Source organism: Pantherophis guttatus, chromosome 2 (assembly GCF_059756535.1).
Source record: "Pantherophis guttatus breed Tessera chromosome 2, ASM5975653v1, whole genome shotgun sequence".
NCBI classification, from domain to species: Eukaryota; Metazoa; Chordata; class Lepidosauria; order Squamata; family Colubridae; genus Pantherophis; species Pantherophis guttatus.
Genome location: NC_142064.1, coordinates 131,386,100 through 131,530,278, shown reverse-complemented (window position 1 = coordinate 131,530,278; position 144,179 = coordinate 131,386,100). Strand labels below are relative to the sequence as shown.

The 144,179-nt window shown below is 40.6% G+C and overlaps 3 protein-coding genes and 2 long non-coding RNA genes across 17 annotated transcripts; 3 read left to right on the top strand and 2 right to left on the bottom strand.

Moving 5' to 3' along the window:
* Positions 1–47,782: 47,782 nt before the first annotated feature.
* CBX5 (chromobox 5) lies at positions 47,783–96,316 on the bottom strand. Of its 7 annotated transcripts, none has more exons than XM_060688956.2 (5): positions 96,221–96,316; positions 78,236–78,413; positions 63,258–63,441; positions 55,020–55,117; positions 47,783–51,484 (listed from the first exon to the last, which is right to left on the bottom strand). In XM_060688956.2, the coding sequence occupies exons 2-5, from the start codon at positions 78,370–78,372 to the stop codon at positions 51,334–51,336; spliced, it is 570 nt and encodes a 189-aa protein (XP_060544939.1). In that variant the 5' UTR covers positions 78,373–78,413; positions 96,221–96,316; the 3' UTR covers positions 47,783–51,333. The 7 variants fall into 7 exon arrangements, with proteins under 7 accessions (XP_060544939.1, XP_087742872.1, XP_087742873.1 ...); XM_087886746.1 differs by lacking the exon at positions 96,221–96,316 and adding an exon at positions 96,067–96,153; XM_087886747.1 differs by lacking the exon at positions 96,221–96,316 and adding an exon at positions 95,982–96,116.
* On the top strand, positions 86,995–87,830 carry LOC132711029 (uncharacterized). Its single transcript, XR_015732400.1, has 2 exons — positions 86,995–87,078; positions 87,685–87,830. It is a non-coding gene; the product is annotated as an uncharacterized LOC132711029 (long non-coding RNA).
* On the top strand, positions 96,228–105,599 carry HNRNPA1 (heterogeneous nuclear ribonucleoprotein A1). 7 transcript variants are annotated; one of them, XM_060688953.2, is made up of 12 exons: positions 96,228–96,618; positions 96,709–96,747; positions 98,536–98,652; positions 98,905–99,051; positions 99,599–99,809; positions 99,915–100,007; positions 100,090–100,182; positions 100,442–100,537; positions 100,715–100,828; positions 101,499–101,627; positions 101,826–101,888; positions 102,118–102,440. In XM_060688953.2, the coding sequence occupies exons 1-11, from the start codon at positions 96,604–96,606 to the stop codon at positions 101,879–101,881; spliced, it is 1,110 nt and encodes a 369-aa protein (XP_060544936.1). In that variant the 5' UTR covers positions 96,228–96,603; the 3' UTR covers positions 101,882–101,888; positions 102,118–102,440. The 7 variants fall into 7 exon arrangements, with proteins under 7 accessions (XP_060544936.1, XP_060544933.1, XP_060544937.1 ...); XM_060688950.2 differs by lacking the exons at positions 101,826–101,888; positions 102,118–102,440 and adding exons at positions 104,784–104,864; positions 105,481–105,599 and having other exon boundaries at positions 96,263–96,618; XM_060688954.2 differs by lacking the exon at positions 101,826–101,888 and having other exon boundaries at positions 96,263–96,618.
* Positions 105,600–106,842: 1,243 nt separating this feature from the next.
* Positions 106,843–109,239, top strand: LOC132709331 (uncharacterized). Its single transcript, XR_009620332.2, has 2 exons — positions 106,843–106,959; positions 108,808–109,239. It is a non-coding gene; the product is annotated as an uncharacterized LOC132709331 (long non-coding RNA).
* A 1,140-nt stretch (positions 109,240–110,379) lies between these two features.
* NFE2 (nuclear factor, erythroid 2) lies at positions 110,380–134,571 on the bottom strand. Its single transcript, XM_060688949.2, has 4 exons — positions 134,062–134,571; positions 122,131–122,212; positions 116,211–116,423; positions 110,380–111,936 (listed from the first exon to the last, which is right to left on the bottom strand). Exons 2-4 carry the CDS (start codon positions 122,179–122,181, stop codon positions 110,929–110,931), a joined length of 1,272 nt encoding a protein of 423 aa, XP_060544932.2. The 5' UTR covers positions 122,182–122,212; positions 134,062–134,571; the 3' UTR covers positions 110,380–110,928.
* Between the last annotated feature and the right edge of the window lie 9,608 nt (positions 134,572–144,179).

The window sequence follows — 144,179 nt, the reverse complement described above, 5'->3', positions numbered from 1 at the left end:
CTTATTGCCCCCACAAACTGGGTCCTCATTTCACCTACCTTAGAAAGGATGGAAGGCTGAGTCAACCTTGAGCCTTGGAGAGATTCGAACCAGCAGTAATTGCAGGCAGCTGTGTTAATAACAGGGTGCTTAGACCACTGTACTATCAAGGCTCTTTTAAAAAGCCTCTCTGACGATCCCAGCTGAGTTGCCTGATCAACAGAGGCTTTTCAAAGCATTAGAAAAAATGCTTTGAAAAGTTTTTTTTTTAAAGTTGGCCACGCCCACCCAGTCACATTACACCCCCCCCCACCAAGCCACGCCCACAGAACCGGTAGTAACAAATTTTACATTTCACCCCTGTTATATGGCCTGGGAGTCAAAGAGATGCAAATGTCTGGAATTCTGTTTTTTTTCCAGAGAGGCCGGTTGGACATGAAAGGAACTGCTTTTTAATACATCTAAAAGGCATTAGTGTGGGAAAAAGCCAGAACACACACATAATAGCCATAGCACTTAGACTTATATACTGCTCTACAGTGCTTTACAGCCAGTGGTGGGATGCTGCCGGTTTAACAACCAGTTCGGTGAGCGTGCGCTTTGCCCACGCCTAAGGCAGGAGTGGGTTCTACTTACCTTTACTACCGGTTCACAACGGGATCGCACATGCTCGCTTCGCTTGCGCGCACACCTTGCTTATGCGCATGCACAAATTGCCGATGATGACATCCGGGGTGGTAGGCGGGGCCTCCCACTGGTTTTACTACCAGTTCTTGTGAACCGGTCCAAACTGGGGGCAACCCACCACTGGCCTAAGGCGCTTGCGTGCAGTGCTGAAAATGGGAGCATTTAGAAGTTCAGCTGTTTACCTTCCAAGTCAGCAATGGTAAGTAGAACAGCGAGGGGGGGGGATGGGAATCAGCTGTGCCACGCGATTGAGATGAGCTACAAAGCAAGAAATAAAGGACAGGATAGAGAGGGGTGGGTGGGCGGGGCCAACTGATCATTGGAGCTACCGGTTCACCTGAACCACTCCGAACCGGCTGAATACCACCTCTGTTTACAGCCCTCTCTAAGCGGCTTACAGAGTCAGCCTATTGCCCCCAATAATTTGGGTCCTCATTTTACCTACCTCAAAAGGATGGAAGGCTGAGTCAACCTTGAGTCTGGTGATAATGATGATGATAAGAACAGCAACACAAATTGTTTAACAAATACAGGTAGTCCTCGACTTAGGACCACAACTGAGCCCCCAAGTTTTGTTGTGAAGTGAGATAGATGTTGTGATTTTGCCCCATTTTATGACCTTTCTTGCCACAGCTGTTAAGCGAATCACTGCAGTCGTTAAGTTAGTAACACGGGTTCAGTGGTGGGTTTCAAAAATTTTTACAACCGGTTCTGTGGCGTGGCTTGGTGGGCATGGGGTGGCTTGGTGGGTGTTCCCACATGATTCACTTAGCAACTATGGCAAAAAGATCATAAAATGGGCCAAAACTCACTGAACAACTGCCTTGCTTAGCAGCAGAAATGTTTGGCTCATTTTGGTCACAAGCCAAGGACTACCTGTACATTGATGTGCAAGTGGAAACTGATCAAGGAGAGGTTCAACCTAGAAATAAGGAGGAATTTTCTGACAGTGAGAACAATCAACCAATGGAACAGCTTGCCTTCGGAAGTTGTGGGAGCTTTATCACTGGAGGCTTTCAAGAAGAGATGGGACTGCCATTTGTCAGAAATGGTGGAGGGCCGTGATGGCAAACCTATGGCACACGTGCCAGAGGTGGCACACAGCGCCCTCTGTGTGGGCATGCAAGCCATCACCCCAGTTCAGCTCTGCCGCGCATGTGCGTGCGCCTCCCGCTGGCCAGCTAATTTTTGGATCTCTACTGCACATGCACAGGGTGTGTGTGTGTAGGGAGCTGTGCATGCATGCGTGGGGGGCAGTGCATGTGCAGGAAAAAATCCACACATGCATGGGGGGTTGCAGGGGGCACACGCATGTGTGGGGAGGCAGGACCGCGCTCGCATGTGTGGGGGGCGTGCAGGGGCCATGTGCATGCGTGGGGTGCTGTGTGCATTGCATTTTGGGGGTTCAGGCGCGTGCTTTGGGCACTCGGTCTGGAAAAAGTTAGACATCACTGATGTAGGGTCTCCTGCTTGGCCAGGGGTGGGGGTTGGACTAGATGTCCTACAAGGTCCCTTCCAACTCTGTTAATCTAATCTAAAGTGCAAGAATTTTGCAGTAGCAAAACCAGGGATTTCAGATTGGAGACACTCAAGTCATAACTCATTCCACTCTATTGGAAATCCTTTTTACAAGTTGAACCTGCAACCAACCACCTGTGTGCATAGCTGGTGTTTTGCCACTGGGTGATCGTCCCTGGCTGTTACCTGCCTAGCACTCCTAGACAGAGGACTGAAGAAAGATCAAATGGAAAGAGTAAATCACAGCACTCAAGAGGCCTCATTTCATGAAGGGCATGACAATGCCTTTTGTATCTTTCTCTCCATTTGTCCCTTTAGGCATGGATGCCCTTTGTGTGTGTTCGATTATGCCACAAATGTATGACATGGCATGGCTAGGGTTTTCTGACTCTCCTATGCTGCCATCAGTGATCTGAATTTTTGCAGCCCCAATGTGGGAGTCCTGAGGGACTACAGCTCAAGAATAAAATACAAGGTTTGCATGTCAAACAGTCCAAAGACTAACAAGTCCAAAACCTATCTTTGTCAGCATGTGCTTTTTTTTTTTAAAGAGAAAGAGACCTTGAAAAGCTGTTCTCACTCTGGAAAAGATCCCAGGGGGAATTGAGGAAGGGAGACAGACCAAACTAACTAGGCTAAGGCTACCAGATTTCAGCTGCAAAAATCTGGACAACCACAAGCAGACACACCACACAATCTCTTTTCTGCCATCTAGTGGTCATCTGAATTGTTTGCACCCAAATTTGACAGCTTTCTCCTGAGAAAGTGCTGACTGTACAGATTGTTTATATCCTGCCTTTATTTTTACATAAAACTCAAGGCAGCAAACATATCCAACACATCTTCCTCCTCCTATTTTCCCCACAACAACAATCCTGCGGAGTGGGTTGGGCTGAGAGAGAGTGACTGGCCCGTTATTCAGCTGGCTTTCATGACTAAGGTGGGACTTGAACTCATGGACTCCCACGTTCTAGTTTGGTGACTTAATCACTAGACTAAATCGACTCTTACAACTATAATTGGGACTGGAACTTCCATCACTATGTGATGCAATCCTTAATTGAGTCGTCACGTGACCATGCTCGGTTTTACGATATTTTTGCTGCAGGAGCCTTGGTAGTACAGGGGCTTAAGGCACCCTGTTATTAAGCTGATTAAGACCAGCTGCCTGCAATTCTGCAGGGTTCGAATCTCGCCAAAGGCTCAAGGTTGACTCAGCCTTCCATCCTTTCTAAGGTAGGTGAAATGAGGACCCAGTTGTGGGGGCAATAAGCTGACTTTGTATAAATATACAAAAGGATGAAGGCTATTGCTGAGCACATTGTAAGCCGCCCTGAGTCTTCGGAGAAGGGCGGCATATAAATCAAATTAAAAAAAAAAAAAAAAAATGAATCATGAAGTGGTCCAGTGGTGAGATTCAATTTTTTTTACTACTGGTTCTGTCGGTGTGGCTTGGTGGGTGTGGCATGGCTTGGTGGGCGTGGCTTGGTGGGCATGGCAGGGGAAGGGTACTATAAAATCTCCATTCCCACCCCACTCCAGGAGAAGGATACTGCAAAATCCCCATTTCCTCCTCACTCCATGCGAAGGATACTGCAAAATCCCCATTCCCTCCCAATCAGCTGGGACTCGGGAGGCAGAAAATAGATGGAGCGGGGCCAGTCAGAGGTGGTATTTACCAGTTCTCTGAACTACTCAAAATTTCTGCTACCGGTTCTCCAGAACTGGTCAGAATCTGCTGAATACCACCTCTGATGTGGTCCTTAAATGAATCCATGTTCCTCAATTGAGTTTGCTTGCCAGAAGCTGGCTGGGAAGATCACAAATGTTGATCACGCAACCATCGTAAATACCTGCCAGGCACCCAAATCACAATCATGTGACCGTGAAGACACTGTGATAGTTTTAATTGCAAGGAGTAGTCATAATAAGTCGCTTTTTTCAAGGCTGTCACAGCTTCACTTGATCTATAAACAAATGGCCGTAACTTGAGGACTGCCTGTATACTGAACTCTTGAAACACAGATTAAAGACTGAGCAACTGCTGCCCCCAGGTGTAAAACTGATGCTTTGCAGTAAGGGAAGATTAGAAGGGGTCCAAGACCACTGGAGAGTTGGCTTCTTATCCCTGTGTGACAAATTACACACAGGAATATCCACCAGGCTATTTCTTTTTGTAGTAAGCAGCATGACTCAGAGTGAAAAAGAAAAAAAAAATGAGCCAAGGAAATTAAGAACATGAGTTAAAAGAAAAAGGAAACGTAGCTAAGACAAATATATACTAACATCATTCCCTACGTTCTACCAGATGGATCCATGGTCGGGGCAAACATTGAAAGTAGTATTGCGTTGCACTGCAAGCTTTGTCCTTGTGTATGTGGATCGCATAACATTGCATCCATGCACAAGGGGGTTGGAACTTGCATCACAACTACTTTTGTAGTTTCGATGATTGCATCAAATCCTAAAGGTGCCTCTGTATTTCTCCATTCCTGTCTACCCTTGCTTTATACATTGCTTTTCACCCTTCTAGGTTATCAGATACTATTCATTTATTTATCGCCCATTTCCCATAAAGTGACACTGCCTGGTATGCAATAAAAACCCGAAATTAAAACATTCAATAAAATCAGTTAAACAATAAACTTGGATAAAAACAAATTAATGCAAGATCACAGGAGAAATATTATTTTATTGATTATATTTTTTATCTCACCTTTATTACTTTATCAATAACTCAAGGCAGTGAACATGCCTAATACCTCTTATCCTCTATTTTCCTCACAACTACTCCTCCAAGGGCTGAGAGAGAGGGACTGGCCCAAAGTCACCCAGCTAGCTTTCACAGCTACCATAGTGGCCAAAATTGTAAAAACCTTTTGGGAAAATGGCTTAGGACCCGGGTATTTACAAGACCAACTTCTGCCACCAATAGCCTCCCACCGACCAGTACGCTCCCACAGAGAGGGGCTCCTCAGGGTGCCATCGGTCAAACAATGCCAACTGGTGGCCCCAAGGGGGAGAGCCTTCTCTGTGGGGGCACCTACCCTCTGGAATGAGCTGCCCCCGGAGATACGGCGTATCCCGGATCTATGCACCTTTCGCTGCGCCCTAAAGACGTATTTATTCCAACAAGCCAGGCTGGCCTAACTCTTTTAAATTATTTTAATTTTTAAACTGTTTAATTATGGGTTTTAATACAGGGGCGTTTTTTAATTGGGGGCCAAATTAATTTAATCGGATTTTAATATTGTTTTAAATTTTGTATTTCTGTGTTTTATCTGTTGGCTGTTCACCGCCCCGAGTCCTTCAGGAGAAGGGCAGTATATAAATATAAACAATAAATAAATAAATAAATAAATAAATAAATAAATAAATAAATAAATGTGCATTTTTGAGGTTTGATGGCTAATATTACTCTTTTTTTTTGAGTTTCAAGATAATTATATTCCACTGCTGGAATGACCTGGGAATAGTCCAAACCTTAACCCAATTGAAAATCTATGGAGCCGACTAAAGAAACTTGTAAAGTCAGAAGTGATCTAGCAATAAAACCCAGTTAACAGAAGCAATCATTCAATCTTGGATTCACATTATAACAGCTGCAGAACTAAAAGACTTGGTTCACTCCATGGGAAGACATTGTAAGGCTGTAATTCATGCTAAAGGTTATCCAACTAAGTATTAACTGACATGGTGATAATTTTTTATATCTCATTTTTTTCTACATGTTTCACTTTTCTTCTTTAACTTCAGTTAACTTCTGTAACTGCTATTCTAATAGCAAATCCTTCATGAAAGTTATTGCATTACCTTCTTGATTAAATTGTCTTTCCATTGATATATAATTTTATGGTACCACTCAAAAAAAGGTGGTGTTATTAGCTAGTTTTAGAAAATACACTCTTCCCAAAAGGTTTCCACAATTTTGGCCACTACTGTAAGGTGGGATTAGAATTCAGTCTCCTGGTTTCTGGGCCAGCATTACATTAAACTGGCTCTCAAACCAAACTGGCATTACATATAATATAGCCAGCATACAAGGTCCCTCTCATTAGGTGATATACCCAGGCTTCTTGGATGGGAAATGTATATTTAAGATATGGAATGATGGACTGAAAATGTGTACACCAACTCTCAATCAGATATCTCAGTTTTTTGGGCAGAGACCTTGCTGCATATGAGTCACTTAAGACTACTGTTCTCAACACTGTGAAAACACCTCTACTTCAACCCAGAGAGGAACAAATCCAGTGAAGGTAACTCTAGTTGACAAAATGTAATGTGCAATCATCATCTTATTTATTTATTATTTATTTATTAATCAAATTTCTATACCGCCCTATTCCCGAAGGACTCAGGGCGGTGAACAACCAAGATAAAATACAGATAATACAAATATTAAAAATCCCTTAAAATTATTAAATATTTTGGCCGAAACACAGATTAAAACACCCAATTTATAAAATCATGAATTAAAAATTTAAAAGAGGAGAGTTGCCAGCCTGCTGAAATAAAAAAGTTTTGAGAGCACGACGAAACTGCACAGGTCCGGGATCCTCCGTATCTCTGGGGGGAGCTCGTTCCAGATGGTAGGTGCTCCCACAGAGAAGGCTCTCCCCCTGGGGGCTGCCAGTCGACACTGTTTGGCCGACGGCACCCTGAGGAGCCCCTCTCTATGGGAGCGTACTTAGCTTTTGTCTCTCACACACACTCATGCAAACATCACAACCAATGAAGCAGAATTCAGTAATAAAAAGAATGCTAACCACATTCCTTTTTGTAAAGGTTCCATCTTTCCATGAGCCGCAGTGGCACAGTGGTTAGAATGCAGTACTTCAGGCTACTTCTGCTGGCTGCCGGCTACCTGCAATTTGGCAGTTCAAATCTCACCAGACCCCAGATTGACTCAGCCTTCCCTCCTTCTGAGGTCGGTAAAATGTGGACTCAGATTGTTGGGGCAATATGCTGAATCAGTCATCTGGGAACGTATTGACGAAACCATTAAAGCCAATCTCTTTAACATGTTCTTCGGCTCAGTCTTTGTAAACAGCAACAACACATACCCAATATTTCCCAGTCATACTACAGACAATTACAATGATTACGGTGATCTTATACCTATCGATTTTACAGAAGACAACGTTGAAAAGGCACTAAGCAATCTAAAACCATCTCTATCTATTGGACCTGATGGATTATGTGCATACTTCTTAAAAAAACTTTCCACTGCAATTGCAGAACCTTTAAGCATAATTTTTGAAAAATCTTTCAGTACCAGCTCCTTGCCCTACCAATGGTCACAAGCCATGGTCATCCCTATCTTCAAAAAAGGGAGACCGTAGCCTAGTTGAAAATTACAGATCAATCTCTTTATGTTGTGTCACCTCCAAAGTCATGGAATCAATCATTAACCAATCTATTACCCTCCACCTAGAGACAAACAACCAACTCTCCAACAAACAATTTGGTTTCAGAAAAAAATTATCCTGTAATCTACAACTGCTACATTGCAAAAACATATGGACTACACATCTCAATCAGGGCAAAGTAATAGACACAATTTACATAGACTTCTGTAAAGCTTTTGATTCAGTGGTACACAACAAATTACTTCTAAAACTAAAATCTTATGGCATTTCTGGACTCCTACATAAATGGATAGCTGCCTTCCTGTCAAACAGATAACAAGTGGTCAAAATAGGAAGCGCTCTATCAAATCCTGTACCTGTTAATAATGGTATTCCCCAAGGCAGTGCTTTAGGTCCAACACTCTTCATATTTTACATAAATGACCTTTGTGATCATATTAAAAGCAACTGTGTTTTCTTTGCTGATGATGTTAAACTATTCAACACCACCAACAATGCAACTACCCTTCAAAAAGACCTTGACTATGTGTCAGATTGATCTAACAAGTGGCAACTTCAAATCTCAACCAACAAATGCTCTGTCTTGCACATTGCCAAAAAAAATCAAAACATAAAATACAAATTAGATGGACATGACCTTGTAGATGACCCTCACTCTGATAAGGACCTTGGAGTACTCATTTCTAAAGATCTAAATACCTTTGACACAAATAAAGCCGTGTGTATGCACACACAGGCATGGGAAGGCGGAGATCGCTGGTCCACATTAAATACATTATGGCAAAAGCAGTTCAAGAGAGAGACCCTTCACTGTACTCTCAAACGCTCCTGACCCCCACCCCCGCTACTTTCTCTCCATCCTTCTGCCGCCACAGCAGGCGACCGCCGCCTCGTCCCTTTTTCTCTCTGCAAAAGCGGCTCATTACCAGTGAAAGATATTGACAAACTGGAAGTGTGGGGGGGGGGAGGGGGGCGGGAGGAAGGAGCTACAAAAATGATGGAAGAGGCTGGTGGGAATGAGTTACGAAAGCAGATCATGAGAGTTAAATATAAGTAGAGGTTGATTGCGTGATGATTGAAGGCGGGAGCACGGCTGCGAAGAGGCAGCGGGCCCAGCTGGCAGAAACCAGATGAGGAGAACAAAGAGAAGCCCTGCCTTCGAGAAACAGGAATGGGGAGAGCGGTGGGGGGGGAGAATAGATGGACCCCGTTTCTAAAATAACAGGTGCCACGGTCAGGCCTGGCTGGGATCTTACGTGTTAGTTAACGGACCTGCACCCCAAGGGGCAAACATTGCTAGATATTGATATCTGAACATAGAAGTTTTTGACTTTTATATTTTATTGGGTTTCACTAACCTAGTTGAAATGTTGATTTATATTGCTAGTCCATGTGTGATACGCCATATATTAAATAAATAAATAAAAACCCAAGCTACAGCACCTGGAGTCTTCTATAAATTGCTGAACTACAATTCCCAGCAGCCCCAACTAGCATGGTTATAGTAGTAATGAGAGATGCTGGAGAGAGATGTCCAGAGCAAGTTTCTCCACCCCTGTTAATAAAACCCACTGAATTCAGTGGAACTTGTTGAGAAGGATTTTTTGCACCATCTCAGTTTTTATAACCTACGTATTTTAATTTTAAAAAAACAACAAACAAGTACAGGTGAACTGTGTTTCCTTCATGAAGGGTTAATTTAACCATGATTTCTTGAGGTAACCACAACTTTTTAGTTTGCACAACCCTTGACCTGGGTTTATCCAATATTCCAGGTTAAAATAGGATTGGCTCAGTTGTTGTTCAAGGGCCAGTCTGATGCAGTGGTTATAGGTAATTGGCTAGGAATGGAGAGATTGAGTTCAAATCCTGCCTTGGGGACAGAAGCCATCTGGCCTCTTTCAACCCTAGGAAGAAGGCAAGGGAAACTTCTGAAAATGTTGGCAAGAAAACTGCAGGAACTTGTGCAGTTGCCAGGAATCAAGACTAGTTTGAAAAATAATAATTTTAAAAAACTGTAGTTCAGGACATCATGTACACATATAGACTAAAGGTTGCATCATCAGGAAATTTCCCAATGTGACAAGCTGGGACATGACAATTTCAGGATCTGAATTCTGCTTGATCCAAAACAGTTAAAGCCAGTTATCTGTTGCCAATCCTACCTGTGACATATAGCTTGACCCAGGGGTGAAATCCAGCAGGTTCTGACAGGTTCTGGAGAACCGGTAGCGGAAATTTTGAGTAGTTCAGAGAACCGGCAAATACCACCTCTGGCTGGTCCCAGAGTGGGGTGGGAATGGAGATTTTGCAATATCCTTCCCCCAGGAGTAGGGAGGGAATGGGGATTTTGCAGTATCCTTCCCCTGCCACGGCCACCAAACCACATCACATCCACCAAGCCACGCCCACAGAACCCATAGTAAAAAAATACTGGCTTGACCCATACATACCAGGTGCTAGGCCAAAATGTAGCTGCTTTCTAGCTTAACATGCTGTGTGTGATTAGCCCCTGTGATTTGTAAACCAATTGTGTATGGCTTTGCATACTGGGTGAAGCCAAGGGTAGTTCATTCAGCACAAAATGGCTAAACAACCTACAGCTTCCAATGAAACAACCAATCATGCCTTCTTGGACTGGCTTGTCCAAGTATCAAATGCATCCAGGAACAGTTTGTCTCAACAGCCTGACCTAAGTATTGGCAAGGAGATAGCATTCTCTTCCCTAAACACACAAAACAGACATTGTTTCTCCTAAAATGCTCCTACAGAGGTTGTCATATTTTTTTTTAACCACTCCAGCACTAGTAATAGTAGATCTTTGCATAGCATCCTTCTTCTGAAAGATGTTGGTTCAGACAGACAGGAATCTTGATTGTCCAATATGAGAGACGGCAGAATGAGGTAATAGTTTGATTAGCAAAGTTGGCCGTCAGAGTTGGTGATGGACGTCAGAAAGCATCCTGAATGACGTCAGGCCTTAAGAGATCTGTAGCCTATTAGCAAAACCATCATCCTGCCTGCATAGATCTCTGCTGGACTCTGGGAAAGAAACGGTGACTTGAAGACAAACAGAAAAGTACATTTCATATTTGGTTGGGAACGGACGTTGTCTTACCTGAACATCCCTTTTCTGGGCGCTGCGACCACTATCCATTCCCTCCCTTGTTTGTTTCTGGCCTCCTGCCCTGGTTTTTTTGCGCCTTTGAGTGGGTGTGTTGGAGTTTGTTTTCCTTTTTGGGGTTATTGTTGACTCCTTGTTGTACTGACTTACTGCACCTTCGTGACAGACTGGGGGATCATGGGATTGTGGGCATGGCTAAGCAACAGGAATTGGAACTTGGCTCTCATTCAGTAGATTCGCTTTGGCAAGGCTTGATGCTGTTTTAAAGACTGGCGTTACGTGTCTTAATCATGACAATCTGCTCTTGTTCAGCTTCTGATTTGTCACCAACTATTATTACAAGAGTGCCAGAATGCTCCTGTCTCTTCAGATGGAAACTGATTCTGAAAGTACTCTTCCAACTTGATCTCTTTCTCTCTCTCTCTCTCCCTGAATTATAAGGACCCCTAACAATTTCCACAAACCCTGGAGATTTTCTCAGGTTACCAGACTCTGTTCCATCTGCAGACTTCCCAGCATAGCAGAGTTTGCCAGCATGGCGGGTGCTGGCAGGGCAGCTTGGCCATCAATCCCTGGCGGAGTGTAATTAACATAAAACAGAAGCAATTAATGGATTGCATTCCTAGTCCATTAAACCTGCAATGGATTTGGAGTTCCCCGATCTGACATTTAGTACCTTTTAGCCAGTTAAATACCAATTGCTTATTAAAAACTGCTCACTGATGTTTAGTGCTTTCTGCAATGAATAGCTGGCAAGGAGAGGCAAGTGGGCACCATCTACTCAGACAGACTGGGAACGTGCCAGCCTGAAGGATTTTGTTCCGTGCTCAGCGTAATGTACTTTGTTTTTAGAGCGGAGACTTAAGAAAGAAGGTGCATTTTTCTCCTGGTTGAGGGGAAATGTTTGGGAATAAAGAATCTTTTGGGCTATATTGATCTTGTGTTTAGTTTCTGAGGTCAGCTAGGTGGCAGCACCTACTTGGCCTTAGCTGATCCCCCAAAACTCAGCAGAGTCAGATTTATCCTCAGGTGGGAAACTCACCTGAAAGTCCCAGGATTGTGGATTAAGTTAGGGTTGGTCTTGTGAAATATATACAGATCTCTGGAGAGGATTGAACAGAGCAAAAAGGAAAGGGGATTTGAGGGATAATTTAGCAATCCTTCCTCTGAATGCTCCCCTAGCTAGGACAGTGCTCTCCAAACTTGGCAACTTAAAAACTTATGGACTTCAACTCCCAGAATTGCCCAGCCAACGTGACTGCCTGAGGAATTCTGGGAGTTGAAGTCCATAAGTGGCCAAATTGGCTAAGTTTGGGGACCCTGATCTAGAATATTGGATATCTGCCCTCACAACATCATTGCATACCAAAATCCTTTCCTTACCAAATAAGTATAGGTTTAAGGAAGGAAAAGAACCATTCCTTCTCTGGTATGTCCAATGGCCCTATTTTCAGCTATCCTTGATAAACTATTACAGCTAGCCATACCCTTACTCGGATTCAAACTATGTTATGTATGTATGTATGTATGTATGTATGTATGTATGTATGTATGTATGTATATATGTATCTCCTACATAGTTGTAAAGGTACTCTTCCTTCCATTTTCTATCACTTCTCATCTCTGAGGGTGCTGAATGAGTCCCAAGAAATCATATGCATAGGGAGCTTACATAAAATTATATAACACATTACACATTTCTGAGTTGGAAAATAGCCATAATAGTCCTGTTGTTGTTAGGAAAACTGCACAACTGCAGAAGCTCAGTGAAGGGAAATACTGTGGAGGAAGAGACATTTGTGACTTTCCAGATGTAGCTGGATTATTTATCTTTACTCATACCTTACCTTATTTTTACGACCAACTCAAAAACATATTTAATATTCTTTCCTTCTCCTACTTTCCCTACAACAACAACCCTGTGAGGTGGGTTGGGTGGAGAGGGAGGGAGGGAGGGACTGGCTCAAAGTCACCCAGCTGGCTTTATGCCTAAGTCGGCACTAGAACTCCCAAGTCTCTTGCTTACTAGCCTGATGTCTTAATCACTGTACCAAACTGTCTCCATCACCTTTGGCAGCTGACTAATCTGGTTTGCACTGATGAAAGGAAAATCCACATGGCCACTGACTCTTCTCTCTATTTTGAGCACAGGAGTTTGTGCTCCTGAGATTTGAGAGCTGGGGTGGGTAGTCTTAAAAATGCCATCATTTTAAAGAGATGTTAGATTGGGATGTTCCAGATTGACATTTACATACTGTAGACACGTGTTTCATAGTTTCCCCGTTTTTACTGCTGCATCACCGTGCTTAATGGTGGAGGTAATGAGGATGGGTGCTCCATAATTCCTCTAAGCTAGCTTTCTACCATTGTTAAGAAGGTGCTTACAAGCCTCAGGAGTGACATAAGCAAGAACAGTCTCTTCAGAAGTTATTTCTAATTCATCAAGCCCACTAGGTGCAGACTTTGAGTTAATGAGCCAGCAGGAGGATTTGTGGGCAAAACTCCAAAGTCCTATTTTCAAAGTATTAGCATAACAACCATGCTTGCTATCCTGAAAGCACAGGGCTTAGTGTAAAGTGAGAGAGAGAGAGAGAGAGAGAAGGGGGGGAGAGAGAGAGAGAAAGGGGGGGATATGATCCCAAGATCTTGCTCACTTAAAATAAATAGATAAACCAAAAACCACAGCTTTCAGCCTTGTTTTTGCCCAACTTAATTGTTGGCAACTGTCTGGCAGAACCCCAAACCATCTAATTTAGTATGAAATTTTTTACTGCCAGTTCTGTGGGTGTGGCTTATTTTGTGGGTGTGGCTTGGGGGGGTAATGTGACTGGGTGGGCATGGCCAACTTTTTTTTTTTAACTTTTAAAAGCATTTTTTTCTACAACCTTAAGAGGTTGCAGAAAAAAATGCTTTTAGAAGCCTCTGATGATCCCAGCTGAGCTGCGCGATCATCAGAGGCTTTTTTTTTTTACTTATAAAAGCATTTTTTTGGCCGAAGAGGTTGTAGAAAAAATGCTGTTAAAAGTTAAAACAAAAAAGCCTCTGATGAGGTGGGCGGGGTAAGCGAGCGGTGACCAGGCCGGGGACCGGTTCGGGGGCGTGGCCAGCCAATGTTATTACTGGTTCTCCGAACTACTACAAATTTTTACTACTTGCGAACCAGTGCGAACCGGGAGCAACCCACCACTGTACTGCAGGCTAACTCTGTTCACATTGCCAGGAGTTCGATCCCCTCAATCCTGACCAGCTCGAGGTTAACTCAGCCTTCCATCCTTCTGAGGTGGGCAAAATGAGGACCCAGATTGTTGGGGGCAATATGCTGACTCTGTAAACTGCTTAGAGAGGGCTGCAAAGCACCGTGAAGTGGTATATAAGTCTAAATGCTATTGCTATCTTGCTGCAGCTGTTTTTTTTAACAGAACAAAATCACAGAATAACATTGGAAGGGACCTTGGAGGTCTTCTAGTCCAACCTCCTGCTCAGGCAGGAAACCCTATACCATTCCAGACAAATGGCTATCAAATCACTTCTTAAAAATCTCCAGAGTTGGAGCACTCACAACTTCTGGAGGCAAGCCATTCCACCGATTAATCAAGTTTAAGAAGTAACAGCAAAACAGTAAATGTAAGATCCTTATTTACTCATTCTAACGTTTTGTAGTGTATTTTATTCAATGTCTGTAAGCCGCCTAGAATGCCCTCTGGCCGTTTAGGTAACATAAGTTTGATAATTAAAGAAACAATTAGAAAAATACATTGCTTAATTAATAATACCATCAGGAAGTAAATAAGGAAGGCTTGAAAAAGCCAAAGGATTAATGCTACAAGATCTCAAGACACATTCACGCTGCCCATATTTGACTTTTGACTTTGTCATCACCTAGCAAAAAAATGCAAACATGCTCAGAGCAGACCTATTGGCTCAAACAGCAAGCATGTTTTTTTTGTTCCATGCTTGGAACAAACTGTCCAACTCCAAATGACTTGTGTGTTCCTCCACAGAGAATAATGGGAACACTAGAGAGCTCTCCCACATCTTGCACACCCCAAATTCAGCTCAAAGACTGGTTTTTACAAAATGCTATTAAACAGACCTTCTAAAGAAAGATGTTTCAGAGTTTGCACCATTTCCAAAAAGAGTTCTCTTTTGAGTCTTGCCTAAATACATTTCAGATGTTGATGGGGCTAAAGGGAGTTTTCTCTCCCAAAAACTTTCAAAATCCTGGCAGGAAGTAGACAAGTTCTCCCATTCTGGCAACTGGCCTAAAAGGATAAAATGGTTGTACCCAGCCATAAAAAAACTGCCGGGGGGGAGGGGGACAATTAGATAAGCAATAGCCAGGAAAGATGGACTGATCTCTTGCCATGCACCAAGTAAAACAAACGTGTAATATGCATTCAGCTGTGAGCAGAAATGCCTATTAAATACACTATCTGACGCTCATATAGCCTTCTCCTGCTTTCATCCATAAAATATATGCATATTATTTGAGGAAGCTGGAGTTTCTCTGGGCGCCCGCTGAGAAACAGCATCTTCCTCTTTCTCTCTCTTATTGAGTTGGCAACGTAAGAGGAGGGAAAACTGCTTTAAGCAGCTCATGACACTTCCTCATGACTCAGGAAATTGATTAACTACACATGGGGAGCTCACCCATCTACGTTGCGCATATCAGCTTTGCCCTCGAGCATCTCTGCAGCAGAGTATGCTGCTCCAGTATGGGGCACATGATCAGGGGTGAAATGCTCCCGGTTCGGACCGGATCGCCTGATCCGGTAGCGATGGCGGCGGGTGGTTCGGAGAACTGGTAGCAAAAATCCCTGAGCCCCCTCCCCCCATGCCCAGCTGAGCTGCACGATCATCAGAGGCTTTTTTTTTTTTACTTTTCAAAGCATTTTTTTCTACAACCTCTTCCGATGAAAAAATGCTTTTAAAAGAAAAAAAAAAGCCTCTGATGATCGCACGGCTCAGCTGGGATCATCAGAGGCTTTTCAAAGCATTTTTTTCTGCAACCTCTTGGCCGAAGAGGTGGTTTTAAAAATGCTTTGAAAAGTCTCTGCCAATCCCAGCTGAGTTGCCTGATCGGCAGAGAGGTATTTTTTTATTTGATAGCCATTTGTCTGGAATGGTATAGGGCAGTGATGGCTAACCTTTTTGCCATCACGTGCCAAAAGCAGGAGGAGCATGAGGGGGGGGGTTGCACGCACGTATGTTCACCCCCATAATTTAATGCGCCCCAACCCCCTAGGCTCCCCCGCTTTTGGCACATGATGGCACAGTGACCCCGGTACACCTGTTTTTTGCCCTCCCTAGGCTCCAGAGGCTTTCTTGGAGCCTGGGGAGGGAGAAAACGGCCTTCCCCACCCCTCCAGAGGCCTTCCGGTAGCCAGAAATGGCCCGTTTGTCGACTTCCGGTGGGCCTGGAAGGCCTGAAAATCAGCTGGCGGACCTGAGCTCGCATGCCCACTGATACGGCTCCACGTGCCCCTGTGGTACGCGTGCCATAGGTTTGCCATCACGGGTATAGGGTTTCCTGCCTGAGCAGGAGGTTGGACTAGAAGACCTCCAAGGTCCCTTCCAACTCTGTTATTCTGTGATTTTGTTCTGTTAAAAGAACCAGCTGCAGCAAGATAGCAATAGCATTTAGACTTATATACCACTTCACAGTGCTTTGCAGCCCTCTCTAAGCAGTTTACAGAGTCAGCCTATTGCCCCCAACAATCTGGGTCCTCATTTTGCCCACCTCAGAAGGATGGAAGGCTGAGTCAACCTCGAGCTGGTCAGGATTGAGGGGATCGAACTCCTGGCAATGTGAACAGAGTTAGCCTGCAGTACAGTGGTGGGTTGTTCCCGGTTTGCACCGGTTCGCAAGAACCGGTAGTAAAAATTTGTAGTAGTTCAGAGAACCGGTAATAACATTGGCTGGCCACGCCCCCAAACCAGTCCCCGGCCTGGTCGCCGCTCACTTACCCCACCCACCTCATCAGAGGCTTTTTTTTTTTTTTTTTTTTACTTTTAACAGCATTTTTTCTACAACCTCTTCGGCCGAAAAAATGCTTTTATAAGTAAAAAAAAAAAAACTCTGATGATTGCGTGGCTCAGCTGGGATCGTCAGAGGCTTCTAAAAGCATTTTTTTCTGCAACCTCTTTGGCGGAAGAGGTTGTAGAAAAAAAAATGTGTTTAAAAGCCTCTGGCGATCCCAGCTGAGTTGCCTGTTCGGCAGAGGCTTCTGAAAGCATTTTTTTCTGCAACCTCTTAAGGTTGTAGAAAAAAATGCTTTTAAAGGTTAAAAAAAAAAAACTTGGCCATGCCCACCCAGTCACATTACCCCCCCAAGCCACACCCACAGAACCAGTAGTAAAAAAATTTAGAACCCACCCCCGGACTAATTATGTGCTTTTTACTGTCTCAGGAAGCCTAGGTCAGAACAAGAAGTAGCAGCAGATGCTGAGAGAACTAAGCAAGAGAATGGTTCTTGACATCCTCTGAACGGAGATATGCCCCAAGCCCGCTGACTCATATCTAGGAACAGCTTTATGTGCAAGAACAAACATTCTTGAGGGTACACAAGAACAAATTCGAATTAAAAGATGGAGGAAGGAGTTCATTGAGCTAGGAATAACATTAAAGGAGGATATGGCTGAAGGATTCTGACCTCCCTTATACTACATGGATGACCTGGATAGGTTGAGAGTTGGAGTGCCTAAATGTAAAGCCAATATGCTTGAGTGGAGGCTCTTAAAGGATAACAACATGCTATATGAATGTGGAAAGACACAGAGTCTGGCCCATCTGCTGGTATGTCAGCTACTACCAGAAACATCTACTGATGACTTATTTTTGGCTTACGACAAAGCCAAGCTTTGTGGCTTCATTGTGTCAGTTTAAAGTTTGATCCAGTTGCTAATTTTACCAGTACTATGCTGACTTGTCCAAAAATTCTAATTTTCTTTTCACAAGTCTCATTAATTAATTAATTCATTAATTCATTCATATATATTAATCACCACTGAGCAGTGGCTCAGTGGCTAAGACGCTGAGCTTGTCGATCGAAAGGTCGGCAGTTCAGCAGTTTGAATCCCTAGTGCCGCGTAATGGGGTGAGCTCCCGTTACTTGTCTAGATTCTGCCAACCTAGCAGTTCGAAAGCACGTAAAAAATGCAAGTAGAAAAATAGGGATCACCTTTGGTGGGAAGGTAACAGTGTTCTGTGCACCTTTGGTGCTTAGTCATGCCAGCCACATGATCACGGAGACATCTTCGGAAAGCACTGGCTCTTCGGCTTTGAAACGGAGATGAGCACCATTTCCTAGAGTCGGGAACGACTAGCACATATGTGCGAGGGGAACCTTTCAGTGGTGGGTTGCTACCAGTTCGCACCAGTTCGGAAGGACCGGTAGCAATAAATTGGTGAGGGTTACAGAACCGGTATTAATTGCTGGCTGGCCACGCCCCCGAACCAGTCCCCACCCCACCCAGTCACTTCCTTTTCCTCCTTACCACCCGGGCAGCTTGCTGCCTTCCCACGTGGTGCCTGCCATGCGCCCCAACTGAGCTGCCACCTCCTGCCTATAGGTAAGCCACCCTACCTCTCCCCCCCCCCCCCGAGCATGCTGCGCCACCCCCACCGGGCTCACAACCTTTCCTTCCCCGCCCCTTACAGGAGTCTACCCCCTGCGCCCTGTTTTGGCTCCCAGGGACTGCAGGGAGGCTTGCTAAGACCAAAATGGGGTGTGTGTGGGGGGGTGGCACCCTCCTCCCATGCCCCGTTTTGGCTCCCAGGGGCTGCAGGGAGGCTTGCTAAGGCCAAAATGGGGCATGAGGGGGGTGCTTAGCAAGACTCCCTGCAGCCCCCTGGAAGCAAAAACGGGCTGCGGGGAGAGGGGGCTTCAAGGGAGAAAGAAACAAAGAAATCCTGAATGTTTAGGGAGATCCCCAGGTGCACTGAGCTTGACTTAAGAGCTTATTGTAAGTCCTGCACTAGCTATCTTTGCTCAGGCTAAGCTACAAAATGTTTTTCCTCACTGTTTGGGGATCCCCACATACACTGAGCTTGAGTTGAGAGCTTATTGTTAAGTGGCTGCTAGCTATCCTTGCTCAAGCTAAGCTAATCAATATGGAGCTCTAAGAATGCCAGATGATCAATGGGCATGTTCTGAGTTTCAAAATGTCTGGCTTTTCTTCCTCCTACCAAAGACCTTCTGGGGTTCTTCACAGGAAGGGAGAAAGGAGAAAGGGAGGGAGAAAGAGAGAGAGAGAAAGAGAGAGAGAGAAGAAAGAAAGAGACAAAGAAAGAAAGAGAAAGAAAAAGGAAGGGAGAGAGAGAGAGAATGCATGTATCTCTTAACAGAGACTTGAACTTGCCTGAAATTAGATCAAGCCCTACATCACTTAACCCAATGTATCAGATTAAATTGTTATTGAATTATTTTTTGTATATATACTACATTCTCTTGTGTAATTTAGTTATAGTATAAAACTAGTCTATTATGTCTCAAAATAAAAGGGAGAACAAAAATCTAATTAGTGCCATGTAAATTCTGGAATCCCCAAAGACCTTTCCCATTGTATTTATTAAACAAATTTATATAGCTACCCAACTCATATACAGTGATTTTATCACTTTCGTGTTCCTTTCATATAGTTCTCAATGTGTCAATCTCCTTGCTACTCTATTTCCTCCACCAAAATTCTATTATAAATTTTACCACACTTTACAGCTCTAATTTTGTGTATTTGCGTCAGTAATTTTCAGAAAAATATTTATTCGTCTCTTACATAGTTATTTAGAAGTAGCTTCATATGTCAGTTTACTTTTACCATTAAAAAAATGTTTTGTTGCATTATATGACTGCAAAAGCCTTTTAGCAGTTTCATGTAACAGGAAATATCCAGTAACAATTCTGAAAGTAGTTGTCATAGCCACAAACACCCTCCCCCAAAAAAGACAGAGAGAGAGAAAGAGAGAAAGAAAGAGGAAGGAAGGGAGAGAGAGAGAAAAAAACTCTGTGCTATTATTTTTAATTGTTCCATTATTTATCATGTGTTAATATTTTACACTGTCCCTATACCTAGAATGATTTTACTGCCTTTCTTTTGCCCAGAGCTACCACATATTTTTCAGGGATTTACATGCATTCAATGTCTATAGCCCAGAGCATAAATATGTGTGTGTTTATTTTATACATCAGGTTGCATAAGTCCATCTTAATATGCTATCCCTGGTATGTGATGTTTTGTATACATACAGAGAAAGAAGCACTCTTGTGATCTTTGACTTTTACGCTTGCTATCAAACATCAGCCGTAATACTAATTACTGTTTGGAACAATATACACGAATGGCTATTTTATATGTGAAATTATGACTGAAATATTTCTGCACCTATATTGGTTCTCACTGTCAGGAAGTTTCTCCTTAGTTTTAGGAGAAAAATTAACTTCTCTCTTTGTTCAGTTTCCATCCATTGCTTCTTATTTTGCCTTCTGGTGCTTTGGAAAATACATTGCCTATACCTTCTTTCTGGCAGCCCCTTAAAAACCTGTTGCCTATCACACTCTAGGGCAAAGCATGTGAGCCATTTCCTCCTTTCAGTGGTCCATGAAAGTACATCTATAGCATGTAGATAATAAAGTTGAAAAAAGGTGAACAACATTTTTACAGAACTATAGATACGTTGAGGCTGTGTGTGACAAGGAATGGCTGGGAGGGGAGGGGCCAGGCGAGGGATCCCTTGACGTGAATGACATTGAGTTGGCCACGCCCACCCAGTCACATGACCATGAAGCCACTCCCACCATCACATGACTAAGCCACACCCACAAAGTAAGCCATGCCCACAGAACCGGTAGTAAAAAAAAATTAGAACCCATGCCTGGAACCTTTACCTTTAGCTTATATTCTACCACTACAGTCCTAAATACTCTTGGCAGGTCACAATTTAGAATAACCTGATCACAAATAATAAAAATACAATACATACAGACCCCAAAACCTCAGCCCCCAAACACCCCCCAACTCAGTTTTCAGTTAGTTTTGAAGGCACAGAACTCCTGTAACAAACAGACCTGTTTTGTAATGGCTCAAAGTGCAATATGCGTCTTTCCTCTCAGCTCCATTTTGCCTTCATAACAACCTGTGAGTAAGATTAAGCAAAATGGACTTCCTGCCTGGCTCCGCAGCTTTGAAGACGCTCTTTTTTGAGCGCCCATTCTCTGGTTCCATAAAAGCCCCAGAACAGCCGAAAAACTGCTGTCTGGAGGCTTGGAACCCTCTCCCCGGGCAAAGGGGAGAGAAAAGAGTCGACAGGCGGGGGTAGAGCCCCCCCATGCGCTAGGAGAAATCCTGGGGCGCAAAGGGTGTGGGCTCCCTATTGAAGCCTGTCAAGCCACTCCGGACCAGAAACGACTCCGCTGAAGCGGAGCTAGAAGCTGCGACCAGAATCTGCAGAAAATCAACAGGGGGGATTTTTAACATCTTTACTTTGATCGCAGACGGAGCAAATCAGGAGAAAACAAAAGGAAATTTGCAAGTAACACTTTAACTCCGCTTTAATATGCAGAAAATGGCGCCTGAGGGCAGGAGGAAGAAACTACCAGGGGAAGTGCTCGTTAAGGCTTGTTAACACTTTACAGCTACTGGATTACGCCCTAAGAGAAAGAGAAAGTTTTAAATGGAAGCGGCCAGGAAAAGAATTTGGTATCGAGGAAAAGAATTTGGTTCTGATTTTAACTAAAATCTGGTCTTTATACTGTGTGGAAAAAAGTTGAATTGTTGTCCTGATAGCTGGATAAATACAAAGTAGCTGAAATATGGCTGACAACAGGGCTGGTGAATCAGCAAATTCCCAAGCCATGACTGTCCAGGCTTTTCAAGAACTTCTAGACTTTTTTACCTCAGCCCTGCTGAATACAATCGAAAGGGCTTTTTCAAAAAATAGCTTGGGAAATTATAAGCAGGAAATTATTCAGAAGAATTTGTTTTTGGAAGATCAGGAAATGGACAGGATTAAGAGATTGGCTGGTACAGCTGAAACAAAGGTTTTGGTGGACGTTTCCATTCCAATGATAGAAAAGCAACAAATGGTTTCTTTATTGCAAGCTGACAATCTTTATGGCAACAAATTTTGGCTATATGGACAAAGAAATGGATTGAATGATTATACAAACCAGAAGAGATGAGATGAGGATTTTAAGTTAGAAAATCTGACTTCAAGAAGAGAGCGAGTATTTCAGAAACATCAACGTCAAATCACTATTTTAAAAGTTTCCAAAATAAAACTGGGGGGATTGTTGAAAGAATTTATAAAAAAAAAAGGATTGGAAAAAATGCAAAAAGAAGTGAAGAACAGAAGATTAAGAAAGATATTCTCCTGTGGATTTTGAAATTGGCAACGGGCAAATATGTGTTTTAATGGTATTAAAAGATTTTTAAAATGTTTAACATAAGGTTATATTATTCTACAAGATATATGAGATAAATTGTATAAGCTTTTAGGATGTCTAACCCTTTGAAGCGAAGAGGATTAATGTTAAACTCAGAATTTTATTGTAAACTGATAATTAGTTTTGGATAGTTAAGGGTTGTTCTTTTAAAAAGTTAGAGGTATTAAGAAGGTTAATTGAAAAATTGAAAGATACCTTCCTATAGATTCTGAAATTTATATTTGGTAAATAAGTGTTTTAAAGGTATTAAGAGATTTTTAAAATGCTTAACATTAGACTATATTATTTTAAAAGATATATGAGATAAAATGTGCAAGATTTTAAGATGAAAATTTTTTTTCTGGTATAGAAATGGAATTTATTCATGATTTTTATTGTTTGTAAGACTGCTAAAGTATCGGATTATGCATTAAGAAAAAGGTGTTTTTTTCTTTTTTTTTCTATATAAGTAGGAAGAATGAATTTAATTTAATTGGTACTGAGAATTTATAAAAGGGAGGTTGTTGAATTGGAGCAAAGGGAGTTAAAGAACATGTGGGAGCTTTGAACTTTATAATTTGTTAGTTTATTTTAGCATATGTTTGTTAGATACTATACCCTGTTTTTGCTCTGGGAAGTCAGGGGTGGGGTGGGGAGGGGGGGATAAGGGAGGGGGGGGAAAGTGATGAATAGAGAAATGTTTTAGCAGAAGAACGTGTATTCTAGAATATAGGAGTTGCTCAGATACTAAAGGAGGAAAATATTTCACAGCAAAGAAGTTAGAAAGGAGAGAGGAGGAGGGGGTAGGAAGAGGAGAGGGAGGGAGAGGAATGGAAGAAAGGAGATGAGGAAGGGAAGGGAAAGGGGACAGGAGTAGGAGTGAAGGCGAGAAGGGGGAAAAGAAGAGAGAAGTGGGGGAAAGGGAAAGGAAGTAGGATGAGGTGGGAGAAGAGGTAGGAGGGAAGAGGAGGGAGGGACGTGAAAGAAAGGAGGAGGAGAAGAAGGTTTGTTGTGGAATGAGGGAAGAAGGAGAAGACCAACTCTGAATATAATTAAAATGTTTTATTTTAATGCTTTCTTTAAGGGAAACATGTATATGGAGGATTTCTTATGTATAAGAAAATGTATATTTTATGTGGGGAAGGGGAAGGGTGGGGGGGAGGAAATTGTATTAATAAAAAAAAAAAAGAAAAAAAAAAGATTAAGCAAAATGGTGACACCTGACCTCCAAACCACTCAATGATCATCTTTCTACCAGTGAACAGTTTGCTGAGATAGCCAGTTTAATACTGTATAGGGCTTGTTTTACTCACATTGCTATTGTGGCTTTTACATGCTCCTCTCCACTGTCTTTGCCACTTTCTCTAATAATCTTTCACAAATAGCACAAAATAAGATAATTGAGCAGGTTACTATTTGCACATTGAAATGATTAGCCTTCCCCCTTTCTCCCCACCCCACCCCATAGTCTAAACCAGAGGTGGGGAAGTATGGCCCTTTTATGACTTGTGGACTTCAGCTCCCCGAATTCCTGAGACAGCCATGTTGGTTTTTCATGCCTATGCCAGGACCAGAACTCAAAATCCCCTGGTTTCTAGGCCACCACCTTAACCACTGTATCAAATTACCTCTCCAGTTGTAAATATTTTAAAATATCTAACTTTAAAAAATAATTTTCACTTGTAAAAGTCTATCGACATTAACTGTATTAGAAAGAAAAATGACATGTTTTAAAATATTTATTTGACTTTGTGAACCCCCTGAAATGGTCTTGCAGATATAGTTAGAACAATTAATATAATTAATTAATAAATACAATTAATAGATACAGTTAGAACAATTAATAAGTGGAACAACTTGCCTGCAGAAGTTGTGAATGCTCCAACACTGGAAATTTTTAAGAAGATGTTGGATAACCATTTGTCTGAAGTGGTGTAGGGTTTCCTGCCTGGGCAGGGGGTTGGACTAGAAGACCTCCAAGGTCCCTTCCAACTCTGTTATTCTATTCTATTCTATTCTATTCTATTCTATTCTATTCTATTCTATTCTATTCTATTCTATTCTATTCTATTCTATTCTATTCTATTCTAATTTCCCCAGGGGACCCTCAGAATACACTTTGAGAACCGCTTCTGTAGGCCAGGGATGTCCCCCTCCCTTCCGGTCCATGGCATGCCAGAAACTGGGTCATGCAAACAAGCGAAGCTCCGTCCGTGGGATACAGGGAGCATACAAAACCATGCCTGCTCCAGTCTGCAGAAAAACCTCTCTCCAGGGAATCGGTCCCTGGTGCCCAAAAAGTTGGGGGCCACTGCTCTAGGCTGTCCCACATGAAAATCCAGAAGCTGTGTCTGAGGACAGCTCAAAACTATAGAACAATCCTACTCTCAATAGTTAAGAAGTACAGGGGAGAATGAGTTAATCAGCAACCAGGGATGGCAGCCGTGGTGAAATCCAATTTTTTTTACTACCGGTTCTGTGGGCGTGGCTTGGTGGGTGTGGCAGGGGAAGGATACTGCAAAATCTCCATTCCCACCCCACTCTGGGGCCAGCCAGAGATGGTATTTGCCAGTTCTCCGAACTGCTCAAAATTTCTGCTACCGGTTCTCCAGAACCTGTCAGCCCCTGGATGGCAGGATATGGGAACCATAAGCAGAGGATAAAAGCATTTCTGGGATATTTTTTTTTTCTATGAGATGTCTGATGTGTGGGAGAGAGACTGCAGGTAGAGAACCATTTCACATTCTAACACCACGGTTTCTTGATAAGCTCCTGAACTGCAACTGGTCAAGCCATTGGCCCTCTCTCTGTCCCTCCTATATAGGTTAAAGAGTAAAGTGCTCTCTGGTAAAAGAAATTTTCTCCCATTATCTGCAGTTCCCCTTTTAACTGTAAATACCAGTGACCTTTTGCATGGAAAGCGAGCATTCTGCTGATGAGATCTGGTTCTTCCCTGTTTTGCAATGTTCACTGGATAGAACGGTGCCTGCATATGAAATCATTTGGCCTGAAACTAACTCTCAACGTGGAGACACTAAAGTGCAATCTGGTTTGGGGATCTCTGCACTCAGTGAAATGAATGCCCTCTTTGATACCTAATAGATATCCTTTGATGAATTTCCCCAGTGTTAACTAATAAATGTATTTTATTCTACTGGGATTGATGGGGATCATGCTGCTTGTATTGTCTGAATGCACTCAGCAACAAATTTATGGAGGGGAGCTGCAGGCCTGGCCTAGAGGTATCCTACTTCCACATAATTTTCAGACTGGGTCAGGATCAGGGCTGGTGTGTTTTTGGTGTGTGTTTTTTTTTTTAACAATGTATGCCTTGTGGATTTGGAAATTGTTCTTTTGCCAGGAATTGAGGTATCTGATGCTTGTAGAGTCAGAACCTACAGACTTTCGTGTCTGAAGAGAGACGAGGCAGGCAGGCCCGAAAGAGCAAGGAGAGGCACCAGGGGAACATTGAGGTTTCCTGAATTGGACAACAAGGGAACTACAGAAGTTCTGAATTGCAGTTTTCTGCATCATTTAAGCAAGGCTGCCAGTATATTCCAGGCGTGTATTCTCAGATACGGCAAGCAAGACATTCAGAATGAAAAGGTCAGTGTCAGCCTCCAGAGAAGCAATGCTCTTCTTTTTCTTTTTGCAGCTGCAAAGGAATCTATTTTCCTTATCTTTAAAGATAAGATAAAAGGAGCTGCAAAGAAAATCCTGAAAATGAATGGTGATGGGATCACAGCAAAGCCTATCCAATGGAATGCTGAATAGGGCTGGGGGCTTCCTTCAGCTTTTTCATCTGGGTTCTTGCACTCGGTAGGCCACAACCCTGTAAAGCAGCGTTTTTCAAACTTGGCAACTTTAAAGATGTGTGGACTTCAATTTCCAACTTCAGCTTCGACCCTTCTTCTGGGAGTTGAAGTCCACACATCTTAAAAGTTGCCAGGTTTGAAAAACATTGCTTTAAATTGAGAAATGAACTTGTGTGTCCCTCCTCCATGAAGGGAATTCATGATTACATTGAAGTTAAGACAGAACCTCCTGCACCATGGAATTTGTGTGGCTCCTACCCTGATAGCATTCAAGAGAGGCTTAAACACCTATCTAGGGATAGACTGGGTGAAGTCTCCTTTGGATATGCTTGACATACAATAAGTTTGATGTTGGCTGTCCTAATTTTACATCTGGTTTATTTCCATTAGTGTATTTTTATTTACCTTTTTTGTGTGCTTTATTTTGTTCTGTTTAGATTGAAAGTCACCTAGTTTGGAGTTGGGCAGTGCCGGAATCGAATTGTATCAAATCAATCAAGAAGCTGCACTTTTATCTACGTATCTAATAAAATGATGATCGTATTTTAGAACTTTATAAAATAGAATATTTCCAGTGGGGAAGAAATAATGAAACAATCCAGTTTAAAACCATTTTAGTTAACAGGAAGGATGAGCTTGTTTAGTTTGGCATAATTCCCAGAATCTGGATTTAATTTTTGAAACAGCCACTATAATTTTATTCTGAATTTATAGCAGCAACTATAGACAATCCTGACTTCGCCATCAACTTGCCCAGGCAGAGAGGAACAGGTTCTGACAATGCTGCTGTTGAAATTTTCCAAACTCGCTCAGGGTATTTCATGGCAAGCTGGCTACCACCTTGTCCACACAGAGCAGAAGTATTGGTGGTGATTCTGCTTTGCTTGGACAAGACACATACATACACAAAATTGCTCACAACTCTCTGGAGGTGCCACCCACAGTTGGCAATCTCTTCCTTCACTGATGAACAATTATGCCCTCAGAGTAGGACCCCAACATGTCCATTTGTCCAGGGCCTAACTCAATAGAGAGGTCCCCAAATCAAGTAGCAGCAAGAGATATTTATAAGAGCTATAATTTCAGGGGGTAAATTTACACGAAAAAAAGGATATAAATAGATAAGTTAATTATACCTTTTTAAAAACTTTTCTCTGATTACTGTTTTGGGCATGTATGCTACTGAGAGTGAATCGTGACCAGAGCAAAATCTAACCCCAATAAATAATAAAAGTGGTCCTAGCTAAAATCCTGAGTAATTATTGTTTTATTTATTAAATTTATGTCCTGCCTTTTGTTCAGAATAGGGCTGCCTTGTTCCCATTTTCCCTCACAAACAACAACTCCAGCTACTATGAAGTATGTTAGAGTGAGACAAGCTGAAAGCAATAGGCATTATGTGGAGGGAGAGAATTCCTCTGGATTCTTCCATCATCATGAGTCTGTTGACAATATTCCTGCTGTGAATGAAGTAGTTATTTGAATGTTTCCCCAATAGGAATGATAAAATTCTGGGAATAATTAAAACCTGCCCCAAATGACTGCAGAAGCTGTACAGTAGTTATGTCTGAAATTTCATCTTTTCTCCAGCTTATTTCCCACCCCACCCATTGTTCTGGGACTTCAACTCCCAGAATTCCTAGCTAGTGTGGCCAGTCTTGAATTGTTGCCATTAATCTCTTCTGCTGCTGACTCCTGCCAGGTTTTTAGAGATGCTTGCAGGAAGTCCTCTACTTATGACCACAATTGGGACAGGATTTTACCTTGTAAGTTGTTGCGGTCATGAGGCAAAACCTGTTTTACAGCAATGTTACACTGGTCATTAAGCAAATCCAGCTTTCCGCATGGAATGGATATCAACAACTACAACAAAAAAAAGGTTGCAAAATTAAACTTTCCTGAAGTTTAAAAACACATCACTGAATTTTCGTATATTATTTATTAAACAAATGCATAGGGCCACTTAACTCATGTACAGTGACTTCAGGCAGCTTACAGCCTTAAAAATCCACAAGATAAAATCCATAAAACCCACCACCTCTCGACCAGGGGTGGATTCTACTTACCTTTACTACTGGTTTGCAACAGGAGCAAGCACACACACGCTTCTTCGCATGCGCAGATCATACCTTATGACGTCCAGGCAGGTGGGCGGAGCCTCCCTCCACTTTTACTACCGGTTCACAAGAACCAGACAGAACCGGGAGCAATCCACCACTGCTCTCGACCACAAACCTTTGCAGTGCAAAGTGCTCTGATTCCAGATGTTGGCCAATGTTCTAAATCATTAAGGTTGGTTGTGTATTGCATGTGCCACAACTTTCCATTGCAAATGTTGCACACATGCTTTGACATCACACATAAACACACAGGGCATGTGCATTGGTCCCCAGGATGGCTGTGCTTATAGAAACCTGGATGCAGTGGTGGGATTCAGCCAGTTCGCACCACTTCGGGAGAACCGGTTGTTAACTTTCTGAGCAGTTTGGTGAACTGGTTGTTGGAAGAAATCATTAGGGCAGAGAACCGGTTGTTAAATTATTTGAATCCCACTGCCTGGATGGTCAACTTTCCCTCAAAAATGTCAAATTATTGTAATTATTGTAGCTGAAGCAATCCCCAAAGTAAACGTCAGACATGTGACCAAGATAGTCTGAAGCCACATCTGCCCCATTCCTTGCTCCAGAGCCATCAAAATATGGGGAAATCCCTTTCTCTCCGTTTTGCCTCTTTTCTCTTCCTCACCATCTCACACCTAAGGAATTTTGCCTGAAGCTCCACAGCTGACAGCTCTCAAGTGCCAGCCCACAAGGGCTGGTGCATTCAAAGTGAGCAGCCAAAGGTCACAAATCATAAACTCAAGTAGTGCTACAGATGTTTTCATAATATTTTACAAGGCAGAGAGCAGTGTTACCCATAATTCAACAAGGTGTCTTTAGAGAGTGGAAAGAAAGCAGATCATGAAAGATCCAAAGTTTGTAGGTGCACAAGAGAAATCTTCATGGTAAGAGAAAACTGGAAGAAAACTGGGGTAAGGAGGCGGGGGAAGAAAGAATAATGGCTATTTCCAGCTATGTCATGTCTTTTTCTTAGTTTTGCTTCTGTTCCTTCATCTTGACATATCCTGGCCATTTCTCAAGACCAAACTAGGCAGAAGCAGTTTTCCACAGCCAGATTTTGTGTGTGTGTGTGTGTGTGTGTGTGGTGTAAACCTGTGTTGTTCAACTTAGTCCCTGCAATGGTTGCCACCAGTGGTGCAGCATGGCCAAGACTTAAATGACATTAAAGGCATCTCACAGCAGAGTGGAAGATTGGTTTAGCATCCTCCAACCTGTCACCCTTTAGACATATGATCTTTAATCCCAGAATCCCCAAGTCAGCAAAGCTGTTGCTAAGAATTCTGGGAGCTGAAGCCCACATGTCTGAAGGGCATCTAAGCTAGATAAGGTGTCAAGTGCAAGAAATCAGGAACCAGGGTTGTTCAACTGAGTACAAGTTTATTCCATGCTATCCATAAGTAAGAATCTGAACTAACCATCAAGGCAAATTGGTGGTAGATAAGAGTCAACGGAATTCAAGGAGGGCTGGACTTACAGTACATCTCTTGTGAGCACGAAGGGACTCCAGACTGATAACACACTTGACTCCTCCTTCTGGCTCAGCCTGGTCATCTCCTACGCAAGGCTTAACTGGACCAAAAAAATCCTAGTCTAGCCGCCAGTTGTGCACGTGGATTGGGACTGCAATATTCCAGCTACACATACATTGCCAACAATTTGCTAGAGCAACACCCCAGGACTATGTGGGCAATAAGAACAAGCAACAACAGTCCAATTGTCATGATGGTTTACAAACCCCAGTCAATGCTGATAATGTCACAGAAATAAACTGGGATTTCAACCAGTCTGGAACTATGTTTTTTAATGTGTTGTTGTTGTTGTTAGTTAGTTAATGTGTTGTTAGTCGTGTCTGACCCATCGCGACCCCATGGACAACTTTACTCCAGGCCTTCCAGTCCTCTACCATCCCCCGGAGACCATTTAAGCTCATGCTGACTGCTTCAGTGACTCCATCCAGCCACTTCATTCTCTGCCGTCCCCTTCTTCTTTTACCCTCAATCGTTCCCAGCATTAGGCTCTTCTCCAGTGAATCCTTCCTTCTCATTCAGTGACCAAAGTATTTCAGTTTCATCTTCAGGATCTGGCCTTCTAAAGAGCAATCAGGATTGATCTCCTCTAGGACTGACCAGTTGAATCGCCTTGCAATCCAAGGGACTCGTAGGAGTCTTCTCCAGCACCATAGTTCAAAGGCCGCAATTCCTTGACGCTCAGCCTTTCTTATGGTCCAACTTTCACAACCATACATTGCAACTGGGAAAACCATAGCCTTGACTATATGCACTTTTGTTGACAGGGTGATGTCTCTGCTTTTTAGTATGCTGCTAACTTTGCCATGCTCCCCAGGAGCAAGCATCTTTTAATTTCTTGGCTGTAGTCCCCATGTGCGGTGATCTTGAAGCCCAGGAAAATAAAATCTGTCACTACCTCCATTTCTTCCCCATCTATTTGCCAGGAATTGAGAGGGCATTAACAATTTAAAAGTCAAAGTTTCAGCTATCCAAAACATGTAAATTCTGGATTCAAATAGAAAGGGAACAGTTTTTCTAGGATTCTGCTTGCTACCAGAATAATCAAGATGTTACTCTTACATATATTTTTTTTAAAAAAATCATGAAAGAGATATTTTGTGCTTAATGGTATTATGAGAGCTTTAAAAATGCTAGGGGGAATAATTGGTTCGGTGGCTGACCTGTTTACTGTTATGAATTCATTCATTCATTTATTCATATATATAAACCCAGCCTACTCCTCTTCAGAGTAAGGAATGATATGAAAAAAGAGAAAATGAGGAAGAGGTAGTAAGCAAAAGAATTTAAAGGCAAGAGATGAAAGGAAAAGAAATTTAACTAAATTTAATTTGCACTAACAGTTATCCCTTCACTACCACTCTGCATTCCAAACATTGAAAACCATTTGTGCTTCCACAAAAAATATATTTCCTACTGTTCTTTACATTTCTCCCTCTATCTCAGAGGAGGGTTTCAGCAGGTTCTGACCAGTTCTGGAGAACCGGTATCGGAAATTTTGAGTAGTTCGGAGAACCGATAGTAAAAATTCTGACTGGCCCTGCCCTCCATTTATTCTCTGCTTCCCAAGTCCCAGCTGATTGGGAGGAAATGGGGATTTTACAGTATCCTTCCCCTGCCACGCCCACCAAGCCATGCCTACCAAGCCACACCATGCCCACCAAGCCTTGCCATGCCCACCAAGCCACACCCACAGAACCGGTAGTAAAAAAAATTGAAACCCACCACTATCTCATGTTGGATATGTTAGTCCATTGCATGTCTTTCTGGTTGTTGGGATGTAGGCAATAATACATTGTCAGCCCTTCAAGATGTCCAGACAAGAAAACACAAGTTACTAACACTACCTTTATATTGTTAAGGTTACAGTAACAGAAACTTGCACATCTGAAAGCATTTTACTTTTTAAAGAACTAGGGAGGGTCCCTTCTGAGATGCTTTCTCCACCTCGTTGCTCCTGTGGGCTAAGATATCTCTTGTCTGACCATTCTATGAGCCCTGATGGTGCAGTAGTTAAAGTGCAATATTGCAGGCAAACTCTGCCCACAGCCTGGAGTTCGATCTTGATGGGGCTCAGCCTTCCATCCTTCTGAGGTGGGTAAAACGAGGACCCAGGTTGTTGGGGGCAATATGCTGACTCTGTAAACTCTGTAAGCTTAGAGAGGGCTGTAAAGCACTGTGAAGCGGTATATAAGTACTATTGCTATTGTTAGGCTGTAGTTTCTCTTCCTCCTGTCTCCCAAAGTTTTTCTCATATCACACTGCATGTCCTCACTTCCCTAGATGTCTGAGCATAGTTGGGGTAAATCTGGGTTTCAGCTGTGCTTATGGTCTACTGGCTAAAATGTGCCAGTATAACCCTTAACTCTATTGTGCCATTATCAGGGATTATAGGCATGTCTAAACATGCCTATAATCCCTGATAATGTCTAAACTTCTACCACATAGCTCCCAGCGACTGGTAAGAGCCCACAGAGTTGGTCTCCTCCAGGTCCCGTCAGCTAAACAATGTTGGCTGGCGGGTCCGCGGGGGAGGACCTTCTCTGTGGCTGTCCCAGCTCTCTGGAATCAGCTACCTCCTGAGGCCCCTACTGGCCTTCCAGAGAATGGTGAAAACCTGGCTTTTCCGGCAGGCTTGGGGCCGTTGATCTCAGCACTGCGATCTTGCGAGATCCGGCCATGAGCGGTATGGGGTTTTTTTAACGTTTTTTATTGTATATTGTTCATACTGTTCTTGTTGTAAGTCGCCCAGAGTCCTCGGAGAGTTGGGCGGCATAGAAATATGAATAATAAAATAATAAATAAAAATAAAATAAAGCTGGCAATGCCACCTTTCTTTAGTAAGCATTATGTGAAAAGCTAGGTTAACCAAATCACAATGGGTGATGGAGGTCAACATTCATGGACCCAGCCCAGTGGTGAGATTCAAATAATTTAACAACCGGTTCTCTTCCCTAATGATTTCTTCCAACAACCAGTTCACCAAACTGCTCAGAAAGTTAACAACCGGTTCTCCCGAAGTGGTGCGAACCGGCTGAATCCCACCACTGACCCAGCTGTAGGTGACCTGTCTGGGTGTGTTTTGGTTATCCCTTTTTCAACCTTGAAGAATGTGTGTGTGTTTGATTGATGACGCTCAAGCTAATAAACAGAAAAGTTAAATCCATTTCATTCGAAACAGAAACATTCCAAGTGTAGCTTCTTGCTCCCCTTGATGAATTTCTGCTATAAGTCAAACCTTCTTAGCTTCTCTATACAATAAGACAATTTGACAATTTTCCTTGGCCGGGGAAGAAAAAAAAATGGCTATGTGAGTCCAATCCTTTTTCCTCAAAAAGAAGAGAAAAATTGAGGCATTTGAGAAAGTTTGGCAGGAGATGGAGGGAAGAGAAATGCCCCCCCCTTCTGCTACCCTGACAATTTCCCAATATAGCCCAGCTCCTTTTGAATTCTGATATCCTATGCAGCTAAATTTATTGTGTCTCTGATTGGACTAGTCAGTAGTACCGATAGATAAATTTAGACCCTGACGGTAATAATTCAGGGGAGAAAGCTGCTCTTATAGCTAGCTCCATTTATTACTTCTCTTATTTCAAATGGTGATAAAATAGGGTGGATTCACTGAGGACCCTTCTATTCATCTCGCTAAAAGTGTTCCTGGATATGTGCCTCTTTGTCCAGCTTTCAGTGCAAGCCAAATTACATTGGACTATTAAGGGACATTTCTGAATAGTGGTCTATTGCTTCAATACAGCCCTCTGTTTCAGCATAATTGCTTCCATGCAATCCCAAATTTTGCTCCTATCCATTCATCATTCAGCGAACCTGGCTGAGACAGTATCTGCAGCAGAAGCTCTCTAATTACTGGTCTATAGCCTCTCTCTCTCTCTCTCTCTCTCTTTAAACAAATGAGAAGTTAAATTAGAGGGTTTGCTCATCTAATGCAGGGTCGTTGGGGTTGGGGAAGGATCTCAAGCAGGGAGTTTTCCCTTGGTCAGCACAGATCCTTTTCATTAGAAATTATATTTAAAGCAAAGTAATGCAATCTCTCTGCATTGCTGCAGTGGTTCTTAGTTGTCTCCCTCCTCGTGTCCACTAGGATTTCGCCTGATACTAGGAACTTGCAGTTGAATCCCAGCAAACCCGACCAGCTTTACAGTGAGGGATGTTGGGAGTTGTAGTTCAAAGGCGTTTATATAATTTACCTGCAACTGTAGGATGACAACTCGTAGGAAAGCACTGCGCTTTTTTCAGGGACTGAGCTGAGGATTGCGTTCTTTATGCCTTAAAGATCTGTTATTATCCTAAGAGGATAACAGCAATGGATGAGCTCCAGCCAAATTCTAGGCCTGCTGCTATTCAGGCAATTCATTCAGGTATGCTGAAAGTAACAAGATTAGCTGTACTGTATGCAGGACTGATTGACAGCTTAAAATGACAGCATCTAGAAGTATCAGTCTGTTTGAGTGGAAAGGCATAATGTGATCAGCTACCCATCCTTGGAATTGCCTGCTTTCTTACTATCTTCCTATCCATGCGCCACCTGGTGGCCACTAAGAACCAGTAACTGCTATTTATTGACCAAGTCACATCAAATTGATTAATATTTTACAATTAATAAACATGCACAGTAAATTCATAAAGTTTCCATGTAGGATAAAGTAGCAATAAATCCCAGGCACCAATAGTGTAGATTAACAATGCATAAATACCTAGAGTATAAAATATCACCAGTTGTAAAAGAGTTTGTTAAATTCTAATTACGCTGCCTACTTTCTCTTTTCATCACATGTATATATTATTCTGTTGTTGGAGGGTACGACTGAATATGGTGTAAAATATATGTCCCGTTTCCAAGAAACTGGAGCCATTCTAGGTGACAATCTTTTGTATTTATTTTCTGTAATCAATGTTAAAGCTCACAGTATCTTCTTGATAGGCCATAACTTAATGGGAGAGCACATGGTTTGCATGCAAAAGGCCTGAGATTCAGTCCTCACCACAGAACTGGGGAAATAGCTGCAAAATCCTGACTATCCACTGTGAGTTTAGGTTTGGTTATGCCGCAAAAGGGTTGCTGAGGTTGGGACCATTGCTACTTTCCAGCAGCAATCCCCAAACCCTTTTCCCGTTTTCTTAAATAATAGCAACACCACATTATCAAAAGAGATGGGAAACTGAGGCTAATGCAAGCAGGATCATAAAGTGGGGGGGGGGGAGAGAGAGAGACAAGAGACTTATCACAGTTGCAGTTTATAGTCTGCTGCTTTTAAAAGTTATACACAGGGCAGAGTTATAACAAATCTGCAATCTGTAGAACACAGCCTTTTATATCTGGGGGGCAAAATAGAATATTTTGGTAACCAGATTGGGAACTGCTTTGTAGCAGCCTGGGAGTCTGCAGAGGGAAGCAGCTCCACAGGGTTGTTGCAGTGAGGAAAACAAGAGGAGGAAGGAGCATTAGATCTATTTGCCGCCCTGAGTTACTTATAAAGGTGTAATAAAGGTGAGACAAAAATCTAATCAATTGATATGACAACACATGTGAGATGATGTCATCACAAACACTAAAGATTACATACCAGTGTCAGAAATGTTTTGATTCAAGGTTGTAAGCAGAGCATCTACATAATGACATCTTCACACATATTTCTTCATTTTGACATGATTACAATTTGGTACAGATCCTCTTGTGAAGTGGGACACTTGGTCAATTTAACATGACAGGTAAAGGGTCTTATGATGCTAGGGCAGGGGTCAGCAATCTGTGGCTCTGGAGCCGCATGCGGCTCTTTCATCCCTCTGCTGTGGCTCCCTGTTGCTGGTCGGCTCCACAATTGATAGGGATTTCGGTTAGGACAGGTAGAGGAAAAAGGACGCAGAGCTAGGAGGATGGTGGGGAAATTGACTTCCAGTCAGCAGAGGAAAAAGGACGTCATGCTAGGAGGAAACTCTATGATGGGGGAAACGGACTTCCGGTTGGCTCCAGAATTGAACGGGGGCTTCTGGTTAGGACTTTTGTGGCTCTTGGAGTGTTTAAGGTTGCCGGCCCCTGTGCTACGGATTAAATCTGGTCATAGGCATAATAAGGCTATCAAACAGCTTCTTGACGCCATCTAGCAGTCATTGGTATTTTTTACAGCTTAAACATTGTAGGCCTAAATCAAACTTGCTGTCAAACTCGCGGCCCGAATGCGTCATGCGCTGGCCACACCCACGCCCCGTTTAGCAAAGGGGGGAAAAGTCATGATACATCACATGACGATGCCGTGACAACACGAGTTTGATATCCCTATCACACCATCAATCAATCAGAAGCTCACTGATTTCTGCACCTGCATTTCAGCAGGCCGTGTGAGGTTGAAGCAACAGTCATAAAAATGCCCTCAGTGAATCCTGTTCTCTTGATGATGCCTCAATCAGCTTTCTTTCTGGTACCTCCTGGTGAAATGAGAAAAAGGGCTAGCAGAGAAGATCCCCTCTGCTTTATTGCTTGTTAGTCATCCATTAACTTGTTAACTTCCATTAACCTGGAAATCATTTTGCATACAAGAAAGAGCGCAAAAGGGGAAAGAGAAGTCCTAGGAAGTGCAGACAGCGGCTTTGTTGCAAAGATGCAAAACTTTCCAAAACTTTACTCAAGGTTTGGACTTGCAGTACTTGCCTGTAATTTTTGAGAAACTGAGTTATGGGCTCCCAGTAAGTATGATCATTTACTATGTGTCCCATTTTTTACACTTAGAAATTTATCAAGAGTGACTGTAAAGACTATGGAGCTCAATTGACTCTATTCTTTGGAAAATTCTCTAAGGGGGAACAAAATTAAACATCTAGCAGGTGTAATAGAAAGCAAAGCAGAGCCTGGCTGCTAGATGACAGCAAAGAGCTACAGAAACCTTTACTCAAAGTCTTTGCTGCCATCTAGTGGCTATCTGACTCTTTGTGACCCAACTACAGAGCCTTCCTAAGCTCATTTTCTTTTAGGAGTCTCTCCACCACTTATGCCAATTCACAAGCATTCTCAAAAATAAAAACAGTGGCTCTTTGAAGTCTGGAAATTTAATGTTTCCTTGCAGATATTCACAATGGTAAACAGAGATGACCATTGGTGAGGCTGCAAAACCTAGAATCCTGACTTGGCAATTGAAGGCCAACTAATTAATTAGGGGAACTCTGGAAATTGGATCCTTTGTCATGGTTTTGAATGTGAATCAGTGCAGTGAGTTCTGTCATGCCTCCAGGCAGTTCCCCAAAGGATCTTTCAGACTGCCCTTTAATCTTCAAGTTTTATTTTTAAATGCCTATTGTTGCCTCTGTAAAATGGTTATGTTTTGCTTATTTGGGGATTTCCATTACTTTCTTTAAATGTTAATGGTTTCATAGGGAAGGACCATGTCCAGACCGTGTCCTTTACCATATCTACTAGTTTAGATGAGTAGAACACGTAAAGAAGTGAAGATCAAGATGCAAAGTGAGAATAAGCGATAGAGAAAGAAATAAAATGAAATGCTCCTCAACAGACACAGCCATTATGTACTATTCTGTATTTACAGAAATAGAAATAACATTGGGGAGGCGGGGGAAATGTTTAGGACAATTGTGGGCCTGTTTGCCAGGGGCTAAAAGCATGAGGCAAACTATCTAGCTCAGAAATTTTGGAAGAGCTGCAAGGCTCCTTATATAAGCATGCCAAGATTTGGCCACCTTTGGTGCTCCATTTTAATCTATATCTCTGAACCCTAACCCAAATCAGGGCCAGGAGACTACAGAATGACAGATTTGCCTAGATATTCCTGGACCTTAAGAGTCTCCTGATATCAGGCTATGGCAACTGGGTTTTGGGGGAAACAACCTTTTCAATTGGTGCTTAGTTTTAGGGTTGGACATGCTTCAAAAATGATTCAGAAGAAGGGCTTCAAAAGGCATAAGCATAGTTCCTGTTTTAAAAACCCTACAACTTATTTTTCAGGTTTGCATGGAGACATGAGGACAGCTGCTTAAAAGAGGTGCTGTACTTATGCTCCCATGATCTTTGAAGGACCTCTGCCAAAGTATTTTAAGCATATAGAGTCCTACTTATTTTAGGGTAGCCTTTTATGTGTTTTTGAGTACATTTCTACTCTAATTTTGCTTTGCAACTATTGTATCTTGGGTTTTGTTTCATTATTGTTCTAGCTGTGTTGTGTTGTAAAGTATCAAGATCTTGGTGACTGATATAATTAACTGTTTTAGTCTTGATTCCTATCTCAAACTGTCAGCAAATCTATAAATGCATTGGGTAATGTATAACTATTTAAAGCAAATATAGTATCTAGTGCCCATAAGCTTTACAGTTATTGATTTGTTATGTGTAGAATCTTGCAATAATTTATTTTTAGACGGCTGTGTGTGTATTTCTGCTAATTATTGTCATCTGACTTTTGCTTTTAATAAATCTTTGGAAGCTATAGTGAAAAAAAAACCTCAGAGACTTTTTAAAGCTTAGCATTATTTGCAGGCGTTCACATGCATGAGATGGAAAGGAGGGGGAAAAACACAAGTAGAAACCAATTTTTAAAGCCAAAATACTAAATGCAGATTGAAATACAGGAGACATTTCCACCCCCTGTAAACCACTTTACATAAGGGATTTGCTTAGTTATACTATATTTGCATGAGAATGATAGAGCACTCTCTGCATGTCAGTAGGACCCTTGATGAGTATGACACAACCACCTGTAACCGGTGTGTTAAGTTGCATGACAGAGAAATGCTGTGGCCACCAGATGGCACTACAGGAAAAGCTCAGCACATAGTATGCAGCGGCCCTCTGAGCTACAGATGTCACCTACTCTTCAAGCGGAAGTGAATTTTGGGAGGAACCCCAGATTGTGCAATTGTTGTGCCTTGATTTTTGTTGTTTTGTTATTGTAATCACTTGTTATTGTTGTACTGGGTCTGCTTGAAGGAGAGTAATTCCATCTAGAACTACAGTAGAGATGGAAAATCTATAGATCCAGGGGCAGTGGTGAAATCCACATTTTTTTTACTACCGGTTCTGTGGGCGTGGCAGGGGAAGGATACTGCAAATCTCCATTCCCACCCCACTCTGGGGCCAGCCAGAGGTGGTATTTTCCAGTTCTCCGAACTACTCAAAATTTCTGCTGCCAGTTCTCCGAACTGCTCAAAATTTCCGCTACCAGTTTTCTAGAACCTGCTGGATTTCATCCCTGTCCAGGGGGCCTTAAAATCCACAGCCACTGGATCTTGCTAGAGATAAATTCCAGTCTATTTCCCAAGTCTATGGAGATTCTCAATCAGCTATGTCATGGTTTTCCCAAAGGTGTATGGAAAATATTAAAAAGGCAGAATATTGTATTTCCCCAAAGGGAAAAATGGAGAAACATGCTCAGTCTTTCTTAATAGCTCCATGCCCAGCAGATATTTTGTGCCCATTAAGAAAGATTTGGCCAGACTATCTACAAAACAAAAGACCTTCAGCTTCAGGGTGATGGGATTAAGAAGAACAGGACATGACCCTTAAGGACATAATAGGATTAACCCACTACCATTTAGCAGAAGACACAGAGCTCACTACATCCCACAATCTCCTAAGTGCATTTCAAACCAATTGGTCAGCTGACCCAGGACTGCTGTTGGTTCTGTTCATCATTAAACCATCTTTCCAACCAGCCTTCATGTTGTTTCCAGCATCTTTCTCCCAGCTTGGAACTGAACCAGATGGATTTTCCTTCCAACAGGTTTTTTTTTTCCAAAAGGCAAGTGGACTTTCTTGCCTTAAAAAAATAATAATCATGTTTTATCTGAACTGAAGAAGCTTTTTGGATGAGAAGTGAAATGTTTTAAAAGGGGCGGGGGGAGTCCAACACCTCTGGGATGCATCTATTTCTCCCCATCCAAAACCATATAGCCTCCATACAGAGTCAGACCTTTGACTTAAATGCAGGGGGAGCCCTTGTAAACCAGTAAATGGAGCTCATTTTGCTCTGAGGAAGACACTATGTGAGCCAAGTTATTTGGCTATTTGAGGAAAAATAAATCCTGCAGTGCATCCCTATTCCGGGAGTAAATACTTTATTTATTTATTTATTTATTTATTTATTGCGATTTATATGCCGCCTTTCTCCCTAGGGACTCAAGGCGGCTTACAAAATTACAACTTCAATACAAATCACAATACAATACAAAATTAAAATCAATAACCCAGTTAAAAAACGATTTAAAATTATACCAGTGTAGCCCCAAACGGATCAGTTTAATTGGCGGAAGAGCCACGTCTTCAGCTCGCGGCGGAAGGAAAGAAGGTCGGGGGCTGTCCTGAGCTCAGTGGGCAATCCATTCCAGAGGATCGGGGCTCCCACAGAGAACGCCCTCCCCCTGGGGGTCGTCAGCCGACATTGTTTGGCCGACGGCACCCTGAGGAGGCCGACTCTGTGAGAGCGCACAGGACGATGGGAGAACGGCTGGAGATGGTCCTGCAAGTACCCTGGGCCTAAGCCATGATAACCAAATAATTAATCATTTGTATTTTTTCCCCTATAATCATAAAGTCAAACATTTGTTTAGTGTAAAACCCACTAGAATATTCCTGAGATGCTGGGCTTCAGTCTCTTGGACCCAACCTCATTTTACTTGGAGATAATCAAGATCCTCTCTTTTGAAGTTCAGTATGTGAATCTGATTCTTCTCACTTCTTCCTCCCCTGGATATTACCCATTCAAAGAAAACATGATCATTTTTCCCTCATGTATCAATTACCTTCATTTGCTCAACTACTCATGTTTCCCCGAAAATAAGACCCCATCTTACAGTGCGCCATGTAGCATCTGGCCATGAGGGACTACAAGCGGCCGCAGAAGTCAGGCAGCAGCGTGACAAGTGTCAGGGCATGGGAGGCCTGGCTGCAGCTGTCCTAACGTAAGCGGGTGTGAGGCGCATGTGGCAGCTCTATCCCCCACCCCTACTCTAGCTTGATTTTTACACATGCACCTGACCCCACCTCATACAACCAGACGGTGGGACAGAATGGGCGGGGCCTTAACTAGGGCTTATTTTTGGGGTAGAATTTATTTATTTATTTATTTATTTATTTAATTTAACTTATAAGCCGCCCTATCTCCAATGGACTCAGGGCGGCTCACAACAATAAAATCTACAATAACCACAGTACAAAGTTAAAATACCTAATTAAACCAGATAAAAGTTAAAAACCCAAATAAAACCTTATATTAAGCACACATGTAAAAATCAAGCTAGGGCTTATTTTGGGGATAGGTTGTATTTTTGGGGAAACACAGTATTTTGTCCCTGTTGGGGTAGAATGTTTCTTACCCTGAAAACGAATAGTACGATGGGGAAGTAAGTAGGTAAGTATGCTGCATGCCCAGATTCTTTGCTGAAATTCCTTCCTTTTGCTGTGCTTGCAAAAAACCACAGACTAATGATGAAGGGCCATGCTCTTTGTTTCAGCTTGCATAGTTTTTTATTAGCCTCCCAGAGATTATTTCTGCCATGAATAGGGAGTATTCCGCCTTCCAATGAAGGTCATGTCCTCTCTAGGGAAATTTGAGATGTGTGTATATGTAATAGCCCAGACATTTTATACATATATATGCTCAAATGCAATAATTCACCAACCATCTAGTCTTCAAAAAACAAACTTTCACACTGGCATTATGAGAATCCTTTTTAAAAAAAATAAAATAAAATAAATTATCATGTTGGGAAGAGATTATTTGTAGAAAAGCACATTTCATCTAATGAAATTTAAATGACACACAAGCAACGTTAACACACACTTCCTGGCTTTAAGCATTCTCCCACAAATCACAACATTTTTATGAGATTATAAGAAAGATCATTGGCTTTTTTCTGCAATCTTATAAAAAGTCACTGAAATCTTCAGAAGATTTGGCATTTAAAAAAAATATGGAGGCCAGGGCAGCTGTCATCTGAGTGTCATATTCCTTATCCATTCTATGTCACTGGGAAGTCCAGCAATCACTGTATTCCTAGTAGATCAATGTAAGGATTTTGGAACAGAATAATCTTTAAAAATCTGGAATTCCACTGGTGCCATATGCAATAATTTGGCTGCTGTCATTCTAGGCAGCAAGAACATCCCACAATAATTTGCTGCCAACTGCATTTCCAGGTGTAGTTGAAAGGGTTGGTTTTGATTTATCTAGTGAGGAGTTATAAGAAGGGGTGCCTAGGCCAGAGGCCTTATTACTTTGAATTACTTTAAAATAGGTTAAATAGGGACAAAACCTTCGCAGCAATGGCTCCTCTCTTGCAGAACTCCCTATCCTTACATATCATCAGCCTGGAATTCTGTTGGAAAAAATTTTTGTGATGAAAGTTATGTCCAAAGCTTATCTTTGTCCTCCCTTACCTTTTCTTCATTGGTATTTTACATATAATGAAGCAGGTTTTTTTTTTCTCTCTCTCTCTCTTCCCTCGCTCTATGAGGGAAATCCATGCAATGTTTCTTCCCTGAAGAGAATTCATAATATCCTATCCCTCAGAAATAGACCCAGACTACACAGAGAAGGAATTGTGACCAGTGTGGAAATTTAGTATGTACCAACTGCACTGATAATGTAATCAAATTTAGGTAATGAAATGTCTGCAAGTAAGCAACCAAGCTGAGAGAGCAATAAGGACCTCACAATCTAGCACACGGGTGTCAAACTCGTGGCGTCACATGACGTTTCCCAACCTTTTTCCCCTGGGGTGGGTGTGGCCTGCACATGACGCATCTGGCCCGCGGGCCGCCAGTTTGACATCCCTGAGTAGCACATACTATGTTAAGTACAGGGATACCAAAACTGCTACTTTGAGAGTGCTCTCTCTCTCTCTCTCTGCTTTTATAAGTTTATTTTTTTTCCCTTCAGTATAAAATATTTGCAATCTGATCCCATTTCTGGATGCTGCACTCACAGGAACTACTGCAGAGGAAGGACAAAGAGCACTTCAACCTAAGAAATGCGAGAAAGGGAAGCCAAGCTCAAAATTTCCCTGACTCTCAGCCAGAGATACACAGACTGGTGTTTCAAGATCTATTTCATATTATATATTGATCTTGTTACTACCCAACAGTCAGGAAAGGATGACTCTAAAACGGGAGTAGGGCAGTCCACTCAGAAAACTGCTTCCACAGAACTGCAGTCATCAGCTATTATTATCCCCCAAATGCTATTAGCTAATAGCTATCAATGCTGTCCTATTGACCTGCAAATCTATCCTTTATTCCCAGCCAGCATGACGGAAAGTGGCTTTAGATGGATGTTAGAGGCCAGAATATCTGGCTGAGAAAAGCAATCACAGAAGGAAGGGAAAAGAGAATTTTAAAAAAAATAATGAACAATGGGATTAATTAAACTAAATTTCAGTTCCAGAAAAGCTAAAGATCACTGGCACCTATACAATGTCAATTGCACAACCCCACATTCGGTAAAGCAAACAGCTAAATTTTCATAATGCTACTGCTATGCCTTATCAGTTGGTCAAATTCTCTAGGTCAAGACCGGGGATGCTATTCAGCAGATTCTGGAGAACCAGTAGTGGAAATTTTGAGTAGAAATTTTTGAGCAAATACCACCTCTGGCTGGCCCCAGAGTGGGGTGAGAATGGGAATTTTGCAGTATCCTTCCCCTGGAGTGGGGTGGGAATGGAGATTTTGCAGTATCCTTCTCCTGTCACGCCCACCAAGCCACGTCCACCAAGCCACTACCACATAACCGGTAGTAAAAAAATTTGAATTCCACCACTGGTCAAAACTACCTTCCATATCTAAACAGCAACGAAGTATATGAAATATAACCATATCCAGACAATATTGAGGGATTTAAAAAGGGGGAAAGGGTGAATAAAAGACAATAAACCCTGTACTGAAAAGTAACCATTTATTAGAACTGATACAAGAAATATGAAAGAGCGGAGATGATGAACATGGGGTTGTTTGTAACATGTCAACTTGTACAACAAAGAGCTCATTTTAAAAATTATTTTCACACTTTTAAAAATCAGCATAACCTACTTTAGAATCAAAAGGCTTGGCTAAAATGTTACCCCAAGGAAGTCTAACACAAATGCACAGACACACCCGTTAGCCAAAAGTTCAACATTCTGTTGTGGAGGGCAGCATATTGGGAGGGGAAGAGTTGACACACCATCTTTCTCTTTTTCATCAGGAGTTTAAATACTGATCATAGGGAACCTGGATATACTGTATTTCATTTCTGTAACCAGCACCAGGGGCATTAAACCTCCAAGGCCTTTTCACACATTCTGTGCACATGATTGGGCTTGTGTTTTCACCTGGATCCAAATAGGTGTTCATGAATCTTCCAGACTGCTTGTTGCAAGCAAAAGCTGCAACTTGACATACTTTTGCAAATGATTCAAAGCGTTGCATGAAGAATTGTGGCCTCGACCCAGAGTGAACAATTCATGCTGTCTTATCTGTCAGAGACACAGTTGGATTCAAGCAATCAAAAAGCTCAATCAAAAGCAGAGCAGTTCCTTAAGCCAATTCTCTTTCATTTTTCAGAAGGAAAGAAATCTGAATGTTTGCTTTTGAAGCAGTGGAATGAGGTATTATCTCAGATGTCTCTTGTCCACTAGAAAACTTGCAGAGTAGTGGTTCCCAGTGGAAAAAAATAAAAGGAAGAAAGAAAGAAAGAAAGAGAAAGAGACAGAAAGAGATAGATAAACAAAAAGAAAAAGGAACCAATTTTGCCATAGGGCTAAAATACCAAATTGAATTGCATAAAACTATAGTTCTTGCAAAAATGATAGGTAGGTCACGTGAAACTAAGAAAAGGCAGCAGTGGTATAGAGGTTCTGAGATAATTCAAATTGTGCTGGCTGGGTGATTTCTCTCCTCTTCCTTTTCCTGCTGGTGGGAGGAGACAAAAATCATTAGAGCCCATACAGCCGAGAAGATTTAAATGCCACCTGGGTAAAAATTATATAGTTAATCAAAAATTAATGAGTTTAATTAACACAAAATTAATTGTCTTTGTATTTTAATCCACGCTTAGGTGACTGAGGATAACAATTCATGTTTGATAGCCTCTTAAGAAAGTGTTGCATCAGAAAACTGCACCTACATAATTGAAGTCTTACCATAAATTTAAATTCTGATAAATTCAGAGTGTGGTCATCAGTTTAAAATGTGCAATTTAAACAGATACACAAAAAGTCAAGATTCAAACCTCCCAAAGCATCATACACATATGCCCCATCCCCACAAGTTCTAAATACAAGAAGACGCAAAAAAACTGACACCAAAAAGTTTTTTTTTTTTTTGTGCCATTGAAACATTTAGACCAGGAGCCAAAAAGTGAGGAAGAGGGATCAGTTTAAAAGTCACCTAAATGCAGCATGAATGGCTTAGAAATCCTGGAAATTTAGAATCAGCTGGCTAGTTCTACTACTACACTAAGACAAACTTAACATGATCTTCAGGTAAAGGGTGAAACTTTTTTTTCCTTTAAAAAAAAAATCTGGGCATTCTTTGTTGATAGTTTAAAAAGAACTCTTGCCTTTAAAGAGCTTTTGAATAGGGTTAAAAATATTACACGGAGGTCATATTGTGGAACTTACTAAAAGCTGTTGCTGTACTTACATTTCTGCTAGTAGAAAAAACTAGTGTTTTAGCATTTCAACTGCAGTAGCTAAAGCAATTCTTCAAGTGTCAAGTTGCCCTATTTTTGCTTCATTTAAGTTTGACAAAGAACTCTAAGAACCTTCAGATATTCATCAAATTTGCCAAACGATGAAAGGGTCCTGTGTGTGCTACTTTATATTAATGGTGCATCCATAATAGAATTTTAAATTGTGTAGTTGTGGGAGTGGAGGAAAGCCAAGATTGAACACTTTATTCTAAGGATTCTTCCCACATGGCAACAAATCAGGTACATGCATACATTCAACAGGCTGTACAAGAGTAGTCATTTAAAACATACATGCACAAGTCCATCTCAAAATCCTAGCAAATACTTGGAAAGAGAAATGCCATTTTTTTTTATACTAATGGCATTGCTGCTACCAACTTCCTGAAATGCCTTTTTTCTTTTTAGCCTGACACACAAGTGCTTGTAATCACAGAAGTCTTCCTTATTAATTCTATGTAAGGATTTCTATTAGCAGCTGCTGGTGAAGAAGGTAGTTTTTAGGCTGGTACATACCAGAGTAGGAAAGAAAGGTGCACTTCAAGGCTGTCTTAAGCTTCCTCTCCAATACATTTGAGAATAAAAATAAGGGCGAAATCAGCGAGGTAGCAGGACTTTAATACTTAAAGGTTATCAGAGTTGATTCCTCAACACTTTGTGAAATGTCTCTTATTTAGCCTGCAAATTCAACTTGATTCTGGCTCGCCCAATGAATTTAGCTGGTAAGAGGCAATGCCAGCCAAAATACCTGAAAAAGATATGGGCTGGAAAGCCAATACCCTAGTTAGTAACAGCAAAGACTTTCTCCATTTTAAGACTTGATTCTATAGGATTGCAGCACAGAAAGGAATGGCAGACTATCAATCATCCACAGCACTTGCTCCAGATTCAATACTCCTTCTACACCACTTTGCCCACTTTCACAAAATACAGACAATGCAGTGATACTGAGGCATGGGTGAAATCTCCAGGAGTGATTTAGAGCATCATCATGCCAATGTAATAATGAGGCCAAATTATAGCACCTCGGCGATGGCTGAAATTTGTTACGTGATGCTGTAAATCATGAGGGAGCATTGGCCAGTGCTTGAGGGGAAGAAAATAAACCATTATTAAAGGTATATAGCCTTTAAAGGGGAGGCAAGGCTCTGAGGCAAATACAGATGTCTTCAACTTAATGGAGTCTGCTCATTACAGTTAAGTCATGATGGCTATAAAGCAGGCCACCCACGTGACTGACACAATTTTAAGATTTTTTTAAATGCAATGGTCTTTAAGAAACCAATTGATTGCTATGGGCCAAAAATCTGAAGTAAAGGAAATCATGTAACTGTACACATAAATACAGGCCAGTTGCCAAGTGTCTGAAATGTGGTCACATGACAGCAAGGGGAAGATGGTTGTTGTTTGAAACCAGACTGTAAGTACCATGGGTCAGTCTTGTAATGTCATAAGTCAAGGACTACCTGTCACTCTTGCTCTCAGCATTGACTCTTCAGATGTCCAGCATTTTTTCCCCCTGGCCTAAGCCACCTCCTACCAGATAGCTGAGGACACCTTTTTCGTCCCTCATAAGCTAAAGAACTCAGCTTCCCACCTGAGCTAATAGGGCTAACAAACAGGACCATCAAGGGTAAATATTGTATGTAGCCAAGTGTTTAATTCTCACAGAAGACGCATGTAGAAGGGAGCTTAAATTATTGCCAACACATTTCTTGGGGGGGGGGGGGAGGAGGATCTAAAAATGCCACCTTTATCCCTTAACTTGACATGCATTTTTCTAGTCCTCACTCTAGAGGTGGTGGTGGTTTGTCCCTCTCGACTCCTTCCAGATATTCGTCTATTTCCTCATTCTTCCATCCCCACCGAGTTTGTTTTACCATTGTTCTTCTTTCCATATTCCATTGCCATTGTTTTTGTGGTTTGTTGGAAGAAAATGGCCTCTTGTGAATGCATGTATCCTTTTGTTTGCAGAACGGTGGACTTGTACTACACACAAAACATTTAATTTTACAAATGGGTACCTTGTTTTATAGGCAATTATTTTTGGTCATTAATTATTCAATTTATTTTTTATCATGGCCTTGTCCTTGTTAGGGGGCGGGTCCAAGTCAATGAATGTGTCACACAAGCACACATATTTGCAATAGGGAAAGCCTCCAGAATTGCTTTCTGCTGGAATTAGCAATTTTTAGGTAGGGAGGTAGTAAGCTGCAGCAACTTGGATATTGTATTTATTTTTCTCTGTTCTGTTCTTGAAGGAGTTAGAAATCAGAATAGTCTTCCTTTCAGGAAGATGTGGAACACCTAGGGGTCTTTATGTGTTGCTTCATTTCAGACAGATCGGTATTAGTAAATTGTCTTTTATCCTTGATAGTAGTCATACAATACATAATAATTTGACCTCTTCAGCTGTCATACAGAAATTAGAGAATTCCAAGGGAGTGGGGCAGGATAACTAGCATTCTGTGAAGCATAATGGATGAAAGGGACATTCTTCTCATTTGAGTCACATGCAAAAATCAGAACCCGAGACTCTTCTTGACTAAAAAAAAACCCCTCAAGTAAATCATTTATTCAGTGTGTAAGTGGTACAAATCACATGCAAACAGTTAAATCCATATAGCTTCCCAAATCCTGTTTTGCAACTGCTGCCCTCTTCCAGCTCATGTGGTTGAGGAATTAATGAAAACACCCCCACACTGAAGAGCTAATAGTCAAAAATTAAGAAATTCAGTGGGATTCAAGAGCAATAGCTGGCCATTAGCCAAATGCAGGCAGCTATGCTTCTGACTATGTGTTCTATGTGACATCTTTCAAGTGGAATCAGAAATGCAAAGCTAATGTCCAATCTATAGTCTGAACTTTCACATATCTCGTTTGTTGAAAATGACTGCACCAAATAAGGATTCTAGAAAAGAAACATATTTCTATTAATTTAGCAGCAGGGCATTTCTTTCAACAAAATCCCTTTCAAAGTAAATTCTTAAAAGTGTCACCCATCCCCATTCAGGAAGCAAACAGTAAAAATCTATTCAGTTCTAATAGAATATGCTGAGCAAAGCTATGGAGGCTGCATATTTTATAAAGGCAAACCTGCCTCAAAACCACTGAAAGATGGACTGGTTGCAAAATAGATTCTTAAACTACATACATGGAATGATATCATGATCCAAACAAATTAGAATACATGTTTCATAAATGTTTTATCTCGATGTGGTTGACAGAAGTATACCTATCAATTGAATCAAAGGAAATCCACCAAAACAAAAATGCCACCAATTTTCTGATGCTGGGCATTTAGCAAGATATAGGACTTAATCAATCATATGAATCATTAGTTGTGTCAAAGATGTAATTCATGTCATGCTACATCACACCATGCCCAGTTGCAATTCCTGACAGATTAGCAGGGTACAGAATATGTAAATAGAAGGATGGCAACCTACTTCATCTGCTTGCTAAACAAAAGGAAATAAATTCAACAATGCAGAAATGAAGTAAGTAGTGGTGGGATTTTCTGATCAAGCATGGATAGGAGCATCTTTCCTCACTATAAAAAAAAAAAAAAAGTACTGCTAAGGCAGCAGAGACCAAAGAGCATGAATTCAGATTCTGAATTAATGTTAAGGACCAGTGTCCATTATAAAGTAGCCTGTACCATTTCAGTAATGATCCAAGCTCCTATCAAATCTTACTAGTATGGAGGATCCATCTATTGTGAGGTATCCAGAAATTCAGATACTGTAGTAGGATACTGGCACTTTTCAAAGCTGATGCAGCCAAGTGAGTCTGCGCAGTGGAACATGAAAATGAAATCCCAACCATGCTACACAATGCAGGCATTACACATGAAATAAAAAATGCATGCGCTTTGTCATGAGAAAGGGCTCTGCCAAGGGCCTTTGCTTTCTGTTACCCTGTCCTGAAGCTCAAGAACAAGATGGAAAGCCACTGCTGAAATAACCATTTGTTAATGATAAGGGACGCGGTGGCTCAGTAGCTAAGACACTGAGCTTGCCGATCAAAAGGTCGGCAGTTCAGTGGTTTGAATCCCTAGAGCCGTTTAATGGGGTGAGCTCGTTACTTGTCCCAGCTTCTGCTAACCTAGCAGTTTGAAAGCACGTAAAAATAGGGACCACCTTTGGTGGGAAGGTAACAGAGTTCCGTGCGCCTTTGGTGTTTAGTCATGCCGGCCACATGACCATGGAGACGTCTTCGGACCGCGCTGGCTCTTCGGCTTTAAAACAGAGATGAGCACTGGCCCCTAGAGTCAGGAACGACTAGCACATATGTGCGAGGGGAACCTTTACCTTAATGATCAACATTCCAAATCAGGGACAGGCAATGTGTGACCCTCCAACTGTTCTTGAACTGCAATTCCCATCCAGCATAGCCAGTGATGAAGGATAATTAGATTTGCAGTCCAAAATGTCCTTATTCTGTAACATGGTATTTTTGGCTAAATTGCTAATGTATTTTATCTGTAAAATCTATTTCACTATGTATTTTAACTGTCAATTGTTCAGAATAAAAATGCCAGTCTGGGATTTTTGCATTTTTCTAAGCTGTTCTAGTCATGCAGCCAGATAATTATGCTCAGCTGGTAGTTTTCTCTGAAAATATACCTGAAGTAAATACTTATTCTGAAAATAACATATTGACATACTAGGATGAAAGAGCAGAGAGAATATGGTTGGGAGGTCTCTAAAGAAACAACTGCCCAGAAACAAATCAAATTAGAATTTTGGAACCACGGTTCATTGTTTTTTTAAAGGAAAAAGGAACTATTTAATGATTCCAAGTATGACACTATGTTTGGCTGATCTACTTACCTACATAACACAAAGGCCCTATTTGTGTAACATGAATGATCCAGTTTTCTTTAAGCCAATTAATTCACATTGACACACTCAGGGCACATGATCCCAAATGACAGAGATGGTCATTCAGTGACACTGTATTTAGTCTTCACAGGAGGCATCATTTTCTTTCTTACTTCATGCTGTACCCTCCACCCCCTGGGAAAGTAAATTTAAAATTAAAGTTGCCATCATGCAATTAAGGTTGGTGTCACTGCAGATTCATGGAGTTACATATCCCAACAGTATCTGCTCACTTTTCAGACATACACACCTGGAGTGCAATGAATGAAAAATCAAAAGGACTATAGAAAAGGAATGCCCACAGAAGGAGCAATTTTATAGGGCTTCTCTAGGAGTATATTTTGATCACAGTTGTTAAAAGAGGGAGTTAATTGTCTAGTAAGTACCGATAGTCTGCACAAAGGGGGGGGGAGGGGGAGGAAAGACTTGTTGCCAGGATAGGCTGTGGGTCAATTAACTTAATTTTTGGAGTACACACATGATTAATTAGATACCCTTATAATCTAACTAAACATGTCATGCAAATAGCACCAGTAGTAAGGAAGATAAGAGACAGGAAGGAATGAAAGGAATAAGATGAGAAAGACAGGTTCAAAAGAGGGATGCTACCCCTGCCAACTAATTTCTATTTGTTCAAACGGTTCCTGTTCTGACCTGAAGTTAGAAAATTTGGGTGAAAATGGCTACCTAGCATTTTGAATGCAATTCAAGCAACATGTTAGCAATTTTGAAAAAAACTAGAAAAAGCCCTGCCCCCCCCCCTTCCCCAAGATCTAGCTTGCTCGTTATTTTGGTGACCTAAGAATCCAAAGCCTGTGGTAGATCAGTTGGGTCTGTCCTGAATTCAGGGAGCTCCTGCCATTTTTAAATCAGTAACAATGATGCTTAACAATTCTCTACACAGAACATGATGATGTAGAACTAAACAGCCAGGCAGGAAGAAAAGGCCTGGAGGCTCTGAGGAAGCTTTAAAAACAAGAATCATTATTGTTATCAATGAGGAGGTGATAGAACTCCACAATGCATGTCAATCTCCTGGAGGGAAACCAAACGTGACTCACAACATTTATGTTATGACTAAACCAACCAATATCAACATTTCTCCTGTCGAGCACAGTAATAAGCACATTTGCATGGATGCATTTGGGCAGAGGGAAAGGGATGGTGGATATGTACAATTATGATGGACAGAGAACCCCAGCCACTTTAGCTTTTCACTGCTTCCCGTTCTTTGTTTTCAGCATCTTCTGGGTATGCATGCCAGGTCAGTCTCTCTTCATAAAATGCTATCACAATTTGAGGGCACTTCACATTGGCTTCTTTTGCTAGAACCAGATCAGCCTCATCTGTGTCTTTCCTAAAGAAATAAACAAAAAGTAACAAAAGGAGCACTGGTCACTAAGTGGTTAAGCAAAAACATTCCATCCAACAGGTGGCACAATAAAAATAAACAAGGTTTTACATACCTATTTTATAATGGAAAACAATAACAGAACAGCATCAGTAGGAAACCACCAACAGCACTACCAGGAAGCCCCTGTCTGAACTGCCAATTAATTTGGGATTATGAAGGGAGGCAGGTATTGCAAAGTGTTTTGATACCCATTGATTTTATGAATTTGAGTTACATTTACTGCATATCATATAATATATGTTTCAATGTGAATATGCTACTGCTTTAATCAGCAACTGCTCCTTCTGGACAATTCATTTATGGATGGATACTGCCAGCAGTTTCTTTTGTCCCAGCTACTCCGGAGTGCTAGTGGCTAATTTAAAAGGACACTGCTGGTCCAGTGGATCCAATCCTTTGAAACTGATGAGCCTAATGTTGCAGAAAGTTTACTGGTGTTGTAACTGCTATTAACATTCAAAAAGAAATCTCATTGCATCCTCAACAGCTATAATTGATAAAGGGGACAGATGTATTTTTTCCACAATTCTCTCTCCATCTACAAAATGTCTGAATTGCAAAAGGGAAGAGAAACAGGGAGATATCTCCTCTTTAACTGTTTACAGGAGCTTTGTATTTTCAAGTAAGATGCCAAAATAAAATAAATCTGTCAAATCTGCTTTAAAAAAAATACGTTCACTAACATTTTGCCCCTGATTAACTGAAAGTTTTAATGACACATTTTTAGTGCAAATGCTTATATGAGTTGAAGAAAGCAAGCCTCTTTTTGAGAGGCATGGCCATTTTCCAGAGGTATTATCTTAAAGAGGTAAATTGTAAAAATTTATACCCATCTTTGGAATCTTTTATTCAATTTTGCCCATTTTCACAAGAGATCCCCATGAAGATAGTCAAGGGCAGAAAAGTACTCCAAATGTTTACAGTGCACCCCCCCTCCCAAAAAAAACCCTGTTCCTCAAATTCCCAAGTTTCATTTTCTTGATATATTATTTGGCCTTGGACTTGTATTTATGCAAATGTGTATTTTTATACTTTCTACAGATATTTTAAATTTTCTATTTTAAAATCTTAATACAAAGTCATATAAGATGAAAAGGTCCTACAGACAAATGAAAAATTGTAAAAATATTAAGCAAACAGAAAAAGTACATGACACGATTGAGTTTGACTGGAGGGAACATCTGGGTAACACCTGGATGAGAAATTCTAATAGAAAAAAGCAACAGTTGGGTTATTAGCTTTGTCTGTTGTTCAATTCTACCCCTGCACTACCTGTTTAACTACCATTCAAGGAATAGTAGTACTGATTAAGGCAGTAAACTTTAATTAATTAATGGCACTCTACTAAAGATTTCATCAGAATTAATCTTCACCCATTTAACTAAAGGGTCACAAATGACAAACACACATTCTGAGACAGAACTCTTGTCTATCTGGATGCCCTATAACAGGGGTGTCAAACTTGTGGGCTGAATGCCTCACATGCTGCCCATGCCTGGTTTAGCGAAGGTGGGGTGTTGCAATATGTCACATGATGACACAAGTTTGACACCTCTGCCCTATAACTATGCCAGCAATTCTGATAAAAGAAATTAGAGGATGACTTTTCTTTTACATATGTTCCCCAACATTAGTACTTATAGTCTGTAATGCAAAAGCTTTTACAATAATCAGTAACTAAAATTGATAATGTTCAATGACAATTGATACAAATAAATGTTTAAGCCAAGATTTTACAATTGTAGCCTTAATTTTGCTTTTTTTAAAAAAAGCAGTGTACATTATTTCATATTCCAGCAGAGCTGAAAATATAGCTTTTCTTATAGCTCTAAAGGTTACTGCTTATTAAATTTGCAAACAATTGCTATCTGATAAAATTATCATCAGAAAATCTGATTTTCACTGGGCTTTCCTCTAGAGCAAATGTAATAGGACTGCAACCTTAATTCAATAACTGAGTTAAAGAGCCAACAATATGTGTTACTAATGAATATAGAGCCCATCAATTTCAAAGGTAAGATTAAAAAAATAATCTAAAGCACAGCACAGAGTTAATTACAATTAGTGTAGCTGAATTTTGCAATCTGTTCTAAGAATGTCTTGATTCATTCCACTGTATAGGAGATTAGGCTCTTTCGAACTAGGTAATTTACTGGTCTAAGTGCAAATGCACTCTAAGGAATAATTTGATCTTGGCCTACAAGCCCTAGGTTTGAATCTAAACCTGAATCAAGTCTCATTCTTTTAATTCAGTTCTTTTATAAATCAATAAAAGCAATCTAACTCACTAGAATGTGCAAACTTTTCTATAGTATTTACTGTAATTCTTATATACAGTAAGTACCGCAATAAACTATATATATTTAGGTTATCTAAAGTATTACTCTATTAGCTTTACTGAATACATTTTTTTGTCCTTCAGAATTCAGGTCAGCTGACAGTGATAACCCTACAGACATTCAAGCAGTAAGCATTTTTATCTTATTTTGATCAATAATCTGGGATTTGAAAATTAGGGCCTCAAAGTATACAATCACTCCTAAATTACAACTGCAATTCAGGTGATGCTGCAGGAATGCCCAAATTAGGGATTGCAACCATTACAGGATAATTCAGAGACCTGTTTGCATTCACTCACCGCCCCCAGCGTTTGGTCACATAACAAAGAAAACATGATGGTGGAAAACTACCAAGCCCTTTAGTACTTGCTCTTCCTTCCTTCCCTCCCCCACTTCTCCTTTTCTAAAGAGTGGCCTGCAGCTGGATCCCCGCCCCCACTATCTTGCGAGGAGCAGCAGCCCCATCTCAGCCTAGCCAGCTTTAGAGACAGGAAAGGATGACAAGGGCTTATTTTCTCCAGTGCCTTGTTGTGGGGGAAGACCTGCTCTCCTAAGATGGAATCCTGATGGAGTTTGGGAGGAGGAAGAGGGGGGCCATGGGGAGGCAGCAAAAGGCAATTTTCTTAAAGGCAGCTATGCTATAACCTCTGGCTGGCTGATAAGCCAGGCTCTGCTCTTTGTCTCGGCTTCTGCTGGGGGAGGGGCAGCTGCTGCATATGCAGCCTAGCCAACTCACTGTCTCTCTCTCTCTCTGCTGCCCTGCCTGTCTGTCTGCAGAGAGGCTTCCCGCAGAGATAAGCTCAGGAACAAAAACAAGAGGCAAGTCAAAACCTTTCCAGAAGGATTTCCTGTGCTCTCTCTACTTTGGGGGAGCAAGAAGGGAGGCAGTAAATTTGCCTTCCTTTAAGCAAAATCCATATAACTGTAAGCTCAGGGTGGACTTGCATCTGTAAAGCAGCTTAACATCCACTCCAGGGAGAACAAAGCCCAGCCAAGGAACTGCCATTAAACCATGGCGCCTCACCCAAGAGTGGTTAATTTACTGGGGTTATTTCACAAAGGAGAAAATATGCAGTTATCAGACCACAGGATGGGATTTTTAAAAAAAAACAAAATTAAAAATAAAGAAGCACACTCACCATTTCATTAGGAACATTAAATCTCCGCAGGAGTCTGTGGCTCCGATGATTTTTTCTGGCTCCAATCCTCTTTCAAAGCCCCTGGCAATATCGGTGCTCTGATGGAGAGAAAGTGAGAAGAAAAAGAGTTAAAATATTCCTATTCCTTAGCCATTTGTTAGTCTCCTCAACCATGAAGCAGAGGCTTCCAGGGCCACTCAGAAGCAGGTGATAAACAGATGCCATACGTGGCGTGATTGTAATTAGCAGCCGAGGAGGCCTTAATATCTTTCCTGCCTGTATTATTAATCTTTACACACACACACTCCCTCCCTCTCTCTCTCTCAACACATGTTGGGAGAGAGAGAGAGAGAGATTGTGGAGGTGAAGGAAAGAAGCCTAAAAGGTAGGAGGGAGGAAAGGGGGGGGGGGAGACCCGAAGTCGCCATGAAAATGAGCTAAGAAAGCGATGGGGGCAGATTGAGGGAATTAAGTCATCTTGCCTTTGCAGCAGCAGCTGCAGCAGCAGCCATTCGCGATTTCCAAAGCTCCCCATCCCTGCTACGCCTCCCCCGCTCCAGAGCGCACCACCTCTACGGGCTCTCGCAGTCTTTGAGGTCTTTGTGCCGGTGGTGCCGTCGATGGGTGTGTCCCATTCATGCAGAAGGGGGGGAATTTTTGGTTGGTTGTTGTTGCTGCAACCGAGAACTTAAGCCTCCGGGGCCCCCAGACAAGGGTCAATCAGCTCCCTCTGCACATACCATCTGAAGGCTGGTAACAGCTTTCAGTCACTGCAAGCCTGGAGCGAGAAGCGTTCTCCCTGCTTTGCAGCAGCACCACCACCGCACGCTATTCTGCTAGAGATCCACACATTTGTTGCTCACACATACTGTCTAGTAGATGCAGCTATGCAGACCAAGCATGTCAGAGGCAGACTGCCTGGCTTTTTTTTTTTTTTTTTTTGCAAGTACTAAAGCCAGTTGCAAAGTGAGAAAGAAGGAAAAGAAAAGAAATGCATTACAATAAGCTGTGATAGTTAAGTGAAAGAAAAGAAAGGGCAACAAGATAGAACCAACTCATTTAATGATTGGTACAACCCAAAGGAAGGAAGGAAGGAAGGAAGGAATTTACAAATTGTGCCATCTATTGCAAAAGAAATCCATCAAAAAGTACTTAAGCACACTCGTCTTTTAATTTTTCAAAAATGTTTAATATTATGGACAGGAATTTTTTTTAAACCTAAAAAAAAAGTTCATTTAGTGTGGGAAATTTTAAGAAATGAATTGGTCTTAGCCTCCCAAGACATGCATATGGTGATGATAGAAAAAACTGAGAACTTGATGCAGAATTAAAACTAGAAAAAAAAAACACCCCAATGTATCTAGATTCAGCAGAAATGGGTACCTACAATCCTCCCAATATCTCCAAGATACTGCTAAACCACAACTCCCAGAATGCCTTATTACTGGCCAAGAGAGTTGAGGTTTTTGGGAGTTGTAGTTCAGCATTTTACCTGGAGTGCTATAGCATCCCCATTCAATTTAGATACCGGTAAATAGGCATATGAAATGAGTTTTTGAACATTTTTAAAAATATCTAATTTTTTAAAAGTACCAGCAACCATTAAAATTAGTGTAGCCTTAAAGATTACTACATCACTCAGCAACTTGATAGAAAAATTTCTTCAAACCAAAAGTCTTGTTACAAATTAGCCAGAGCAGTAACAGATAATAGGCTGACTAAATTATATTATTTTATAAAATTCTGTATTTTCAGCAGGATTTGTAACTATAATTAAGATTTGTCCTGCATTGTGATATTGCAGACAGAGTTTTGTCTAAGCAAGGTTGTAAACATATTTAGCAAATTTAGAGACTGCCTATTTTACTCACAACACACAGACAACTTCTTTTTCCCTCTGATCACATTTGAAGGTTTTGAAGATAGTTTATTTGGGTTTTATATCTGTATATGTGTACAATGTATTAATACCATTTTTGGATGTCCAAAAAGCAGATCATACAACTTTTAATTTAAAACACCAATGCAGAAGGGAATGCTGATATACCCTCTGGTAAATATTCCCAAAGCCAAATTCCATTACTGAAAATAAATTTAATAAGTTAAAGATTTCACACCTTTGCCTGCATTCTCCTCCTGTGCTTTAAATGACATGCCCAGAACCTGCCTTGCATATAAATAAATAAAATCTATGCTTGAAGACAGAGAAAGCCCTTCATTCCACAAAAGGCTTGCAACCAACCATGTAGAGAAAAAAAGAAAGTGAAAACCACCACCACCACCACCACCACTAATTTTAAAAATCCAAATAAATACTTTTCTTTGAGTATAGTGCCTGTTGGAAGAAATATCCATCTGATTCAGCGAGGAGGAAGGCACTGGAAATAAAATGGAGGCTAGAGGCTGATTGGAAAGAGGGTCCATTTATTGATAAACAAAACCACATTTGTGGTTCTGGTGCGGCTGACCAAATGGAATTGAGAATGGGTGGTTTTTATACCGTCTTTGGGCTTTGTATTTGAGCTTCCTGTTCCTGTCCTTTAATATTCTATTGGCTGTTGTGAGATTCCTATGGGGTCATGTAGGGGTCATAGCTGGTTCTATAGGCAAAAGAGGAAATGCAAACCCTATGTTGTCAGAAATGCTTGTCTGAGCTAAGTTTCGTTGAAATTTCAACTGCTCTGGGGGTGGTGCAATGTCTGAAATACCCTTAGGAGATTGTACAATGTAGTGAGCTCTACTGCCACAGAAAGGAAGGGGTCAAGCTATTTTCCAAGGCACCCAAAAGCCAGACAAGGAATAATAGATGAAAACTGATCAAGGAGAGATTCAACCTAGAAATAAGGAGAAATTTTCTGACTGAGAACAATCAACCAATGGAACAGCTTGCCTTCGGAAGTTGTGGGAGCTTCATCACTGGAGGCTTTCAAGGAGAGATTGGACTGCCATTTGTCAGAAATTGTTTCCTGCTTGGGCAGGGGGTTGGACTAGATGACCTACAAGGTCCCTTCCAACTCTGTTAATCTGTAATCTTCTGCTAAATGATAGTGGGTTAATCCTATTATGTCCTGAAGGGTCACTCCTGTTCTTAATCCCATCAGGTCTTTTTGTTTTGTAGAAAGGCTGGCCCAATATAGTGGCCCTATATTTTGTATAAGTACAAAATATCTATTTGGGGGGGGGGTGTATTAATTAATTAATTTATTATTTATTAATCAAATTTCTATACCGCCCTACTCCCAAAGGACTCAGGGCGGTGAACAGCCAAGATAAAATACAGATAATACAAATATTAAAAAATCCCTTAAAATTATTAAATATTTTGGCCGAAACACAGATTAAAACACCCAATTTATAAAATCACACGAATTAAAAATTTAAAAGAGGAGAGTTAGGCCAGGCCAGCCTGCTGAAATAAAAAAGTTTTGAGAGCACGACGAAACGTGCACAGGTCCGGGATCCTCCGTATCTCTGCGGGGAGCTCGTTCCAGATGGTAGGTGCCCCCACAGAGAAGGCTCTCCCCCTGGGGGCCGCCAGTCGACACTGTTTGGCCGACGGCACCCTGAGAAGCCCCTCTCTATGGGAGCGTACTGGTCGGTGAGAGGCTATTGGTAGCAGAAGGCGGTCTCGTAAATACCCCAGTCCAATGCCATGGAGCGCTCTAAAGGTGGTAACCAAAACCTTGAAGCGCACCCGGAAGACCACCGGGAGCCAGTGCAGCTCGCGCAGGAGGGGGGGGTCACATGGGAGCGCCACGTCGCTCCCATAACCACCCGCACGGCCGCATTCTGGACCAGCTGGAGCCTCCGGGTGCTCCTCAAGGGGAGCCCCATGTAGAGAGCATTGCAGTAGTCCAGGCGGGAAGTAACGAGAGCATGAGTGACCGTATTTAATGAGTCCTGATCCAGAAAGGGACGCAACTGGTGAATCAGGCGGACCTGATAAAAAGTCCCCCTGGCCACGGCCGTCATGTGCTCTTCCAAAGACAGCCGTGAATCCAGGAGGACACCCAAGTTAAGAAAGAGTGAGTCTGCTTCCTGCCTCTAAAAAAACATGTTTCTCCTTTTCTCCCTTTGGGGAACTATAATATTCTGCCCTTTTTAATATTCCTCAAAATATTTCATTCTTCTAGGAGGGGGTAGGCCCTGACTTTCTACATGCCAGTAGTACTACAGAATCTTGATATACCAAAGCACTTTTATAAAAGAGACCTACCTTTAACAAGCTTCATTGTATTCTTGTCCCCTAGAGAATACAGGAGGCTGAGGTACAATCTACAAGCCACACATTATATGCATACACAATATTTAGTAAACTATCAAATGTGCACAATCCGAATCATCACTCCTTTATGACTAGAGTGTTTCTCAAAACCCAAAACTGACATCTTGTAATACAGATTCAATGGCTGGATCAAACTAATACAAAACAATAACTTAAAAGATTTTGTTTTTCAGGGATGGATCTAGATATCGAATATGTTTTCGGTTCCTATTCATCCAGGCAAAAGTGTATCTTGTCCTAAAAACAGCACAAACATCCCCATACTGTAATATATATTAGACAAGATAAAGAGAAATTGAATATAAGCATCCACCTAGGCAAAACGTAAGACTTTTCTTGTAAGTTAATATTGTCTCGCGCTCCTGGTTCTTCTGGTATCTAACTTTCCAATCCCATAACTAACATAATTGCCTTTTTAGATACTTCAATGATCACTGTATTTGTGGGGATATGGTAATGTGTGGGAAGAATTTTCCAGAAAATTACATCTAATGGAAATCTAATGTTGCTATACAAAAATGGAGATAGCCTTCTGTTCTAGGAAACAGATCTGAAAGGAAACACTGGTGAATGAGAAGAGTCTTGAGCTACAAATAGTATCAGACACAGCTATCTGCATGCCAACCAGGCATAGGAGGGGATAGGAGATAGCGATAAGAGAACTTGAGAAACAGAAACTGTGGCAAGCCGTTACTGTACCTCTCAACTCTGCAATCCCAGGTCACTAAAATAATAGCGGATAGCTCACACATGTCTATTGAACTTCTCAAAATTAGCAAATAAGTAAAATATGTGTATTATTGCACCACTTACTATTCCTTTCAAGTCTGATGTTACAATCCCAATCCCCTAACAGCAGATAGTTCAAACCTGTCTCAAAAATAGCAGATAATTGAAAACTGGAGTGATGCTGGAATGATTTTATTAGGTAGGTTCATTGGATGGTGGCCTCTTTTCCTTCTTTATAACATACTGTGGGAAGTATATCCCAAAAGGACAGTGCCAGAAACTTCATAGCACCAGAAACCTCAGAAAACAGTGTCAAAAGACTTAAACTAGCCCTTCCCCCTTTAAAAAAAAACCCAGGCAAAAGCACCAGCTGAAAGGAACACTTAAGTAGAGCTATTAAGATAAGGGGAATCAGGCTAAAAATAAACTCTCCAAGGTAAAAGGAAACTCCCTTTTTCCTGCCTCCCTGACAGGATTAACTCCTAGGACAGGAAAAACAAAAGACCTGGGACCAAGATTAACCCAGGAAAACAAAACCCAGGGCAATCAGAAACACATCAAAAGCTATCAAGCTGCAGGAGCTTCCAAGGGGAATTAAGCATAAAAGGTTCAGTCACATTTCCAAGTTTGCTTGCAAGCTAGGAACCCTCGTTGTGTCACTACTTTTCTTGCCTTCCTGAATTAAAGGATCCCTTTTCTGGCAGCTGACTTTCATGTCTATTTCTTCTCAGCATCAGAGACTGCTTCCCAGCTGGGAAACTAACACAGGAAATTTTCTTCCAACAATACCTTGAAGTAACTATTCTGGGTACTAAGGGGAACATCAAAGGGGTGATTGGACATTGTACTTCTTGAGATATACAGACACTGCAACAAAATATATAACACAGCAAGGAATGTGCTACTAAAAATATTTTGCTGACTACCCTCAGGTTCGAGTTTCTTTATCACATTTAAGTACTAGAGAGGATGCCTACATAACAACATTAAATTTCTAACAGTAAGGGAGCAAAATTGACATGTAATAGTCATTATCAGAGCAAAATGAGGTCAACTATCTGCACTTTTTTTTTTACAGAAATACCATTTATCAAATAGTGCATATATTGGCCATAGGAAGAACGTGCGCAAAGAACACAATGCTCAGAAACACATCTGATCAGCAATCACTTCATTGCCAATCTATGATTTCCAGTAGCTCTCTGTTGTTGTACAGCCTCCTCAGAAGGCTACATTTATGGGTTGAATGTACATTTAGGATATTAACTGCTGTTAAGATTCCAAAGCCTGTTTAATAACAATAATTAAATACCATGAAGAAGTTAGGAACGTTTAGCCTTGAGAAGACTGAGGAAGAATAATGAAAGCACTCTTCAGAAATCTGGGAGGATGTTTATTTATCAAATTTTTATATCACCCATCTCACCTAGATGACTGATATCATGCAAGAGTCTTTTTAGGACATAAATTTAAGTTAAAGTCCACTGAATGGAATGTTCAATTAAATGTTAGGAAAAACATTCTAAAGGCAAAAGTGATAATGGAAGCAACTCCAGAGATGTTACTGGACACATTCACTGAATGTGTTGAAGCAGAAGCTAAAAAGGCACTTATTTTAATTTGGATTCCTGTACTTAATAGGAAATTAGGCCTCTATGAATCCCTGCTATGCATAGTTCTAATTGACTTGCTCTGAAAAAACAGAGGCATCATGTTGAACAGGGAACCATGGCAACCTAAAATGTTAAAAGAATTGAAGTAGCTCTGGCAGGAAACAAATCATTCATTTCACAACTGACAGATTTACTTCCCACATTTTAAGAAAAATCATAATGGTTTTATAAAACTGTAATCCGAATACACTGATAATAATCTGCTGGATATGAAATGCGTGACCTTATTACCCCTCATGATTTCATTAAGGGCTAAGAGTAGAGTGCAGATTTGAATCGCTAATGACTTAGTCATAATTTTATATAGGCATAGATGTAAAGGGCAGGGCATTTTTTTTTCAAATAAGACACTTAAAAAAAACCACATGGAATTACAGATGATTTTTCTCTTCCAGAGGGGAATGGTAAGACGTAAAATGCCACTCATAAGATCCTCATTTATACAGATTTCACATGTTCACAGTGCCCAGTAAAGATACTTGAATGAATGAATGTATAAACATAATGTATATTTAGGTTATAACTACAAGTTTTAAGGCCAAATCAACTGAAAGCAGATTCCATGCAGCATATTGTACAATTAAAACCAGGACAATGCTTAAAAACAAAATAAGAAAACATGTAATTAGTGGAAACATCACAACCAAAATCAACAGTAAGCATCACACGGGCACATTATCAACCTGTCCCATAGCTTGTGAAACAAGCCATATATTTAAAGAATATTGCAGGGTCAGACAGTCTAAACTTCCAGAAGGATCTATTCCAAACCTCAAGTACTATGACAGGGAAGGCACATTTCCTAAGACAATGCAATGGACAAATATCCAATATACTGAATTCAGTGAGCACCAAAACCCCCAGAGAGGTTCTTTTCCCTGGTTTCCTCATGAATTGCATCTGCTCTGAACATCCTATAATTTCAGCACCAAAGGTTTCAGCACATTTAGCTGCACATCCCCCCCCCCCCCAGATTCTTAAAGCTCTTTTTTCTAGAGACAAAAGTTGGAAGAAGTTGAAGCAAACTAAAGATAATAAAAAGGAAGAATCTATCTAGGCAGAGAAGTCTTCAGCCTCATGCATTCTTTGTTTATAGTCACAATTAAGAATCTTGCTTCAGCCAGCCTTTCGAATGATAAATTGCATTTCTTCAACTCTTAATCCACTCTACATAGTGCCCTGTTTGATTGTTAATCTTTATTATATTTTAAAGGTTGTAATTACTTTAGTGTTTCTTTTCTTTACAATGGTAAAGAAAATAGTGGTGGCAATTAGTTTAAAATACAGCTTTAAAATACAATTACCTTAGAATATAGCTGTGGCAATTAGTTCATCCTGTTTTACAAGATAGTTTTCCACAAGAGACATGTAAAAATTAACACAAACGAAGTAGGGGCTTTATTTTGAAAAGATGCTTTTCACTCCTAATATTATTTGAAAATCCAAACTGAAGTTTTTTGTCCAATTTTAAAAACGCAGGAAGAACTGTCTACATAAGAATGCCAAACAGAAATTGTTATAAAAAGAGGAAAGATCTTCAAGGATACTCACCTCTCTCTTTTTTTTGGCTTTGATCTCTTCAGTGTTGTTGGCAAGGCTAGACTTTCGCTTGGTGCCCTCTGATTTCTCCCGAGGCTTGTTTTCACCTTCCTTCATTTTTTTGTATTTTTTCATAAACTCAGCAATCAGTTCTGGGCAATCAAGGTTCTTTTCAGGTTCCCAGGTATTATGCTCCCTGACACAACAAGAGATGGGCAACAGTGGGGGGAAAGGAAAGTAACAAACAGAAGAAAAAATGAAGACATTCCCACTCAGTGATCACAAACATCAACTGAGAAGTGAGAGAAGTCATAATCAACGTATGAAAGAACAGTTCCATTTTTTTCCAGGAATTCATGACATTTACCAAAACAATATAATTATTTCTCAAGTTTACTGAAAACTAGATTTGCTTTAAAACTCAAGCTTATACATTACGTTTTGCATTATGTTCTAATCTTAAAGAGAATTTTTATAAAATGATGTATCATTGGTATTTGTGACCAGAGAAATTGTCTTGAGTGTTTACATATACTTCGAATCTTTGTTGGAAATGTGAATAACATGAAGGAACATTTTATCATGCGTGATGGACATGTAAAAAAGCTAAAAAAAAATCTTGGATACTAATAATACAGATAGTCTTCAAGTTAACATCACAATTGGATCCGAATTTCCATTGCTAAGCAAAATGACTCACACCTGATTTTAGGACCATTTTTACATGGTTGTTCAGCAAATTACTGTAGTTAAGTGAATCATATGGTCATTAAATAAATCCAGCTTCCCCCATTGACTTTGCTTATCAGAAGCCAGCTGGGAAGGTTGCAGATGCTGATCACATGACCCCAGGCCCCGCAACCATTCTAAATATATGCTGGTTGACAAGCGCCAGAATTTTGGTCATATACAGGTAACTATTGGGATGCTACAACTGTCATAAGTGTGAGAACTGGTTGTAAGTCACTTTTTGCAATGCTGTTGTAACTTTGAATGGTTGTTAAGCAAATGGTTGTAAGTCAAAGACTACCTGTACACTAATTCAGAATATTTTAAAAGTTAACATGCAATTGAAACCAGACACCTTTCTTTGGGGACTAATGGATAAACAACTAGAAAAAATCTCTGGAACTTTGTTTTTTATATGTGATAATTGCAACAAGACTACTACATGCTCATAAGTGGAAAAGTTTTATAATACCCACAATAGAGAAATGGCTGGTGAGCATGATTTATCCAGAGATGGATAAATTAACTTCTTTGCTTAGAGAAAAAACAATATTTTCATTTATGACTGATTAGAAACCCCTTACAGAATGTTTGCATAAAACAGAAAAAATGTAATTATGGTTTGTGATTTTGATTAGAAAAAAACCTGGATAATAGCAAAGAATGAGCTTTCTTTTGTAATTTGTAATAGAGTAAGACATAACTTTGCCATTGTACTTATATTTGCTGCAAACAAAATTGGAAGCTTCTTTCTATTTCAGTTTCTTCTTTCGTTTTGCACTTTTGTCCTTTTTCTTTTCTGATTTTTCTTTTTATTAGTTTGTGTCAATTTTTATTATATATATATATGTGTGTGTATATATAGGTATATGTATATGTATATATATGTATAGAACATAAAAATTAACACAATTAGAATGTATGTGTGTGTGTGTGTGTATGTGTGTGTGTGTTTTTCTTTCTTTTTCATAGGTTTTATGTGTATTTCTCTTTAGCCAGGTTCTACCTACGTAAACCAAGATATTATGCAGCCCTAGTTCAGTGAAATCACAATTCACTAGTTTCTGGGCTTTTTTTCTTCTGGCAGCCAGCAGACCCTTTGCTGCCCATTGGGAGACTAAGATAGATCTATTTCGGCCTTATAAGGCCTCATCAGTTAGCCACATCCTCATCTCATGTATCCTCCCTATAAAGGTACAATATTTGTTTTTCTTTCTTTTTCGTAGGTTTTATGTGTATTTCTCTTTAGCCAGGTTCTACCTACGTAAACCAAGAAAGAAAAACTAATATTGTACCTTTACAGGAAGGATAGCATAACGAGCTCCCCCCAGAGATACAGAAGATTCCGGATCTGCGCACTTTCCGCCGTGCCCTCAAAACATTCCTGTTTCAGCAGGCCGGCCTGGCCTAACTTTCCCTTTATACTGCTTTTTGATTTTATTTTAAACTGGGATGTCTTGAATTATCTAGGACCAGAGTGTTTAGTATATTTTAATTGGTTTTTTATTAACGTTTGTATTACATGTATTTTTATCGTTCGCTGTTCACCGCCCTGAGTCCCTCAGGAAAGGACGTTGTACTTACCTGAACGTCCATTTTATCCTCGCTGCGAAGATATTCCACCGATTGGGCTAAGATCCACTGCCACTGGACTGACTGGGTGCCATTCAAACTTCCTCTACAGCCTGGTCACGCCCCTCTCTTCTGCACATGTCCAGTCTTTTCACGAAGTCGACTCTCATAATGTTCACTTCCAGCCTATGGACTTCGTACCGTATCTCATCATTTATCTCTTAATACACTCCATTCTTTGCTGTAGAGGAAGAAAAAACAGAAACCCCAACCCAGGCCAGGTGATGGAAGTTCACTGGGAGGGCTGGAATATCTTCGCAGCGAGGATAAAATGGACGTTCAGGTAAGTACAACGTCCTTTTTCCTCCCTTGCTGCTCAGATATTCCACCGATTGGGACATACCCAAGCTTTCATTCAATGGGAGGGTTTAGACTCCATCCCCTGGCTCCGGTTGGAAATTACAGCTTGTAAAACTCTTCTACCGAATGATGCATCCGCAGCCGCAAATGAATCCACTCGGTAATGTCTGATAAAGGAAGAAATAGACGACCATGTGGCCGCTCTACAGATATCATCAATTGAAGCCTGAGTGGCCCAAGCAGCTGATGTAGCCGCACTGCGTGTAGAATGTGGAACTATACCTTCAGGAACTTGTGAACCTTGCAACTTGTAAGCAGCAGCAATGCATGCTTTAATCCATCTACCCACTGTTGTAGACGATACTTTCTGTCCCATAGTAGATGGTAAAAAGGATACCAGCAAAGCCTCAGACTTACGGAAAGATTCCGTTCTCTTAATGTAACATTTTAATATCCTTCTAACATCTAATGTATGCCACCTTTTTTCTAATGGATGTCTAGGATTTGGGCAGAAATTAGGTAAGACAATGTCTTGCGATCTGTGAAATAATGAATTAATTTTTGGAATAAAAACCGGATCCAGTCTCATAACCACTCTGTCCGGAAAGAAAATACACAGATCTTGCCGAATAGATAATGCTGCTAATTCAGATACTCTTCTAGCCGACGTAATCGCTAATAGAAAAGCTAGTTTCATTGTAAGATGTCTTAATGTTATTTCCTTAATAGGTTCATAAGGTTCTAGTGTCAATGACTGTAATACTAAATTGAGATCCCAAGTTGGGTATCTATGTACTGTTGGTGGTCTTAAATTTACAGCACCATGTAAAAATGATCTAATTCTAGGATCTTGAGACAACGAATGTCCCCTGTCAGAATGAAGCACTGTAGCTAACGCAGCTACTTGACGTCTGAGAGTAGCTGGTGCAAGTCCTTTTTTAAATCCAGATTGTAAAAACTTAAGAACGTCTTGTACTGATGCCGTTGTAGGATCTGTGTGTTGTTCAACTGCCCACTTAGCGAAACTTTTCCAGGATGCATTATAAATGCGTACTGTTGCTGGTCTTCTAGCCGCTTGACTAGTATCTATTACATCATGTGGTAACTGATCTTTCAAGAGACGGATCCGTTCAAACGCCAGACGGTCAACTGTAGCCAGTCTGGGTTTGGATGATAGATTGCTCCTTGACTCAGATCCCGTCTGCCCACTGGTAACTTCCATGGTTGATCGATTGAACGATCTTTCAGATCTGCAAACCATTCTCGGCGAGGCCAGTATGGTGCCACTAGAATGATCTCTGCTTTTTCCATCATCATTTTCCTTATGACAAGTGGAATAATGGGAATGGGGGGAAATGCATATAAAAGTCCCTGAGGCCAAGGACTTCGCAGAGCATCTAGAGCCTCCGCTCCTGGAGTTGGGAATCTTGAGAAAAATCTCGGAAGTTGTGTATTCTTTTCCGTGGCGGACAAATCCACCATCGGCTTCCCGAACCTTTTTACAATTTGTAGAAATAGTTTTGGATTCAATCTCCATTCTGCCTGATCTATGATCCCCCTGCTTAACCAATCTGCTTGTTGATTTAAGGAACCCGATATGTGTTCCGCCTTTATCGACAGTATATATCTCTCTGCCCATGCCATCAGTTTTTCTGTCTCGTTCATGAGCAATTTTGATCTCGTACCTCCCTGTCTGTTCAGATGAGCCTTTGTGGCCATATTGTCTGTTAGAACTAATACATGTTTCTGCACTACTTCCTGATGGAAATGTTTTAGCGCTAATCTGACTGCTCTTAATTCTAGGAAATTTATATTGTACGGTTTCTCTACAGGAGACCATTTTCCCTGTGCTAGTTGAGACCCGAGATGGGCTCCCCATCCCATCAGACTGGCATCCGTGGTCAGCTTGATCCTTGGTGGTTCTATAAATAGTGTTCCCCCTCTCAGGGCTGGTGATATCCACCATTTTAATGATAGTTTCACTATCGGAGACAGCTTTATCTTGAACTGAGAGTCCGCCGTGCCCTGCTTTTGGTAGGGCAACAGAAGCCATTGTAACTGACGAGAGTGTCGTCGAGCCCAAGGCACAATGTTTATGCATGAAATTAGTTTTCCCAATAGTTGAGACAACAGAATCAAAGGTACAGTTCTCAGAGACAAGACTTGGGATATCAATTTTCGAATGCTGGCTTGGCGCTCTGTGGAAAGATACACTATTCCCTGCCTGGAATCTATTACTGCCCCTAGATGTAATATTCGGGTTGTTGGTTCCAGCTGACTTTTGTCCCAATTGATAGTCAAACCATGATTCTGCAGTGTTTGAAGAACTGTCTGTCTGTCCAGTTCTGCTTGATGTACCGATGACGACAGGATTAAAATATCGTCCAGATAACAGGCAATTCTTACTGATTTCTCCCTTAATGTTGCAGCTACTGCTGCCATTAACTTCGTAAATATTCTTGGAGCCGATGAAAGGCCAAAGGCATAGATCGGTATTGAAAATGGCGATTTGCATACGCAAATCTGAGAAATTGCCTGTGTGTTGGATAAATCGGTACATGTAGATATGCTTCCCTCAGGTCGATGGATTGCATAAGATCGTTGGTCCGGATACATCCTAGCAGTGACCTGAGGGAATGCATCTTGAAACGGCGATACCTCACATGGAGATTTAATCGCTTTAGATTGAGGATGCCCCTCCATCCTCCCGAACTTTTGGGCACAAGAAAAAGAATTGAATAAAATCCTTTGTGTATTTGATGTTGAGGTACTGGTTCTATTGCTTTTATTTGAAGTAAATGTTGAATTTCCAACTCCATTAGTTGTCTTTTTAAAGGGATGTTTGAAAAGGGACATTGAAGGAAAAACATTGGAGGTGGTGACGTGAATTCCAGTTGTAATCCGTCCGTCACTGTACGAAGAATCCAATTGTCTGTTGTTGAAAGTTTCCACTCGTTGCAAAACAACTGGATCTTCCCTCCAACGGGTACAGGGGTTGTCGAGTCATTTCCCTCTGCGGAACGAGCGAGAACCCGTTCCCCTAAAAGGACGTCTGAAACCTGCCTGACGTCTTCCCCTGTCTCGAAAGGACGCTCTATCCGAAAAGGAAGAATATTGTTGAGTAGGAAATCTTTGAAAATTGGAACCACTAGGTCCCTGCTCTGTCCAAAAGGACTGTCTTGGATATGGTGAAAAACGTCTATCATTACGTCTATATGAAGATGGTAGTACTTTCTTTTTGTCTCGACCTTCCACTAAAATCGATTCTAAAGATGTCCCAAATAAAGACTGTCCTTGATATGGTGCCGCAGTAAGGCGCCATTTTGACTTCATATCAGCTCTCCACTGGCGTAGCCAGAGAAGACGCCTTGATGAAACTGCTGAGGCCAACTCTCTTGATGCAAATTTGGCTGCATCCAGAGCTGCATCAGCTGAATATTCTGCTGCAGCTATTAACTTAGTCACATTTTGCATAAATTTGACATCTTGGGAAGGTATCCCCTCTTTTAATTGACGGAGCCAAGTTAATGAGGCTCTATTGAAAAATGAGGCAGACGTTGCCGCCCTGATTGCCCAAGCGGCAGCCTGATGCGTTTTTTTGAAAATCATCTCCGCCCTTTTGTCTTCCAATTTTAGACCATCTCCAGCATCACTAACTAACACCGATGGTGAAGTGAGACTGGCCACGGGCTCATCTACCGTAGGTAACTGTAAAAGAGCCTCCAATTCAGGGGAGCTACAATAAAGTTTTCTATCAAATGTATTGGGTCCAGAAATTGAACCAGGCCGATTCCACGGTTTCTTAATGACTTGAGAAAACAATTCTGGCAAAGGCATATAGTCCAAATCAATTGGAGGGACTGGAAATAAACTATTAGTCTTTTCCGATTGGGAATTTGGATCCAAATTCTTGTCCCTACTCTGTTCCATATCGGTAGCTATCCTTGCCTTACGTAACAGAGACTTAAAAAGCTTAGGATTGAAAAGTCCTTGAAAGGTAGGCTTATCTGTATCCACCTCCTCCTCATCTGATAAGTCAAATTCATTCAAATAGTCTGATTCTGGATTTTCCTCCTCAAATTGACTACAATTAACTACAGAATGTTGCATAGTATTTTGAGACACATTGTAAGAGGTTGGTGGTATAGGTTCTGTTAATAAACCTGATTGTTGCAATCCTGCTTGGAAAATGCGAGAAAATGTTTGTGAAAGTAAAGCTTGAAAATCCAGATTCTGACTCTGTAATAGACCTTCTCCAACCCGTAGGCCAGCGGCCATAGGAGTGAATGTGGCCTCAGGAGCAGCCTGAACAAAAGGCTGTTGAACTGACCCCACTGTGGCCCTACTTTGAGATTCTGTATTCATAGGCTTAGCAGCCATAGACAAGTCTTGATTCTCTGATGGTAAATCCGCCTGCTGCCAAATCATTGTTTCCTCATCTATTTCAGGATATATTATTTTTTCAGTATTCTGAGGTAAAATCACCTCCTGAACCTCTCTTTGAGGTATAGCTTGAGCTGCCAGTCTAGCTCTATTGAACTGTTTTTCAAGAGCATTATGTCTGCGTAAATCATCTCTGGAAGGTCTGTCCCCTTGCCTGGACCTGGATTGCTCAGAAATATCCCTGGTCCTGGCTCTGCCCTTCTTAGATTTGTTAGGCTTAGGGGATGGTGCTCTAGGAGGTGAATCCTCCTGATCTAACTCTGATGAAATATTTGCCTCTGCCATTGTTTATAAAGTAATTAAAATAGCAAAGAAATTTATACTTTCCTTTGGTAGTAGTATACAGGAGGTCAAACAATGCCAGACAGCGTCTGTAAATGACTCCTCACAATCGTTGTTAACAGTTCACCAACGACTTAGTTGAAAAGCTGCCCTTGACCGCTCTAAGCAATAGGCGGGTAGGCGCTAAAAGAGCAGATTAAATACAAGCGCGAGATCGGAACCTCAAGCCGACTCGGCTTCAAATGCAGCCTCTTTGTCAAACTTCGTTGAGAATTGCTTTGCTGGTAAATGGAGTTTGCTTACAATGCAGGGACTCCAAAGCCGCTTGTAAGCTAAAAAAAAAAAAAAAAAAAAGTAAAGCGGAGAGTTGCGAGAGCGAGGGCGGTCCTACCGGCTAGGCAATTAACCCTCTCCTCGCTCGCGGCTCAAACGGCTGCTTTAGGACCGTTGCAAGGTCCTCCTTCCTCGCGCTGTCCCAATAAACTGTCAAAGCGGCTGGCGTCCCAGCTGGGAGACCGCCAAGCCGCACAGCGCTAAATAGTATCAAAAAAGGCAATTCAAAGCAGCTGGCGCCCCAGCCAGGAAACGCCGAAGCTGCTCCGCACCGATACACTGTATCTCTTTGAATCCACAACTCTCCGAAGGAAAAAAAAAACAACAACCAAAATTCCTGCTATTTAAAACAATTCAACCTAAGAACAAAAGGCACACCAGTCTAATCACCTGTGACTGAGTGAAAAGACTGGACATGCGCAGAAAAGAGGGGCGTGACCAGGCTGTAGAGGAAGTTTGAATGGCACCCAGTCAGTCCAGTGGCAGTGGATCTTAGCCCAATCGGTGGAATATCTGAGCAGCGAGGGAGGAAAATAGGGCGGTATATAAATTTAATAAATAAATAAATAAATAAATAAATAAATAAATAAATAAATAAATAAATAAATAAATAAATAAATAAATATCTTGGTTTACGAAGGTAGAACCTGGCTAAAGAGAAATACACATAAAACCTATGAAAAAGAAAGAAAAACAAATATTGTACCTTTACAGGGAGGATACATGAGATGAGGGTGTAGCTAACTGATGAGGCCCTATAAGACGTATGTATGTATGTATGTATGTATGTATGTATGTATGTATGTATATATCGGGTGTTTTCCCGCATCATTAAAAATCTGTTAGTCGAAATGCTTAAATCCCAGCTTAAGATCCTCCAAAATCCCAACAAAACACTTTGTAAGGTCTTTTGAAACTCTGGCTAAAATCCTAACCAACACTTTAAAAGTTTTCTTTTTGACAGTGAAACGCAGTGAAAAATAGAACAACACAAACGTGTGTTCTTCTTTTTTCACAAATATGAAAAAAGAAGAGCAAACTTCTTCCTTGTTACAACACATGACGGCCACGGGACATAATATCGACTTTAACAATACTAGAACAGTGGTGAAAGAGGAACATCTTAATAAGAGAATAATTAGGGAGGCTATCGAAATTGAAAAGAGGCCGCAGAATATGAATAGACGAGATGACGCTTCTAGGTTATCAAGTATTTGGAGACCTGCACTGAGGGAAACTTGAGTTTTAACATTAGAGGATAGGCAGAGATCCCAACAGGCAACCAGTGGTGTTGTAATGCCTGCCAGAGTCCTTCCCTCTTTGCAGATGATAGCTAGCAATAGAGAGAGAGAGAGAACCGAGCCAGAAGAGAGGCTGAGATCTCAACAAGCAATCAGCGGTGTTGTGATGCCTACCAGAATCCTTCCTTCTTTGCAGTTGACAGTTAGTAATAGGGAACCAGAGAAAGCTGGGCCTTTAACATGCAGTCAGGCTGCAGCTAGGATAATGAAGCAAGAGAAAAAACTGCTGCCCTCCAATCAGGACACAGAGTTGCAGGCTAACCAGCATACGTCAGCAGCAGCAAACATAGAAAAGTGACAACTCCGATCTCGCAGCATACCCACAGCTTCTAAACTGAAAGTAGGGGCCCGATGATGACAAGTTAGAGAGCTTGTCGAAATGTTAAGCCAAAAAGAAAACTTTTAAAGTGTTGGTTAGGATTTTAGCCAGAGTTTCAAAAGACCTTACAAAGTGTTTTGTTGGGATTTGGGAGGATCTTAAGCTGGGATTTTAGCCAGGATTTTAAGCATTTCAACTAACAGACTTTTAAAAACAGCTGAGATTTTAACTTTTTACATACACACACCAGCGAAAACTTGCGAAGATATACATTCATATATATATATGTATGTATGTATGCAAGTCTTGGTGTATTCGGGTCTTTTCCCATGTAAGATTGAGAGTATCTTGGCAACGTTTCGAGGTCCCACTCGTCATCTTCAGGCTGGTGTCCTCGGCTTCGTGCATGTGCGAGCAAAGCGTGATCGGAGATGCCGTCTCTCTATAAATACTGGTGGGGAGGTGTGGAGTGGTGGCTTTGTTGTTGTAAGCGGGTTGGTTAGCTGTGTTGTTACATCTTGATTAGTTGATGGAGTTGATGTTTGCAGATTAGTCGGCTGTTTCGTAACATCCTGTGTGGACGAGGTCCTAGCTGTGTGCCCATTAGGCTTTTGTGTTGTAATGACCTGGTTAATGGGCCGTGTGGCAGCACCCTGAGCTCCAGTGTTGTGACATCCTGAGTCCTGAGCTGCAAAATCCTGGGTAGTTGGCTGTGTTGTAACATCTTGAGCTTTAGTGTTATAATATCCTGAGTTCTATGATGTAATGTCTTGAGCAGATGGCTGTGATGCAACATCCCGGGCTTTGGTTTGGCTCTGAGTCTGAGGTTTTGTCATGTGCTCATGGCATGTGTTAGTTTGCTTTGTGTGGGGATCGGAGAGGGGCGCAGCTGCTGGCGATGCCACCGCGGTCCAGTTCCTGGACGGTGGCTGCATTTCGTCTATGGGATGGGATTGGGTTTGCATCTGATGAGGATGATTGGTGGTGGTGTCATGTGTTATCCTGGGTCTGGTGTCAATGTTTGTGGCTGGGGCTCGTTTGTTGATTAGGACTAGTTTCCAGATGTCTGGTAGGCAGGAGGTATCGTCATGTTTATTCATGTTATGGGGGTGTTTCTCTATTTCGATGGCTTCCATAATTATTCTCTTGTTGAAGTGTTCAGTTTTGGAGATTAATTTGGTTCCTTCATCTGGAACATCTGGAAACTAGCCCTAGTCAACAAACAAGCCCCAGCCACAAACATTGACACCAGCCACAGGATAACACATGATGCCACCACCAATCATCCTCACCAGATGCAAACATCAACTCCATCAACTAATCAAGATGTAACAACACAGCCAACCAACCCGCTTACAACAGCAGCCAACACTCCCCACCTCCCCACCAGTGTTTATAGAGAGACGGCATCTCCGATCACGCTTTGCTCACACATGCACAAAGCCGAAGACACCAGCCTGAAGATGACGAGTGGGACCTCATTGAAACGTCCAGGCACTTACAAAATTTGTTATATTTATCTACCATCTCATTCCTGCATAGGGCTGTTATTTACAAGTCAGTTTTGAAACCTTGATATGCAGGTAGTCCTCGACTTACAACAGTTCGTTTAGTGACTGTTCAAAGTTATAAGGGTACTGAAGAAAGTGTCCTGTGACTATTTTTCACACAGAACTGTTGCAGCAAGCACATGATTTACATTTGAATGCGTGACAACTGACTCACATTTATGACGGTTGCAGTTTCCCAGAGTCATGTGATCCCCTTTTGCGACCTTCTAACAAGCAAAGTCAATGGGGAAGACAGAATCACTTAACAACCGTGTAGTTGTAACCATGTTACTAATTTAACAACTGCAGTGATTTACTTAACAAACATGGCAAGAAAAATTGTAAAATGGAACAAAACTCACTTAGCAACATAAATTGTGGGCTCAATTATGATCGTAAGTCAAGGACTACCTGTATAAAACATTAAATGTACATCTTATTATAGAAATGCATATTGTAAGAATCACTTTTACAAATGGAACATATCCAGGCAAAGGGCATTTTCCCAAGTAGTAGGTGGATTTCCTGTATACCAGACCAGCATGACATTTAAAATGCAAAGTATTTGTCAGAAAACACCCTTATCTTACACATCTGGTTTCTTAAAATAGTAATTAAGATGTTAAATAAATGCTAATAAATAATATAATAATCCTTTATTAAAGCCAATTAAAACCTCATGGCAGCAAACTAATGTCTGAGTGTCAGAGAAACATCCAGGCTAGAAGAAGAAATTAAAGAAATCCACTCAAGGAAAAAAGACATGATGAAATGAAAAAAATCCCACAGGTTAATTAGGCTAATTTGTATCCTATATATGGATCACATATGCTAAATAAATAAGATCACAGCAAAATACCATATATATCAAAGCATCTTGGAAATAATAAAAAGAATTAAGCTTATATGTCACCCAACTCCCAGCAAGTCTGGGAGATGAATAATCAACAGCTATTTTACCTCGGTAACAGAGTAAGACAGAGTAAGACCTCAGGATGTCTGATTAACTGAAATATTGCAAGTCCCTGCCAAATGTAGAAAGTTTCTAATTTTTTGCTGTGATATCAGAGGGATCTGCTGTTTCAGTTGCTGCACAATAGGTCAACACCTTAATACTGGCTTGATGGATTTGCCTTCCTACAATCAAGTAGTGTGCATCCATTTAAATATCACATCCTCAAATATGAATCTTGTAGATAATGATTCTACAAACAGATAACCTACTTTGATCTTTTGAAACTGTAAAGCTATCTGGCAGAACCAGGTTAATAAACCAGGATACAAATACATATGAATACACACATTCACAAACATCTTTTTCAGAGCAATTATTTTGTAGTAAGTTAAGTGAGAAGGAATGTTCATCTTGGGTGCTTAAAACCCCCCCACTCTTCTGCATATTTTACTCTGATACATTCAACTGGGCAGTTATCTATTCACTTAAACTCCATTACATAATCCTGAAAATTCTGCTTGGCCTATCTTGGCTCCACAGATTTTCAGGCATTATCTTGCAATTTTCAACTTACTTTAATCGCTATAGCAGCTAAAAAGTTCCTTTAAAAAAGTAAAAACAGAAATATCCAGGATGTTTAACATCCAATACCAAAATTCTATTCTTTTATAGCGTTCAAGGAGCTTACAAAATTTCCCTATGATGCAATAGAGATGATATTAATTAAAATGGCAATTCAATTAAATCTCAATCTGATTTGATGTTAAAAACAATGTTAAATTTATTGAATATGACGCCATGGTAAAAGGCCATAAGGCCTTCCAAAAGAACCATGCATCTGCCTGCTTCTGAAAGGTTCTGAGGAGGGGGACAAGGTATTCTAAAGGAGGGAGCTGCTAGAGAGAACACCCTTCACTAGCCTCCCCACTCCCTGCAGTACTTCCTGATAGGTTGGGAACTCTTAGTTGTTTGGGTAGGAGGACAGAAGCAGCTAGGAAAAGGCACTACCTAAGATGCTCAGGTTTTGAGCCATTGTAGGGCTTTGTAGATAATTATCAGAGTCTTGAATTGCACTTGGAAGCTTACTGATAACCAGTGCAGCTCCTGCCACAGAGGCAGTTTTGTAATTCTTGGTTGAGCATGCATATTGTGTGAAGGTTCCACACAGTCCTTAAGCACAGCTCCAAGTACAGCAGGTTATAGTAACCTTATTTGAAGATGAGAAAGGCGTGAAGTCATCTTCAGTGCACTGTGTTCCAGGGAAGCTGCATTAGTGAACTAGTTGAAGCTGTGCAAAAGCCCTTCAGGCCATGGTCTCAACCTGGTCTTTGACCAGTAGCCATTCACAAACACAAATTGATTGCAATTGTGTGCTTTGCCCAAAGGTGCACAAAGCTGGTGCAATCCCGGAATCAGACATTCTCTGAAACAATAACTACTCTGTCTTGCTTGGGCTGAGTTTGAATCTGCTTTTCCCCACTCAGACTGTGACTGCCTCCAGACATCAGGTCATGACTTCTATCTTTCTCCTAGTAGGCCTAGGACAGAGAAGTGCAATCACTTATAGATGATAATTTGTTCCAAACCAACAGATAACTTCTCCCAATGGTTTCATATAGAAGTTGAAGAGGACAGGGGAAAGGACTCAACTAGGGACCTCATACAGAATTGTCTAGGAGTCTGACCTCTTTTCCTCCAGTCAACATCTGGACACCTCAGGTAGGAGTGGAACCATTACAGCATCATGCCTCCAACTCTCATCCCTTGCAGGCAATCCAGAAGGACTGTGGTTGACGGTATCAAAGAGATTCAGAAGAACAAGGATGGTGTTGTGACTCCGACCCCCGAGCCCGTCTTATTGGAGGGAGAAGACTCCAAAACTGAAGGAGAGGAGATGGCAAGGCCTCCCTCTCCAGGACCCTCCTCTCTGGCAATGCCTCAGGTGTCTCCTGAAGGAGAAGAGATAGGCCAGGAGCCAGCCATCTCCGAGCAGCCGCAGTTAGACAGCGACGGAGATAAGTCTTGGCTGGATCCCTGCCAGCATTGGAAAGACAAGCGCATGCAGCAGAGAAGGAGGCGTGCCAGAGCTTAAGCTGAGTCACTGGACCACACCCCACAGGGGATAAAAGGCGGTGTGGTGGCCATTCAGGCTTTGTGACGGACAAAACTGAACAGCTAGCAATTCATACTGTGTCTCTGGAACTTCGTTATCTGCCTTCCTTGGATTTATTATGGACTGGACTTGACAATTCTTTGGCTTTGTGAATTTATTTTGGTTTATCTGACAGAGGAGGAACACCTCCCTCTGTGAGTAAAGTTTTTGGCAAGCAGCTACTGGGTTGCTGCCAATTCTGTTATCGAAGGAAATTATTGTCTGCAAGTTTATTTTAACTCCTGGCTGACTGTGAGACAGGGACAGAACAGATGGTCACATTCAAGCCTCACTGTAGGACGGCCAGAAGAGTGACCCACATGCTTCCATCCCATGCTCAGGTCTGAACCCAAACTACAATGGGCTAAAATAATCCACCCTCCAGAGCCTTCTGCAATTGCACCACCACCACTTAATTAAAAAAGGAAGAGGATGTTTGTTGTATCTAGTCCTGTCTTTTAAGGAAGTTCTTCTTTAGGGGCTTCTAGGAATTCCCCTTCTCTCAAAAGAAAGATTGATTACAGCCTGGATCCTACTTCTAGTCCCCTGCTTGACTGCTTTTATTAGCCAAGTGGGGCAAAAGTCCAATCCACAACGGGGAAGCTAAGATCACAGAATTATTGCAGAATTAATATATTATAGTGTGGAGTGCAGGGAATTAACTTTTTTTCCTCTATGAAGCTCTTTAAGCAATAGTGCTGGTGAATAACTCAAGTGGAACTACCAACTCTGTGAAGTGAGAGAGGGAACGCAGATGCCAGTATTTCCAAAACACATTTTAAGGTCCCAGGCTTTGCCTCATGACCCACTTATTTAAATGGATGCACGCCACTCTTATTTGGAGTGAGCAAAGCAAGCTCCCACCTGTGGGGGTTACCTTCCTCCTTTAAGGGAAAGCTTGAATAATGGCAATGGATTTTTAATTTGAAACACTGCCTGGAGCTCTGCTACCAAGAAAGATCAAAGCCCATGTCAGAAGGAAAGTTGGACTTACTCAGAGAATCCTTTCCACTTGAGAAGATACTCCACTTGACCCTTCACAACACGCCTGTCTAGAACCTTCTCCACAACATATTCCTCCTCTTCTTCAGAGGACGAACTATCTGCTGTCCTCTTGTTTCTTTTTCCCATAGCGCAGAAGTTGTACCTAATGCACCAAGGCTACCCAATTCCTGCAAATCGGAAGTGAAATGTTAATTGGTGGTAACTGCAAACCGGTTTCTGTTTCCATAATCTCATGCTAAACATCCATCCATATAGTACACATCTCAAAGGTCTCATATCTGATTACTAACATTCATTGCTTAACAGGGAAATCTGGAAGCATATTTTAGAGGAGAATTTCGATACCAAGGAGAAATAAAGTTATTTTTCTTCCATGTTCTCCTTTAAAATGGTTGATATAAGCATAATAATCCACAAAACCACATACAATTTTAAAGCTACCTACAATTCAGCTGAAATATTAACCATTTTGATACCAGTTGCTAAAGACTGTGCAGCTGAATTAATTGATATAATTTATAACATCCAGAAAAAACTATTTATCTCATAAAAAATCCACAATGGTAAAATTAGCCCACAAATTATTAAATACCAATGTTTTATTTATTGCAGATCTGATTGGAATTCAACAAACTGAGCATTATTCGGCTGTTCATTTTAAATTCAAAATTCTTTGTAGAAAAATAATGAGAATATCCAAATCAAGGCCCAATCTCCTACATTTATTAGTATATTCTTAAGCCCTATTTATTTAAATTCTATATTTCCTCTAAAAAGTGTTTTTAACATAGGTATCAATTACTTAAAATGAATGACTGAAACCAGGAAAAGGTATTGTCCTTGCCTCTGTCCACAGACATTTATTCGTGCAGTATCTTATTCTTAAAATGAATGGTAATTTCACACACATTTTAAATGAATAATTCATATATAGCTTCCAGAAAACAGAATTATTTGTCATTGTCATCTGCTATGTACACAGGGCCTGTAAGACTGTTTAAAAATCTTCTCAAATGTAAACATTTAAAAGTTTGAGAAGTTTAAAAATCTTCTCAAGCAGAGGGAACATCCCGATTCTCCCACATTTTCCCTACCTTAATGTTTACTTAAGTGCATGAAGAAATGTACCTCCCACTTTTTTCACCTTTAGCACTTTTTACAGGTCTTCTTGAAAACAAATCAGAATGAAACTTTGTTAAGTCATCGACTGAATTCAGACTTTTCTACTCCACCTTGGAGCAGAATTAAAATTTTCCAATTTAGCTTACTTTGCCTCAGGATCCAGGTTCCACCAAATCCAATATATAGTCACAGAAAACTCTGATGAACTTCTGAGGTTACTAAAGTTATGGTGTTAGAATAATGTTGAACATAAAAAAGCATGCTTTTTGTGCTTTCTGCTAATCACTGTATATGTATTCAATATAAAGGTTTCCAGATACTAAGGCATTTCACTTTCTGGAAATAAGAACTAATGAAGTCATTTGTACTTACTTTGGAACACAGTACAAAGATAAATTTGTTACTTCAGTACAAAGATAAATCTAAGTAACTTAGTTGAGGAAAGAAAAAGCAGAAAGTACGTCAAATTGGAATTTACAAGAAGTTACCATTAGAACAGGAATTGTATTTACTTGATAGTCTACATCCTGTTTTTCAAAAGCTCGAGGCTTCCACCGGGATTACACTTCATTTCATCTCCACAACACTCTTGTGAGATGGATTAGTCTGAAAGAGACTGACTGGCCCAAAGTTACCCAGTAATTTTCCATGGCTAAAAGTGGATTTGAAGCTGGGTCTCCTTGATCAAAATCCAACACCTTAACCGTTATACTATAGCACAGTGATGGCTAACCTTTTCCGGACCAAGTGCCCAAAGCGCGCCCAAACCCCCAAAATACAATACGTGAATGCCCCCTGCCGCCCCCGCCCCGCGCATGCACACGTGGCCCTCCCACAGGGCAGAGACCCAAAGAACAGCTAGCGGCAGGAGACATGTGCGCATGTGCGGCGCAGCTTAACTGGGGCGATGGCTCACGTGCCATCAGAGAAGGCGCAGCGTGCCACCTCTGGCACACGTCTTAGGTTCACCATCATCATCATCATCATTATTATTATTATTATTATTATTATTAATTTAATTTGTATACCGCCCTTCTCCCAGAAGGGACTCAGGGCGGTGAACAGCCAAAATTAAAAAACATACAAATACAAAAGTTAAGATAATTAAAAAGAATTAAATCACTAGCTTCCCAATTTAAAACCCCCAAATCCATAAAATTTAAAATCCCAATTAAAAACCATTTAGGCTAGGCCGGCTTGATGGAATAAAAACGTCTTCAGGGCTTTACGGAAGGTCCGGAGGTCCGGGATCAATCGTATTCCAGTAGGCAGCTCATTCCACAGGGCAGGTGCCCCCACAGAGAAGGCTCTCTCCCTTGCAACTACTAGACGACATTGTTTTAATGATGGTACTATGAGTAGGCCTACTCTGTGAGAGCGTATTGGTTGGTGGGAGGTTATCGGTAGCAGCAGGCGGTCTCGCAAATACCCTTGCCCTAAGCCATGGAGCGCTTTAAAGATGAGAACCAACACCTTAAAGCGCACCCGGAAGACCACCGGGAGCCAATGCGGCTCGCGCAGGAGAGGTGTTACGTGGGAGCGCCACATCGCTATAGCATAATGCTCATAATGCTTATATTGCTAGATTGCCCTTATTACTCATGTCATAGAAGCGTATAAACATTTTAACACCTGGTATAGTGACTAGGGAAAAGCAAAGGAGTCATTCTGGGAATAATAGGAATGTGGATGGAGAATGGATTTCAAAAAAAAGATCTAGAAATAAAAAGGGGGGGAAAAGAGACAGAAATGATGCTCTTGACAGCAAGAAATATTTGATATGAAATATTTAAATCTTTGCTGCAAGGGTAATTGGATGTTTACTTTGTTAAAAAAAAAACACCTTCAAATATTGCTCCACTTTTACATAGTTAAAAGATAAACACATTATCTTAAATCCTTCTTCCCATTGTAAAAAGAACACGTACACATACATAGTAGGTTATTTATATTCATAGCAGTTAGAGAATTCATTTGTTAATTAGGTAATTTAGTGGACCTATTGATAGACAAAATTAAATTTTTTTAAAATGACATACAATAAGTGAAAGTTTGATTCAAAAGTGGGGTTAAAAGACTAAATAACTGAAATGATTGATTCTTCTTATGACCTAGAGTCCCACTGCTACAGCTACAATAACCTGGAATGCAGTGATGTTGTGTTCGTGGATCAGTAGTTAAAAGTACTGTCACAGCTACTTATACAAAGGCATTATTTTTCCAGCAATTTATAACTTGGCTATAAACATTCACCGCAGTTTGAAATATTGGCTTAGGAGGACTCAGCTCTGAGTGAATGCTAATATTCTGCCCTTCAAAGAAACATGTGGATTTGATTGATTATATGCTCTTAGTGAACACACAGACTTCTTTCAAGATGATCTGTCTCCAATCTGGCTCTTCAGGTCTTCCAAGAGTAAAAAATCAATTACCTGTACCACAAGTTACCAGACTGCAAGGGGGAAGGGGAGTAATTATACTTTCCTTGGGCAATTATAAATTACATTCCCAGTTTTAAATAATTTGAATGTAGATGATTACTACATAAACACTATTCAGCTGTGCTTGATGGAGAGAGTTTTTTAAAAATTTCTTATTACATCATTTTCATTAATATAATTACACAATACTGAAATAAAATTATGTCAATGTCTTAAACTGCTTTATTAACAATGGTAATTTTATTTTGCAATTTATCTCTAACCAGATTTTTTCCATTGTCTAAGACCAAAATGAAATTCTGTTTATTGTTTCTAAAGTCCTTTAAACCGAGTTCTGGAAGTCTCTGTTTTACTATACTTCCAGAAGATTAAAACCATTAAATATTAATTTAATATTAATTTAATAATAGCACAGGGTGACATCTATATTTAAACAATTATTTTATTTATTAGTGACCCTGAGTATGAGTTCCAACTCAAAGTACTGATGATGTTACCTAGTTTGGGTAATGAAACAAGCGAGTTCAGAGAGCATCAAGGACCCCTCAACTTGAAGTCTTCATGCTTTTGCAATCTATAACAGTATGGTGCTAAACCTTTATTTCTGAATAAGAGTTTAATATTTTCACATTTAATAGAATGCATTTAAATTGTCTTAACCAAACCTATCTACTCTGCAAAATACTATTAACCTAGGGATCAACATAAGAAATTTAAAAAGCAGTCTCCTTGTGGTGACCAAGCAGCACTGAATGACATTCTCTTTGGCAAACATAATTAAAGAGAAAAAATGACAAATAAATCTTGACATGAAATATATTTATTTGCTCACAAATTGTCTAAAACGTTTTGGTTGTTTGTAATAAGGATAAAAGGAATATTTCTCTGCTTGTTGAAACGTCTGTTCACAATCGGTCACTGTTAAATGTCTCAAGGTGCAATAAACAAACACATACATATATAAAAAAATCTTCATACTGAATATAGAAAAATATTAACAGGATCTAGATTTCAGAAGGTCAGTTTGAGCAACGTGAAAACATAAATGTAGAAAAAATATTGTAACTAGACTGTATTAAATCAGTGGTAGACCGCATATTATCTACCTCTAATATTCAAATGAATGTGCTTGTAATTTATCCTAGCAAATAGCTTTAGACCAGGGGTGTCAAACTCGCGGCATCACGTGATGTATCCGGACTTTTTTCCCCTTCACTAAACCGGGCGTGGGAGTGGCCAATGCATGACTCATCCTGCCTCCGGGCCGCGGGTTTGACAGCCTTGTTTTAAGCAATGTAAAAATAATAAGAACTGAATATTTATTTATTTACAGAATTTATGTGGCTGCTGGCTAAACTTTAACAATATGACTCAAAATGGCTTACAACCCACCCAAACTACAATAAACAATAAAATTAATGACAGACAACCTGATTCACATTCATACTATTTCAGAGTCGTTTTGTTACAAGATGGGTGGCAAATAAATTTAATAAATAAATTTCCTGATGGGAACTTACTCAGGCCCCAACACTCAGGGTAGTCATATTTTAAGCCCTTTTTAAACAGGGCCAACTGAAAAATGGGAAGGAGATTGTCCCAGGGGGCAGACACCATTACTGAAAAGGCAGCTATTTGGCTCCTATCATATGGCACTGTTTCAGTGAAGAGATCCAAAGCATGCCCACTCTATTAAAATGAGAGAGACAAGCAGATGTCTTTAGAAAGAGGTAGTAACAAAAATAACTCAATCCTTTGCCCGATAGGATTATAAGTATAACCAGCATCTTAAATTGCACCTGGAAACTATTAGAGAGCCACTGAAGTTCACATAGTGCTGTTACATGGATAACCCAAGATGTGCCCATAACTACCCATACTCATTCATTTTAGACCAACTGTAGCTTTCAGATGGTCTTTAGAAGAAGCTGTCCTGTCCTGACCCACAGAAATTACAGAAGTATTTTTATTAAAAAGGTTTTCAAAAAGAAGTCTAATGACAAACAGCTTAAACAAGAAGGCAGCTAAAGAGTTGAGGAACATGAGATAAATGGAGAGTTGTCACCAACAGATCTGTGAGGTACATGATTCCCCTTATATTATGGTGGCATGATCTGGATTTGTTCCTTTGACTGGGCAGGACTTAGTACTTTGTTCAGCCCTCCTCTCCTCCCAGCAGGCCTTTGCATGGGTGAGGAGGTTGGCTCCGCCTCTTCTGAGGCCAGTGATAACTGCCTCTCTTGGTTGCTATGCAACACTGCTTTTTCTGCTTGCCAACTCTTCCAGTTGAATCGCTTCAGGCTGATAAGCCTCTTCATTTTCCAAATCTAAACTGACCCTGACATTATCCCCCCTCCCCTGCAGACTAAGCTCTGGGCTTCTTTGGATACCATCAATGAACAGGCATGTGAGGCAGGCAGGAAGAAAATCACTGACATCGTTCTAGGAATGCTCCTATGGTGCATAACCTTTCCAATCCACCAGATGCTAGAGACAGCTCTAATGGAGCCAAGAGTCCAGAATGTGGGTTACCAATATTATTCAGTTCCCCTTCAAGCACAATGGATGGTGGGACCAGTGTGGAGGAGCAATGAGGGTTGAGAGGCAGCAGGATCAACAAGGAATGATGAAATACAGGATGAACATGGAAATTGAATTTGAGCCGGAAATCATTGGGTTGATAATAGCTTCCATTGGGATTAGCCCTAGGTAGCAGTGATCCTATTTCTTTACTGGGTTACAGGTAGCAAGATACTTAGATGACACCCATTCTAAGTCCACACAACTCAGAGGATTGGCCTGGCAACAATGGTCAGCAAAGTTTATAAAATCCCTGGCCTTCTGTAACTGATTTTGAAGAATTTGATGAATAGCTTGCAGTTACTGCAAGAGCTGATCTGAATTTGGGACAGAAGAAGCTGGTGATTCAGTGGAAAAAATCAGACGTGGAAGGCCTAGTTAGCGTTGAATGGCTTTTGGCTGAAGGTATATTGTGCATTATTATAAACAATAATACCAGCTCCACCTGTGCTAGCTGTCCTGGAGTTACACAGGTAAGCAGAGCAGAAAAAAGGATATTCAAGACCCTAAAGAATTGTACTGACTCAGGTGATCTACTGTGTAGAATGATACAGATAACTGCAGGTCTATTATTATTAGAATAACCCAATTCAAGAAGAAAGTATTTCTGAACTGCTGATAGCACTTTCAAAACATCCCAATTAAGGAAATTGCTGTGTCCTGCTCCATAGAAAAATGATGTGACTGATCAATGCTTTAGTACCTCTGTTCTTCAATGTTTAGAAGCCATTCAGTAAGAAGCCTCCTTATTAGCTTTCTTTCTTTTCATTATGCTCCAAGCAAGTACCAGTATTTTTGAGGATTACCTACAGTGGATTTGTAGAGATCTTAATGAGATGAATTGATGCTCTTCTACTTGCATATAGTTATCTCCTCCAACCACAATTGTGCCTGGATTTCCATCAAGTGAAGCAGCTGTTAAGGGAGACATATGAGACTGCTTTGCTCAATGACTGCAATCCCAGGTCCCCCAATTGTGGTCATTAAGTGAACAAAAGTGGAGCACTAGGAGAGGACCTGGGCCTCCCAGGCTTAGTGGAGTAGATTATCAAGAATTGCAAGCAAGTAAAAGCAGTAGGATAAAGTTCTGAAATGTTCTCATAGTTTAACTCATTAACCTAGATTACATAAAAACAAAAATATCTGAAACTATGCAAATTGTCTTTTTTAAAACAAGTGGTCATAATAAATTATAAAAATGTCCTCTCCTAGAAATAATCTTCATTCTACCCAATGCATTCACTTATTTGCAATTTCTGGTTACCTGCAATTACCACTTAAATATGAATTTAAGTGGTAGCTGCACTAAGCTAATAATCCTCTTATAAAATGAACCTAATGGATACACCGGATTCTGTTCTAGCAGCTAGTTTCCATTTCTAATTATAAAGTTCGAAGGAAAAAGTAATCTGTATACATTTCCTTTTTGGGTCTTTCTCCAAATGAACCACAAAGCATAGCCTTATACCAGATAAAGCCTATAGCCATGATGGCAAACCTCTGGCACATGCCACAGGTGGCACATACAGCCATATAGGTGGGCACGCGAGTTCAGCTTCGGCGCGCATGCGTGCACTGGCCAACTGATTTTCAGGCCTTTCGGTTCCGCAGGAAGTCGGAAAATGGGCCATTTCCAGCCTCCGAAGGGGGGGGGGAGGCCGTTTTCGCCCTCCCCAGGCTCCTAGAAAGCATCTGGAGCCTGGAGAAGGCAAAAAACAGGCCTATGGACCCACCGGGTCATCGTGTGCCAAAAGCGGGGGGAGCGCAGGGGGTTGGGGAGCATAGAATTATGAGTGTGGACACCTGCACGCGTGATCCCCCTGCGCTCCCCCCGCTTTTGGCACATAATGGCAAAAAGGTTAACCATCACTGGCCTATAGAAATTTCAAGTATATTCAGTAAATTTTAAAAGTGATCGCGCGCAAAGCGCATGCACGAAGAGAACCGGTAGTAAAGCCGGTTGGAACCCACCACTGCCCCATATCTGTCCACTTAGCAACCTGTGATTTTCACCATACATAATGTTGAACGAAGATCACATGACATCTCACCTAGTGACCACTTCACTCACCCATCAAGATTTCAGTCCCAATTGTGGTCATAAGAAAGGACAATCTGTAGTGGCCTCATCAGAACCGACAGAGCCAACTTTGGAATCTAAGCTGTTTTAATGATGCAAATGGAAAGGGAGTGGGACTACTCTAGGTCTCACACTCCATTCCCTCAATTTAAAAAAGAGAAATACTCAACTGTCAAGTCTCAGCCATTTTGGTATTGAATTTTTAGTAGCATGATTTTCCGATGGGGAGAAAGGTATAAATGGGATATTGAAAGTCTGGATGGATCCCTGCATTGTCCATCCTTGTACTGGATATTCATCTGACCACAAGATAAAGAAAAATATAATAGAAATGTCTCTTATATGATGAATACAGGGAAAATCCATCCACTTCATGTAATTTGATCAAAGTTTGTTCAAGCAGCCTTTACACATCTCACAATGCTGATTTCTAACAAGAGATTAGTGTATTTGTGGCTGTTAAGACGCTTCAACAGGTAGAAAAATTCAGTTGGCTGCATACAATCACTTTTATTTTTCTTCTAGTGATACTCAGCTGTCACTACAGGTAGCTCTTCTGATAATTTTGAAGCAACTGGGAGTGGAGGGAGTGGCTGCAACAAATAAAAGGTAATTTGGGGGGGGGGTGGAAAGCAGCATTATTTTTTATAGCTAAAATCACCATGACTTCATAAAATGAATCATATGTAAGTACATTTGCGATTTTAAGTATGATTGATGTATAAAACTCAACATTTCAGTTTATTCAGACAATAAAAACATTGCTTGAATTTAAAATCATTTTAATATTAATTGCAAATATAGCTACAAGCCACTGAAATCTGGAGAATTAAAGAGATGGCAATATAGAGCCACCATTTTGTTAGTTGCTTGTCAGTTTCTATGATGTCCAAATGAAATGTCCATATCAGATGATTTTTGATATTCATGCTGAAATGTCCCCATTTCTTCAAATAGTTTGGTGAGTGTTGCCAATCTCATTTTAGCTGTCAGTCCATAGTATAATTAAGAGAAACTACCATTTTCAACGTTTATGGTCATATTAATATACTAAACTATCAGTACCCTCAGCAACTTTGATGTGAATATTCATCCTCCTTCAAAATAATTTCCAATCACAACTAATATCTTCTGAGGCAGAAGCCCATATTTGTTTAAATATGTAGTTTTCTTGGTTTGCTATTGCCTTCTTCTGATTTTTTTTTTACTTTCCAGTCTAGGTATATCCATGATACTCCCTGATACTTCAGCCAAGTATCAACCAAGTTCAAGCCTTGCTTAGCTTAAGCCCAGACAAGAATGACCATCTACTATCTCCTGGATCATCTATTTTGAATTAAATATACTTTCTAAAAAACACATCTTTAAATTGCTATTCATTACAAATTAGTCATTTTTGGGACACCTGCCTTATAATTATCTATTGATAATGTCTAATTTAAAACAATTAAAATGTTGAACATCAAATCTTAAAATTAGTGTCAAAATATGATCTAAAAAATTTCTTAGTCATTATTTACATTTATTTTATAGCAATAGCAGTAACTTATACTATCACCAATTGTCTGATGAAACCTATTTCCAAACCACTTGTGTACATGGTTATTCTTCCAGTTTAACAATACATGGATTTGCTTCTATAGTATATATTAATGAATACTCTACATTTACTCTGGCAGCAAATGAAACTCATTCCATAACTGTCTCTGATTGCCTGATTTTGTTTTGTAACACAGCTGTGTTTCATACTGCTTTATAATTTTATCTTTGATATTTTTATTAACAAGGAACCCCTATAACCTAATTTAAGCTTCAAATCATTGAAGGGAATAAAAATAATTCTCTAGTGTTAAAAAAACCTTACTAAGACATATATACTATTTATTAATTTTGAATATAAACGGCTTCATCTGCCTTTTAAATAAATGATTGTTCAAAGTTATGGTGGCACTGAACAAAGGGACTTATGATCTGTCTCTGAAGTTAAGTGATTGCACAGCCTCATGATCAAAATTAAGGCACTTGGCAGCCTGCTCACATGACCCCAAGGGAGCTTCAACTCTCCAACCCATCTTCCCCTTTTAATCCCCTTTTAATCCCCTGCCACCCTGCATGCTGCTGTCCCAACTGACATTCACCATCTTCTTGTTCCCACTGCTGATGAGGTGTGTCTGGCCTGACCCTTTGAGATAGCTGCTGGCTGCATGAGGCTCTCTTCCTCATGCTGTGGAGTAGTTTCTTTGCAAGACCTGGGGAAGATGGCCACATGGCTAACAGCTGCCTTGCAAAGATCAGGGTGACAGGGCAACAGGGGACTTGGAGTGAAAGGTGATAAGGGCTATTAGGGCAGCTGTGACTTTGCATCATGCTACAGCCGAACTGTGCTGTGGCTCAGAGCCATCCTGTAGCTGCAGAGCTGTAGCAAACCAATAAGCCCCTTTGCACTGCACTGCTGGGCCAGGTTGGATCTGGGCTTCACACTGTGGTTCAGGGCCTTTTTGCAGTTCCAGGGCTGCAAGATGTCAAAAAGCCCGAGCTGCAATGGGGCAAGTAGGGGAGTTAGCGGCACTCCTTTTCCTTACTCAGGCTTGAGCTGGGAGGGACAAAGCCCCAAATGGTTTGCCTTGGCTTGTGTGGGTCCTTGGCTAACAATTAATAGAGTTTGCTTAATGATAGTAATGGGGAGTGCCGGAATTGTCATCCTTAAGCAATACAATCATGTGACATGGCACTTTATGACCACAGCAGTGGAAATTCTGGTCCCAGTTGTGGTTATAAGATCAAGTAGGTGATCAGGTATTTCCATTCTTCTAAATATAAAATTAGAAAACTCCTACCTAAAATATGATTGTGCCCATTTCAGGAATCACTCTGAAAGATCATCCATTTACCTTATCTGATTAATAACATGACTCCACACTGAATATACCATAGTTAACATTTGTTCAAGATTGCCAGACATTAGTTAATCAGGTGATAAGACCTGACAGTTCCCATAAGAACACACTTATGTTTTCTAGATCACAGAAGGAATTATCAGATGATAAGACCTGACAGTTCCCATAAGAACACACTTATGTTTTCTAGATCACAGAAGGAATTATTACATGATTCAAAAGGTTAAAAATTGATAAACTAGTGTGATATTTCCCAGCCACGCCAATTTTTTGAAGATACCAATTTGAGATCTTTGAAACAAGGATGAGATTACACATGTAATAAAACACATGATAAAAATTTGCTCTTTGAGTAATAATAGGGATATAATAGTCAGGACTTTTATGACCATGCTTATAATCAAAATGGATCTGCATCTACAACAATGTAGGTCGTTGTGGTAGCAAACTGTAGCAATATTAAATGCTGCAACAGGAGGGAAGGGAATCAGTGGTAGTTTCAATGGAAGTGATATCTATATACAAACCCTAACATAAAGACAGTTAGAAAAAACACTTTCACAGAGTTGTACTGAATTTTCTGGAGGACACTGTTAATTTAATATTCAGAGAATGAGTGTTGTTTGCATCAATGTACTTTGAGAAATTAACTTTTTGGATACTATCTGGTGCACCAAAATTTCTGAATAATTTAGAGATTATATTCCTCCCAGAAAGCAAAAAAAAAAAGGTTTACTTTTTTCAAAGTAGCTAATCTAGAGACTTTTTTGATTTATTAATCTAATATAGGGAAATGTGCTTTAAATTCTTGGATTGGATTTACACTATGTACAGAAATCTCCCCCATGCCTAGTTTACTTTTCTTAATGAAGGGACAATGAAACTGTCAGGGTTCCAAGTAACACCCCCAATGAAATCAAACTCCGAGGCTTGAAGTTCCTCAAAGCTAACTTTTATTAGGGATGTCATATTGGCACATCTGGGAAAAACCAAATCTGAAAACTTCCGGGTTTTCCTCACCCACAAGAAAGTTCAAGATCTTGCCCACATCTCCCACACAGCTCCAATCAGTTCTTTCCCGAACAGAAGGCATCCTCCAATTTCTTCTTTGCCGGACACCATGGCCTTGAACTTCTCTTAGAGAAGTTTGTTATGGCTATCTCTACTTCACTCATGCAATCCCCCCTCCCAACTTCCCACGGTATGATTGTGGCAGGCCTGGATCCTCAAGACACAGAGGTAATATGGCTTCCAGGCATGACAGAAACAGATAACAATGAATTGAGTCTGCCACTACTTCATTTTGCAGTCAGAAGTTCTGATTTGCTAAAAATTACAGATTGCATTTAACACTACTTACGTCTATATCGAAGAACTAGAAAATCATTAGAAGGGTTACATACAATCTGATCATGCACTTAAGTCTATAGGAAACCTTTTTTTGCCTTTTGCAAGGATTTCCAACATTATTTGGGTCAATTGGCACACTTAAGAATGTTGGGAGTTATGTGGGCATTATTATTGCATCTACCTATTCCTATTTTCTAATTCCATCTCTGGAGTCATAAAGCATAGTTAAAATGCAAGTTTGATTTGAGGCTGGTGGTTTGCTTTGCAGCATGATAGTTTTAATTGGAAAAGAGTTGAAAACTACCCACAAACAACATTTAACAAGCTGAGAGTTCGATGATCACTAAGAAACGTATCAATGAGTACATTGTCATTTCAGGGCTCCCACCATTCCATAAGCATCCTAATGTTCTGAGTTTCAAACTCTGCATAGAAAGCAACTACTTTTTCTTTCCTTAATAAATATTTTATCTTTTGCTCATATAAGCTATGTTCATGTGTACCTCAATCATATATGCTTTTTTTACAAGTTATTCCTGCTTTGTTCAATGGTTTTTACAAATATAGATCTCATTAACCAAAACCGTGTTACTTATTTTGTGTACATAATAGAAAAACAGAAAAAATATTATCTTTAAGCAAAAATAAAGCTAGTGTAAATAGTACATATGATAAACAGCCAGAAGATTAGATTCTGTTCTTATTCTGAGTAAATATTCCATTTAATAGCAAACCAATTTTATTTTTACTAGAAAATAACCTGAAACGTACCAACATAATTCATGTTGAGATTAAAAAATCAACTTTTTACATTTCAAGAGGAATCTTTCTTGAAATCTCCTGAATGCTACCATGTTCCAAGCTGAATCCTTGTGATTACTCTTCAGTTTTCTTCTGTTCTTGAGTCATCAAGTTTATGATAATCAGGATACTATTTATCTGTGCAGATTACTGTAAATAGGCCACAACTATCTCTTCCATGTTAAATACTAAACAAAAAGTTAGGATGCAAAAAGCACTTACCTGTAAACTTTATAACGTATAGAGTTCCATGTAAGCCAGGCTCACGCTTAAATGCACTATTAATAGGATATTATGGCTATATATGGCCAACATGAAAAACGCTGCAAGTGTGGGGATCAATAGAATTAAGAACATTTTGAATCTAATATCCCAGAACTGCACTGACTTCCCCGTTAAGTGTTTTTTGCCCAAGCATGCTACACCATACGTACATGTAGTTCTTAATTATTACTGAGAAGCAACCACAACTTTACCACCATTCCAGCAACCAATTTAGAACTGTATATTTAATTTGGATCCCTCCTTTATTGTTTTTACAAATAGCTCAAGGTGGTGAACATATCCAACACATCTTTCTTCTCCTGTTTTCCCCACAACAACAACCCTGTGAAGTGGGTTGGGCTAAGAGAGAGTGATTTGCCCAAAGTCATCCAGCTGGCTTTCATAGCTAAGGGGCTTGCAACTAAGTGACCTAGCCTGGTATCTCAACAACTAGACAAAAATGGCTCTATGTACTTGATACGTATATACAATCATGTTATCAGACATAAATTGTCCTTGGGCAGACTAGGTACCAGTGAGAAGCTAACTATATGTAGGTAGTCCTTGACTTACAACCATATTTTTTTCCCCAAACCCCATCACTCTGCTAAACAAATAATTCCCTCTGACAAACTAGTAATACTAAGTCTGCATTACTATTAATCTTCTCATCATTCCTATCGTCCATCTCCTCCCACTTAAGACTGTAACCTTGTTGCTGGTATCCTTAAGATTTATATTGACTGTTTCCCTATGACTATCATTAAGTGTTGTACCTTATGATTCTTGACGAATGTATCTTTTCTTTTATGTACAAAAGAGCGTATGCACCAAGACAAATTCCTAGTGTATCCAATCACACTTGGCCAATAAAGAATTCTATTCTGTTCTGTTCTATTCTAATTCTTTTTTATGCAATAAAGTTTCTTCCCCTTTGTGTTCATCCTGGACTGTTTCAAAGGTGCTTTTTCAAGAGGCAACTTCCTTCTTTTTCTTGACATTTTGCTTCTCATCCAAGAAGCTTCTTCAGCTCTGACTGGATGGTGGAGAATGGAAAGATTTATACTCCTTGCAGACAGCTGGTCCCTCCTCTTGGTTCAATTTTGACATAGATGGCCTCTTTGACCTCTCTTTCAAACCAGCAGTCCTCTCTGTCCAAAATGTGGACTTTGTTGTCTTCAAAAGAGTGGCCTTAGTCTTTAAAATGCAAATGGTATTGCTGAATCTTGTCCTGATAGGTTTTGTTCTCCTATGTTGTGCCATGCGTTTATGATGTGGTTGCTTTGTTTCCCCAATGTACAGATCTGCACATGGCTCACTGCTTTGTACTGCATATACTACATTGCTCAGTTTGTGTCTGGGTGTTTTATCCTTGAGGTGGACAAGCTTCTGCCTTAGCGTAGTTGGGTTTGAAGTGTGCACATATATTGGGTTGGCTGAAGATCCTCTTGAGCTTTTCTGATATTCCTGCAACATGTGGAATGACAATGTTGCTTTGTTTATTGTTCTCTGTCTGTTATGGAGGGGCTCCTGTTGGGTCTTTTTTGAGATTTGATGAAGGCCCACTTGGGATAGCCACATGTTCTTAGGGCTTCCTTGATGTGTTTTAGCTCTTTTTCTTTCCTGTCGTTGCTGGTAGGCAGGCCTTCAGCTCTGATAATGGTGCAGGGTTCTGATAATTCCCATTTTGTGTTCCAGTGGATATGAGAATGAAAAAGTAAATATTGATCTCTGTGTGTGGATTTTTTGTAAATTTCAGTGTTAAAACTTCTGTCTTCCTTGTTAGTTCCTCTGGTTGGCAACACCACCCATCACATCAACAATTCACAGGTTTCGTCAGCAGGATTTGGAAACTAAAACTGGATCCGGATGAGACCATGGTTTTCTATGATACATCAGATACATCAAATTCACACGGGAAGATGTTAAGGAAAATAATCTAGTCTTCCTGGATTGTGCAGTACACATCAAGGAAGACAGAAGTCTTAACACTGAAGTTTACAGAAAACCCACACACAGAGATCAATATTTACTTTTTCATTCTCATATCCACTGGAACACAAAATGGGAATTATCAGAACCCTGCACCATTATCAGAGCTGAAGGCCTGCCTACCAGCAACGACAGGAAAGAAAAAGAGCTAAAACACATCAAGGAAGCCCAAAGAACATGTGGCTATCCCAAGTGGGCCTTCATCAAATCTCAAAAAAGACCCAACAGGAGCCCCTCCATAACAGACAGAGAACAATAAACAAAGCAACATTGTCATTCCACATGTTGCAGGAATATCAGAAAAGCTCAAGGGGATCTTCAGCCAACCCAACATATGTGCACACTTCAAACCCAACTACGCTAAGGCAGAAGCTTGTCCACCTCAAGGATAAAACACCCAGACACAAACTGAGCAATGTAGTATATGCAGTACAAAGCAGTGAGCCATGTGCAGATCTGTACATTGGGGAAACAAAGCAACCACATCATAAACGCATGGCACAACATAGGAGAACAAAACCTATCAGGACAAGATTCAGCAGTACCATTTGCATTTTAAAGACTAAGGCCACTCTTTTGAAGACAACAAAGTCCACATTTTGGACAGAGAGGACTGCTGGTTTGAAAGAGAGGTCAAAGAGGCCATCTATGTCAAAATTGAACCAAGAGGAGGGACCAGCTGTCTGCAAGGAGTATAAATCTTTCCATTCTCCACCATCCAGTCAGAGCTGAAGAAGCTTCTTGGATGAGAAGCAAAATGTCAAGAAAAAGCAAGTCCAGTTGCCTCTTTAAAAAGCACCTTTGAAACAGTCCAGGATGAACACAAAGGGGAAGAAACTTTATTGCATGAAAATGTTGCTTTCATATTTTTAAGAGTCAATGAAATTTACTAATAACATCCAAATGCTTTATTAGTTCCACAAGTTCTTTCAATTAAAAAAAATAGAAATGGCTGCATACAGCTATGCTATTATAGATAAAATAGATACGTATACATTTATCGTCTCAAAGATTTATAGTATCACAACAAAATTCTCCACAGTCATTTCTTAGGGACTTAATATGATATCTCACATAAATGTTGCCAGACTGGACAAAAATTAATCCACCTTTGAGTTCTATTTTTCTTAAAGCAATATATAAATCAACAAAAATAGTAAAACAGGTATTATAGAATTACAAATGTTTATCACAGTAAATAATAATGCTCCAGAATGTATGCATATAAATTAGTTCGTCTCATGCAATTATTGGGATACTCAGGTTTAAATTAAACAGAGTTGCAACCATCACATTCCTGATACAGGCTTGCAGTTAATTACGGGACCGCCTAAAGTAGTACGGTGCACAGGAAAGGACGGTCAAGTAACTAGATATTATTTTTATTGTTGAAAAATGTTTGTAAAATTCTCCATACATAATACAGAAACCATTGAAGGTGCAGATACCCGGCCACCACTTTTATAGAAAACGACTCCCACTTTCTGTGGATCGGGGAAAAAAGCTTGGCGAGAAATTCTGCATGGGAAACAGAATAAAACGCAAGCCAAATGAGCGCCTATCCACTGAGCGGGTGGAGTCACGGCGGGAACGCTTTTCACTCCTAGATTCCCCCCCCCATTCCATAAGGAAGGCTCCTTGTGGCCGTTCATTGGCCAGACTGCACATCAATCAAACGGCACCGGGCCAACCCTCCCGAAGACAAACGGAGCACCCTCGTTGGTTAAAACGCCTGTTACTTCACACACGGGATCTCAACGTTCTGACGCTGTTAACTGCCTCGAGCTTTCACTCATTCGGCTGTCACTCACTTTTGAGGGCTCCGCCCAAGATGCAAGCCCCGCCCTCTTCCCAACGGTGCCTCACGGCTCAGTCAATCAGGTTTCCAATCACACCGAAACCACACCCTCTTCCGCAGAATCACTGGCTCTCGGTAACGCGCTCCCCACCAAGACTGTTTCCCGTGGTCGCTCACCTGGGGAAAGTAACGGCTCGGTACGAAACCAACTTCCCCCTCCCTGGTTTGTACCCCCTCACGGCCACCGCTTCTGCGCAACGCCCGCCAAAACAGCTTTCTAATGCGCACGCGCTAGCCCCTCCACCCCCTTCCCAGCTTCACCGCGCTGGCGTGAGGCGCGCGCACCTCCTTACTATCTTCCTCAACCGTTCCCTCGTCGGATATATTTCAAAACGCATGCGCATATGTACCAATACGCCTCACCGTGTACGCCTGTCTGGACGCAAGTTTTATACATAAAACGATCTTTTTTTCCCCTTCTACCCTGGCATGTACCTTCACCACCACAGGGATGAATATAGTTCTAACCACCAACCTAAACCCGTGTAGAACACGAACTTAATTCCCGCCTCTATGATAATGAATGAAGAGAAGATAGACCAATCTCTATAAAGATGGCCGGTCGTAAAAGCCAATCAGAACGACTTACTTTCCGAATGCTCCAATGAGAAGGAAACAATGTGAAAGAGAAGGGTGTTGCCTTGCAGCTGCAGTTCTAGGAGTACAGGGCGGGAAAATTCACCAAGTCAAAGGAGTGACAGAAATCCAACCAATAGAAAGAAGAAGGAGGTGGGACAATGAAGAGGAAACGGGCATAACTTTGCGTATTTGTCCACTAAGGAGCAGACTATTTGCCTGTTGACCAATAGGCATCGACAAAAGCTACACAGCCATCCAATGACAGTGGGAAGGGGTGGGTGTTGATAGTGAGGCGACGACGCAAGGGTGAGTCTGCCCCTTTCGGTATCGGGTGCAGAGTGAGGTAGCGTCGTCCGTGAAGAAGGCCGGCCTTACCCTTTTGCTACCGCCAAGATGTCCAAATCTGAGGTAAGAGCCTATAACGGGCATTTTTATTTTGTTTTTACGACTCTATACCAGTGGCTTGTTTTTGTGGAATTATGTTTCCTTTGCCTTTAGGGATCGTCTGATTATGGGTGCGATCTGTCGCCTAACGCAGTAAGTGTTACAAATACCGTTTCTCTCCTCATTCCCGCTACTCAAATGCATTATTTTCCTTTTGCGCTCGTCTTTTTCCGCCGCTTGTCCGCGTTTGGCTTTTTCTGAAGCTTCTTTGTAGTAGGCCTTTCTTTTTCTCCGGTTGGGCCTACTTCCCCCCCCTTCCCCCACGGGTGACTTCAAAACTGCGCATGCGCGTTGTGTTGCTAGCTTAGGCGCCATCTTTTCCAGTGCGTGGCGTTCATAGCTGCCATCTCCTGCGCTCGTCATGGCTGCGCTTGCGCCGTGCGGCGGGCCGGAGCAGTTCGGAGTTTGCGTGTGGGGGGGGGATGGGAAGGCCACGTGCTCCCTTTCTTTGTCTCTGGTAGCTGGTATCTCGGCCTTTTAATTTCACGTTTCTCTGCTCCAACTTCTCTGCAAATGGGAAGAGACGGCCGGGTGGCTCTTCTTCCTTTTCCTTCGGGTGATTTTTTTTTATGTGGGGGTGAGAAGAGAATGCAGGCCCATTCTAAACCAAGACTTGTGCCCGAGGAAGCTCTAGTTAAGAGTTTTAAAATTGAAAACACTTACATTGGCAAATAGGTGGCTGAGAAAGCGTGTTGCATCAGCCATTGTATGTGTTTTATTATAAGTTTTGAGGTTGCTTATACAATGTTGGAAATTGGAACGTAATCTCACCTTTCCCCCTTAAATGGTACGTTTACCTTCGTATCAGAGCAACTACTTTGCTGGAAACACTAAAATGCACCTTATTTGGGAAAACGGGAGTAAAGTTATTAAGATGGTACTGATACTGTTTTGGTAGGCCTAATTGCATTCCTGTATGCCTTAAAAGGACGATCTGTTGTATTTCTCCTTTTGGGGGCATATCAGAACAGTGGCTTTTGTTCCTAAAATATAATTCCTTATAGTCTGTAACAATACAAAAGCAGCCAACAATGTACAGTAAATGCTTTAGACACCTTAATTGCATTAGAGGTGCATGCTAATGTTAATGTTCTACTTATTGTCTTGGGATTCTTTGTACATTAACAAGCAAAGCAGTTAATTGATGTAGGGTGAAAGTTTGCATTTTATGATACCACAGAATGGCTCAAAGAAAAAAATAAGGCTACATTTTCTGAGTGATCTCTAAATTACAGGTAGTTTTTGATTTACAACCATTTTTGTAGTGACAGTTTGAAGTTATAAGCCCACTGAAAAAGGTGGCTTATAACTGGGTTTCCATACTTAAAATCATTGCAGCATCCCCATATCATAATCAAAATTTGGAAGTGTGGTTGTGTGTATTTATGAAGATTGTCCTGAGGTCATGTGACCGCCTTTTGTGACCTGACAAGCAGGGGGGGGGGCATATGCTTAACCATATGCAACTGCAACTTAACTGCAATGATTTACTTAATTGTGGCAAGAAAGATTGTAAAATGCGGAAAATTCACTTAATTGTCTTGCTTAGCTTCACAAATTTCATCATAGGTCAAGGACTATTTGTACTTAGGTTTTGCAGTTGTTAGATAAAAACCTAACTGGAAAAAAGTCACAACACCAAGTCAGAAATGGTTTTTCAGGTTTTATGAGCTTGCTTCTGGTACTCACAACAGCTATATTGCTTGTGCATGTGCTAAAAGCACTTCCTATTTCTTAAATAGCTAATTACTGTACTTTTTATCTGGCTCTGGCTGATGGGACCTGGTATATACGCTGAATAAATCATGCTTATTTTCATTACCACCACCATTATACGCTGTGATCATATCCTTCCTAGTGTTGCCTACTTTTCTGTTTCAGTCCCCCAAGGAACCTGAACAGCTGCGAAAACTCTTTATTGGTGGCCTGAGTTTTGAGACAACAGATGAGAGCCTTCGCAATCATTTTGAGCAATGGGGCACACTTACAGATTGTGTGGTAAGTATATGTCAGCTTGTGTCAAGATGGGCAGCAAACAAAATTAATAAATATGTGTACTTTGCTTGAATTAAGATATAAAGTATAGAATAGTCAGGACAAAAATCTCCCAACTACTAGATTAAGTACTAATATTGCCTTTAGTATATCACTACCCTATTTCTAAGAAAACAAGACAATTCAGTTTTTCTAAATTAAACATTGCTTGCAATTGTGTATTTTAGAGCAAAAATGTATATTGTTTCCTCTTAGGTAATGAGAGATCCAAATACTAAGCGCTCCAGGGGGTTTGGATTTGTCACTTACTCAACAGTGGAGGAGGTTGATGCTGCCATGAATGCCAGACCACACAAGGTTGATGGCAGAGTTGTTGAACCAAAGAGAGCAGTATCTAGAGAGGTAAGAAAAACTACTGTTGGATGCATAGTCAACAGGTTCAAAGTCTTGGCAAAAATGCTGGAAGCCCAAAATATTACAGTGATAACATAGTTGGCTTAATAGTTACTGCTGCATTAGACATCTTATTTTAAATTTATTTATTTGTAAATTTTATTAGCTTTTTAAATTATTTTGTTTTTATGATTCTTGCTATGAGCTGTGCAAAGTTAGAGCTTTTAAGACAGATGTCCATATAAGTTTTCTTAAATAAGTTCTCCTTTTTAAAAAAATCATGCATGAATTGCAATTGGAACAAAACACAAAATTTAGTTTTAATTGCTCCTCCTCCCTTCCAATATACTAGTATGTTGGCTGAGATTGAAATAATTTTTTTTTGCGCTGCCAGGTTGGAGAAATTAAGGGTTATAGTATGTTAAAATTTGAAATTGATAGGCTTGAAATTTTAAACACCCATGTCTTTAAGATACATCATGTGTTCTCTGGCAATATGGATAATCAAGTAGCCACAAATACTAAGAGTTTAAAATGTGTTTGTCCTGTCTCATAGGATTCCCAGAGACCTGGAGCACATTTGACAGTGAAGAAAATCTTTGTTGGGGGGATTAAGGAAGATACAGAGGAGCACCATTTGAGGGAGTACTTTGAACTGTATGGCAAAATTGAAGTTATAGAAATAATGACTGATCGAGGCAGTGGCAAAAAGAGGGGGTTTGCCTTTGTTACTTTTGATGATCATGACTCTGTGGACAAGATTGTCAGTAAGTATCTTATTTCATCCTTTCAGCTATGCCCTAACTTGTTCTGTTTTCTCTATATATAGCTTCTACAGAGATTTTGATACTATTTTATCTTTTCATGTCTAGTTCAGAAATACCATACTGTAAATGGACATAATTGTGAAGTCCGAAAGGCTTTGTCAAAACAGGAAATGGCCAGTGCCTCTTCCAGTCAGCGAGGTAAGTGTGCAGTATTTGAACAGATATAACTGTAGTGACATTTTCTAGGAATGCTACATGTTGTTGTTGTTGTTGTTCATAGGTCGCAGTAGCTCTGGAAGTTTTGGCAGTGGGCGTGGAGGTGGATTTGGTGGTGGTGACAGTTTCAACCGTGGTAGCAATTTTGGAGGCCGTGGTAAGTAAGGTTTTTGAAGATTTAAAATTCATTTTAAGATGTTAATCACAGTAAGGACTTAAAGGAATGCATTATTGCATCTTGTTGGGTTTCTTTCTGGAATTAAGCGGTACTTTGGATCTGTGTATCTTTTCTATATACTTCTACTTTTTTTTTTTTTTACAGAAATGCCAAACTTATGTATGTGAATGACTTTTATCAGAAGTTCACCATAAATCTGAAGTAAGATCAATATGTTAATATTTTATTTTTTCCTCAGGTGGGTTTGGCAGCCGCAGTGGTGGAGGTGGAGGTGGAGGAGGAGGAGGAGGATACGGGGGCAGCGGAGATGGCTATAATGGGTTTGGCAATGATGGTAAGTTCATAGAGCGTTTGAAAGTTGCTGTTTTTCATAAGCTATCATATTGCTACATGTTGATTTATTTTTAGGGTATGTATCTTTATTACATAGATAAAATTTAAAAATTGTTAAAATAGTCTTCATTTTAGAGATTTGTAAAATATACGATTGAGTATTTTACATGCTTTGTAGGTTATGGAGGCAGTGGCCCTGGATATTCTGGAGGAAGCCGGGGTTATGGTGGCAGTGGAAGCTATGATGGATACAACAACGGCGGGGGCGGCTTTGGTGGTGGCAGTGGTGGGGGTAAGTGTCAATTTGATTTTGAGCACTAAGATTGTTATTTTATTTAGTACAACTTGATTTGCAGAGGCTGCATAAAAATGGTCTGGGTTCTTCAGGAGTAACAGACTGGTTCCCCATAGCCACCTAAAAAAATAGTTTTTTTTTTTAAGCAGTAAGACCCTCTGTTGTGCAATTTACAGAGGCTCCAGAGAAGGAGAGCATGGCCCTCTTGCACAACTTCAAGAGGCCATATGAGAACTGAGCTATGGGAGCAATTGCACCATTCCCCAAGGGTTACACTCCTTGAGGAGCAACACAAACTGGCCTTTTTGAGAGGCAGTAATGCTAGGGCTGAAGTTCCGCTGTTCAGGGTGATCTAGATAGGAGGAGAAAATTGTTTCACGTTGGGGGGTGGGGGGTGATGTACCAGCAGAGTCAAGTTAGGAAATTTTTGACATGCCCAACCTAAAAGGTTTGCCTTGAGGTCTAGAGAATTGCAAAAACAAAAACCCAAATATTTGCTGCCATCTAGTTGTATGAATTTTTGCAATCTACTGTATTAGGTTTAGCATATGCCTTCATTTAAGTATACTTGGTATATTTGGCAAAATACCTAGAAAGATCTGAAGGAATTTCATAGATGAAATATTTGAGGTCTTGTAAATTTGTGGATGATTTTTATTCTGTTTAGGAAGCAACTTTGGAAGTGGAGGAAGCTACAATGATTTTGGCAGTTACAACAACCAGTCTTCAAGTTTTGGGCCCATGAAAGGAGGAAACTTTGGAGGGAGGAGCTCTGGCCCTTATGGTGGAAGTGGTGGTAAGTGTATGATCTAATTGACTAGGAGGAAAATGGATCACATTAATTTCTAGTAGAATTCTTGGATGATTGACAAGAAAAACTGAGGTCAGCCCTCACAGTTTCCTCATTCTTTCTCATAGACAGTAGTCTGTTTTTTCTAAAGAGTTTTTTTTTTTTACCCATTCCCATTTAAGATAACTTACTTATTCTTTTTAGGTGGCTATGGGGGCTCTGGTAGTAGCAGTAGCTATGGTGGTGGAAGGCGGTTTTAATTCCTAGGTAAGACTTCCTCCATTTGCGCATGGATAGATATAGAGCACTAAATGAATTGTAACAGTAACTCATAATACGGCTGAGCAAGTTATTGTAGTTTAAGCATATTTGGAATAAAATGCAGATGTTAAAGCTAATAAATGGATTGGCAATCGGGGGAACAACTTGATATTGGATTATAGCCTTGAGTCTCAATATGTTTAGATTAACAACTTTATTCCATGTTATTCAACAGGAAACAAAGCTTAGCAGGAGAGGAGAGCCAGAGAAGTGACAGGGAAGCTACAGGTTACCACAGTTGTGAACTCAGCCAAACAGAGTTGTGGCAGGGTAGAACTGCCTCATGAAGACATGTGTTAGACAAGCGCTTGTTTGCAAACATCAGGACTGTATTTGTGACTAACTGTATAACAGGATATTTTAGTTTTTGTGTTCTGTGGAAAGTGCAAAGCATTCCAACCAGGGTTTTTATGTAGATTTTTTTCCACACCCATGCTATTGACTGCAAACTGTAATAGACTGATCATGACGCTAAATAAATGTGTCTTTTTTTTTAAATGTGCTGTGTAAAGTTAGTTTACTATAAGTTAATGTACATTGATTTTCACTACATGGAAAAGATTAGTGAAGAGTCAAATAGCAGAGAATGATTCTCAGAATGCCAAGAAATCTTTATATTCAAAGCCAAATATATTGATTTTGTGTTGTCTTTAACTTCATGAAAAACAAATTTGCAGAAATTTCCTCAATGAAGGACCACTTCCAAAATGAATTCCTTATTTAAAAAAGGACATCTTCTTGGTAGCTTGACCATTGTTCTTTCCTGTTTGCTTTTTCAGCTCATGTCTTCCCTTTTTTCTGGTTGAGTTTAAAAAATGCCAGTGACTGAGGCAGGAGATTTTATATGCTGAATTAAAGGCAAATAAAAAGATTGGCCATATCAGCATATAGGCATAGCAGCTCAATTTAACAAGGAGCTTGAAATGGGACATTTGGCTAATAAGTCACTACTAGAGCTTGCTATGCTTACGATATCTCAAGATAGTTATCCAGTTGGACCTAAGTCGCCCCAATACAGTATCAACATTTTATCTGAACTATAGAAATTTCAATTTCTTGGGCTCAACAGCAAAGAGAATGTCAGCTGTCAAAAGCTGTGAAATTTCCTATTGATATTGATACCAGGTTGCTTTGACTCCCTTGCAATCTCATTTTTATAATAAAAGGAAACAGATTTTCCACTGAAGAGACTAGCAAAATACATGACTTTTAATCCACTGCTAGCTGAATATATAAATTAATACCTCTCATGTTAACATTTGTTAAAATTGGTAAGAGTCACATTGCTTGTTTGAAGATGGCAGCAAACAAATTTAATAAATAAAATGGATAAAAGTATCCCAACGGGGGCGGGGGGGGAGAGTCACGAGGTTGTGCAGGATAGTTCATATAATTGATACCTGTTAGGCAAAAATCCATTGGTCTAAACTAAAATTCGACAGTGCTCTCTTCTCAAAGGTAGACTAGATTTTGTACTGAGAAGTTCTAGCATGAGAAAAATAGTGTGAATCTTATTACGGCACTCTTAAGTTAATTTTGTGGTATTAAAAGTGCTACTAGTTTGTTACTTGTCCCCAAATTGGTTCATTCCTGTGAGGGAGCCAAAAAGGTTCTCATCTCTGTTAAAGCTCAGTTGCATTTTGAAACCGGAAATTCATTGTTTCCATTTTATGAAATAAATTTCATATATTTCCCCACTTAATGCAACTCTTACCATACAAAATGGGTACACTGGCTCCAATTTCTGGTTCCATTAAACATGGTAGTATGTTTCTGTTCCACGAGATGGAAATAGAAATGTACTTAAAAATTGGAGGGGTATAGATAATGTCATGGAATTGCATTATACTTCCGTCAATCAATCTTCTGTCCGATCTGAATACACCTGTAGCATTTCTATCTTAGTGTCTTATGAAATAAGACAAATGTGTGCTTAAATATGTTTATGGATGCAATGGTGCTTGTATATGGTGTGTGTACAAGTGTATTTATATATAAAACTTCTGATTGGTGACTGGCTTAATTTAGAATGCAAAATTAATAGTCCTGATGGGTTTTTCCCGTGGCTGAGTTTGCAGTAGCAGGTGGATCCTGACAAGACCTCAGGATTTATGAAATAATACTCGTTTTTGGCATGGTAGCATAACCACAACAAAGGAGAGCACTCCAGGACCCGAAAACTAAGTAGCATTACAAAACCGGGAGGCATGCAGATGTTTGAGCTACTAGGAACGGCTAGCAAGCATAGCTCCGAATGGCTTCCAGATCAGACGCTACTACAGCTGAGAGTAGACACGTGTTTTGAGTCAAGTGGACAGATAAGCCAGGTGCAGGCTTCTGCTGACTAGAAGGGAGTACTCAGTGACCATCGGAAGGAGGCAGACGAGAGTAAGGATCCTTGCTCTTAGGACTAGCAGAAGGAAGGAAAGGTTATATTACTGTACTGGTAGGTAAGAACAGATTTTACTTACGTCCTATACAGTTTTGTTATCCTACTAAACTTTCTCCGAGACTGAGTTTACCTTGTAAATACCAGTCTAGCTATCTTTTAATTCACCCAGTGCTGTAATATGCAAGCAGTAGATGGATAGAACGTTACTAATTAATATTTTACTGTCACAGGCCTGGCAACATCTTTAATGAAATGTACTTTAATAAAAGCATTGCCTTTTCATACCTCTTTGTGTGGCCTTGTTGACTTAAAACAATTTTAGCATAACAGTGCACTGGCTCTGCTGCTATAAAGGCAGAGGAATTTATGGGGGTTGGGAATGCTTATATAAAGTGTGAATAGGGATTCAATAAAATTGGGTGGTATTTAATTTTTCTCCCTTCTTATAGGAAAAGAGGAACGGTCTGGTGCTAAAATGCCTTTGTTCCTGACAGATGGACTGTCTTTGGATTTCCCTTTTCTTTTTAAAGGTAAAAACAATGCTAAATTGTGGGAATAAGGTTTCCAAAACAAATAAGCTAACATACAGTAAATGAGTGTGCTGTAATTTAACTTGAGAGACAGATGATAAGAGTGGTGAACTTTGAATGTTTACAGGTAGAGCCCAAAATTTCTATTGTTAAGTGAGACATTTGTTAAGTGAGTTTTCTCCATTTTATGACCTTGCCACAGTTATTAAGTGAATCACTGCAGTTGATAAGTTAGTAACCCAGTTGTTAAGTGAATCTGGCTCCCCCGTTGATTTTGCTTGTGAGAACATCACAAAAGGTGACCACATAACCTTGGAGGACACAGCAACGGTCATAAATATATACCAGTTGCTACGCATCTGACTTCTGATCATGTGATCATGGGGGTGCTGTAAAGGTCATAACTCTGAAAAATGGTCATGTCACATTTTTCAGTGCCGTCGTAACTTTGAACGGTCACTAAACAAGCTTGTATGTCAAGGACTACCTGTACTTATTTAACATAGTGGTGAAAGTTAACTATTAGGAAATGGGAATTTTTGTGTCTGAAAGTGTACCCCTCTCCCTACCATAATTTATCTGATCTTAAAATTTATTATTGCTGTTTGTCTTGCAGGACTCCTCAGCTTGATGTACCATAAACCTTTCAAAGAAAGTTATGTTGCTACTAGGTAGCTATGCGTATAATATATTATTATGAATAGATTTATTTAATAAAACAGTTTTTGATATAAATTTCTTGTCTACCTTTTTGTGACTTGTTAACATCTCTTCCAAAAGGATGTTAGAATGTTTAAGAATGAACAAGCTTCTATGATAGCAAATCAGTATTGGTCTGAGAGACACACTAACATTTTTTTCAGAAAAAAATTCTCTGTAGAGTGAAATCATTTGGTCATTTTACTTATACTATGTTCTTATAAATTAGTACTATATGTACTATATGTTCTTATAAATTAGCTTTCCTAAAATGATATGCAGCTCATGAAGCCATTTTGCTTCTTGAACCAGTATTAAAAATAGTTAGATTGACTTTGGGATTTACTGATTAGATAGATTTGTTATAGAAATGGCTAGTTTAAACTATTATGTAAAAGTAAAAAGTTGAGGTTTGATGTTAATGCCTTACGCTACTGCACCAAAGGGAGTCGGAAGTCAATGCCTTTTCTTTCTTTTCCCCCTTCCCCCCGCTCTATTTCGTTCCCTTTTCCCTTCCCCATTTTTGCTATTATTTGCTGCTTTTGTATTTTATTTGTATGCTACATTATAAACTAATAAAAAAAAGAAGCATGGCCTTCGTTAAATGGTGTGCTGCACAGAGCTACCTGATGGTGGCCCCAGGAACATGAGATAGATCATTCTTGTCCTTGGCTTTTTGGCAGGAGATTCTTTTATTGTAGATAGGGTGCTCAACTTCTATTGGGTCAAATGTTATCCAGGCTTTGCATGGCATACCAAAAGGCATACTCCAAAAATAGGCGCAAGGGGCTATGCTATCTGGAAAATGGGGTTGAGGAATTGGAACAAGTGCCATAATCCTCTATGAGACTTGTACCCATTTGAACTCCCCTTTTCTCCAAATCACAGGTTTCCTTGGCAAAGAAGCCCTACCTTCTTGGCAAAACACAAAGGAATGCTAGATGGCTAACTGGGCCATTCATACCTGTTGTAAACGCTGGTTTTCTCCACATCTGAAGATTAGCCCTCATTTAGGTGGAAAAACTTCAAAAAGAGTAAACACCCTGAACTGCCTTAATAGTCAAAACTGAGGTCTTTGGCTTGTCACTCAGTTATGTTTCCGACACTAATATTTTCCTAAGCAATTGGCCTGGAGTTTTACAGGTAGTTCTCAACTTAACGACCACAATTGAGCCCAAAATTTAGGTTGCTAAATGAATTTGTTGAGTTTTGCCCATTGTATGACTTTTCTTGCCACAGTTGTTAAGTGAATCTGGTTTCTCCATTGACTTTGCTTGTCAGAAGGTTGCAAAAGGGAATCCCGTGACTCCAGAACACTGCAACCGTCATAAAATGCGAGTCAGTTGTCAAGCATATGAATGTAAATCATGTGACCATGGGAATTGCTGCAACGATCGTAAGTATGAAAAATGGTCAAAACTCACTTTTTTCGGTGCCTTTGTAACTTTGAATAGTCACTAAGCAAACTGTTGTAAACTGAAGACTACTTGTATTGCATAGGGAATGTGTAACTTTCCAAACAAGCCAGGATTCTGGTGCAACAGTTGAGCTGGTAAATCAAATCTATGCATTTGTATCATATTTACATTTTATACAGACATCTTTTCCAGTAGTCAAGATGGACCAGAACCATGCAAAACAGTGTTTTCTAATTCCGGTTAAGTGCTGTTACCAAAGCATGCCACAGCTAGCCCAGGTGTTGGCAATCCTTGGTTCCAGAGCCGCATGCAGCTCTTTCACCCCTCTGCTCTGGCTCCATGTTGGGTGATCCCACCAATGGCTGGCCCAGCCCCTTGCCCTCCCCTCCCAGTCATTCCTCACCTGGCCTAAGAAGGTAAGGGTGATGGCGGGGGATGGAGACTCACTCCATATGCCAGAGAGGGAGTGAAGTGCCCCTGTACTTGCTGAATCTCACGGGCGCTTCTTCTGGTGGCTCGTTCTCGCCTCCCAGATGTCAATTGCTGTGATGCCCTGCCTCCCAGTTGATCGTCAACACTCTGCTCGTCTGTCATTCTTGGTGGGCTCCGCAGCAGCAGCACCAGAGCGATGTGCACGGGTTCAAGACGTGTGTGTTTCTCCTGACCTGTGGTCGGGGAGGCACCAGGCCTGGGGTTGCCAACCACAGGGGTTGCACCTTGGATGGAAGGGGGAGACTCCGTAGTTGCCAGTGCGCTCCTTGGTTACCCTGCACCTGATATCTGCTTTGGAGATGCTGTGGCTCCTGTCATTCCATTCACGCATTGGCTCACCCTGGAGACGATTACTGGACTAGTGTAACGATCTGTATCTGTGCCTGGCCCACCGGACCTTGCCAGCCACACAAGAATTGTTCATGTGCCTGATTTGTCCCATATAAGTGTCTTTGCACCTGCATGGGCAAGTTATATTATTCTGCCTGCACACACACATACACACACAATGGGGAAGAGCTGTCATACCCAAACACCTATTCTTGTAGCAACCTACTCTTGCATATGGATGCAGAATGGCTGAGAACGGGGCTGCTTTACAAACATACTCCTCGGAGGGTTTTTTTTCGGGTTCTTCGAGCAGATCTTTCACATCTTTTCTATCCCAATGTCAGATTCCCACCAGCTCGGGTTCCTTCCCTCTTCCAGGGAGGAGAGAGACAGAAGAAAGAAGAGACATACAGAGACAGGAGACAGAAAGAAGAGAGAGACAGAGAAGAGATGAGACAGAGAAAGAGACCTGTTTCCCACAGAAAAGAACACTAGGAGACACAACCTGGGTAGGCGTGGCGGGGTGTGTGTCGTGGCTGGGAGGGAGTGATGTTGAGTTGGCCAAGCCCACCTAGGTTTTGTGGCTCTTTGTGTTTTCTGTGGGAAACGGGTCCAAATGGCATATATTTGGTATATAATTACGTGGATTTACCTACAGAGGAGATCTTGTATGATGGCAATCTTAAAATCGTTTCTTTTAAACGAGAGTCCATCCCGTCAAACAGGAGGTAAACGGATTTCAAAACCTTGAGGATATTCTTATACCATTTAACAGGAGACACGATTGATAAAAGCAATCTTCCTCGGTGACTTGAAATCTTAAATCCACTAAAATCTAAAAACAATGAACAGAGAAACTAAAGCCCATTTACAGACCTGCAGCAGAGGATGTAGCAAGGCAGGGTTATTTCTTCATTGCTATTGCTTTATGCTATTGACATCAGACCAGCAAATTTTCTCCCAAATTTCCTTTTTTTCGCTTTTTTTTTCATGTTGTGTTCTAGGATCACCATCTCACAAAAGGACAGATCTTTTCATCAGATGACACTATTTCAATCATGGAGTATTAGAGGCGTTTAACACTCTGGAATTTTGGGACTGTAATTAATTTGGGCATTTTATGTCAGTTACCTTTTGTAACTATTTAGTAATTTTTCTACAGAACATAACCTACGTTCCCTCTGCAGCTAAAAGGGAAGTATCTTGCTTTGTCTTTCCAATATCAACTTTCCTCAACTTATTTTTCTCTTTTCTTAGTATTCAATATATTTGCCAAGGTAGTCTTCCCTTGGCTTGTAGCTGTCATCCCATCCTTTCCATAGCAACTTTGTAAATCAACGGATTGGTTTGGCTCTGAGAGGGAAAAGGGCACTTAGGAACACCTTGAGGTATTTTTTGGTCAATTTCATTAACAGAAATAAAACACTTTGTAAATGCATACTCCTAGATAACTAGGATCCATCATATGCCTTTTAACCACTACAGATAGTTTTTGACCTACCATTCGTTTAGTAACCAAAGTTAAAATGGCAATGAAAAAAGTGACATGACTGGTCCTTGCATTTACAACCATTATGGCATTCTCAGCCAAATGACCAAAGTTCAGGCATTTGGCAGTGCCATGTATTTATGGGTGCAGTGTCCTGGGGTCATGCGATCACCATTTGCTACTTTTGCTGGCTTTCAACGAGCAAAGTCAATGGGAGAGCCTGGATTCACTTTTAAAGACTGCATGATTCACTTAATTGCAGTGATTTGCTTAAAAACTGGCAAAAGTCAAAATCTCATAACTCATTTATCAATCTTGCATCTACAGTAGAGGACTCCATAATGTATTGATTGTGTACACAACATTCCGAAACATTGTTTTGGCATCCATGTTTATAAAACAATACGAATTGAAAATTGGATTTTGTGGGATGAACATTAGGACAACTTCTGCTTGCAAGTTAATAATGCCAAAATCATGTACTGAAGCAACTTTGAGGAAGAAAAACATATTAAGTCTATGATAGCCAAAACTCAGGAGTCTGATAGCACTTTTTCAGGCTAACATTTAAAAAGGCACAAAAAAGCTTGTGCCTTTTTTATAAAAGATGCTACTAGACGTCTGATTTAAGGCAATTTGCTAATCTTAAAAGAGTGTTTCAGCTTTTCAAAGATTGAACTATGCTAACTGCTGAGATATGATGAGGTCCTAGAACAGAGTTCTTCAATCTTGGCAGCTTTAAGACTTGTGGACTTCAATAGCTATTCAAGCATAGCTGGCTGGAGAATTCTGGGAGTTGAAGTCCACAAGTATTAAAGCTGCTAAGTTTGAAGAACTCTGTCCTAGAACAACACAGGTTCTTTCTACCTTTTACAAATCTTTTAAACCCTTCGCCACCATTTTTTTTTTATGGCTGGTATACAGTGGTAATAACCCTAGCAAGTGCTTTGAAAAGGAATAGCATAGATTTGAAAATGGATGACAAAAAAAATCAAAAGAAAATGGGAAACCCATTTAGAGCTTATAATTTTGAATAAAGCAACATTCATTTCTTACACCTCCCGGCAATATAGTCTTAACTAGGATGTAGCAGAATTCATTTTTTATTTTTTAATTCAACGTTCTGGAAATGTGTAGAAAGGGATGTACAACTAATTTACAATAGGCTTCTTCATATTTGCTCTGGACAGTGGAAATTGTAGTCCAATACGTTGGGAACATTTTAAAGTCGTAAAATGAGCAAGTGCCTTATATATTGTATGCAAGGTAATTTGGCTTGAAGTACCGAAGTAAGCAAAGGGTTGAGGATTGCAAATAGTCCTTACAAATACTGTTGGGATTATAATTCATCCATCACAACTGGCCACATCAGCGAAGTCTGATGGGACTGTTAAATTTTAGAAGGATGGATGTTTGGATAAGGAATAAATTCTAGGTACCGTTTTCATCAAACCCTGTTTTTCTCCTAATGAAATGAAAAATATTTCTGGGTGATTTGAATGGTGTTCAGTTCAGCTGTACGGTATGGAATCTGAACTCTTAACATTTGAGTGGTTCCGAGCCCCTAGAGAGATGCTTTTGTGGGGGCCAACTGGCTGCATTCCATCCCCCCAGTTTCTACCTCAACTTGTTCAGTTCAGCCATTGGCACTTTCTGGCTGCTTGTTGCGTGGAACAAGGAAGACACCGCCATCGATAGTGAGCTGCAGCACATATTCATCAGGGGAATAGGCATTGCCAGCTTCATCCCGTAACATGCAAAAGACTTGGTGGTAGAGGGCTCCCAGCTTCTGCTTCGTCAGTGTCAGACTCCTGTTAAACTCTCCGCGGTCCTGTAACAAGCGCTGTCGCTCACGACTTAGTTCATCCAGCTCCTGCTCCAGATGCACCAATGTCTCCAGTTTGCGCTTGCGACAATTTTGAGCTGCCACTTTATTCTTACCGCGGCGGCGGATGTCCCGGATTAGTGCCAGCTGAGGCTCATTCAGCGGGAAACGTGACAGCAGCTCATTGAAGTCATCCACTGGCAGGTTGATGATCTTTTCCACAGGGAAGGGGATTTTCATGGCGAGAGCCCGACGTTCATCCCTGTTGCCCACTAATTCTCCCCGTGGGCTCTGCCCTTTTTCCAAAGAATGCTCTGGGTGATGCTCAGGGAAGGGCATCTCTGGGACAGGAGCCAATGGAGGGTATGCTGGAACGTGGTCCAAGGGATACAAAGATGGATATTCTGCCCGCTCCAGTCCCTCAGCTTCCAGGGACTCTGCATCACTGTAATTAAGGGATAATCCAGAGTCTGATTCCAGATCTTCTTGGAGCTTGCAAGGCCCCTGTGGTCCATAGCCATTAGTTAGCTCCCTCCCCAACATCATCCCTGGCATCCCTTTATATCCGCCCAGCATAGCAGATCCTGGAGGCTCCAGGGAGGAAGAGATCAGCATGCCGGTGTAACTGTAAAGTGTACAAGAAGCAGGCAGATTTTCTGGGTAGGAATGGTCATAGGCTGCAGTAGTAGGGTGATTGTAATTGGAAACAGAACCCTCGCCCATCCCTGCACATGGCCCGTAGCTAGGGGATGGTACCATCTGTTGGGAATGACCACATAAAGCTGGATCGTAGCAACTCTCGGCTGGCATATCAAGACCCTGCAGGAAGGGGGAAAAAAGGTTGAGAGAGTTCCTCGCTTCTTTCCCCCTCACCCCTCAAGCAAAGAATGCGGAAAATGCACAAGTGAGGCTGATAGGATTGCAGTCAAACTCAAGGAATTTTTGATGGCTTGCCCAGGCTCTTTCCTGACACTCAATCTTGTATATGCTAGTCCAGTCTCAACATTCTTTTTTTTCCCCCACTCTCACTAAATTGCAAATGTTCCCAATACCTTTTTCCAACAGAAATATTTAAAAACTTTCAGGTTTTTCTAGAAAGTTGCCTTGTCTATTTAGCTCTTGACTTAACTATATCATTGTAACATAAATGTAGCTACCCAAACCTAGCATCTACTTCTTCCTATGTCTATGTAAGAACCTATGTAATGTTCTTATCGCTGAAAGGTGGGGGGGGGGGGCACAAAGAAAAGGGACACTCAAAAGGACTGTGCAGGTGCTGAGCCCCTTAAGATGGGTTGATAACATTCCCCCCAAGAACAAAAGAATGATTCATCCCATCGGACAGATCCCCTATTGTACATGGTTTCCCCCACCTCACTTCTCCCCAGGGTTTGCGATTGAATGGGGGCAGTGTTGGGAGATTCAAGATTTAAAAGGCAGATGGATGTAATGGATACCTGCCACCCTGCAATTTAGATTCAGTACACTCCTCTGTAGAGGGACTAACCCCCACAAATGCATATTTTGTAGCTGTGGGATGGGCTCCACCCATTCCATGTACAAAGTACTTCAACAGTATACTGTTCAGCCAACCTGGCAGCAACTATCGTGAACTAAACAGATATGTTTTCAGTTCTTTGAGTTGTCTCACGAAATAATTACTGTAAACATATCTTGGGACTGTAACTGAATAGTGAAGCACCATACTGGAAATATTCAGAGGCTCCGTCATTAGCTCTCTGCTATGAAAAAGAAATATGGAAGGTGGTTGTTATGGAAAAATTGAAGCATAAAGGATGAGAAATGTTGGTTTCTATACTAGAAAAGTTACCTTTGATTTAATTTGGGAAACACTTATCCTTTTTGCAAAACATCACAGGTCAAATCCACCAACAATTGTTTGCCCTAGCATATACAAGGCAGCCAGTTTGTGCTTAAGATATCAGCTAGAAACCAAGAGACTATGAGTTCTAGTCCTGCCTTAGGCACAAAACAGCTGGGTGACCTTGGATCTACCACTCACTCACTCTCTGCCCTGGGAAGGAGGCAGTGGCAAACCACTTCTGAAAAACGTTAGCAAAAAAGCTGCAGGCAAACTTCAACAATAGGACATGAACAAAATGAAGAAAATGAACAGGATATACAAAAGTTGGAATTTTGATTTGTTCTCTTACATCTTTTTAATAATTGTTCATTCCCCTGCAGGGTGGATAAAAATCAATGATTTTTTTAAAAAAAATCAAAAAAATCAGATTTTTTTTATTTAAATCGGATTTTTTTTTATTTTTATCAAATTTATTTTAATAAAAAACTTTTGGGGTAAAAATTATCATAAGATAGTTTTCTATTTAAAATACATAAATAATTTAGTTTATTCAGCATGAAATGGAGCTTAGTTATGTATCATGAGGCTGTATATTCTGCAACACTGGGACTATCGGTGAGTCAACAGTGGGTCAAAGGAGTAGCAGAGATGACAGTTGCTCTTTAAAAATTATGATTTAAATCGAGTTGATTTAAATCAAGCCTTTTTACTAATTATTTAAATCGTGATTTAAAGTGTGATTTAAATCAACTCGATTTAAATCAAATCCACCCTGTTCCCCTGTGATATTTTTACATTTTAATTGCTGTTTTTATTCTAGGTCCATGATGGCGAACCTATGGCACGCGTGCCACAGGTGGCATGCGGAGCCATATCGGTGGGCATGTGAGTTCAGCTCTGGCACACATGCGCACACTGGCCAGCTGATTTTCAGGCCTTCTGGGCCCACTGGAAGTCGGCAAACAAGCCGTTTCCGGCCTCCGGAGGGTCTCCAGGGGAGTGGGGAAGGCCATTTTCACCCTCCCCAGGCTCCTAGAAAGGCTCTGGAGCTTGGGGAGGGCGAAAAATGGGCCTACCGGGCCCACCATGCCATCACATGCCAAAAGCGAGGGAAGCACAGGGGGGTCACGCACACATGTGCGGGGTGGGGTGCATAGAATTATGGGTGTGAGCACACACGCGCGCAACCCCCCCGCGCTTCTCCCGCTTTTGGCACGCAATGGCATAAAGGTTAGCCATTTCTAGGTTGTTTTTAATATTTTAAATACTATTTTTAATAATGTTTTATTATCTGTTGCCAAGTCATACATTCTTTACCCTGTAACTGTGATTTGCTTTATTTTCTAAGTAAAATAAAGATTTTAAAAAAGACAGTACAATGTTCTGCATATTACATTCTACACTCAAAGCTTGAAAACGTGGCTATTCCCTCAGGGCTGGGAATCAGAATGTGTTAAGGGCCCTGTTTCTTGGCTGTACTGTTAAGTGAGTAATTATTTGGCTGCTACTGATATTTATTTTTTGGATGTTTTTAACTCTTTTGTTTTTAATTGTTTTATAAATTACGGGGCCAAATTTATATATATATCCTTTTAATACTATTTTAATGTTTGTAATTTATGTTTTTATTTGGCTGTCCTCAGGGAGAAGGGCGGCATATAAATTGGATATAAAATAATAAATAAATAAATAAATTTAGAATTGTAAACCGCCCAGAGTCACTTGGTTAAGTTAAATTGAAGGAAGGAATGAAGGAATATCAGTCTGGAAATGAAGGCCATTGACTTAAGTTATTCCCAAGAAAATGTGGGGAAGATAATTTAAAACCACCTGGAGGTTTCCTTAATGCTGTCATATTTACAAAATGTATACTGCACCTGCCCTGGATGAAACAAAAGGACTCATCTGTAAATTGAAAATATGAATCTTACACTGAAAAGTAGAATAGCTGCCTAATTTTGCTGAACGTTAAATCCCTGCACCTTTTAGGAAACTTGCTGTACCTATTGGTGAAAGGTGGTTGGGAGTTCAACCATTAACAAAAAGATGAAATTCTAGATTGAGACTGGTCTAAATAATTTGAACTATTAGTGAACTTTGATGAAGAGAAATACTAGCATGTTAAGGCTGTAAAAATTTGCAAAAGTACCAAATGAAATATACCATTTCTTCTAAAGGAAAAAAAAATGGCGTGAGCAGGAAAACTGAAGCAAGCAATATACAGCTATAGCATTGAGTTCAGGGTTTTAAGACTAGAGAAGTCGTATTTCTAATAAAGGTGTGTTCAATCAGAAAACCAAGTGCTTTCCAGTTGGTAAATCACTCTTTTTATGTTGCCCATTGCAGAATCTCTATATGGCAGATTTTGCTCTTGGTTTTTCTCCCCTATTCTTTAGCTTTACACAGCTGGCTGCCAGGGAAAAGGGAGAAAATTCTTGCCAAAGATCTGAATGAATCACTTTATACCAGGCCAAGGGTTGTAAATTGATACCAGGTGGAGAAGGCAAGGGAAGAAGAAGAAATAAAGATCCACTTCCTGCAAGAGACACTGTCTGTTTTGTTTATTATTACATTTGTGGGCTGTCCAAATCCCACCACAACTATTACAACTGGGTTCAGACCAAAGGTGGGTTTCAGCAGGTTCTGACCAGTTCTGGCGAACCAGTAGCGGAAATTTTGAGTAGCTTGGAGAACCGGTAGTAAAAATTCTGACTGGCCCCGCCCCCATCTATTCTCTGCCTCCCAGGTCCCAGTTGATCAGGAGGAAATGGGGATTTTGCAGTAACCTTCCCTTGGATTGGGGAGAGAATGGAGATTTTACAGTATCCTTCCCCTCCCACGCCCATCAAGCCATGTCACACCCACCAAGCCATACCCACAGAACCAGTAGTAAAAAATTTTGAAACCCACCACTGGTTCAGACATCATATTAGCCATCATGTTTTTGCCACTTGACTAAGGACAAAACATGGACCAAGCCACTTGATAGCCAGTTAGTGACAAGCCAAATCAATAGAGAAACCAGCAGTAAAATTGCAAGTCACATGATGTCTTGCTTAACGGAGATGGAGTTGCAGGTCCCAGTTTTGGTTGTTAAACAAGGACTATCTGTTATGAACAAATCTTCACTTTGCTCCTTCCTTCCACATTGCTTGCTCTATGCAGCAAGCTCTTATTTTAGCTGCTATGTTGACTTTTGTCAATATGTCTAACCTATCTCCCTCAAAGCTGTTCAAATAATAACGTATTCTGTCAGTCCCATGCTTACCTGCAATTCTGAGATTGAGAGAATCTCTTGCCAGGTTAGCTCCATTTCCCCCTGTGAGCAAGCTTCCCCCCCTGCCAGGGGGTTGTACAAAGGGAGGAAGGTACTCCGAGTCCATCCCTGCTGGGGTGGACAGGGGGACATCTTATCAGGTCGACTTCTGCCCAGTGTCTGCTCCAGCAAGGTGCCTCCAAAATCAGCCGTGGCAGCAAAGTTCTGTTATAGAAAAAAAGGATAAAGAATTAGATTTGACTGTCTTGAATAGTTCAGTCTAGTCAGTTTTCTCTCTTGCTTACATTACATTAAACTGAGTTAAGCCTCAATCTATTAATCAGCTGTTGTAAAAGCTATTGGCTGATTGCAGATTACGGTTAGTCATGAAATCAATACATACGTTCTAATATCTACTGTCTGTATCTCTTCTTACTATTTGATTATGATTTTTGTCATCTTCCTGAGGCTGTGTAAAGTTAAAAACCCAAAATTTACAATACAACAAAGATGTCAAAGTCGCGTCGTCACGTTGTCGTCACGTGACGTATTGTGACTTTTTTACCCCTTCACTAAACCAGGAGTGGGCATGGCCACCCATGCAATACAAGAACTCAACAATTTTTTTACAACGCAATTGTCAAAATGTATGAGGTGTGTGAGAAGAAAACAAAACTAACTAGATTGGGCTTCGATTAATTCAGTGATACATTCACCCGCATGCGCGCACACACACGTGCATTCTTTTTTGTATCATTTTGGTTAGTTATAAGGTCTCTGAGACGTGTTGAAGGAGCTGCTGATACAGTTCTACATAGGAATTATTGAGTCTGTCATCTGCACCTCTATAACTGTCTGGTTTGGCTCTGCAACCCAACAAGACAGACACAGACTTCAGAGGATAATTAGAACTGCAGAAAAAACAATTACTACCAACCTGCCTTCCACTGAGGACCTGTATACTGCACGAGTCAGAAAGAGGGCTGTGAAAATATTTACAGACCCTTCGTATCCTGGACATAAACTGTTTCAACTCCTACCCTCAAAACGATGCTATAGAGCACTGCACACCAAGACAACTACACAAGAACAGTTTTTTCCCGAATGCCATCACTCTGCTAAACAAATAATTCCCTCAACACTGTCAAACTAGTTACTAAGTCTGCATTACTATTAATCTTCTAATCGTTCCCACCACCCATCTCCTTCCACTTATGATTGTATGCTGTAATTTTGTTGCTTGTATCCTTTCGATTTATATTGATATTGTTTCCTAATTGCTTATTTGTACCCTATGACTATCATTAAGTGTTGTACCTTATGATTCTTTATGAACGTATCTTTTCTTTTATGTACACTCAGAGCGTATGCACCAAGACAAATTCCTTGTGTGTCCAATCACACTTTGGCCAATAAAAAATTCTTTTCTATTCTATTAACCAACTAAACAAACTAATACACAATCAGAGTCTGAATGGTATAAATCCTGCAGCCAATATAATTGAGCAGAGCATAGAGTACAACTATAACATGGCAGTGGACACTATGTTGGATTTTCAGTGAACCACACAGCATGGCTTTCTTGGGTACTGGAAGGGCTGCTCAAGGCCACTTTTGAAGCAGGCTAAACAAACTGCTCAGCAGCCTGCTCTTTTTTATGTATTCATTATATTATATTTATATACTATTTTTCCTCCAGGTGTTCAGGGGAGTAAACAAGGTGCCCTGACCGCCAGTGTTTTTCACACAACCCAATGAAGTAGACCAGACTAAATGAGAATGGCTGCTTCAAAGTCACCCAGACCAGGGGTGAAATGCTCCCGATTCAGACCGGATCGCCCGATCCTGTAGCGATGGCGGCGGGTGGTTCGGAGAACCGGTAGCAAAAATCCCTGCGCCCTCCCTTCCCACCATGCCCAGCTGAGCTGCAAGAACATCAGAGGCTTTTTCTTTTTTTACTTTAAAAAGCATTTTTTCTACAACCTCTTCCGACGAAAAAATGCTTTTAAAAGCTTTTTAAAAAAAAGCCTCTGATGATCACGCGGCTCAGCTGGGATCGTCAGAAGCTTTTCAAAGCATTTTTTTCTGCAACCTCTTGGCCGAAGAGGTGGTAAAAAAAATGCTTTGAAAAGTCTCTGACAATTGCAGCTGAGTTGCCTGATCGGCAGAGAGGTATTTTTTAAAAGCCTCTCTGACGATCCCAGCTGAGTTGCCTGATTGGCAGAGAGTCTTTTCAAAGCATTAGAAAAAATGCTTTGAAAAGTTTTTTTAAAAAAAAGTTGGCCACGCCCACCCAGTCACATTACCCTCACCATCACCAAGCCACGCCCACAGAACCGGTAGTAACAAATTTTACATTTCACCCCTGACCCAGACCTTAGTGAGCTTCTATGGCTGACAGTGGATTTACTTGAGAGCTGACACCAGCTAGCCCAAAAGTAAATAGGCTTAAGACCAGACAAAAATATTACAAAACATTGTGAATGTGTGATCAACATCCAAAGCTGAGAAAGAGATGGCAAAAGAGTTGTTGCCAATTTAAAATGAGAGGAGATGAAGAAAGAGGGAATCCAGATGATCACTAGATGGCAACAAAGAGTTAGAGGGTTTTACATCACTTTGCTGCCATCTGGTGATTACTAAGTGGTGAGTTGTCGGCTTCACCCAAAACACACTTCTGCTTGTTGCTGTGCTCTCTCCCTCTGTGCCACCCTAGGCAAATGATGACCTTGCAGAAGACCACTACTGGGTTTGGTTATTTTAAACACTGAATGCCAAGTTGAGGCCACTTTTGCCAGCACTGACTGTTGCAATACCTTGCCAGTCATCCATAATTCGATACAGCGGATTGGGCATGCTGCAAAGCCCATCAACCAAAGAGTGCCAATTTAGGGGGAACTAGTCTCTGCTATAGCCCCTGCTTTGTGAAACATTCTCCCATCGGAGATTAGAATGGCTGCAAACCTGTTGGCTAAGAAGGCTTTAAAACCCTGACTGTGTACCAGGGCTTTGGGCTCAGAATATGTCAACAGCTACATTTCTTGTATTCATTATTAATTGGCTAACTATCTTGGCTGCTGTGTAGGTTTATTTTTTGGATGTTTTTATTGCTTTTAATTGTTTTAACTGTTTTATAGTTTTAGAATTGTAAACTGCCCAGAATCGCTTGGCTGAGATGAGCTACTACAGAAATGGAATAAACAAACAAACAATGCCAATGGTTATCACTAAGCTGCCTCTGCCTCTCCTTTCTACACAGATCAAAGGCTGAGCAGGTATTTGACATTTGCCTGCAGACTGTGCAGTGGACAGGATGAGGTTCAATAAACGGCAGACAACCAATCACAAGTCACAAGCCTGGATATTAGGAAGGTAGCCCGTTCTGGATGACGTAACACTCTCTCCTGAAGATCAAGTACGATGGGAGAAGCTAGCTAAAGGAAGATCCAGTTTGAAAATGAGTTTCACATTTTCCACCCAGGACTGTGGAGAAAAAAAAAATCTCCTAAGACCGTGATGGCTAACCTTTTTGCCGTCACGTGCCAAAAGCGGGGGGAGTGCCGGGGGTTTGCGCGTGTGCGTGCCCACACCCATAATTCAATGTGCCTCATCCCCCACACATGCACGTGTGCCCCCCTCCCCCGTGCTCCCCCTGCTTTTGGCACGTGATGGCACGGTAAGCCCGGTAGGCCCGTTTTTCGCCCTCCCCAGGCTCTAGAGGCTTTCTTGGAGCCTGGGGAGGGTGAAAACGGCTCCCCCCCCCCCGGTAGGCCCTCCAGAGGCTGGAAATGGCCCATTTCCCAATTTCTGGTGGGCCCAGAAGGCCCGTTTTTCGCCCTCCCTGGGCTCCAGAGGCTTTCTAGGAGCTTGGGGAGGGTGAAAACTGCCTTCCCCACTGCCCTGGAGGCCCTCCGGAGGCCGGAAACAGCCTGTTTCTCGACTTCCAGTGGCCCAGAAGGGCCGAAAATCAGGTGGCTGGCGCGCGCATGTGTGCTGGAGCTGAGCTAGGGCAACACTCGCGTGCCCGCAGATATGGCTTCGTGTGCCACCTGTGGCATGCGTGTCATAGTTTCATCATCATGGTCCTAGGATATTCCAATAAGGAGAGGCCACTGGGCAGTGACTCAGAATGCTGCTGACTGCTCTGGTCTAAAGTCCTTCTTCCTCTTGTTCATATTCTCTAGAGTGGGGCATGTGCACAAAAACACACAGATGTGAATTGCTTGGTGCTCTCTGAGCTTGGTTGTTTTCTGGCAGACATTTCATTACCCAAACTAGGTAACATCATCAGTGCTAGTAAGGAGTGGGAGTTTGTTGGGGTAAGTTCAAACTTAATGGACAGACCACTTAACTGTAATTTCATCGTAGACCAAGCCTAGTCCAAAAACGCTAGGAAATTTCTAGAAGCCTGGCACTCTGGCAAATTAAGCCATCAATAGACACATAGACACAAATAATATCTACATACTATGCAAAAGAGTCAATCAAGAAGCCAAAAAGGGAACAAAAAGACCAAAACATCTCCCCACCAGCTATCAGCACTTAGATCAGGGTTATCAAATTCCCGACCCATGGGCTGGATGCGTCATGTGCTCGCCACGCCCCGTTTAGCGAAGGGGGGAAAAGTCCCGATATGTGATGTGATGCCACCATGACGATCTGAGTTTGACACCCCCTGACCTAAATGAACATAGATTATCTCCAAGATTAACATCAGACCAACAATCAAGTTCCCCGATCAAGGAACTGCCAAACAAGCTTAACAGCCCAACCAAAGAACCTCAAAGACCATGCTCGCCAACACCGACAGGGCAAGCCATTAGAATATAAAGTGAGAGCAATCCCCACTCCTTTCTCGCACTAATGGTGTGTTGTGGCTCCGACCCCCGAGCCCATTTTATCGGAGGGAGAAGGCTCCGAACATGAAGGAGAGGAGCCGGCCAGGCCTCCCTCTCCAGGCCCCTCCTCTCTGGCTATGCATCAGGTGTCTGTCGAGGGAGAGGAGATTGGCCAGGAGCCAGGTGTCTCCAATGACAGCGATGACGGTGATACGTCGTTCCTGGATCCACGCCAACGAAGGCGAGATAAACGTTTGCAGCAGATGAGGAGGCGTGCCAGGGATTAAGCTGAGTCACTGGACCACACCCCACAGGCTATATAAGAGAGTGTGGTGGCCATTTAGACTCTGTGACGGACAAAGCTAACTTCTGGCTAGTCACTTTGTACAACGCCTGAATCTGCTGAAGGTTTCTGTTTGAGCTGGACTGTTTTTGAAAACTGTGTGTATTTGTTGGTGTTTATCTGGTGGAGGAAAACTCCCTCTTCTTGAAGTAAAGCACTTGGCAGATGGTTATCGTATTGCTGCCAAGTTCCTGATAACGAACCTTGTGTGTGCCAAGTAATTCTTTAACCCCTGGCTGGCTGCTTGTGTGTGTGTGGGGACGGGGATAGAACATGGTGTTACCTAGTTTTGGTAATGAAGCATCTGCAAGAAAGCAGTCAAGCTCAGGGAGTACCTAGGAGCCCTCATTTCAATCCTGAACTACAAATATTTTCTTTTATTGGATACACAGATGCAGCACAAGAAAGCAAAACAGAAACACACAAAGCACATTAATTTATTACACAGATGAAATACAGAAACTTTTTATGGCCGCTAGTGGTAAAAGGGTTGGAAAAAATTCCAGAAGCTCTACTCTGTGGATTTTCTATACATTCTTCATTCTCACTTTACTAGTCTCATCTCCTACCTAGCCCAAATAAGAGATTTCTCTAGGGGGCAGAAGAATGGAACAATTTACCACTTTCTCTTTCTGGATGATTTTCAGAAACTTTTTTTCCTTTTTCCCTGCCTCCATTTCTTAGTCCTAATTTGGCAAGGGTGGGATTGCCCATCTGGTCCCCGATAAGCTGCTATGTTTCTTCCCCTTACCTCTGCAGCAGCCCTGTGAATCTGCAGCGTGCAGCTGCCTGGATCAGACATTCATGAAGCCACAAGGATGCCAAGTTTCTTCCTGCAAGAGACAGATAACAACCTTCGTATCAGTCCTAGGGTTTGTCCAGAGAAGTGTTGGAGGGGTGTTTTTTTTTTTAAATATGTGTGGGGTATTTTGTCAACTGCTCATCAATCAAGAGCTCTGGGCCCACAATTTTATTCATTATTAAAAATCGTGTAAAGTACAGGCTGAGGTCATCGTTATAGGACAAAGAACACTTTGAGGGAGAATGTGGCAGAATGCAACAAAAAAAGCTGGAATGATAGTAGCCCAATCCTTCACACCATCTTCCTTTTTTGTCAAGTCAGGCTAAATTCCATGAAGCTGAGATTTCCGGAACTTTACGCTCTGGTCATAACTGTTAGAACATATTGAATTGATTCCATAGCACCTGTATTTTTATTTATTGAAGCTTGTTCCAGAGGTTAAAGGAAAGGCTGTCATCTACAAGCTTTTTTCCAAATTGATAAGGCTGCCGAGAACAAGAAGTCAAGCCTTTTGAATAGTGGAAGTGTTCGTGAAATTACAAGACTTCAGATGGCGCCTATATGATGTTCCATGGCATATGTTTGGTGTAGCAAGGCTGCAGAACAGATAGGGACAGTTCTGTTTTGGAAATGTTCTTTGTCTTTTAGCTATGGCATAAATCACTGTTATTTTTTCCATTAGTTTCCCACTTCAAAATGGCATGAAATCAAGCCTTATTTTCAGAATTAATGTTCAAATAGGACCTCAAAAACTCAGAAAGGGAAATTATAGGCCACCAGTTGCATTCTTCGATGCAACTGAGCCATGACTTATTTAAGCAAGTTAATCAATTGGCAGGTGTCACACAGCTAGCTCCAAACAAACAGACTACAGTATGCTTGCAGTGCTATGCTATGTGAACCCTGTTTCTATGTTATCTTAACTTACCTTGTAAGGTTATCATGAGAATAAAAATTATTCTCCACTCTTTACAAGTTACAATCCTGAGCAATTGTGAAAGAGGTGAAGATATAAACATAATGAGAGTCAGTTCCATGTTTTGGGGGGCGTTTGGGCAAGGGGTCTTCACTAGAAGACATTAGAAGAGCCATGGTGGTGCAGTGGTCAGCATGCAGCATTGCAGGCTAATTCTGCTGACTGCCAGGGATTCGATCCTGACTGGCTCAAAGTTGACTCAGCCTTCCATCCTTCCAAGATGGGTAAAATGAGGATCCAGATTGTTGGGGGCAATAGGCTGACTCTGTAAACCACTTAGAGAGGGCTATAAAGCACTAGGAAGTATTATATAAATCTTAAGCGCTCTTAATTACTGGATTATTAACTGATTAACATTTTAATTCACTTAGAATTAAAACAGTTCTCTGTTTTTTTCTCATTCACTAAGCCTACTCCCTCATGGTCATAGTTGCTAACTGCTCCTCTTCCTTTTGATTTCTACTGCCTAGTTGTTTGTTTGTTTGTTTATTTGCTTGATTCCTTGTTTGCTTGCTTTGGGCAAACACGTTTTCTGTCAGTTTGTTAGAAAAGATATGTGTGCAAAAACTTTTTCTTAAATCACAGGGGTGGGCAAATGTGACCCTTTTACAACCTGTGGACTTCAACTCCCAGAATTCCTGAGAGAGCTTGGCTGTCTCAGGAATTCTGGGAGTTGAAGTCCACAGGTTGTAAAAGGGCCACATTTGCCCACCCCTGTCTTAAGAGGAAAGCTGGAGTTGGTATGACTACTTGAGCTCTGCTCAACTGATCCAAGAATGTTCTTCTAAGTGGACGGCTTCAGTCAAATGCTTCTTATCAATTTTCTATGCTTTAATCCTCCTCCAATTCTATTTTTAACCTTAGTTAAAGAAAAAGAAGAGGATGGTTCAAATAGCCAACTCTGAAGGGAAAAGATATACCTTTTTGTTGCTCGTATCCAGTGGTGGGATTCAAGTAATTTAGCAACCAGTTCTCTGCCCTAATGATTTCTTCCAACTACCAGTTTGCCAAACTGCTCAGAAAGTTAATAACCAGTTCTCCCAAAGTGGTGCGAACTGGCTGAATCCCACCACTGCTCGTATCTATATGGGCCTTTAAAAGAAAGATTTTGTGACACTATAGTTGACCTGAACAAATGTATTGCCCAACTGTAAATTTCAGAGCCAGCACAAGTTATTGTAATGCTTTAAAAAAAAACAGAACCGCAACAGACTTGTAGGAAGGCAATCTTACTATGAAAACCAGTTGAACATCTTTGAAATCAGATTATTTTCTTTTAAATGTAGAGGAGGATGTTCCAGGAAATTCCAATGCCTGAGAAGACCCACCAAGAAGGTCTTGAAGAATATTTTCAGCAGAGAAGAGGAAATGAACCAAACTTTCTAAGCTAAACCCTATTCTTGATTATTGTATGTCATCATTCCATAACAGAAGAAGAAAAGTCACAGAAAACAGTGATAGTGGCAGGATATAGCTGTTTAAGAATCTTATTTACAACTCTTGGAACAGTAAATTATTAGCTGTTAATTAGATGGGGAAAGCCTGGAGAAATTTCAGAAGGCAGAGGAGTTGTTGAATAAGATTTCCTGTGGTTAAGGGTGGAGAACGAATTACTCCCCTTATTACCAAAACCAGAATAAATTATGCAACAGGAGAGAAACTGTGCACTTTTGTTTATATGGGTGTGTGTCTTTGTGTATGAACACAACCCTGCTCTGATATTAAAACACAAAAGCGTATTCTGATACTTTAATCCACAATCACAGCTACAATGTGCTTGCAGAGGGAAGGCTTGGACAGTTTGCACACAGTAAATTGGAAACACGGGCTTAATCATAAGTTGTGAGTGACAAATGAAAGGAAGAAGAAGATTGACATACCTAGCTTGATTTCCTATGCCTATCCTCCTTTAGGTACTGTATAGTAGTACATGTTTACCTTTCTCTCGATATCTTGCTGCTTAGCCTAAAAATGTGAATCTAGAGTCAGTTTGGTCTAGACTAGTGGTTAAGGCACCAGGCTAGAAAGCAGGAAATTGTGAGTTCTAATTCTGCCTTGGGCACGAAAGCTAACCGGGTGACTTTGGGCCAGTCACCTCTCTTTCAGCCTAACTCACCTCACAGGGTTATCATTGGGGAAATAGGAGAAGGAAGGAGTGTTAGTTATGTTCACCGCCTTGAGTTATTTATAAAAATAATAAAGGTGGGATATAAATAAATAAATATACAGAGGCTGAGCCTGCTGGGGATGGCTTATAGCCTTTATTTACCTCTCCATTTATAGATCCAATCCTGTTCCTCAGCAAGATGAGTAACTGACTTTGAATGGCAGTATGGATGGAGGGCAAAACATGACACTGAATACAGGAATCGGTGTCTGAACTGGAAAAAAAGCGTTATATGCTGACCCTAGCTCCATTCCAGGCAACAAAATATCTTGGACTGACGCTGCACTGACAGAGAGAAGGCAAGACCAATCATAATGCTTCTAGATGCACATGTTTGTTAAGCATACTGTATTCTTCCCATTGGCCAGACTTCAGAAATGCCTCCTCTCTGCTGGGAGCAAGCTCACTGATATTCTTAACTCTTGAACAAACAATTACGCTCATGTACCATGAAGTGGGCAGCACTGGAGAAGCTCAGCACAAGGACAAAATAGGAGTGCTCCAGAGCAAGGGTCTCCAACCTTGGCAACTTTAAGACTTGTGGACTTCTGGGAGTTGAAGTCCACAAGTCTTAAAGTTGCCAAGGTTGGAGACCCCTGCTCCAGAGTACAGTACACACACCTAAACTAGGGATCTGAAACAAGTGAAATTCTTTCATTTTTATGGAGCCATTAAAAAAAAAAAAACTCTAACTATAAAGTTCAGCAATCCTGAAAATTATCATTATGGTCAGATAAAATATGGAGGGCAAGAAGAACAATGTTCTGCTTTCTGCACCACTCAAAACAATATGTTTCATTTGTGTTTTCCATCAAATTATGTTCATTATTAGGGTATTTGTTTCAAGATTTTACTATTTTTCAACTAAGCCAGACATACAATTTCATTCATACGATTGCATATCAATTAATTATTGTGTGAATTAAGTTGATCGCTGGGGATTAACAGAAAACCTGTTAATCAAGGCAATTATATCTGTTCCAAACCCTCTTGAAGAAAACAATTGGCTGGATTCAACAGCTGCACTCTTAAGTGAACATATTGAAGATGGCTGCACTGCAGGCGTCTGATTGTGTCTGGCTGTTTTATGAATTCTGAATTGCCTTTTATTGATACTTTCTTCCTATCGAAAGATCCACACTGTGTTCTTTGACTGTTCTGGCATATCCATGAGTCTCTAATTTGAGGGGTGATAAAGATTCTTTCGGTGATCTCTTGTTTCACAATTTAATTGTGATTAATTTAGTTTATGTAGCCTTTTTTGTTGATCCGTGCAACCAACTCCTAGAAAGAAGCAGAATGATGTATTTCACCTGCCTCTCACCTGATATTTTCATTTCCTTGCGTATATTATTGCAATACATTGCAAACTATGAGAATTTATCAAAAGGCAAGGTTTAAAATGTTTACATAATTTTTTAAAAATCTATTATGACAGCCAGAAATTTTACCCATGAATATCATGGTATCCAATCTGACTCCAAGCTTCATCTAGAAATAATTACAAAACAAATTCATAAAATAACCCACAATCTCACCAAATTTCCAGATTTTCTGTTTTCAGTGTTCTAATACAGAACTTGCAAAAAAAAAAAAAAGGGGGGGGGGAGCAAGATTGCCCAAATCTTATAAAATTTCATGACATCACAAAATTTTGGACGGGAGGGGTTTTTTTTGAGGGGGGAGGGGTGCTCCAAAATCCAACAGACTTATGTGATGTCAATCACAGGCCAAATAAATTTTCCAATCCTGTTCTCTCTTTAATCAAGTTCTGTGAAAAGCTGCATGAATGGATATTTCTCAGTATCTTTGAACTAAGTCCTCAGCTATTTGGAAATATATCTAGTACTGCACAAATGTATCCGACCGGTGTACAAATCCTTTTAAAGTCACAAATCTGTCTGTCAGTGATTAAGAAAGTCTCACTTTCAGAACAGTGTTTTCACAAATATTTATCTGAAACACATAACACGTTTTATCTGAAACACACAATGCAATTAAAATATATCTGATGTGTGATCTAGTGCAGTAGTCTTTGTGGTTTCTGAACCAAATGTCTATTGACAAAACCTTCTACAAGAACATGCATTTTTTTCCATCCATATATATTCAGGATTTTACTGTTTAAATAATTCACTGATTAAACGTGCCTTTTAAAAAGCCCTCATTTAATTGAATATTTTAAAGTATTTGTAGTAAAAGTATTTATTAAAAACGCTGATGGAAAATACCATCTAAGAAGAGGCATTTCCCATTCCCTCAAGTGCAGGGAAAAAATACCTGTTTTAAGACTGTATCTATTGTGACATATATTATGTATATCATCATCTTATTCTGGAATTATGGTTTTTAATCATGTACGAATATAATCCATGAATTATTTGATTAACCAGTTCAAACTCATATTTCAGCAGTAGATTTCTTTAACTAGGTATCACTTTAATATCATAAGTTTGGATATAGTATTTATTGTTTAAAAAGGGCTGTGATTCTGTAGGTTAGCATCAGTTTGTATTTGAGGTGATGGTAGGGAAATATACCAAGCTAAATTAAGGAATGGTCAGACAATGTGAATTATTTTCTTTATGTGGTTTAGTCACTATTATGTGCTGACTTTCTTCCTCTTAGATTGTTCTTATTGTTTCAAAGCATTATTTATTACTTATTTCAGACCCATGTAGAATGAAGTGGGTTAAAAATATATTTTTATGTCATTTGTGGCTGAGAGGGGAAGTATATGCCAAGAGAATTAAAAATATAATGGGTAATTCCTGCTACCTCTGGAAGTTCCTGCTCTTCTAAGGATTCCAAATTTCCTCATGACATACATGGCAGAAGCATGGAAATGTAAAATTATGGAACATTTTGGACAGAAGCCTAAGCCATCATTCAGCTGATGGTAATAGAAATGGGCTATTGAAATAAAACATTATCATTTAAAAAGATACGTACTCACTCATATTACACAATTAAAGTCTAAAATTATATATCTGCAGCACCAACGGCAGAAATGTCCACTAAGCCTCATCTTTTCGCTCACTTCTGCTTCTGAAGTATCTGAATTGGGGAAAACATTGGACACTATTTAAGTGGCTGGCAGCATGGAACAAACTGCAAAAGACTGCATCAGAGTAATGGAATGCGATGGAGAAATGATAATTTTTAGTAAATTGCTTGAAGCAATTACACAACTATGCACAAAGGAGAACTGTTTAAAATCTCGGAAGATCAAACAGCTAGAAGTCCTACTGCAATTACTTAGGTATTTGAAAAATATTATTACTTTAGGTCTGGATTCATTTATCCTATGTCTTCTGTTTTCTCTCATACCCCTTATGTCATTTTAATATTCATGACAAATTCCAGACAAGTAGTAGCCAAATTAATTTATGGAAACAAAGCTACCAAAGAGTATATAGAGAAGATCTTAAATGTTTCAACTAGAGCACAGCATAAAAATTATCTTGGCCAAAGTCCACTTTGTTAGTTGCTGTTAAAGATTCTGGACTCCTGGCCCATTTTAGGATGATCTGTTGGCTGTTGACAAGAATGAGGAAAGAATAGCAATAGCATTTAGACTTATATACCGCTTCACAGTGCTTTACAGTCCTAAGTGGTTTATAGAGTCTGCCTATTGCTCCCAACAATTTGGTCCTCATTTTACCAACCTTGGAAGGATGGAAGGCTGAGTCAACCTTGAGCTGGTGAGAATCGAACTGCCAAATTGCAGGTAGCCAGCAGTCAGCAGAAGTAGCCAGCAGTACTGCATTCTAACCACTGCGCCACCACGGCTGCAGGTGGCAGTTTTTGAGGTCTGGAGCAGTCCCCCATCTCCCTGCCATTATTTGTAAACCTTCTGATCATTTCTTTCTGTTGGAAAAAAAACCTAACGGTATGTCATAGGGCTGTTTCTCCACTTCTTTAAAATAGCTAATGTCATAAATACAACTGAGATAAAATTCAGCTACAAATCCACTTGTTTCAGGAGGAGGAATTGAGTCCAACTCTTCTCCGGCCACTCCTTGTTAAAATACAATAAATCTCTTATGATTTTCAGATGGCTCTTTCTTGTTCTAGCAAGCATGGCTTCCTCCAAGAATCTTGGGAACCTATAGAGTTTCCTCTTAAGAAGTTGCTAAAAACCTCCTCATATAAACAGAATTGCCAAGGTGCTAAAAGAAAAGAGTAATGATTAAATTAGACCTGTGCTGAGAAGCTACAAGAAAAAGGAGTTATTGATAGACAAAAACTCAATAGTAGCACTCAGGTCATATTCCTCATACACCTCCTTTGCTTTCAGTCATTGCCATCTCCAATTGTGAGAAAGGGGAATCATATATCAGTGACAGACTCCTCTCTGTTGGAGATCTTGCAAAAATCCCTAACTGTCAGAGCGGATAATATTTGGATAACTGGGTGCATCATATTGATTACTTTCCACTTCCGATCCAACACATCTCTTTTGAAATATTACTGGCATAGCTTTCTGGTATAACTGTGGGATGTTTCTTGTTTGATTCTCAAGGATGGATAAACAAGTTTGTATGCCATTACACTTAGCTACCATAATTTAGGGCGAAGGATGAGACATGTTGCTTAGTTGGGCGGAGGGGAGTTACTGTGGAAAGCACCAAATATCTGAAAGTAATTGTTCCACGATCTTCTTCCTCCATTCCCTTTGTGGTCCGTTATCGCCACTCACTCTTGGCTTTTCTCATGTATATTTCAACAGAGACCTGTCCTGCAATTTCCTCAGCCTCTCTGTTGGGATGTTGCACAAGAGAGAAAAAGTACACCCAGAACTTCTGTCAGAGCTCCAGGGACAGGAGAAGAAAATGCATGAAGGCTTTAGCAGAGCTCCAAAATGTTACATTCTCATGCTCACTTCTCCCACCCTCAAGCAATAATCAGGTAAATGACACAAGAGTTTTAGATGAGTGAAAATAAGTCTGTCAACAGGTTTAAGCTGTTAAGCTACTTGAGAGGGAATTTGGAAAGTGGGCCTAGAGGATTCTAGCTGAGTGAGGATGAATATAGAATAAAGCATTATTCATCTTTTTCTAACCTTGTTGAACTGTTACTCCCCTTATTTCTGCTCATTAATCACATTCATTGGAAGAGATGGGAACTGTAGTTGAATAATGCCCAACATCTGACAGAAGTTATTTCATCAGATTCATGATCTGAAAACATGAGTTACGGATGGCCAGTGTCTACTACAGGGGTGTCAAACTCAAAGTCCACGGGATGGATCCAGCCCACGGGGCCAACTGGAAACAGCGAAGGACTGGCCCACGGTGCCACTGCCAGTGAAAACGGAACTCGGGAGGGCCGGACACGTTTTCAGTGGCAGAGGGTTGCAGGAGGCCATTGCAGCCAAAAAACAGAGCTCGGAAGCCCGTTTTCGCTGGAAGAGTGCTCGGGTCTCCACAGGCGCCCCTGATATGAGTGCTGTCGAGCTGGCCATGCCCCCCTGCCCCCCCAAGGTCAAACACAACCCTGATTCTGCCCTCAATGAAATTGACTTTGACACCCATGGTCTATTAAATATAATCTCCATGTTCAAAGAAAGTGTGATAAGCAAGAGGAGATCATTCTATGCATGTACTATGGGGGTGGGGGCATTTTTTTCTAGGTAATAAATAAGTTGGTAATCAATCTGGCTAGAATGTGGTATTTACACACAGAGCCAAGGAATGTCCCATACGTCTTCTGAATGGACAATAATCAATTCATCCCACACCCTTAAAACCACAGCCTGATGATAAAGCATATATATGATAGACATCTCTAGTTTGAACTATCATTAACTGGTGATAGGGAAAGACCTCTAGTCAAAATTCGGAAAGCAGTTGTTCTTGTCAGTCAAAATCAGTAATCCTGAGCTAGGTAGATCTGAAGGAAAGTAACGTCCTATCCTGAGTCTTCGCAGTTGATCTATCAAGCAGTTGCTTGCTTGCTTCTCATCCTCCCATTCAACTGTGCTGCAAATGACCTTGAAATTCACTTTGCAAAAATGCATATATTAATAATAAAATATGGTGATTGAAGAAGAGGTGCTTCTTTGATTGTGTTGCTGCAAAAAGCAGATGCACAGATGGGCCTATAAAGTAATCCCATTTTTGCTTCTTAGCACATTATCTGTTTATGTCTGCATTGTTATATTCCCACATATAACATTTATTCACATGCTCCCTAAATGGGACACAGAAATGAGGACATACAAGTATTTGAGTTTTGAATCCCTTATCAATGTATAGTGGAGCATACCCATTGATGTATATTGACCCATAGTAAGTTTGGTAGAAAATCCGTACTTCCATCCCTAGAACAGCATCTGAAGTTTTTTCCAGACTCCCCTCTGGATTCCACTTGAGAAAAAAAATATATAAAGCAGTGTCACCTATATACACCCAGAAGAGGGCAGTAGATTGAAAACATATGCACATGTATGTATACACATATAGATACTGAAATATATATCAACACATACACAACATATAGTTCTGCATGCTCACAACACGCCATATTACAGTGAATTTAAAATGTGAGTTTGCAATTGCATCCTTATAAATCATAGACAACATAGGTTGGATCAATAATAGTTCTTGTGTACTGCATATCATATAGGAGGAAACAGCATTAGTGAAAGTGTCTATAGAGTACTCAAAGAGTAGAGGGAACTCTTCAATTCAGTAGAGGGTAAAATAAACCAGACATAACCAAAGACTTCTAGTCAAAACTTCCATCTTACCATCTTCTTCATATCATAGTATATACAACTTGCTAAGCCAGAACCCACATAATGGTTAAACATATGTATGAACTGGGTTACTGATTCTTACTATAGTAACCTCTTCATCAAGATTGTACAGGAAATGCAATCTACATTAATGCACCACAAAGCATAGAGGATAAATCAACAAGATACAATTATTCTCTAACTCAAATAGACTTTTTAGCTTTTCTGGTAGATATGCTAGCTAGCTAGTAGATATGCATCCCCTGTCAAATAGTTTTTCAGGTATCTGAAATAATACCACAACCCCTCTTTACTGGAGGTTAAAAATGCAATAGCATATATGCACTACAAACATTAAAATTTCTTGGCCACTTTTAGTATTCTGCAAAACACCCAAGAATATCTACAACTAATAACTTTGTTTTGGCCTCTGATGATTATCAAACTCTGTGGCATGTACAGCTCTCGGCATTATGCAGAGTGCCTTGGTCCAAGTTAATGAAAGAGCTAAATAAGAATTTGAGCTTATCTCCATTGCATTATGCTGGTTTACATGCTTCACATCAGCCATAACATCCAAACATTGTTCCTAGCTTTAAGTTATGAAACAAATTAAACTCGGTGCCTTTCACCAGACAAAATTTCCCAGTTCCATTCACTGTTAACGACTTCCATTATTGAATATTATGGAACCTGAAAAAATATTTTATTTTTACATCACGTTTTATATCGCATTACATAAGCATAACTCTCATGTTATGGAAGCAAATTTCCCAAGCATGTATACTGCAAAAAAATCACTATTAAACCAATTTAGGAGGTGGCTGCCAATACCCAAGTATTTGATCTATCTGATATTTGCAATGAATGCTTCATACTTTATTTGCTTACTGCATTTAGCTAGAGATCTAATAGATTATCATTATCTAATAGATAATGAGAGCTACTTAATTTGAATCCCACAACAACAATGCTATGAAATGGATAAGGCAGACAGTGTTTACTCATGATCTGTGTGGAGTTGTGTCTATGTTTTCCTGGTATGAGCTTACAAGAACATTCAAAAGACTTGATGATATATAAAATTATCTTTGTGCATCTTTGTATCGTGGAGTGGCATTTGTGCACTCAATTGACTGCATGCTGCACTGTTTGTAAGTGAACTTCTATAGTTATACTTTCTAGTGGTTATAATCATGTTCAACAGACAGTGTCTTGTGGCGGCGTACAAGCCAACAAATTTATTACAGGAAATTTATCAACATCTGAGTAAGAGGATTGTAGTCCAGGAAAGTTTATGCCATAATAAATTTGTTAGGCATTCAGAGATCACAAGTTTCTTTCTCATTTTTACAGTTATATGTTCCTTTATGTATACAGGAGATTATTGTTTATGTACGGTTTTGTGTGCTTCACCTTCATTCATGTCTGCATTGATCTCCTGCTGCCCTAGAAGTTCAGATCTCACTAGAAAGTTATATTTTCTCCAGCCAAAGCTATGTTGCCTAAAAAGAGTAACTCAATGGGTATTATCTCAAAGTTCCTGAACAAAATATCACATTGACACACCTGCAATTTCCACATCAGAATTGACGGGTGAGCAAAAAAACCCTTCATTTGCTTCCCATTCTCCATTCCCATATATTTCCCAGAAAATCGCTTGGGTCATATTCTATGGAACGTAGAACATCTATTTCCACTGATGAAGGATTTAAAATCAAGCAAAATCCTAATGCCTGGAGACAGGAACAACAATCCAGCAGAATTTGCTTCCTGGGGAACCTTTTGAAGGTGATGCATAGCTCCATGGGCCAAGGAACTGACTGGTCTTGGAGTTTCAAACACACATTTGGTTAAAGGTCCCATTACTCCCCCCCCCCCCAAGAAAAGTTTACTTGGTTAGGCATTCAGGTACAGAAATAGCATCCACCCTCCTCCTTCCCTAACAGGAGTGGAAACAATGATATCCTTTGAGGCTGTGGCATGGCCCCTTACCTGCTGAAATTCCTAGCTGTCTAGCCAGGTGTGCAGCTTGGGGGTGGGGAAGAAAAGGCTTTCCTCCAGGATGTGCAGCAAAAAGGACCCCCAATTTTCCCCACATGTAAGCGCCTTCCACCTCTCCGGGCCCAGTTGCTATGGGGCTTCAGGGTGCTTCCATCGCTGTTGCTGTTCCAGACTCCAGGTGGCCAGAGCTGTACAGTGTGAGCCCCGCCTCGCCTCGCTGGGGGCTGCTGATATTACATAACAGGAGCCGCCCCTGTGCAAGGGGCAGGGAAACCACAGTGTTGGTACTGGTGGAGATGGCCCTAGCAGTATTTTTTTCTCTTCCAAGAAGCCCTGTATTGCACTCTTTCCAAGAAACACACTCCACAGAATAGCTTCCTATCTAAGTTTTCAGAGCTCAGGAAAAGAAAACAAGCAGATCACGACAATACAGTAATGCACACATGTACCAAAAGGAAGAAAACTAGAGAAATGATCTAAGCTACTCTGAGGTTACCACACAGTCAACCAAACCAGAGAACGGGGTATATAGTAAGAACAAGGAAGAAAAATCAAGACCACACTTAATTACAACACAGGCATGAATGGGATACACCCACACTGTGTCGGCATTGAGAAAGGCAGTCAATACAGACACTATGCATTGTTTTATATTGTTTGCAGAAGTGCACAGCAAAGAGAATCTTGGAATGACTGGACTAAAGAGATATTTGGCATACATAATTTATCTTTAAAATGAAATGCCCATTCCTTCTCCCAAATGAAAGAAACCAAAATTGTACCCATTTGTCAAACCCAATATTTAAAAACTGGTTTGACTGCTTGCAAGGCATATCTCAAAGGCTTTTGGGAATTATGACTTTGGGATATTTTCAAAATCCTTAAAACAGTTACTGGTAATTGTCACATTAGAGTCCAATTCTTAAATTGCCTGAGATAAGGTTTAGGAGTTATACAAGGTTATGTCAATAGGTTATTTTTGTCAAATGATCAGTGACTTCACACTTGAGTTCTTTAAAACCTGCTGGGTGGTATTAGCATGATACGTGATTTCTTAATTTGTAATTTTTTTTTTCCCACTAAGACCTTGGTGTCCATGTCACCACCATAGTAATTTTGTGTTTTCATTGGTTTTTATATTTTATGGCACTGAAAGTCATCTTCTCAATCTGATGGTAAGTGAACACAATTAATCGTTATTCTTTAATATATAATAAAAACACTTTTCCTGTCTCCTAGCTTGCACCATTAGAAAAGTATATGTCTATATTCATTCTGCTTAATGTAGAATACATAGATATCTTATTTATAAAAAAGGACGTTTATAAACTTGCTCTCAAGTTTCATATTCGAAGCTTAGTTCAGGTATGCTTTTTCTGATAGCTAATATTATTGGTTTTTAGATCAGAGGTGAGCTTCAGCAGGTTCTGACCAGTTCTTGAGAACCAGTAGCAGAAATTTTGAGTAGTTCGGAGAACCGGTAGTAAACATTCTGACTATTCTCTGCCTCCCAAGTCCCAGCTGATCGGGAGGAAATAGGGATTTTGCAGTAACCTTCCCCTGGATTGGGGAGGGAATGGGGATTTTACAGTATCCTTCCCCTGGAGTGGGGTGGGAATGGAGATTTTACAGTATCCTTCCCCTGTCATGCCCACCAAGCCACACCCACCAAGCCATGCCACTCCCACCAAGCCACACCCACAGTAAACATTTTTGAAACCCACCACTGTTTTAGATGTATGATCTAGCATATAGATGGGGGACAATGAACGAACTATGGCCCTTTAAAGATATGTACTGTAGTTCCTAATTCTATAATAGAGTTTATTGTGTTGAAGCTTCCTTCCAATACAGCCCAGGAATGGGCAGAGAACCTACCTGTGCCTTTAAGACAGGTTCTTGTGCTTGCAAATTTCCCATATGAGTAGAGGGGGGTGATAAAGAGGTCTTTGTTTTCTTGCTTGAGAGGGATGGCCCCTTTGGGAAGATTGGCCTTCTGTAGCAGGTGGAAAAAGGGGGGGGGGGAGAGATGCTTGGATACCAGACTGCTTGCTTCAACTTTCATTACCCTCCCTTCAACTACTGCCCATGTTCTATGTAAATTGTAATTGACAAAAGTAATTAAGGAGCAGATAGTTACTAGTAAGAATTACTAGGAATCATTATTGTTTGAGGCATGTTACTCTTCTGGGAAGGTATAGTAATCCTTGGCAGACTGGATTAACATGGGTTAGACATTAACAGTATAAGAAATGAGATAATCGTTAGAATTTCACCAGAAAAGTTCAGAAAAATATGACAATCTTTTAGGCTTGTTTAACATGAAGAAATGTTTTTCATAAACTAGGCTTATGCTAGATATTATACATTAGAAGGATTTATTACTTAGCCTCCATCCCCAGCATTAATACTGTGACTTACTATAACAATAAGATGGCAGTGGAAATGCATTAGTTCAATAAGCTAAGAAAGTTGGTTTATTTGCATTTATTAAAAAGAAGTTTACAAACTAAATATAATTTGAGTAATGTCTAATTGAGGAAAAGGGTACTTTTTGCTTCCTATATCCCTGCAGCCCCTTCCTCTATGCACAAATGAAACCTGCAATGGAGAATACTCCAATTTTAAAAATAGATTAGGCAACATCCAGTTGTGCTTTGCTTTCCAACAATCACAACAACCGCATACAACCAAACCTGTTCTCTGATTTAAGAATAGCAATTTCAAAAGCAAATTTAAAGAGAGAGAAAATCCAAAAATCTATAGATCTGTCAAAAATATGCCAATGGGGTAAAGTGTACTTAAACTTTGCATTGTGAGACATGTAGCAAAATAAGTCTTTCTAATGAAAAAATAACCATTTCAGCAAATTTTGAATAGCAAGAAAAAGTAGACATACACAATTTAACATACATTTGCAGCTAAATGTGTTTTTGAAAAAAAAATCACAGAATAAAAAACAAAATCACGTGAAGTGTTAATACTACTTTATAATGCCTTGGTAAGGGCACACTTGGAATACTGCATCCGGTTTTGGTCACCACGATGTAAAAAATATGTTGAGACTCTAGAAAGAGTGCAGAGAAGAGCAACAAAGATGATTAGGGGACTGGAGGCTAAAACATATAAAGAACAGTTGCTGGAATTGGGTATGTCTAGTTTAATGAAAAGAAGGACTATGGGTGACATGATAGCAGTGTTCCAGTATCTCAGGGACTGCTACAAAGAAGAGGGAGTCAAGCTATTCTCCAAAGCACCTGAGGGCAGGACAAGAAGCAAGGATGGAAACTAATCAAGAAGAGAAGCAACCTAGAATTAAGAAAAAAAAATTCCTGACAGAACAATTAACCAGTGGAACAACTTGCCTCCAGAAGTTGTGAATTCTCCAACACTGGAAGTTTTTAAGAAGCTATTGGACAACCATTTGCCTGAAAAGGTATAGGGTTTCTTGCCTGAGCAGGGGGTTGGACTAGAAGACCTCCAAGGTCCCTTCCAACTCTGTTATTCTACTCTATTCTAAGTTGCAAGTTAAAACAGGAAGTCCAGGAAAAAAATTAAATATGCTTAAGTAATGATGTACTTACTGTATTTATAAATAAGTGAGCAGTGGGATTTCCTAATGCGTTCATGGAAACCAGTGTTATTTAACAACTGGGCTAAAGAAAGTGCAACATAATATTCAAGTGCACATCTGAAATTTTGCACACACTATGGTTACTTATGAAATCACAAGGAACCACACACACCCCCCAATAGAAATGTTCGCTCAATATGGCTGCAGTTATGACAAAACCAAAACTGGGGTTGGAATTGTAAGAAAAAAAGACGGAAAATTAAAACTTCACGTAGCATAACTGAAAAGCGAAGGCATCTCATGCCCAGTTGTCATGCATGCATAAGAATATCAGATATCAATTCAGCTTCAATCTACTAAATTATTTTCTGAAATATACCACACAAATTACAACGAGCTTTTTCACAAAGAAGAAGACACCAGACTATGGACTGAAGCTAGCATTGTATTGATGACCGTTCAACTATTTATTAGGCTCATGCAACTGAGTCAAAAAAGATTTGTAGCTCTTAATAGTCCAGGACAGAATATGGAGTGACATACATAGTCCCTTTTACAAACTATATAACAATGTCATCAGCCGGGTGGGCACGCTGCTGTGTACGTGTTTCTCTCTTTCTAAGTCCCCATCCTTTTCCTACCTTGCTCTGCCCCACGGTTGCATCTTTCAAGACTGCCCACCACAGGAAGGCAGTTACTGTGGTTTCTGTGGTGCCTCCTGTCTCCTTCTGCCATATGGACCCCTCAAAACCCTCAAGGGTTAGACCTATTTCTGGATATTCCCTGAAGGCCTCTGTGAGCATAAAAGAAAGGAATTCTGGCCTATGTTATCCAGAAAACGATAAAAGCAGAGGAAGGGGAACTGAAGGACTCTCAAGGCCGCTTTTGGAGCAGGTCAAAGGGAAATGCAACAAGTAGAATCATTCTGACAACAAATAACTCTAAAATTTGCAGAAGGGGAAGGCGTGGGCATTTAGAAGGGTATTGCCATTCAAGTGTAGTTGTCCTCCTTATTCCTCAATGGCTCCATCCATTGCGGCTACCTGGTAGACAATCGGCCTTCTAGAATGAGCATCCAGGCTTCCTTCTCTTCAAGATGTGCTTGATGATTCAGTGGGGAAGGAGAAAGATGGTCAGTTTGCTTCAAGGCAGTTTTACTCATGAAAGTTACACTATTGTAACTTTATACACTAATATCCACTATTCACTGGGAGAACCGAACTCGGCTTGTATCCGCGGTACAAGAAACATGCCAAGCCAAAACGATGCCTGGAAGAGGCCTCTTTGAACCCTCTCCCCCTCCCTCCAGGCCACTCCCCTGGGCCTGTGGGATATTATGAAACCAGAAAAGGAGGAGGGGAGGCAGCTGGCAAGGCCAGGAAGGAGCGTTGAGTTGAGTTATCAGCTCCTCACAATGCATCCGCCTTCCTAACTTCCTGTACAACAAGCTGACAGGCTTGGGTGGCAGTTATTCCTAACCCAGGCGCTTCCCTCCACTCCAACAGTCAGGTCCCCCAGAGACTCATCCAAAGAGCCTCACAACACCGTCCTGCAGAGTTCAGGGGAGGAACCCTGTCCCCTACCCTCCAGCAACATATGCTATGAGGCAGAAACGTGCACATGGGTTTGTGTATGAGGCATCTTTCCTCCTCTTCATATTTACCAGGGAGTGCTTTCATAAATCCAGATTACTTACTTAAGAAGGGTAGACTGCAAAACCTGGCATTTGCTTTCAAGGGGCACTGTCTATAGATCCTACGGAGAATTCTTGGATATTATAAAACTGCCCTTTAAGTAAGTGAAAAAAGTGGTCATGGTAGATAGCACATCCATGAATATTTTCTTGGAATGAAAAGTGCAGGATAGGATTAACGGATGTGCTGCAAAAAATCAAATACCCAGCAGATGGCAGCAAAATGTGGGAAGTTTTGCTGACATCTAGTGGGTGGCTGGAGTTGGGCAGCACGGATCTCAAATCGGTTTATAGTTGGTACCTTAATTTTCAAAAACCACTTGGCTTCATTGCCTTGTCCTCCGTAGGCCTTGAGAAGGGTAAAATGTCACTCTAGGGAGGTTTGCCACAACACACACAGACAGCAGATTTGGTTCCTGTGCTTTAATAGCAATTCTGTTAAACAAAGATCTTATCTGCTGCTGTCCATGTCACAAAAATGTTATTTGTTGATTTTTGCGGATTAAGTTGCTGTTTAAAAAGCACAAAAACTAGGCTAGTTTATTGGAAAATTCTAAACTGTAGTGAAGATATAACTTGACCTGATTAATGGCTGAAATACTTTCTTTAAACGACCATTAAAGGAGAGTAACCCTGCTATATTTTTTATTTATCCATTCGAATAAGAACAAGCTGGTCTTTTTTCCCCTTCAGATTTTTTTGGAAGAAAAAGGAAGCAAACCCAAAAAGGAAGAAATAGAGTTAGCTGGTAGTTAGATATTCAAGATAAGATTTTGCTGGCAAAGGAAGACCCTAGAAGGATTTTCAAACTGCCTAATCTAAAATCCTAGTTATTCTAGTTTGAGTTTCCTTTATTATAATACTCTGCTTTTCCCCCAAGTTGTCTAATAATAATAGTAAAATAAATTACAGCAATGTACAATATAACACTAAACACTACATAAAAATATAAAACAAGGCTCATAAACCTAATTAAAACAAATTGAAATTTAATTTCAACATATTTCTAAAACTAAAATATATAAATCATGGTCTAAAACTCTAACATTTAAATATTAGCTCCCCTAGCTTAATGTCATGTTTAGAAACAGAAGTACAGATAAAAAAAGCAGATGATGCATACAGTATAAGGAGGGGAGAAAAGATCCTAGACCATTTATTTATTTATCTAATTTATATAGCCACCCATTTCACAAAAAGCAATTCTGGGCAGTGTACCATAATCAATAAAACAATGAATATAAAAACATCAAATATAAATATATATTTATATCTATTGCTATTGCTATAAAAATACAAAAATCCACATTAAAAATAAATATTATGAAAACTAATATACAAAGACTAGGCAAAGAGAAGATAAGAATGGCCACCTCAGCATCAGAGCCATCCATATTTCTAGCCTGCCAAAGCAAAGGTTACAGTATTTTAGTAAGGGTAAATCTGCATTTCTTCCATTATCCTGAGAGCCAGAGTGGCGCAGTGGTTAGAGTGCTGTACTGCAGGCTACTTCTGCTGATTACTGGCTGCCAGCAGTTTGGCAGATCGAATCTCACCAGACTCAAGGTTGACTCAGCCTTCCATCCTTCCAAGGTCAGTAAAATAAGGACCCAGATTGTTGGGGGGTGATATGCTGACTCTGTAAACTGCTTAGAGAGGGCTGTAAAGCACTATGAAGCGGTGCATAAATCTAAGTGCTATTGCTATTGCTATCCTTTTCCAGATCCCTTTTTCTGCTCTTAATTCAGTGACAGAGCATTTTGTTTGCCCTAACCTTCTTGAGTACTACAACAACAATTCAGACTCCATTTCTGTCACATGACCTTCTTATACAACCTATCCCAACCAGGACACTTTTCAGACGGGTGGACTACAATGTGAAGAATTGTTAATAATGGCCAGGCTGGTTAGAAAATTCTAGAAGCTGAAGTTCACATCACCCTCAGAACACCAAAGTAGATTGCCCTAACACATTACAGGTAGTCCTCAATTTATGACTATTTACTTAGCAACCTTCAAAGTTACACTGAAAGTGATTTATGACCAGTCCTTGCACTTACTCTGTTACAGCATCCTGAGGTCACAGCAGTGGTGAAATCTAAAATTTGTTACTACTGGTTCTGTGGGCATGGCTTGGTGGGAGGGGGGGGGGGAAATGTGACTGGGTGGGCTTGGCCAATTTTTTTTTCGTCAGAGGCTTTTAAAAGCATTTTTTAACAACCTCTTCAGCCAAAGAGGTTGCAGAAAAAATGTTTTTAAAAGGAAAAAAGCCTCTGACGATCAGGCAACTCAGCTGGGATCATTGGAGGCTTTTAAAAGCATTTTTTCTACAACCTCTTCAGAGGTCACGATCATCAGAGGCTTTTTTTTTACTTTTAAAAGCATTTTTTCGGCTGAAAAAATGCTTTAATTTAAAAAAAAAAAAAAAGCCTCTGATGATCGCGCGGCTCAGCTGGACATGGGGGGGCAGGGTTTTTTGCTACTGGTTCTCCGAACCACCCACCTCCATCACTACCAGATCAGGCGATCTGATCCGAACCGGGAACATTACACCCCTGGGTTACATGATCAAATTTTGGATATTTGGCATGTATTTACAATGGATGTAGCATACCGGGGTCATGTGATCACTATTTGCAATCTTCCCAGCCAGTTTCCAACAAGCAAAGTCAATGGGGGCAGCTGGATTCGCTGATTGACCATGGCAAAAAAAAAGTCATAAATTTGGATGCAACCAGTGGTGGGTTGTCCCTGGTTCGCACCGGTTCTGTAGAAACGGTAGTAAAACCGGCGGGAGGCTCCGCCCACTGACCCTGATGTCATCAAAATGCTTCTGCACATGTGCAGAAGCTTCTGCGCTTGCGCAGAAGAGTACATGCACACGTGAGCGAAGCGAGCGAGCGCACGCGCATGGCCCTGCTGCGAACCTGTAGTAAAGATAAGTAGAACCCACCCCTGGATGCAACTCACTTAACAACTGCCTTGCTTAGCGATGGAAATTCCAGTCCCAACTGTGGTAATAAGTCATGAACTACCTGCCACACATATTTTTATATATATATATATATACTTGATTTTATCAATATATGTATGGAGCTAATATAGTAGCAGTAGTAACATAGCAGAAGTTGCAATCTTCTTGTCTTTTGATGGTACCAGTACTTCGAAATATCCACTAAAACAATTCTACTTCTCTCCTCCCATTCAAAGTGATCAGAATGCTTACTATATCATTAAGCAGAACTTTTTATACAAGCATCAGTTCTGTTGCTTCACAAAATACACAATTTTGGTATGCATGGACTAAACAATTAGAAACACTTCCTTGCAAGTGTCCAACAAGTTAGCATAATAAGATAAGAGCCAGACATAACCTTTGCAATCTGCAAAGATTGCAAAGCAGGTACAAGAGCACAAGTTTGACCTGAACCTGATTCTACACACGAAGGCTATTTTAACATTGCACTTGGTCAGCTTTTTTTGAAATCCATATTATTTGGGTAACAATTCAGATAGACGGCATGGTACCACATCCCCTCTTCAAAAGCAGCCACAGGTTTCTGTGCAGTGAACTACAAAAGAAGACCAAGATTATTTCATCATGAGCTGTCAACATTCCTAGAATTTATTTGCTCACTTTCTGTTCTTGTTTACCTATCACTTAGCCACAGTTTACAAGGCACAAGAGGACGGACTTGCACATATTAAAGGGTTAGCGATGGTTTAAAAGCCACAATGGTCGGTTTAACCCAATAGGCCAAGATAAGACCAACCAATTAAAATTAAAACATAAAATAATATGCAAACATTGCTTTTATAACTACATGGGGTACTGAGCAGTGGTGAAATCAATTTTTTTTTACTGTGGGCGTGGCTTGGTGGGTGTGATGTGGCTTGGTGGGCGGGGCACATATTGCAAAATCTCCATTCCCACCCCACTCCAGGGGAAGGATACTGCAAAATCCCCATTTCCATCCCAGTCTGGGGCCAGCTAGAGGTGGCATTTGCCAGTTCTCCAAACTATTCAACATTTCTGCTACTGGTTCTCCAAACTACTCAAAATTTTGGCTACTGCTTTTCCAGAACCTGTCAGAACCTGCTGGATTTCACCCCTGGTACTGAGACAATTCTTTGCTCTGGGTTCTACTGTATCCCCTTTCCACATCCCTGTAATACAGGTACTCCTCAACTTAACGATCACAACTGAGCCCAAAATTTCTGTTGTTAAGTTAAAAGTTGTTAAGTAAATTTTACCCCATTTTACGAGCTTTCTTATCACAGTTATTAAGTGAATCACCGCAGTTGTTAAGTTAGTAACATGGTTGTTAAGTGAATCTGGCTTCCCCATTGACTTTGCTTGTCAGAAGGTTGCAAAAAGGGGATCACATGACCCAGGGACACTGCAACCGTCATAAATATGAGTCAGTTGCCAAGTGTTTGAATTTTGATCACGTGACCATGGAGATGCTGCAGGGGTCGTAAGTGTGAAAAACGGTCATAAGTCACTTTTTAAAGTGCCATTGTAACTTCGAATGGTCACTAAATGAACGGTTGTAAGCCGAGGACTACTTGTACTGTGTTCTGTCTGTGGGGAAACAGAAGAAAGTTCTTTAATAAAATCCCTTGCATGACACTCTCCAGCCCTCATAAACAGCAACCCCACTTAGCCCTAGTGGTAAGATAGAACAAAGAATGCTTTCAAACAGATAGCTTCTAGCCCAGCCAATCAAAAAACTTATTGTAGCTATGCCATCTTTCTTAATGGGTTTTCTGCATAAAGAAAAACCACAGAAGAGATGAGACAGTAGAGGTGGTTACAAAGGGAAGGCAATAGCAGCTTAA

Coding starts and splice junctions, on each gene's coding strand:
- CBX5 (XM_060688956.2), bottom strand. CDS start 78,372: ATGGGAAAAAGAAACAAGAGGACAGCAGATAGTTCGTCCTCTGAAGAA. Junction 55,118..63,257: donor AAGCCAAAAAAAAGAGAGAG/GTGAGTATCCTT, acceptor TCTCTCCATCAG/AGCACCGATATTGCCAGGGG. Junction 51,485..55,019: donor TTAATGTTCCTAATGAAATG/GTGAGTGTGCTT, acceptor TTATTTCTTTAG/GAAAGACACAGATGAGGCTG.
- HNRNPA1 (XM_060688950.2), top strand. Junction 100,538..100,714: donor TAATGGGTTTGGCAATGATG/GTAAGTTCATAG, acceptor CATGCTTTGTAG/GTTATGGAGGCAGTGGCCCT. Junction 104,865..105,480: donor TTTCCCTTTTCTTTTTAAAG/GTAAAAACAATG, acceptor TTTGTCTTGCAG/GACTCCTCAGCTTGATGTAC.
- NFE2 (XM_060688949.2), bottom strand. CDS start 122,181: ATGTCTGATCCAGGCAGCTGCACGCTGCAGATTCACAGGGCTGCTGCA. Junction 116,424..122,130: donor TTCACAGGGCTGCTGCAGAG/GTAAGGGGAAGA, acceptor TTTCTATAACAG/AACTTTGCTGCCACGGCTGA. Junction 111,937..116,210: donor TCTCAATCTCAGAATTGCAG/GTAAGCATGGGA, acceptor CCCTTCCTGCAG/GGTCTTGATATGCCAGCCGA.